This window comes from Vidua chalybeata, chromosome 15 (assembly GCF_026979565.1).
Source record: "Vidua chalybeata isolate OUT-0048 chromosome 15, bVidCha1 merged haplotype, whole genome shotgun sequence".
NCBI classification, from domain to species: domain Eukaryota; kingdom Metazoa; phylum Chordata; class Aves; order Passeriformes; family Viduidae; genus Vidua; species Vidua chalybeata.
This window is the reverse complement of record NC_071544.1, coordinates 16,701,207-16,825,060: the sequence shown is the minus strand read 5'-3', so window position 1 is coordinate 16,825,060 and position 123,854 is coordinate 16,701,207. Positions and strand designations below refer to the sequence as shown.

The 123,854-nt window shown below is 51.9% G+C and overlaps 2 protein-coding genes across 4 annotated transcripts; one reads left to right on the top strand and one right to left on the bottom strand.

Moving 5' to 3' along the window:
- Window positions 1-7,376: 7,376 nt before the first annotated feature.
- SH3TC2 (SH3 domain and tetratricopeptide repeats 2) lies at window positions 7,377-28,993 on the top strand. Of its 2 annotated transcripts, none has more exons than XM_053956921.1 (19): window positions 7,377-7,458; window positions 9,595-9,999; window positions 11,490-11,660; window positions 13,917-14,021; window positions 14,238-14,365; window positions 15,101-15,206; window positions 15,498-15,641; window positions 15,744-15,945; window positions 16,432-16,505; window positions 17,240-17,435; window positions 18,405-18,541; window positions 18,934-18,975; window positions 19,243-20,949; window positions 21,044-21,224; window positions 22,892-23,042; window positions 23,492-23,614; window positions 24,053-24,203; window positions 25,390-25,586; window positions 25,819-28,993. In XM_053956921.1, the coding sequence occupies exons 2-19, from the start codon at window positions 9,741-9,743 to the stop codon at window positions 26,008-26,010; spliced, it is 4,266 nt and encodes a 1,421-aa protein (XP_053812896.1). In that variant the 5' UTR covers window positions 7,377-7,458; window positions 9,595-9,740; the 3' UTR covers window positions 26,011-28,993. The 2 variants fall into 2 exon arrangements, with proteins under 2 accessions (XP_053812896.1, XP_053812897.1); XM_053956922.1 differs by lacking the exons at window positions 7,377-7,458; window positions 9,595-9,999 and adding exons at window positions 10,664-10,718; window positions 11,982-12,008 and having other exon boundaries at window positions 11,490-11,567.
- Window positions 28,994-37,337: 8,344 nt separating this feature from the next.
- ADRB2 (adrenoceptor beta 2) lies at window positions 37,338-81,420 on the bottom strand. Of its 2 annotated transcripts, none has more exons than XM_053956930.1 (2): window positions 80,027-81,420; window positions 37,338-37,932 (listed from the first exon to the last, which is right to left on the bottom strand). In XM_053956930.1, exons 1-2 carry the CDS (start codon window positions 81,198-81,200, stop codon window positions 37,820-37,822), a joined length of 1,287 nt encoding a protein of 428 aa, XP_053812905.1. In that variant the 5' UTR covers window positions 81,201-81,420; the 3' UTR covers window positions 37,338-37,819. The 2 variants fall into 2 exon arrangements, with proteins under 2 accessions (XP_053812905.1, XP_053812906.1); XM_053956931.1 differs by lacking the exon at window positions 37,338-37,932 and adding an exon at window positions 50,881-53,825 and having other exon boundaries at window positions 80,027-81,408.
- Between the last annotated feature and the right edge of the window lie 42,434 nt (window positions 81,421-123,854).

The following is a 123,854-nucleotide window of genomic DNA, read 5'->3' as shown; positions in this document are numbered from 1 at the left end:
TGCAAGGGGAATATCGGCTAGCAGGTCCCAGAGCTGGGAGAGACAGAGTCAGGAGAGTAAAACGATCACAGGAACACCCCGTCCTCGAGGCACAGCGGGGACGCTCCATCAGCGGCCTCGGCTCTGGCATTTCTGGTTTATTCGGACCGGAGCATCCCTTCCAGCACACCTGGACACCGCCCACACATCCGTGCTCGCAGGACCAGCTTCCAGCGCTCTCCCCGTGCTTTCCCACCCACTTCCCTTCCACTGGGAGTCGTTCGGGTGCACAGCCTTTGCTGCCGGGCTCTGAGAACCCCCGGCGGGCTGGAAATGCCTCGGCCGGGGATGGCAGCTGCAGCACCAATGTGTCCGTCTGTCCCCGCGGCTCCAGCTGGCCAAGCACGGCCCTGCCAGCCCCAGCCCCCGGCTCAGCCCCTGCCCGAGCGCTGCTCTCCTGCCTCAGGGAAGATCCGAGCGCAAAGAGCAGAGCAGGGAGATGCCCGTGGGGACAGCCCCACGCCTCGCACGGAGCAGTGGGCAGGCTGCAGAGAGGCACGGCTGACTCATCACAAGCTGGTGACATTTTCCAAAAAAAGCCTCTAAGTCCGGGGCTGTGATGTTCCCAAAAGGCAGCAGAGGAGCCTAAGGGGGCTGGAGACCCCATTCTACCACGGCGCATGGGCTGTGTCGTGGGATGGAGGAAATTCTGCCTCGCTGGGCAGTTCCCATCCATTTTGCTCTTGTCCCTGGTTCCCCTGGGAGGTGGGATCTGGTCAGGAGTGGTCAGCTGCTGCTGCCCACTGCCCCAGTGCGAAGCCAGGCGCTCCTAGTGATGGCAGAATTATTTTTCCATGTGATTATTTAATTTGTGAGCCTCTGGACCGCAGAGCAACTGGGAGCAGAGGCAGTGAACGGGGCAGTGGGGCCCTGGTGCCTCATCCAGCCAAGGTCCCCTCTCATCCTCCTCCTCCTCCTCCTCCTCCCAGCCACCACCAAGGCATTTCCCAGTGGTTTGGCTTTCTTCCAGTTTCCCCAGCAGCCCTTCCCAGCAATTCCCCACATCAGCAGGAGGAGACACAGCCTGGCAGAGGCAGATGTTCCCCGGGCTGCCTGCATTAAAGTGATAATCAAATGATAGATTATTTTCAAGCAAACTCTCATTTTCAGGCATTAATTTTAGTGCTGTGCAGAGGGAGGCAGTGAAAAGAGCACCCAGGCAGTGGAGGATGGGTGGGATCTGGATGTGCTCCAGGGAAAGCTGATGCACCACAGCCCTTGTGAACCTGCAGCCATCCTGCAAAGCCATGAAGGGATGGCTCCATCCTTTGGCTCCATCCTCCTCCATCCTCCTTCCTTCTTATCCTCACCAAGGCTGCCTCTGGGTCAAATGCAACAGATATTCCCAAACCAACAGCAGGTGAGTCAAAGCAAGTCCTGCAGAAGCTCTGCACGCCAGGAATGTCCACATTCCCTCCTGAAAGACCCGGGCACCAGGCGAGGAGAGGTGCTGCCTGACCTGGACTGATGGAGGAGTGATGGCAAAAGGTCTAAGGGGCATTGAAAGTCAGTGCTTTCCCTAAAGCCTGCAAATCCTTCACCCTGGAGCCCTCTGGAAAAGTCGAGGAGCAGTTGTTGTGTCACACAGCAGGGCTGGGGCTCCCAGGCTCTGTCAGGGCTTCATGCCCGAGCTGAGGCTGCTTCATTTCTGTGCCACACCCTGCACGTGGCACAGAGGGACCCTTTTTGGGCACAGCCACCCTGCTGAGCCCAGCTGGCAGCTCCTGCCTGGCACAGGGAGCTCAATTCCAGCTGCAGCCCGAGGTCCCTGCCCTGCTTTCCCACTGGTTTCACCCCACTGAAGGGCAGGGGAAGTCGGGGTTCATTTTAGTTTTCTCCTTGAAGTTGCCCTGGAGCAGCGAGGGCTGCTGGAAGAAGGAATTCCTCCCCTTGGGTTGGGATCACGAGATGCTCATGGACAGCCTTGCCCAGCATGAAGCACCTGTGGGAAGCCCAGCTCTGGGATCTCTGCACTCCTGGAATTTGCCTGGAATTCCTCCTGCCTTCCCAGAGCTCCTCAGGGAGCACCCCCTGCTCAGAAGGACCTCGGGAAGTGCTGCTGCTTTCTTATTGCTGCTGCAGTGGGATTGTCACAATAATTCGGTTTTCTTTTTCTTCCTCAAATTATTCCATGGGAAAAGCAGGAATCAGGGTGATTCTGGGGGAATTTAGGGCACCTCCAGGGACTGGAGCTCAGGCCAGGTCTCCAGATGCTCAGGAGGAGGCCAAATGCTGTAATTAAGGAGAGCTAATTTCTTTCTCCACTTCTAAGCTGCAGAATGGCTCGCCCCAGGTAAGCAGCAGGTTATCTCTTTTCTAGGAAATCTCACTTTTTTTTTTTTTTTTTTTTTTTTTGTTCCTCAGTCTAAAAATGGAATGCAGACCCTGAAAATAAATTCCCAGAGAACACCACTGTGCAAACATCCCAGGCTTTGATTCAAAGTGTTTGGATTAATTAGCTTAAACTGAAAGCTTTCATTCTGATTTCAGCCTCGGCTTTATGGACAAAAAAAAATTAAAGCAGCAAAGCTTTGGAAGTTGAAAAATCAAAATGTTCCAGCCTGGAAATATCAAAACAAGATGCTGAGCCTCGCTGAGCTGCTTTGTTGCTTTCTAAAAGGAAATGGCAACGAGACCAACACCTTTACAAGAAGCTTGGATCATTAAGCACTTCAAAAAAAACCCCCTAGTTCAGCATAAGCAATTAATTTCTTAATTAGATTTTCTCTTTTTCTTCCAGAGGGAAGTCTAAAAATATTGATTTTTTTTCCATTTTATCCAAAGATTTCTTTAAATATGATCCCCTCACTGGATGGTTAAGCTGGAGCTTGAGCTGAGGGAATTATATGGGGTGGTTCATTTAAATTCACTTTGTCATCTTTCCTTCTCCTTGTCCTGTTTATTTCTGTTCCAGTGGCAAAATAACACCAGGGTAAAAGCAGAGGATAATAGAGAAAATGAGAGACTGGAAGGGAAATTGAACATTGAATATTTTGGAAGTCTCATTTTCTAGAGGTGAGACACATTTCCTTTGGAAGCCTCTCGAAGGAGAGCAGCTTTGATGTTTGGAGCAGTTTTTCCTCCTGATTTTCAGTCAGCTCCATCCAAAGCAGCACCTGGATAAACCTCAGCTGGACATTCCCATCAGGATTTGCCAGAGCATTACCTGGCCTGGGGTGTCTTTAAAACCATAAAATCCCTGCTGGAACCGCGTGTGGCCTGACCACTGAGTCACACCCAGCTGTGAGCTCCCAAAATCCCTGGAGGAAGGGCTCCAGAGGTTTGTTTTGTTTTTTTGTTTTTTTTTTTTTTTTTTTTTTGCTGGACATGTCCTCCAGACCCAGCTCTTGTGTCCTTCCTGCTCCTCGGGATGCTGCTCCCCTATTTTGGAGCTTTGCCTCGTTTTTCCTGGCGATCCCAACTCTGCAGCCCCCAGAGGGCTTGGCGTTTTTTGGCAGCCCGGGGAGCTGCTGGTGCTCGGGGCTGGGGACAGCGGGACTGGGGACAGCGGGGCTGCAATCCCGTTTTGCCGCTGCTGGGATGCAGTGGAGCGGTTCCTGCTGCCATCTAATGGCTCTGACAATTAAAACCCAGCGGGGAGGGCCCGGCTGCAGCGAGCGCTGCTGGGCTGGTCAGTCCATGAGCTCTCCCGAGCGCTGCCGGAGGCCACACCGAGCCCAAAACACGGCACGATGTCCCTGAAGGGACACTGGGCACAGCGGGAAGGGCAGGGACAGATATTCCTATTGCAAAGTTCAGGACAAGCTCCTCGGGGATGATGCTTCTGGTGCCAGCAGCTCTGCCCTTCCTGGGCAGGGAGAATGCACCTCACACCCTGAAATGCATGGATATGGGAATATCCTGAGCTGGCAGGATCAGCAGTGCAACTCCTCACCCTGCACAGCCCCAAAATCCCACCCTGGCCATCCCTGGAGCGCTGCCCAAGCCCTCCTGGAGCTCTGGCAGCCTCGGGGCTGTGCCCATTCCCTGGGGAGCCTGGGCAGTGCCAGCACCCTGCCTCTGGTCCTCCCTTCCTCCTTCCCATGCCTTATCCATGGCCTCACTTCCCTGGCTCTGGCTGGGGACAGTCTGGAGGCTGCCCTGGCTGGGGACACTGATCCATCCCTGCAGTGATGGTGACAGGCAGGAGCAGGGAGGATTCCTGGGATTCACATCCCAGTGCCAGGGAGGAGACCTCAAACCACAGCTCCTGGTGTGGCAAAGGCTCCAGACCCACACGGATCCATCCAACACACACACGGAGGCAGTTTTCCAGTTTTCCAGTTTTCCAGTTTTCCAGTTTTCCAGATTTCCAGTTTTTCTAGCTTTGCAGTTTTCCAGATCTCCAGATTTCCAGTTTTCTAGTTTTCCAGATCTCCAGATTTCCAGTTTTCTAGTTTTGCAGTTTTCCAGATTTCCAGTTTTCTAGTTTTGCAGTTTTCCAGATTTCCAGTTTTCTAGTTTTGCAGTTTTGCAGTTTTCTAATTTTCCACTTTTCCAGTTTGCCAGTTTTCCAGGTTTGCAGTTTTCTAGTTTTGCAGTTTTGCAGTTTTCCAGATCTCCAGTTTTCTAGTTTTGCAGTTTTGCAGTTTTCTAATTTTCCACTTTTCCAGTTTGCCAGTTTTCTAGGTTTCCAGTTTCCTAGTTTTGCAGTTTTGCAGTTTTGCAGTTTTGCAGTTTTTCAGTTTTCCAGATTTCCAGTTTTCTAGTTTTGCAGTTTTCCAGATTTCCAGTTTTCTAGTTTTGCAGTTTTGCAGTTTTCTAATTTTCCACTTTTCCAGTTTGCCAGTTTTCCAGGTTTTTAGTTTTCTAGTTTTGCAGTTTTGCAGTTTTGCAGTTTCCCAGATTTCCAGTTTTCTAGTTTTGCAGTTTTCCAGATTTCCAGTTTTCTAGTTTTGCAGTTTTCTAATTTTCCACTTTTCCAGTTTGCCAGTTTTCCAGGTTTCCAGTTTTCTAATTTTGCAGTTTTCCAGTTTTCCAAGAGGGTTCATTTCCTCCCCTGGCTGAAAACAATGCAAGAGGAGCAGGACTCAGCATTTCTGAACACGAAGCGCTGAGTTCAGCTCAGTTCAGCCCCAGAGCCCTCTTAACCCTTTCGCTGTGGGATGGAGCAGAATTCCCAGTGCAGCAGCAGCAGCTTTGGACTGCCTTGTGTTGAGAAAAGTCAGAAAGGGCTTGGAGGTGGAAGAAAACTCCTGAGGGAGGGCCATCAATGAGGAGAAAGATCTTAAAGCCAGGCCAGCCTGGCTGCATTCAGAGACTGGCCATGCCAGTTTGGCTGGGAAAGCCTTGAGATTTCCGTGTGTCCTCAGCCAGGCATGAACCCGCCCTTCCCCAGTGCCCCAGCTGCCAAAAAAACTGGGAAAATGCTGTCCCAAGGCCACCCAGCCTTGGGGATGGAGGTGCATGAGGCAGGTTCTCCAGGTGAGCAGCCCGAGGGGTCCTGGATTCCTGGAAAACCTGGAGGGGGCAGGTGCTTATCGCCGCTCTGCGCCCATTTGCACAGGGTGAAAGCAAAAGCAGAGCTCTGGAATGAGGAAATGTCCCCGAGGAATTGTCCCCTGCGCTCCTGCCAGCGTCCCAGCGCCCCCCCACTGGGATTTCAGAGGGAGGGAAGGAAATCTCTGCTCCATCTCACACCAAAGTGGGTGCCCCCACCCGTACCAGAGGATCAAATCATGAACCAAGAGTTTCTTTGGCCTCAAACGAAACCTTTCATCTTTTTTGTTTGCTTTTTCCTCCAGCGAAGCCGGGTCTGGGCTGACTTCCTTTGCTTTCAGGTTCAGTGTGAAATAACAAGCTGAAAAGCCACGAGGCTTCGTTTTTGAACCTGCTAAGGAATGGCCGACTTCAGAAGAAAACAGAAATATCGGGAAAGCTTGATGTGAACTGGTTCATCGTTTCCAAGAGGAAAAACCTCCCTGTGATTCCCTCTGCCATGGACTTTAGTCAGGATGCACAAATACTGCTGGGTCCACAGATCTCTTGTTCTCTGTGCCTGTATTTGCATTTTGCCAGGGAAGAAGGGGGGTGTGAGCTGGAATTCCCGGAGGGAAATGCCTCTCCCGGGATTCTGCTGTCACACGGCGAGGACGGAAGGTCCACCAGCCCCAAGGACTGCGAGCAGGACACAGGTGAGGCCGGGAGAGGCTGGAGCTGGGAGAGTCCCACGCTTGGGACGGGCACACGGTGCCCATGGAGAACCTCCCTGGAATTGTTTCCTGTGGAGCTGGGAGAAGTGGGGTTGTTTAGCCTGGAGAAGAGGAGGCTCAGAGGTGACCTCGTTGCTCTCCACAACTCCCTGAAGGGAGGTGCAGACAGCTGGGGTCGGTCTCTTCCACCGGGCAGCACTGACAGAACAAGAGGACACAGCCTCAGGCCACGTCAGGGAAGGTACAGGTTGGATATTAGGAAAAAAAAAAATCACCAAAAGAATAATAAAGTACTGGAATTGTCTTCCCAGGGAGGTGGTGGAATCACCCTCTCTGGGTGTGTTTAAAAAAAGACTGGACATGGCACTTGGTGCTATGGTCTGGTTGAGGTGTCGGGGCATGGGTTGGACTTGATCTCAGAGGTCTCTTCCAACCTCATCATTCTGTGATTCTGTGAATCTGGGATTCTGGGGTTCTGTGATTCTGTGATTCTGTGATTCTGTGATTCTGGGATTCTGTGATTCTGTGATTCTGGGATTCTGGGATTCTGGGATTCTAGGATTCTGGGATTCTAGGATTCTATGATTCTGGGATTCTGGGATTCTATGATTCTGGGATTCTGTGATTCTGGGATTCTGTGATTCTGGGATTCTGGGATTCTGTGATTCTGTGATTCTGTGATTCTGGGATTCTATGATTCTGTGATTCTGGGATTCTGTGATTCTGTGATTCTGTGGTTCTGTGATCCTGTGATTCTGTGATCCTGTGATTCTGTGATTCTGGGATTCTGGGGTTCTGGGATTCTGGGATTCTGGGATTCTGTGATTCTATGATCCTGTGATTCTGTGATCCTCTGATTCTGGGATTCTGGGATTCTGGGATTCTATGATTCTGGGATTCTGTGAGTCTGTGATTCTGTGATTCTATGATCCTGTGATCCTGTGATTCTGGGATTCTGGGATTCTGGGATTCTGGGATTCTGGGTGAAGGAGGTGCCTGGGAATTCCGGGAGCCGGCAGTCTCGTGTTTATAGCCCAGCCCTGGGTAACTCATTGACCTCTGCTGGGAAGCGGAGGTTCCCAGGATGATAAGGAGCTCTTGGAAGGAATTCCTTCCCTCGTGTGAGGGAGTGGCAGCGCTGGGCACGCTCGCAAACACGTCCGCAGCCCCGGCGGCTCCATCCCGGCAGCGCAGCGTTCCCTGGGGGCTTGGGGAGGCTGGAATTCCGTGCAGGAGCTCTCCGGGAGGGAAGCGGAGCTGGGAGCAGGTCAGTGTGTCCCCAGGGCTGTCCCCGTGTCCCAGCCGAGCAAACCCAGCCGGGACGCGCTGGTGCAGGCGGCTGCAGCGATCCAGCGCCTCTGGAATTCCAGCCTGGGGCTGGAGTTCGGGGTTTGGCGCTGCCTGGGTCAGGGGCTCAGGGGTGAGCACGGCAGCGAGTGACGGGAGGCTTTGGGTCCTTTGGGAACTGACGGGAGAAATCGGAGCTGGCTTTGGAAAGGGGGTTTGGGGCCAGCCCTGCGGGGGTGTGGCAGCTCTGTCCCCAAGCCGAGGGTGCCCGCACAGCCACTCTCGTCCCGTTCCGTGCCCGGGGCAGGGGAGCGTGGATGGCACTGGGATTTCAGAGGGAGCAGAGCCCCTGGAGAGCGGGCACAGGCAGAGAACCCGCTCTGGAACAGCCTGAGATCCCAGAAAATATTCCAAACTCATCCCTGGCTTTTCCAGGGAGGCCAGGCTGCAGCAGCAGCAGCAATGGGACTCTCCAGGGGAGATCCAGGATTTGTTGGGAAGCAGAAGGGTAGGAAGTGGAGTGAGAGCTTTTCAGCTTGCTGACCAAAAGGCAAATTCCAGCTCAGGTCAAACAGGAGGTGACACCTTTGCTTGTACAGGGATGGGTTTTGTTGCTGAGTTGTCAAGGTAGACTTAAAAACAAAAAGACATTTCACAACCACAAAGAAAGACATCTGTGTTTAAAATATTAAAAACACCCATTTTATTGCTTAACAAAAAAAAAAAAAATTAAAATTTTCCCCTGTGTAGAAGACATTGATGCTAATTGGTGAGCAGGAACTGCTAAAAGCAAGAATCTTCTGAGGAAAGCAAAAAGCTTTGTTTAAAAACACTGCCCTGCTCGAGCTCTGAGCACTTGGGAGCAAAGCAGCAACACCTCTCGTGTAAAGGTGTGCCTGAATCCATCAGCTGGACCATGCCCTGAGCACAGGCAGGCACTGGGAATATTTCTCTGTCTGCTCTGGGGTGTTCTGACCCCCAGGGGAGCACTGACTTTGACCCTCGTTCATGGAAAAAACTCCCAAAGCCTCAAGGTAAACCAGAAACCACAAAAGTGTGAAATAGATTGTAGAGAGTACTGTAGTATGACACATGGGTGAAAAACTTAAGATTTTTAATATGTTATAGATAAGTTCAAAATAAAAGATATAGAGTGTTGTCTTAAGTTCCTTTCTTCTTTCTTCTTCTTCCTCTTTCTTCTTCAGTTTAAGTAGTACCTTGTAATTGGGTAGAAAAATCCGCATTGCTGGTGTTTAGGGGTCAGTTATTGGGTTAGAAAGGAAGATAATTTAAGTGTCACTTCTTAATTGGGTAACTTAGTTTTTGATTAAACTTAAAAAGCCTTGTAACAAGAGATTGTTGGCCATTTTGGTGCTGTTTCTCCTGCACGCAGTCTGGTGCAGACAGCGTGCTGAAGTTTTAATAAGATAGCAATAAACAAAAGCTAAAAACCAAAAAAGTCCAATGAGTCTCTCGTTCCTGACACAGAACTACTCCAAGAGAGTCTCCCCTACCAGGGCAGCCCCCGAGGAGTTTCCCAACTTAAAGCCTGCAAACTCCCAGGCAGTGTGCCCTGAGCTTCTCCGAGTGCAACGACCCTCCCTGCAGAGGATTTTGCTTTGGTTTCCCTTTTGTGTGGAGGCTGCCAGGCAGCTCCAGGCAGGTGGGTTCCATCCTGCCATTCCCACAGCTGGGTCCTCCTCAGCCTTTGCTCTGGGGCGCTGCAGTTGTGCCAGGCGTGGGAATCCGTGCGGTGAGAAATTCCCTCTCTGGGTCATGGAATCATAGGCACCATCGGGTTTGGGTTAGAAAGGACTTTAAAATTTACCTCTGCTCGTGGGCAGGAACACCTTCCACTGCACCAGTGTGCTCAGAGCCTCATCCAGCCTGGCCTCAGTCACTCCCTGGATGAATTATTCCCTACTCTGGAGAAGTTCAGGGTACTGCCATGGCTGGGGATGCAGCCTGGGAGAGCCAGCAGTGCTCCTGGAGCAACCCCGGCACACAAATCCCTGCAGTGGTGGCACTGGATGATTGCTGGAATAAAAAAACATCCCTAAAACCCCTCCCAGCCTGCAAGTTCTCTCCCTAAACCCTTCTGGGTTTTATTTTGCAGGGGCTGTGTTGCTGTTGCCCAGAGATGCTCTGCAGACCACCCACGGCGCAGTGAGCCCTCCCAGCCACCCCAAATCCTAACCCTGAGCGCTGGGGAAGGTCTGAGGATGTGAGTGAGGAGGGAACGAGGCTCACCCCGATCCTGGGATGCCCAAGGGATCCTGCACAGCAGCCAACCCCTCCCTGCTGCTGTTGGATCTGGGGTTTGGACAGCGCTGCCCCCGGGGGTGCCCGCAGTGCCTGGGGCTGCAGAACTCACCCAGATGTAGCTGGCAGAGAATGCCCGCGGTGCTGCCAGCTGTCCCCACGGTGACACGGGAGAAGCATCGGGCAGGAAGGAGCTCCAGGATCACGGCCAGCCCCGGATGGAGGATGCGGGATGGGCCCCAGCTGCACATCCCCGCAGGTGAGGGACGGGCGTGCAGGAGCAGCTCTGCCTCTGGAACTGGGGGGGATCAGCCTGGAGGGAGCAGCTGGGAGCTGGGGCAGGCTTGGCAGAGCGGAACTCCCGAGGAGGAATGCCAGGAATGTGCCATGTGGGATGGGCACTGCCCTCCCGGAGGCAGAGTGGAGAAAAGGAGGCTCAGGGGGGCCCTCCTGGCTCTGCACAGCTCCTGACAGGAGGGGACAGCCGGGGGGGTCGGGCTCTGCTCCCAGGGGACAGGAGAGAGGAAATGGTCCCAGGTTGCACCAGGGAGGGTTTGGGTTGGATATCAGGGAAAATTTCTCCATGGAAAGGCTTGGCAAGCACCAGCACAGCCCGTCCAGGACATGGTGGAGTGCCCATTTCTAAGACATAGATGTGGCACTCAGGGGCACGGTTTGGTGGTGGCCTTGGCAGTATTAGGTGTGTGGCCAGGCCTGATGACCTCCAAGGCCTTTCCAAACCTGTGCAGTGACTCCATCCCAAGCCCTTCCCCGAGCCCGTGCCCGCCGCCCCCGCCGTGCCAGTGCCCGCTCAAAGGGGACATTGTGCATTGTGGCCGTGCCCAGCCGCGGTGCCGGGCGGGCAGCGAGCAGCCCTGCCTCTGCCAGCCCTCTGCCAGCCCTCTGCCGGTGTCACTGCACGCATGGGCTGCTGCCTGGGGACCCCCTGGCACCAGGAGCTGGCGCTGGGATGCACAGGTAAGGTGCCCGTGGGGCTGTGGGAGCTCCTTCCATGGGATGGGACCCTTGGGGACACTCTGGCGCTCAGCACTGGCCCCGCTGGCCGCTTGCCTTTCCTCTGGGATGGCTCCTGGTGCTCTCTCCTCTTGGATTGGGTGTGTAGGGAGCGATGCAGGGTGTTTTGGCCAGGGAGAGGACAGGATGACTCTGGAGTTGGTTTATTCCCATGCTGTTGGCTTTTCCCCTCCCTGCCCAGGAGCTCTCCAAGCACGGCCCGTGGGGTGCTGGCATCCCCCAAGGCACCATTCCCGTTCCAGCGTGCCCCAGTGAGCCGGAGGAGGGACATGGCTCAGGGCCAGCACTGTGGCACCCAGCCCTGGATCCAGGAGTGCAGCCCTGAGTGCTGGGACCCGGGGCTGGAGCTCTTCCCTGCCCACTGGTACAAAATATTTTGGCACTGGAGGAGGTCAGTGAGTCACTGGCACGGCTGGGAACAACTCCTCAGCTGCAGTTTCAATTGGTCCCTTGAAAAAAAAAAAAGCTCCCAGTTCCCTTTCTGAGCCTGGCTCCAATGAAAATAAACACTGAACCCGTGAGAGCAACCAGAGTGAGCCCTGGCCCCTTCCTGGCTCCGGGGACCCATGGACAGGCCCTGTCCTGCTGCTGGCAGAGGTGGCAGGAGCACTGTCCCACCTGCCACCTCCTGTGGCACATCCCAGGGACACCTCTCAGGCAGGGAGAACCTTGCCAGGGATCCGGACGCCTCTGCCCCCCCTCCGTGTTCCCCAGGTGAGGAGTGCGAGTCCTGCTGGCCCCGCTCCCCCGAGCTCCTGCCCCGCGGGGACCGCCTGCACCGCCGGGGACAATGCTGGAGGGACAGGAGCACGGCACCAGGGACACATCCCCGGGGCACAGCATCAGGGACACGTCCCCATCTCCACCCCCAGGGCATGGCATCAGGTACCCAACCACAGGGAATGGCATCAGGGACCCATCCCCAGGGAATGGCATCAGGGACCCATCCCCAGGGAATGGCATCAGGGACCCATCCCCAGGGAATGGCATCAGGGACCCATCCCCACCCCCAGGGAATGGCATCAGGGACCCATCCCCAGGGAATGGCATCAGGGACCCATCCCCACCCCCAGGGAATGGCATCAGGGACCCATCCCCATCCCCACCCCCAGGGAATGGCATCAGGTACCCACCCCCAGGGAATGGCATCAGGTACCCAACCACAGGGAATGGCATCAGGTACCCAACCACAGGGAATGGCATCAGGGACCCATCCCCAGGGAATGGCATCAGGTACCCATCCCCAGGGAATGGCATCAGGTACCCAACCACAGGGAATGGCATCAGGGACCCATCCCCAGGGAATGGCATCAGGGACCCATCCCCAGGGAATGGCATCAGGGACCCATCCCCAGGGAATGGCATCAGGTACCCATCCCCAGGGAATGGCATCAGGGACCCATCCCCAGGGAATGGCATCAGGGACCCATCCCCAGGGAATGGCATCAGGGACCCATCCCCAGGGAATGGCATCAGGTACCCACCCCCAGGGAATGGCATCAGGTACCCATCCCCAGGGAATGGCATCAGGTACCCATCCCCAGGGAATGGCATCAGGTACCCACCCCCAGGGAATGGCATCAGGGACCCATCCCCATCCCCACCCCCAGGGAATGGCATCAGGTACCCAACCACAGGGAATGGCATCAGGGACCCATCCCCAGGGAATGGCATCAGGGACCCATCCCCAGGGAATGGCATCAGGTACCCACCCCCAGGGAATGGCATCAGGTACCCACCCCCAGGGAATGGCATCAGGTACCCAACCACAGGGAATGGCATCAGGGACACATCCCCACCCCCAGGGAATGGCACCAGGGCCCCATCCCCAGGGAATGGCATCAGGTACCCACCCCCAGGGAATGGCATCAGGTACCCATCCCCAGGGAATGGCATCAGGTACCCAACCACAGGGAATGGCACCAGGGACCCATCCCCAGGGCATGGCATCAGGGACCCATCCCCAGGGCATGGCATCAGGGACCCATCCCCACCCCCAGGGAATGGCATCGGGGACCCATCCCCATCCCCATCCCCATCCCCATCCCCATCCCCACCCCCAGGGAATGGCACCAGGCACTCACCCCCAGGCCCTGCCAGGGTGTGCTGGGCACAGAGAGGGGAGGAGGGCAGCGAGGAGTGGCAGGAGCCAGCTCAGATTTAGTTCTGCCTCTGTCTCCTTTCACTTTCCCTTCTCCATCTCCTCATGTGGAGGGGACGGAGCTGCCACATGAAATGTTAAGACTTTGTTAAATGTAGATCCTTTTCTTTCAAAGCAAAACTCATTCATGACCTGTCCAGCCTTGGGCTGTTATTTTCTACTTGCTAGCTCTACATAAGAATTCTATTTCTCTAAATAAGAATTCTATTTCTGCATGCAAATACCAATTTATTTGAGTGGCTGGCAAAGCTGGCTCAGTAAAAAGAACTCTAGAGCAGAGTTCTGGTCAAAGAAGTGACTTTAAAAAGCTGCTGCACACTCCTGCTCCACATCTCCAGGCACATGTTTATCTTACAAATCCAGTCTGATTACTGACAAAAACTGGGGTTTATCTGGTTGTCCCTCCACTGCCAATGCAGCTGTGGAAGAGCAGGGCTGGAGTTTTGTGTGCCTCAGCTTTCATTAACATAATTAGCAGCTCAAGTTGCAGGCCATGAATCCTTTATGGCAATAGCTGATGATGTGTGGAGCAGGGAGAATGCTGCTTGCATTTTGGATACCCAGCAGAGCAGGCAGTGGAGAAAAATCTCATTTTGATTTTCAAATCTTTGAACAAAGAGTTTTGCAAGGCCTTGGCTCTCCTGTGCTGGGGAGTTGAGGCCTCCTCCAAAAAAAATCTCTGCTGGGGATTCACCTTCTAAAAGTTCTGCCCATCTGTGGGTCTGGCCATGAGAAAGGAAATCCCCCCACTCCAGAGCCACTCCAGCACTGGAAAAAGAGCCCAACACGAAGGGAATGATGGATTTAGACCCCATCAATCCCACGGATCTCTCCAACCTTGAGCATGACTTCAGGGTGGTTCCAGAGTCCCCAGCCAGATGTGCAGGGCTGTGCTCCCAGGAGCTCTCAGCTGAGGCAGGACATCCAAGAGCTCTGGCACAACATTTCCCAGCAGCTCTGCTGTGTCCCCTCCTCTCCAGGCAAGGCTGGGCTGGCAGAGCAGAGCAGCCCCGCTCCCGAGGCAGGACACGGCTCCCCGGAGCCCTCTGTGGTGCTGCTGGCTCTCAGGGACACCTTTCCCCCAGGTAAGGAGCTGCCTGTGGCATCTCACGGATTTCCTGGCTCCCCGCCGTGCCTCGGGTCTCACCTTGGCGGCTGAAGGATGAGGAGGGGCTGGGCTTGTGTTGTGTGAGCATCGCAGCCAGCCTGGAGGCTCTGGTGGCCCTGGCAGGGTGGCAGGGGTGGCTCTGGGTGCCACGGAGCTCCTCCTCCCCTTTCATCCTCCTCTTTTCCCTTCCAAGAGCTCTCGCTCTCCTTCTCCGTGGAGAGCCGCTCCTGCCGGTGCCGCAATTCCCAGCTCCAGGAAGCTGCCAGGAAGAAGCTGTGGGCTCTGGGGAGCGATGACAGAAGTGTCTGTGCCCTGTTCAAGGTACAAACCCCGTGCCAGCACGCTGGCGTGCTCCTGGAATGGTGCCAGGCGTGCTGGGGCACCAAACCCAGCTGAGGCGTGTCGCACTGTGGCACGAGATAACTCTCACAGAAGTAGGTTAGATGTAAAAGGAAAGGGAAAAGAACTCAAAAAAAGCTAACTTTATTTGCTGACTCTAGTATTTATACAACAGCAAAAGTGACAGTGGATTGGAGGATGGAATTACCTCTCCAACCACACTGGTCAAAACCAACAGTCCATCAATTCTCTCCACCCACAAAGAGAATGCAAACCAATGATTATTTACATGAACATGTGTGAGGAAACTCAGCTGAAACATGTAAATATCATAAGGCGTAGGAACTTCTAGAAGAACTTTAAAACTCTCAAAAGAACAGGGCGACAGAGGAGCTCCTCCAAGGCCACTGCAGGGGACTCTGGAGGGGACTGGAATGATGAGGAAGATGAACTTGATGGCAAGTGAGAGGCAAAGCTGAGCCTTGTGTTGTTTTGGGGGGATCTGAGCCTAAATAGCCAGGAATTCACAGGGCTGGGATCATCAAATCCGTGTCCCTGCTGGAGGTGACAGCTCCGGACAGGCACAGAGTCCTCAGGCTGGGTTTTATAGAAACAAATCCCAGCTACAGAGAGGATGCCTGGACTGAACTCTCCTTCCCTGCTGGATTTCAAGGCTCCAGGAGTGTCCCTTGATGCTGCTTTGTCTCCCCTGTGCAGGAGCTGTCAGCCAGGCTGGTCGGCATGCAGGCACACGAGGATCGCTTCCTCCTCACCTTCAAAACCCTGGAGGAAGTCTGGAGGTTTTCCACCTACCTGACTTTAGGTAAAGTTTCCACGGTCTCAACAGACAGTGTGAGGAGGTTTTTTGGAGAAGGCATTGCCTGACACTACAGAACTGTAATGTTCAGGGTGGACAGTGAGGAATTAATTAGAAAACTTTGCAATCCGTCGTTTATGAAATCTCTGTTTGGATCAGTGAGAATCAGGAGGATTCCTACTGGGAAATTTTGGACACAAAATTAGAAGCTTTTGCCTGACATTTGGAAATCCCCAAGACCCTTCCTGCTGCCCAGGGAAGGAGGTGCTGATCCTGATCCCCCTCTTGGCTTCTCAGGGTACGTGGGGACCTGCCTGGAGCAGCTGCTCTTTGCCCAGGAGTTCTGGCTGGACTGTGCCCTGGTGGAGGACACGGAGCTCAGGGTCACCGTGGATGAGGAGCACCTGGCCACCATCTACATGGCTCTGCTCCTCCAGGAAGGTGTGATGGGAATGCACATGTGGGGAATTCCCGAAAATCCTCCAGCAGGGCTGTGCTGGAGCCCCTGATGCACTGATCCAACCTCTGACTCTCCCTCTGCAGGGAACTTCTTCTGCAGGGCAGTGCCCGGTGTCTGCAAGTTGGAGCAGGAGGGAGAGGAGGGTCTGCAGCTCTGCAGGAACGAGCTGATCCATGTGAAGAGCGTTGGACAGGATTCCAAGTGGGAAGGGATGTCCCTGCTGACGGGGCAGCGAGGCATGGTGCCCGTGACAGCTCTGGAGCCAATACCTCACCCCTTTTACCAGTAAGTGGTGAATTCAAGGGCTCAATCCAGGATTCTTCCCTGATCCCGATGCGTGACTGGCACCAAGGCTGGCTGGGAAACTCCTCTTGCCCCTGGCAAAGGGCAAGAGCCTCACAATTCTGTGAGGATATTTCCAGGAGGATCCACATTAGGCATGAAGACTGGAATCAATGCATTCTCTGTCGATGGGACACAGCAAGGACATGCTCCTACTTCAGATGTGTTTTTTTTGTTCAGATGTGGTTTTTGTAAGCTATTGGTTGAGGCCATACGTGAGGTTATCTCTGATTAACAGATGAAGGAGCGGCAGAAAAAAATCAGGCAATGCCAGCCAAAGTGAGGCTTCACATTGGTCACCTGGCTGAGCCTTTTACTTGGAGAAAGCAATTTATCCTGCTCCTCCCCTGTGGTGTGACACCATCCCTGGGCTGGCCTGAGGTCAGGAGTGCTCACAGAGGACCAGTGAGGGTCCCTTTTGCCTTGCAGGTGGTTCCTGAGGAATTATGCTGTGAGTTTTGGCCTCTCCCAGGAGATCAGCGGGACGAGCTCTCGGGCCATTGGTGAGTGGCACCCGTGCAAGGCACTGTCCCAGGGCTGGGCATGTCCCAAAACCCGGGTTTGGCCACAAACGAGCACAATTCCATTTGTTGTTCTGGGACTGAGCCCCCTCGAGCTGCTCTGAGGGAATGCTGCATCTCTGGACTCTCTGGAGTGCAGATCAGAAGTTGCAAACTTCTCTGTGTTCTGGGGCACACAGAGAGCAGAGAGCTGCTGGTGACACCCTTCTGCCACTGGCTTTTCCCTGTCCCACTTCAATATTTTTATGTTTCTTTTAATTCTTTCAGGAGTGAGGTTTCAAATCATGAGGTTCTCACCTTGTGCTCACATGAAACCTGTGCCCCAGCCCTTAAGCCCAGCTCAGAGCAAGCTGGACACAGGAGGTCCCTGCAGGTGTGACTTTGTCATGGAGGGATGGACATTTGCACTGTCCAGGATTTCACTCCTGGCAGACTTGAGATAGGGCAGTGTCTGTGAAAATTTGTATTTCCAGTCACCTTCCAGGCTGCAGCTCGCAGAGGTGTGGAGTTTATCCATCCCTCTTCTATTTTGTATTGTAATCCACTTCTCAAGGAGAAATGGCACAGAGCTGGATCCAAGATCACAATAAATCTTTGGGGAGAGAGAGGCAGCCCCCTCCAGCTGAATCACGGTCTCTCCCTGCCCAGGTCTTTTCCAGTGAGGAGGTTTTAGCAGGGATCCCACTGAAATTCCCTTTTTTGCCTTGATTTCCCAGTCAGAGGCAGGTGCATCGCCACCAAGGACCACAGAGGAGCAGCGTGGGATGAGCTGAGCTTCTCCAAAGGAGACCCCATAGAAATCATTGGCTTCTTCATCCCTGGGCTGCCCTGGTTTGTGGGCAAATCCCTCAGCACCAGGAGCATTGGCTTCGTTCCCACCCAGCACGTAAATCCCGAGGCTTGCGAACCTCTGTGAGTTGATTTCAATTTAATTCTGGAGAAAAGGGAGGGGAGGCTCCAAATCCCCCCTCAAGGCTGTGTGAGAGCCCAGGGCAGGTGATTCCCTTTGCAGGACCTTCCCAGAGGGTGGGTCTGAGGTGTGAGCAGAAGCTTTGGCCAGGCTCTGCTGCAGCCCAGACAAAGAAATTGCATTTCACCTGCCTCAGATGATTCTTGGAGAGGAGCAGGTCCAGCCCTGGGTTAATCTGGCTTCCTGCAAGCTGGCTTCCCAGTTTGTCCTCGAAATGTCTTCAGTTTGTAGCTCTGAGGGGCTGGGAGCCTGGCAAGGGTGGGGAGAGCATTCCCTGCCGAGGAAACAAATCCTGCTTTCCTTCCTCCTGCCCTGGGTGTGGGGGCAGAACGGCCACTGGCACAGAGCAGAATTCCACACCCTCCCAAGGACACAGCAAGAGCTGTCCAGGGAGGGAGGGAGGGTGTAAATCCCACCCTGGCTCAGCAGCTGTCTCTGTTGGTGGCTTCCATTCCATGCCCATCCCAAAAGGCTTCTCCAGGAGTGTGTGTAGGAGGACAAGGTTTTAACCAAGGTCTGCTGGGCTTTTCCCTCCCAGAGTCACTCAAGGTGAGTTGTAGCACTTTCCTCTGACACTCCAGAAGGGACAGAGCAGATCAGGTGGTATCCTGTGGCTTCTGGATTCCAAAAAAGACCAATAGGTCCTTTCCTGTGGTGCCTTTCTGTTCCTTTGTGGAGATCCTGGATGGGGAAGGTGTCCAAAATCCTGTGTTCATCTGCAACACAACTTCTGTGGTGGGAGGAAGAGAAGAGATGGAAAAACTTCCTTTCCCATGCCATGCCATGCCATGCCATGCCATGCCATGCCATGCCATGCCATGCCATGCCATGCCATGCCACCCCACCCCACGGGGCAGCTGCAGTGTCAGGGGCTGGGGACACGCTGACTCTTTCCTCCTGCCCCACGCCAGGGGAAAGGGCTTTGTGTTCCTGAGCGAAGAGGAGAAGTGCCCAGTGCTGCACATCCCCTGCAATGGTGACGAGCAGCACTTTGCCACCCTCCTGGGGGACCTGGCGCACACTGACATCACCTCTGTGTACAGGCTGGGTGAGTGTCCCCTCTCCTCATATCCCAGTCCCTGCATCCCCAGGAAGAGCTGGGCAGGGCCTGGAGAGATCGTGGGAGTGCAGTGGAGGCAACTTCTGGGGTGGAGGCAGCACAAACCCGTGCTCAGCCTGGTGATGGAGGCTGGAGGTGTCCTCAGGAGGTGGCCTTGCCATGCTGGAGTCTGTAGGGACCTTCTCTGCTGCCGAGCTGGGATTCACCCTGGCAGATGCTGCCCTCCACTGAGCCTGGCCTGAAGGACCAGGGCCAGGGTTTTTTGGGGGGCTCTCACTTTCTCTGTTCTGGCTGGGTGGCTTTGGGACTTCAGCCGATTTCTGCACAGTGGCACCGACCAAGGATTTGGGGTTTTGTTTTCTGTTTGTCTCTTTGCACAGCGGGGTTTGAACCCACAGCCGTGTTCCCACAAGTGCCACCAGGTGAGTATGAGGAGGGGACGGAGGGGGAGGCTTTGGTGGTGGCTTCTGAGGGTGAATTTGGACAGGAGGAAACATCAGAGAATGGCGTGGGTTGGGAGCAACCTTAAAGGTCATCCAGCCCCATCCTCTGCCATGGTCAGGGACACCTTCCACTATCCCAGGTTTCTCCAAGCCCCGTCCAACTTGGCCTTGGACACTTCCAGGGATGGGGCAGCCACAGGGAACACTTTCCTCCTGATCCCACTGTGGCTTCCCCGTCCCTTCCAGAGGCTGCTCTCCATGGCAGTAGAGAAATCCAAGTGCTCCAGTCCTGGGAGGAAATCAATGACTGGGCTACCAGCAGCACCTCAGAGCTGTCCAGCCCAGGCAGTGAAACAGCCCCTGCCACGCTGGAAGATGTTCTCCTGGAGAAGCTGGATGACTTGGATTATCCCAAATTCTTCATCGACCTCAATGCTGGACACATGGAGGATGCTGATGTCTTTGACCCCATATTGACCTTCCTCAACCAAGACAGTTTCGTGCCCAGCTTTCAAAGCTTTTACGATCTCAGCTTTTCCTTTCTCCACTCCACTTTTTACGGTTTCTCTGACGAGGATGAACTGGTGCTGTACCTCGAGACTTCCCGGAACTGGGCCAAGAGGACTGGTTCAGTTTGGGCTCACGCCAGGCTCTGTTTCCTCTTGGGGAAGCTCTGCATCAAAAAGGTCAAGTTCTCCCAGGCCCGGGTGTACTTGGAGGAAGCCATGAGTGTCCTGGACAGGGGCTTTGGGGACCTGCCCCTGCTGGCAGCGCTGCACGTGAGCCTCGCCTCCGTCTACCTGAAGCAGAACATGAAGCACAAGTTCTCCTCGCTGCTGGGGAAGACGGTGACGCTGCTCGTGTGCCTGCCTGGCCGCTCCTTCAGCTCGGAGAACGAGCTGGAGCTCCTCACCTACATCCTGAGGGAATCCATCGCTGTGGGCAACGCTCCGCTGGAGGCCCGGATCTGCTTCCTCATTGCCAAGCTCTTCCTGCAGCTGGGCAGAACCGAGGAGGTGCTGCCCTTTCTGGAGCACCTCCAGTGTCTCAGCAGCACCTGGCTCAGCCCAGGCACCCGTGCTGGGCCACTGGATGCCGCTGCCACCTTGGGCTACCTCTATGACAAGAAGTGCCTGCCGAACATCGCGCTGGCCTCCGTCAGGTCCTTTGTTCCCAGCAGCGCCAAGGGGACACCGACGCCCATCTGGAGAGCTGGCTTCATCCTCCAGGCTGCTTCCAAGCTGCTGGGGAAGCAGCAGCTGGGCAGGAGCAGCATCCCAGCGCTGGCTTGTCTGTACCTGAGGCAAGCGCTGCAGTTCTGCTGCGAGAGCAGGGCCGTGCCCATGCAGAGGACGCTCTGCGCCGTCCTGTCCAGGACGTGCCTCCAGCACGGGCTGCTGGACGGGGCCGTTCGTTACGCGGCCAGGGCGGCAGCCCTGGGCAGGCTGCTGGGGGAGGAGGAGGCTTTTGAGTCCTCGCTGTGCTTGGGCTGGGTGTACCTCCTGCAGCAGCGGCCGGGCCCTGCCGGGGACGTCCTGCGGCCGCTGCTGCGCTCCCTGCGCGGCACGGCCGGCCAGAACCCCGGCGGGGCCGTGCACAACCTGCTGGCCGTGGCCCTCGGGGCCCAGGGCCACGTCCAGGAGGCCGCGGAGAACTTCCTGAGGGCCCTGCACAAGGCCAAGGAGACGGGCGGCAGGAGGAATCAGGCCGTGGCCCTGGCTAACCTGGGCCAGCTGAGCCTCTCGTGTGGGGCCGCCCAGCTGGCCGAGCTCTACCTGCTGTGGTCAGTGCGGCTCTACGCCGAGCTCCAGGGGCACCAAGAGCTGGACATGGAGCTGGCACACGTGCTGCTGTGGCTGGCACAGGCCACGGTGGACAGGCAGAGGACGGAAGACGCCAAACTCTGCTATGAACTGGCGCTGGGGTTTGGCCTGAAGTGGCAGAACCTGAGGAGTGAGTATAGAGGGGAGCCGGGCGGTGTTCGACCCCGCCAGGTGCCCAGCGCCATCCCCTGAGCCGTCCTTCTCCCTGTCCCTGTGCCACACAGGTCAGCTGCACGTCACGGAGCGTCTGTGCCACTTCTACAGCAGAGTGTGCCCCGACCTGCGGGCCTGCATCACCTACCACGAGCACTGGGCGTCCCTGGCACGGCAGCTGCAGGACAGGGAGCTGGAGGCCAGTGCCAGGCAGGCCCTCAGCCAGCTCTACCAGGCTGTGGGCACACCTGAGTGAGTGGCTGGGGCTGTGCCATGCTGCCAGAGTGCAGTGGCTCTCCTGGGGTGTCCCTCGAGCAGGGTGTGGTGGCTCCATCTGCCCCACAGTTCTGGTTCTGAGATTTATGAGCTGTCAGCTGTGCTCTGAGAAGGAGCAGCTCAGTGTCAACCAGAGCTGGGCAAACATTGTCCCAGACAGAGCTGGAGCCCGGCCAAACAAAGTTTTCCAAGACACATCCAGCCTTCAGCAGGGTGGCAGGGAATTCATTGCTTCCTTTGGAAGCTTATCCCAATGATTAATCACCACTCCCCAGCAAGAACAGGCTCCTTATCTGCTCTTTGAGTAAGTCTGGTTGCAGCCTCCAGCTGCCAAGGCTGCCCTTCCCATATCTGCTGTGATATTGTCCCCAGGGAGGGACTTAAGAGCCACAGGAGGTGCTTAAAACCCACAGGGGGTGCTTAAAACCCGGTATCAGCTCACCTTTAATCTCCTGCCTAACACTGCAGGACAGGGAGAGGAGAGGAGAGGAGAGGAGAGGAGAGGAGAGGAGAGGAGAGGAGAGGAGAGGAGAGGAGAGGAGAGGAGAGGAGAGGAGAGGAGAGGAGAGGAGAGGAGAGGAGAGGAGAGGAGAGGAGAGGAGAGGAGAGGAGAGGAGAGGAGAGGAGAGGAGAGGAGAGGAGAGGAGAGGAGAGGAGAGGAGAGGAGAGGAGAGGAGAGGAGAGGAGAGGAGAGGAGAGGAGAGGAGAGGAGAGGAGAGGAGAGGAGAGGAGAGGAGAGGAGAGGAGAGGAGAGGAGAGGAGAGGAGAGGAGAGGAGAGGAGAGGAGAGGAGAGGAGAGGAGAGGAGAGGAGAGGGGAGGGGAGGGACAGGCCACACACCTTGAAGACAATCAGATCAAAGTGTGGAGAGCCAGCTCCCAGTCCCAGAAGGACAAATGGGCAGGGCTGTCCCCAGCTGGGAGGTTCACCTCCCCAGCCAGGTCACGGTGAGTGCAGGGGGAAGGTATTTAGGGAGCAGATGCCTGTCATGTGAACGGTGCTATTTAGGACCACAAAGCACCCCATTCCCTGGGCTCCCAGGACAGCTGGGCCTGCTTGCCAGCAGGAGAGACACCAAGCAAACAAACTGCCCTGGACACTCTGACTCCGTGTCCAGCCCTCTGGCTCATCCCACTGCCTAGCCCTGGGTGCTCCAGAGACCAGGGGCTGGAAAAGGGGCTTGGACATGGAGCCAGATTTCTCTCCATGGCTGCACAAGGGACAAACACCAGGCAAAGGTGTGGGTTTGGGTGCCGGGCGCTGTCTGGGAGATGTGAGTACAAGCATTCCCTGCCTGTGCTCCCATGTGGAGCTGGGAGTGACTTTGGGACTCGGTTTAGGGAGGCAAATTGGGTTTGTGGGTGACCTGGATGAAGCCCTTTTTATCCCACAGAGGTGAGGAGCAGCCTGAGTGGTGTCCTGAATTGTCCTAAGGTGGCCAAAAGCCACCTTAAACCTGAACATTAAAGCGTGGTGATGTCCGTGATCCTACCAGGACACGTTGCTCAGAGCTGACAATGTCCTTTGGTCCCCAGCCTTTGGTGACTAGAGGAGGAGAGGGCAGGGGGTCAGTGCCATGGGGAGGTGGCCTGGGGACAGCTCTGTGACTCCTCTGAGGTGGCTTTTTGCCTGTTGCCATCACAGGGCTTTGAGACAATCCCTGGACTGCACCAAGCAGAGCCTGAGGATCTTCATCGACCTCGAGGAGGCTGCGAAGGCAGCAGAGGCCTGGCTGCAGGCAGGAAAACTCTATTATCTTCTGCAGGAGGATGAGCTGGTGGAAATGTACTTCCAGGTATGGAGGGGGTGGCTGGAGCTCTTCCATGCATTCCCACCACAGCCTTTTGGGGGAAGAAAACGTTCTGAGCACTGTAAACCTGCTGCTGGAAGGAGGAGCTCTTGCCTTCCCCTCAGGCACTGAATTTCCTCTCTTTCTTTCCATCCACTGAGTTTAGAGGATTTTGGGGTGAAAAGAGGTGAATTCATTGAGTCAGAAAGTGATGTGGGAGTGCCAAAAGAAGCTGGAGGTGTCAAGTGAGCAGTTCTCATTGAAATATCCATAAATAAGGCGTGAGTGCCAGGGAAGTCCTTGGAGTTGAAGACTTCTGGCACCTCTCCATCTCCAGCATTATTTTATCAGCTGAGCTGCAAAGTGGAAGAGCAGCTCCTAAAATCTGGGGTTTGTTTAATCACACCAATGTCTCTGCCTCGCCAAATGCCACTCCAGCCCCTTTTTCCTTCCAGGCAGCCATCCAGACTGCTCTGAAAGGGGACAACTTCTCCTTGGCCATGGATCTTTATGAGAAAGCAGGTGACACCTTCTTCAATGGCAGCCGGAGCAGGGCCCGGGCAGTGGAGTTTTACAGGGTATGGAGCCCTCTGAGCATTTCTGTCCCTCTGTCCCCACGGGGTGGTGGCTGGGAGGGCTTTGCCCCAAGGATGGAGGGTGGAGAGGGATGGGGTGATCCTGAGGGTGCCAGAGTGGGAGAGCACAGGTGTGCAAAAAACCCCAGAGATCGTTTGGGATTGGGAATGGGCTCCTTCCGTTACAGATCCTGGTGGTGTTAAGTGTGAGTACACCCAGTCAGAATTCCAGGCACACAAGGAAGGGCAGAGATGTGAGGATCAGGCTATGAGAGCCACGCTCTGGGATTTAAAACTCATTTTCAAGGGAAAGAAGGGACTAAAACCTAAAGCTGCAGTGCCCATCCCCTGCTTTGCTCCTTGTCCTGCTGCTCTGCCACCCCTCTCAGGCAGTGCTGATCCCTCCAGGAACATCCTGAACTCACCATTCTCTCTCCTTAGGGAGGTGCTGTGCCCTTGGCCAGGAAACTCAAGGCCACCCAGACAGAGCTGCGGCTGTTCAATAAACTGGCCGAGCTGCAGATCAGCCTGCAGGGCTACGAGAAGGCTCTGGAGTTTGCCACGCTGGCAGCCAGGCTCAGCCTCAGGGTCGGTGAGTGATTTACACCCAAAAGTTCCTGGGAGTTACTGGGAGTTACTGGGCAGCGGGTGATTTTTGCGGGGAGCCACTGAGTCTTGTGGATGAGAACAGGATCCATGTGAAAAGGGGATCTCCTGCTTTCCTACACTGCTGGACCTACTCTTACCCAATGTCAAGACATCTTTTTAAGGCCACTTCCCTTTTTTTTCAGCTGTGACAGCAGAGGGTTTTTGTTACCCCAGAGCACGGGAAGTCTGCTGAAAGCACAGGACTCAGCAGTTCCTCTCTGTCCTGGTTCTGCTAAAAACCTCACCCCTTCCCATTACAAAAATAGCTTGGATGGGCAAAAAGCCAGCTTAAATGTTTGGGATGGGACCAGTCTTGTAACAGCCCCTCTACCACCCAAAAAAATCCCCTGGCTGAATGATACTCCTGGGCCAATCTGCCCAGCTGTGGCATCAACCACCCTGCCCATGGCTCTGTTTTCTCTCAGAGGTATCCATGCCCCCAGGCTGCTGAGAAAATGCATCCAAAGTGGCTCAGCAGGGCTGGGGATAGATTGAGCTGGATGAGCAGCTTTTCCAGAGGATCCATGGCAGGAGCTGGTTGATCCCACCCCTCTCTTTTCCATGGGATCCATGGCAGGAGCTGGTTGATCCCACCCATTTCTTTTCCACATCCATGGCAGGAACTGGTCGATCCCACCCATTTCTTTTCCACATCCATAGCAGGAGCTGGTTGATCCCACCCCTCTCTTTTCCACATCCATGGCAGGAGCTGGTTGATCCCACCCATTTCTTTTCCACATCCATAGCAGGAGCTGGTTGATCCCACCCCTCTCTTTTCCACATCCATAGCAGGAGCTGGTTGATCCCACCCCTCTCTTTTCTGTGGGATCCATGCCAGGAGCTGGTTGATCCCACCTCTCTCTTTTCCAGGGGACCAGCTGCAGGAGCTGGTTGATCCCACCCCTCTTTTGCAGGGGACCAGCTGCAGGAGCTGGTCGATCCCACCCCTCTCTTTTCCACATCCATAGCAGGAGCTGGTCGATCCCACCCCTCTCTTTTCCACATCCATGGCAGGAACTGGTCGATCCCACCCCTCTCTTTTCCACATCCATGGCAGGAACTGGTCGATCCCACCCCTCTCTTTTCCACATCCATAGCAGGAGCTGGTTGATCCCACCCCTCTTTTGCAGGGGACCAGCTGCAGGAGCTGGTTGCCTTCCACCGCCTGGCCACAGCCTATGACTTGCTGCACATGCACGAGATGGCCGAGGATTGCTACCTGAAGACCCTGGCCATGCGTCCCCCCGTGCTGCAGAGCTCAGCAGAGGCCCTGTACTACTGCAAGGTCTACTGGCACCTGGGCAACCTGACTCTGCACAAGCTGAAGGTAAGCAAGGAAATCTCCCGTGGTGCCGTGCCTTGGACGGAGAGCTGAGGGTGGAGGTCGCATCTTCTGGCTTTGAAGGGGGGAAGGTAATTTGGAAAGAGGTGCTGGCACTTAGCAGCATTCCAGTGGCATCAGGTGTCCCTGGGTCCTGCCGGGACCCCCCAGGCTCTGCTCCAGTTCCCTCCTGCCCCGTGAGCCCCTTCCTAACGCCTGTGCCCTGCTTTCTGCTCAGGATGAACAGGATGCAGCCTCCTACTTCCTGCTGGCCCTCGCCGCAGCCGCCGAGCTGGGAGACCAGGAGCTGCAGGCCCTGCTCCGTGCCAAGCTGGGTGCCATCCCCGGAGCCCCAGGGGGACCTGAGGGCACGCCAGGCTGTGCCACGGACCGGCCCCGGTGGCTGAGCCAAGGTGGCCACGTGGTGTGACCCGTCTGCCAGCCTGGTGGCACCGTGCAAGCTCCGTGTGCTCTCCAGGACCGGCCCAGGAGAGGTCCTGCACCACGTCCTGAGGAGCTGGAAGGGTTTGGGCTCCTCCTCCCAAGCACTTGGGACCCTGCCCTTGTTTTTGAGGAGCAGGGCTGTGCCCAGAGCGGAGGTGGCACAGCCAGGGCAGGATGAGGCCCCAGCAGCGGTGCTGGAGCTGGGGGTGCAGCAGGGCAGGGGGTTCAGAAGTGCCCTGCTCGGGATGGGGACTGGGGAGTGCTGCTGTGTGCTTGTCCCCACAGCTGCCCCACACCTTGCAGCAGCTCAGCCCGACCCAAACCTGTTTGAAATAGCAACTCCTTTATTTACACCTGGTTTTTATCCTCGTCTGCCCCGCTCCACGAGGTCTGTGGTGGCACCTCTGCCAAAGCCCTCTCCTGTAAAAAGCACCACCAAAGCTTTTGGCAGTGAGGGACAGAATTAGGGAAGTCAGGAGGAATAAAGGGGCTGGTCCAGCTTCATCTGAGAGCAGAAAAAAACTGCTCAGGGGGAGGCAGAGCCCACCCTCACCCCAGCCCTGCCATCCAACCTCTGGGTGCAGAGCAGGAGCACAGGAAAGGAGCACAGGAACTGGGATCTGCTGGAGTCCCATCCCTGGGGGTGTCAAAACGTAGATGTGGCATTTGGGGGCACGGTTTCGTGCTGGGGGAATGGTCGGGCTCGATGACCTGGGAGGGATTTTCCAAGCTGAGCGGTTCTCCGGGCACACGGCAGGAATGCGCAGCTCCGCTGCTCAGCCAGACTCGCCGCCAGAGAGCAATAAATGCCCATTTTTGCAGCGGGAGCGGCTTCCCTGCAAGCCCCGAGCTCGGCTTTCGCTCCGGCCTGGAGCACAGGGAAGAAGGAGAGGTTTTCCCAGCTGATCTCTTTGCTTTGGCAACCGGTGGCCATCTGGGCTTCACAGCCAGACCCCGCTCCCGGTTCCTCCAGCCCCCTGCCCGTGCTGCCCTGCCTGAGTTTGTTAAATGCAGAATATTTATTTCCTCCCTGCTCTCTACAAACGCCGAGTTCAGCTTCCTCTTCCAATCCCTTCGAGGCGTTTGTCACCGGGGCAATGATTATTTACTGCTTGTTTACCGAGCATTCCTCGCTGCTGCCGGGCAGCCTCACACCCCAGCCCAGAGCAGGGGAATCTCCGTCCTGCGTGAAATCCAGCGAGCTCAGGGCTCCCCAAAACCTCCCAGCCCTGAGATCAGGGCTGCCTGATCTCAGTGCAGGTGGCTGGTGCTCACCGTGCCAGGGCAGGATGCTTTCTGCAGTTTTTCAGTCAGTTCTCCTTTTTCTTTTGGTCTGGATGGTCTGTAAGGACAACTCCAACCCCTTAACACCCTCTGGATCTTTTCACGCACGGGGAAAAGCACGATCTCACACCTTTGTGCCAGGAGGAAGATGGACAGTTGGAAATCAGGGTGTGGAGAGGAGCTGGGGTGGCTCTGGAAGCCCCGAGGGCTTTGTTTAAACACGGGCTCAGCGTCTGAGCTGGCCTGACTCAGCCCAGCTCCAGCAGTCAGAGAAGTTCTGATTCACAGGGACCCTGGAGCTGCCCTGGAACCAAATGTGTCCTCCTTAAATCACAGCAAAACAAATTTCTGGTGCCTGCAGGGGGAGAAAGTCTTTCTCCTTGGGAGCATCCTGTAAAATATCATTTTCCCTGTCCCTCACCTGCCCGCTCCCACATGCAGTGGGATGAGAGCTCAGGGGGGCCAGGGCTAATTAATATTCACAATACAGTGAAATTTAAAGCTTGTGCACCAAGTCCTGGGTCGGTGCCCAAGGAAAGATGAGGATATTCCATCCCTCCAGCCACCAGTGTTGTGGGCAGAGAAATGTGGGGGCTTTGTGCCAGAGGAGGTCACCAGGTGGTGGCTCAGCTCCTGGAGCTCCTGTCATCCTCCACCCTGTCCAGGATGGGGACGTTGTCCCTCGTTCCTGGGGCATTCTGTGGGACACCTGAGGGGTGCAGAGCCTGGCCAGGGCTGCGCTGCTGCTCCAGGAGAAGGCTCTGGCAAGAGAAGGAATGTGGGAACACAGGAATTATCCAGCAGAAGGCATCAACCAGCAGCGTCCTGCTCCGCCACCGCTGGAGGCAGAAATAGGGGAAAGGGAAGGGATGGATCAAATCTCCTCTGACACCAGCGGTGCCATGGCTTGTGACTCCTTCCCAGCCACATGTGACTGCCTGTTCCATGCCCAGGCCAGGAGTTTTCCTCCCTCCCTGCAGCCAGACAGGCTGGAAATAGGCCTGGAGGGAGCCACGTGCAGCAGCACGTGCTGCTCGGAGCAGCACCTTCCTCCCAGCACTTCCAGATGGTGCCGGGAGCTGCAGGAGCATCCCTGCTTTGGATTTGGTGCTCCAATCCTTCCAGGCAGCAGCACTCCCAGTCCTGGCGCTGTGATCCCGTGTTTGTTTGATGCCTCGGGGGGCGTTTAAGGCCTGGAATAGCGAGGGGCTGCATTTCTCCCTCATATATTCATTCTTGGAGAGTGGAAATACCACGACAGGAATAATTCTTGCATCATCTGAGCTCCGGTGTGAGCCTCCCGTGGAATGGGGAGAAAGGAAGTGCTGATAAATGGAAATAAAGATATGGACAGAGAGCTGGATTTATTTGGGTTTTCGTGGAAATTACTAATTTCTGCAGAAATGCAGCACCCAACAATAACAGTGGTTATCAGCAGACATTTTTTCACCATTCCTTCGTGGCACAGTGGTGCAAACTGGGCTGGATGAGAGACCTGACGTGGAGGAGCAGCGAGGCTGAGGCAGAGATAAACCTGGAGCTCAGCTTATCTCAGAGGTGGCTGCTCCTCTCTGGGCAGCATCTCCTGCTGTTGCCTGGATCAGTAATGAGGAGTTGGTAAACACCAGCTGTTCTGCTAAGCAGAGCTGGGGGGAGTGTGTAAACTGGGTAATTTAGATTAAAAATCATTTATTTGCACAGCAACCTGCTTGTTCAGTGATAATTGGGCTCATAAATATGTATGGGAGGAGGAGGAGCGGGGGTTGAGGCTGAGCCAGAGCCAGGAGTCACCAACTGTGGCTGCAGGGGCTTAAATAAACTCTGCATCTGTGCATTGGGCTGTGTTGGGATGAAAACTCCTGGAATTCCTGCAGTGCTGCTGGGCCTGCCCTGAGAGCTCACCTTGTTCCCGAGGGAAGGGAGGAGCAGCAGGGAAGTGACTCTGGACGGGGAATAGAGAGGCCAGATGTAAAAATAATCCCCAGCGGGGATCTGAAACTCCTTGTGCTGAGGTGGCATCAGGCAGGGGACAGTCCTGGAGCTGTCACCTCTGCTGGCACTGCCCACAGACACCGGAATGTCCCTGGCACTCAGCACCTGGGATGGGCATTTCCAGGGAGAGCATCCCTGTGGGCACGGAGAGGGCAGGGAGAGTGAACTGGTAACATGGGGCACCTTCTTTAATCCCCTTTTTTAACCTTCTAAAACCCCCTCCAAGCACCCAGCTGGTGAAACCCCAGTGCCAGGGGCATGTGGAGGGGCAGCTGGCTCTGCTGGGTGCCAGGGGATGGGTGACACCCCCCAGCTCCTGCCTTGTCCTGGGTTAGGACGTGCCAGGGTGAACTGGGGGTCCCAGGGAAGCTGCTCAGAGCTCCCGTGGGCTGTGCCAAGAGTGAGAGCTGCCCACAGAGAGAAACAGGCAGGAAAAGTGGCAAGAAATAGGCAGGAAACAGACAGGAAAACTGGCAGGAAATAAGGAGGGAAGAGACGGGAAAACTGGTGGGAAACTGGCAGGAAAACTGGCAAGAAATAAGCAGGAAAGAGACAGGAAGACTGGTGGGAAACTGGCAGGAAAACTGGGAGGAAAGAGGCAGGAAACTGGGAGGAAGTAGGAAAATTGGGAGGAAATAGGCAGGAAACTGGGAGGAAGTAGGAAAATTGGGAGGAAAGAGGCAGGAAACTGGCAAGAAATAGGCAGGAAACAGGCAGGGAAACTGGGAGGAAATAGGAAAACTGGGAAGAAACTGGCAAGAAATAGGTAGGAAACAGTCAGGAAAACTTGGAGGAAACAGGCAGGGAAACTGGGAGGAAACCGGTGGGAAACAGGTAGGAAAACTGGCAAGAAATAAGCAGGAAAGAGACAGGAAAACTGGTGGGAAACTGGCAGGAAAACTGGGAGGAAAGAGGCAGGAAACTGGCAAGAAATAGGCAGGAAACAGGCAGGGAAACTGGGAGGAAATAGGAAAACTGGGAAGAAACTGGCAAGAAATAGGTAGGAAACAGTCAGGAAAACTTGGAGGAAATAGGCAGGGAAACTTGGAGGAAACAGGCAGGGAAACTTGGAGGAAACAGGCAGGGAAACTGGGAGGAAACCGGTGGGAAACAGGTAGGAAAACTGGCAAGAAATAAGCAGGAAAGAGACAGGAAAACTGGTGGGAAACTGGCAGGAAAACTGGGAGGAAAGAGGCAGGAAACTGGCAAGAAATAGGCAGGAAACAGTCAGGAAAACTTGGAGGAAACAGGCAGGGAAACTTGGAGGAAATAGGCAGGGAAACTGGGAGGAAAACTGGCATAAGATTCTCCTCTCTCCACAGCACTGGGGACAAGTGTAGGATGCAGCACAAGTGCCAGCAATTCCTGCCATACTGCAGGAGAGGGGAGGGAAATGAAAAAGACTCCACATTTGGCCGTGGAGGCTCTTGGAATGCAGTCCAGGAATCAGGATGAATACACAGAAATGAGCTCCTGAGCAGCAGATGGGTTTTGAGGAAGGAAGAATAAATCCTTACGTAACCAAACTCCCTCTGTGCTCTGGTTATGGGCTGGTTGTTTTCTTTTGCTGCTTTGTTTGGGTTGGTTTTTTTTTTTTTTTTTCCTTGCTTTTGCACCTGCTCTGACCGAGGCACTGGGGCCACACAAGAGCATAAACCCACATTGGTCATAAATACAATATCTGCAGGATTTATGGGCTGATTGTGGGGTTTAATCCTCCCTTGCAGCTGATTGTTTAATGGCAGCACGAGTTTTTCTTCTCCTGTCTGACATTTAAGCCAGGCTTGATCCCAAAGTATTCCAACAATATAAATCAGGTTTAAAAAAACCCTTTCTCCAGTGCTTTGGGAAGGATTTCATGAATTCCTACACGACTCCAGAGCAGCAGGAGTCTCTCCCAGATTCCCCTGAGCCATCAGCAGGGTTTTGCCATTTTTATCTCATGGTGTGGCAGGAGGATGAGCTGTGAGCCCGGGTGGTGCCTGTGCTGGGGCAGAGCACTGAGAGGCAGGGATGCATCCAAGGTGTGAAAACACCAGTCACTTGTTTTTTTTTTTTTTTTAATCTGAAAAGTTTATTAGTAATAAAATAGTTATTAAAAAAAAAGTAGTAATAAAATTAGAGTAATAAAAATGAGGATTAGAACAGTACGAGACAATAAAAAAGCAAAGAATTTTGGATGTCTGGATGTTTTTGGGCACTGAGCTGCCAAAACCACGCTTTGTGAACAAAGGAACAACCCTTAAAAGCAACAGCCTGTTGCATATTCATACATCTCATACAGGGTGCAGAAACTCCTTGCTAATTAAGAATTTTCCTGGTTTTTTGTCAGCTTCTTCCCCTTACTCCTGGTGGTTCCATAAAGAGGAGAGAAGGTGGAAGGATGTTTGTCTTTTCTGATAAGGAGGCTGTAACTCTTTGTGTGCCCTGTCGCTGTTATCTCTGTGCAGAGAGTTTCTTGATTATCTCATCCCTTTCTTCAGCTAGTAAAAAATACCTTACATCACAGAGTTTCCATTTTAACATTATGTTATAACCTAAAACTAAATTTAACACACCACTTAATTAATACAGCACAACTTTCTAACATTACACATATAACATTTATTGTAATATTTGCGAAAAGCCAATCATAAAATAAGCATTTTTTCACAAAGGGAAGCCAAACCTGGCACCTTCAGAGCCATCTCTGTCTTCTGTGCCTGTGCCACGCCTATTTTGGGAGTTATTTGGCACCCCCAGAAGATTTGGGGGGTGTCCCTGTCCTGCCTTCTCTCAGTCCTTTCTTCCTGCATCGCCTGAACTCCTCCTTAAAGATCCTTTGCTGGCCTTGGCAGATTTTCTTCTGAAGTCTTTTTGCTGCTGTTTTGCTAAACTCCCAGGCATGAGCCGCTTTGTTCTCAAATCCTTTCCAAACCTGCCCTAAAAACTGGCACAAACTACTTTTGTGATGCGTCCCTCTGCTCTCTCTGGATTCATCTCCAGCTGGAAATCCCTTGATCTTCTTGTATTTCCACCTGGAAAGGTACAACAGCCTCAGGGACACTTAGGGAAGTCTCTGTTGGGCACTCTGCAAATCCTACTGGACCTCTGGTGATTTATTTTTTTTGCCGGAAAAGCTCTTGCCTGTGGAATGCAGCAGGTGATGCCACAGCAGCTAAAAATCCCACCACATTTCTCCCTGCTCACACTTTTTGTTTTTTTTTTGGGTGGCCGAGATGCTGCCAGCAGCCTCTGGCCCAAACCCGTGCAGGAGTGCAGGGCGTGGGTGTGAGAGAAACTCGGGGCTAATTAACAGCTCGTTAACATTTCCTGCTCTCCGGGCTCGAGGTCGGTACCTCGAGCAGCCTCGCAGCATTCCCAGCCCATCCCTGCCAAACCGCAGCTGCCATTCCTGTGGGATTTAGGGAAACGAGCCCTTTCCTTTTCCTTGCCCTCAAACAAGGGCGAGAGGCTTGGCTGATAGCAAAAAATAAACACGAACCACGATCGGGACAAAGGGGTGTCCCCGGGCGTGCCCGTCCTCCCCACCCCAGAATCTCCTGAAAATCCCCTTCATCCCTGCGGAGTGGGATTTCGCCCAACATCTGGATTTCTGCCTTGGTTTGGGTTCCGTTCCCAAAACCTGGCATGAAGAGCAGCGCTGCGGGAGAGGGGGGAGAGGGAAGCAGCAGGAAAGGGGGACTGGAGTGTGGAAAATGTATATTTTATGATTGGCTTTTCGCAAATATTACAATGAATGTTATATGTGTAATGCTAGAAAGTTGTGCTGTGTTAATTAAGTGGTGTGTTAAATATGGTTTTAGGTTACAACATAACGTTAAAATAGAAACTCTGCGATGTATTTTTTTACTAGCTGAAGAAAGGGATGAGATAATCAAGAAACTCTCTGCACAGAGATAACAGCGACAGGGCACACAAAGAGTTACAGCCTCCTTATCAGAAAAGACAAACATCCTTCCACCTTCTCTCCTCTTTATGGAACCACCAGGAGTAAGGGGAAGAAGTTGAGAAAAAACAGAAAAATTCTTAATTAGCAAGGAATTTCTGCACCCTGTATGAGATGTATGAATATGCAACAGGCTGTTGCTTTTAAGGGTTGTTCCTTTGTTCACAAGGCGTGGTTTTGGCAGCTCAGTGCCCAAAAACATCCAGACATCCAAAATTCTTTGCTTTTTTATTGTCTCGTATGTCCTAATCCTCATCGTCCAAATTTTTATTACTCTAATTTTATTACTATTTTAAATAACTATTTTATTACTAATAAACTTTTAAGATTTTAAGAAACAAGTGATTGGTGTTTTTTGCAATAGTTGTTAAGCAGGTACTGTTAGTTTGGTGATGGTAAAAGGGGTTGGTTACAGTTATTTTGGTTATGGTGAAAGGGGTTTAAAGGGGTTACAGTTAGTTTGGTGATGCTAAAACCGGGTTTAAAGGGGTTCCTGTTAGTTTGGTGATGCTAAAACCGGGTTTAAAGGGGTTACAGTTTTTTTGGTGATGCTAAAACCGGGTTTAAAGGGGTTACAGTTCGTTTGGTGATGCTAAAACCGGGTTTAAAGGGGTTACAGTTCGTTTGGTGATGCTAAAACCGGGTTTAAAGGGGTTACAGTTTGTTTGGTGATGCTAAAACCGGGTTTAAAGGGGTTACAGTTCGTTTGGTGATGCTAAAACCGGGTTTAAAGGGGTTACAGTTCGTTTGGTGATGCTAAAACCGGGTTTAAAGGGGTTACAGTTTGTTTGGTGATGCTAAAACCGGGTTTAAAGGGGTTACAGTTAGTTTGGTGATGGTAAAACCGGGTTTAAAGGGGTTACAGTTCGTTTGGTGATGGTAAAACCGGGTTTAAGGGGGTTCCTGTTAGTTTGGTGATGCTAAAACCGGGTTTAAAGGGGTTCCTGTTAGTTTGGTGATGGTAAAACCGGGTTTAAAGGGGTTCCTGTTAGTTTGGTGATGCTAAAACCGGGTTTAAAGGGGTTACAGTTCGTTTGGTGATGGTAAAACCGGGTTTAAAGGGGTTCCTGTTAGTTTGGTGATGCTAAAACCGGGTTTAAAGCGCGGCTTGTCAGAAATACGGCGCTCGATGTACCGTATTACACCTAAGGAAAGCGCAGCGCCCCCAGCGGAACGAGCCAGCCTGGCCAGAACTGCCGCGGGCCAATGGAGCGCCTTAAACCTTCATGCAGATGAAGGATCCAAACAGAAACCAATGCAAAGGGACACAGAGCAGGATAAAAAGGGACATCTGACCCGCTGAGCCCGTGCCGCTCCGCCCGGACCGTCGGGGCCGTCGCTGCTCGCAGGACCCAGCGCCGGCGCCGCAGCATTCCCGGCGGGATCGCTCCCGCTCGGCCCGCGGGCCCCTTGCTTTGGGCCTTTCTTTGTATTGCAATAAATGCTGAAATCACTTCTAGCACCGGGACTGTGCTCCCGTTTATAACCACTCCTGTCGCCCTGTTCTTTCAGAAGTTTTAGAGTTCTTTTAAAGGTTTTCTATGCCTTCTGATGTTTACATACTTCTACTGGAGTTTCTCAGCGTGTTCATGTAAATAATAATTATTTTGCATTCTTCTTTGTAAGAGGAAATAATTGATAGACTGCTAGTTTGACCAGTGTGGTTGGAGAGGTGGCAATTTCTTCCTCCAATCCACGGTTACTTTTAGAATTCTGTATGTGAAAAATGCACATTTTATGATTGGCTTTACGCAATAGTTACAATGAATATTATATGTGTAATGTTGGAAAGTTATGCTGTATTAATTCTCTCAAGTGGTGTGTTGAATGTATTTTTAGGTTATAACACAATGTTAAAATAGAAACTATACTATGTAAGATGCTTTTTAACTAGCTCAAGAAAGAGATGAGATAATCAAGGAGTTCTTCACACAAGGATAACAATTACAGAAATCCCTAAATTTTCCAGAGGAGAGGAATTTATGGCTTTCCTTATCAACAGAAATGAACTTCTTCAAGCCTGACTTAGACTCGAAGGCACCTGGGAATTAACAGAAACTTTTTGAGAAGTTCCAGACGAAGTTCTTATTTTAAATAAAATATATGCATAATCATGAAGTGTTTTGTATGTGCAACAGGCTGTTGCTTTTAAGGTGATTCCTTTGTTCACAAGGCGTGCTTGTCATGGCTTAAGTGCCCAAGAGCATCCGGACATCCATAATTCTTTGCTTTTTATTGTCTTGTAATTGTCCTAAATCTAAATTTTTATTACTCTAATTGTGTTACTATTTTTATAACCATTTTATTATTATTAAACTTTAAAAATTTTAAAAACCAAGTGATTGGCGTTTTTCACACTATATATTATGAAGTCAGCTCCCTTGGGAATGAGCTCCAGGGAGCATTAATGAGGCTGGATTTACTCAGCCCAAACCAAAGGCTGTCCTGGGTGCCTGCAGTGCTCTCACACAGTCGGACTCCAGTCAGTGATGACATTATCTGACATTATCTGAGGTTGTGTAAACACCAAAGTCCCCGTCCTGCACCTCCCAAAGCTCCTCTGCTCCCAGCCAGCCCACCCTGTTCTCACTGCTGCAGGGCAGCCAGCAGCTCAGGGGGTTAAACCTGGCTTCTGGAGTTAAACCTGCCTTCTGGAGTTAAACCTGGCTTCTGGAGTTAAACCTGCCTTCAGGAGTTAAACCTGGCTTCTGGAGTGAAACCTGCCTTCAGGAGTTAAACCTGGCTTCTGGAGTTAAACCTGCCTTCAGGAGTGAAACCTGCCTTCAGGAGTTAAACCTGCCTTCAGGAGTTAAACCTGGCTTCTGGAGTGAAACCTGCCTTCAGGAGTTAAACCTGCCTTCAGGAGTTAAACCTGCCTTCTGGAGTTAAACCTGGCTTCTGGAGTGAAACCTGCCTTCAGGAGTTAAACCTGCCTTCAGGAGTTAAACCTGCCTTCAGGAGTTAAACCTGCCTTCAGGAGTTAAACCTGGCTTCTGGAGTGAAACCTGCCTTCAGGAGTTAAACCTGCCTTCTGGAGTTAAACCTGCCTTCAGGAGTTAAACCTACCTTCAGGAGTTAAACCTGCCTTCAGGAGTTAAACCTGCCTTCAGGAGTTAAACCTCAGCCCCGGAGCCGGGAGGAGCAGCCTTGATGTGCTGGGATCCGTGCTGGGATCTGAGCACGTTTGTGTGTCGATATCCCAAAGCCCCAGACTGGTTTGGGTTGGAAGGGCCCCTAAAATCATCCCATGCCACCCCTGCCATGGCAGGGACACCTCCCACTGCCCCAGGCTGCTCCAGCCTGGCCTTGGGCACTGCCAGGGATGCAGGGGCAGCCACAGCTTCTCTGGGCACCCTGTGCCAAGCCCTCAAATTCTTCCTAATATTTAAATTAATCAATTCTCTTCCACCGGCTCAATGCCAAAAGCTTCACCCCGAAGAGGCAATTCTGCATTTTCTCCATGTTCTCCAGGTGCAGGCAGGATTTTTTTTGGGAAGGCTGGGGCTGCACCCCATGGGATGAATTTTTTGAGGGACAGAGTCTCAAACTCAGAGCCTGCCTGCGAGAAACACAGCCAGGGCTGGCAGTGGGCAGGGGTTACCATGGCAAGGAGCTGCTCCCGATCCCTGCATCTCTTCCAGCCTCAGCTGGAGCCTGCAGAAATCACCCCCAGCAGCCAGAGCTGCTTCACATCCAGGCACACACCAGCTGAACCTGCTAATTCAGCTTTAGTTACACAGTAATCACGTTTATTAAAAAAACAAACAAACAAACAAAAAAAACCAAACAAAAAACCAAAACAAACAAAAAAAAAAACCAAAAAAAAAAAAAAAACCCAAAAAAAAAAAAAAAAAAAAAACCAAACAAAAAACCCCAACAGATTTAAAAAAAAATTTACTGATATTCCATGACTGCCCAGGAGACAGGGATTGATTTCCTGCTCATTAGACAATCTTCCATTATTATTATTATTATTATTATTATTATTATTATTATTATGCATCACTGGATTGAATTTCACATACAAAAAGTGATGAAACCCAAAGGGATAAACATGAGATACTTGTAACTTAATTTACGTGGAAGAGCTTTATTAACTACAAACTAAAACTACAAATCTATAAAACTTTTCTTAACTCACGTACGTGATATTTGTCTGTTAATTGTGAGAGTCAATCACCCCATTACTCATCTCTCACAGCTCCAAGCCTGGAACATTCCAGGAGAGTTTTAGCCACATCCCCCCCTCAAAAAAAGGGTTTAAAAAAGGCTGTGTCTCACTGCCTTGAGGAGGGACAGACTCCCAGAAAAGCAGGATCTTCTCCCACCCCTCCTTCCAGCAGTGGCCACTTGGGAATGCAGGAGAATCCAGAGGGTTAAAGAATTTTGAGTGCTTCTGAGCGATTCTCCTTTCCAAGCGCTCCCACTGCAGTGTTTGTCACCACATCCCACAAGGAACACTCCTTGTGGTGCCACAGCCTCGTCACGTCTCGTTAGTTAATTAGAGGACGGAGGAAGAAGTCGGAGCAGCCCCAGAGAAGGTGTGGAAATGTGAAAATGTTCGGCGAGCTCAGGCAGCGGGTGACAGCCACACCTGGGGCAGCTTGTCCCTGTCCCTGGGGATGAGCAGGGACCAGCTCCGCTGGGAAAAGCCGCTCAGTGCAACGGGAAAACGAGGCGGTGCTAATGAAACCAAAACAAAAAAAGAGAGAGCGTCTCAGGGGAGGGAGAGAAAAGAGAAAATTCACATTTTTGCTTCCAGCAGGCGGGAGGGAACATCCCTGTGCCACACCCCGCCTGCCCCGGGCAGCATTCCCGGGTGATTCCCGGCTTTTCCAGCCCTGGGGGTGCTGCCTGCTCTGCTCCCTTTGCCCAGGGCTCGAATCCTTCCTGTCTTTTATTTGCCAAACCTCAGCATTTCCCAATCTCTGCAGGCAACCACAGCCAGAGAGCAAAGCCCCAGCAGCACTGGAGGAGGACACCAGGAAATCTGAATTTGCCTCTGCCCAAAGCAGCTGGAAAAGTGGAAGATTTTAATTCCCAGCAGCGCTCTCCCCCTGCAGCCCCACCACGGGCAGGAGCGGCTCCTCCGTGGCAAATTCCCAGAATTTGCTTTTCCAGGTTGACTTTTAGAACCCCTCTGCTGGTTATTTACTGCTGAGCTCTACATTTAGGGAGTATGTTGTACCTGACTCATTTTATGGCCTGCCTTGCCTTTTTATCTTGCCTGGCTATTAATTTAACCCAGCAAATCTCTGTGTTTGTCAGCTCCGATTCCTGGGGTACCGCAGCACTTTGTTTGGAAACTGATTTGTGCTTCCTGATGCTTCAATAAAGCCGTTTGGAATAAACACAGCTCTTCATTTCCCTGGCAGTACGCGGGGAACAGGCAGGAGCTGAGCACAAAAATAGACATTTATTTCACAAGTGGAGCAAGGGGAGGGCAACAGGGACGGGGTCGCCTCTAAATAAGGTGAAGATTGCAGGGCAAACGAACCTGGTTTTATCCAGCAGGACCTGCTGGGTGCAATATTCTGATTTTTTTGCTGTCTGCTGTGCCCAGGGAAGGGGTTCTGAGCTCCCCCAGCCTGGCACTGCCTCCTTGTCCTGGTATTTCCCAGCTCTGGGTGTGCAACACACCGGGGAGGGGAAGAGGGAGACTCGATCAGGAATCCAGGGAAAACAAGGCAAAGCTGGGAATGGAGTTTGTCCCTCGCCTTTGGAGAGGTCACAGACTCCCTGTCCTGCTTCTCCCCACTGCATGAATCCCAATTTTCCATGTCCTTTCCATGTCCCTTCTCACACCTGATTTCTCACCAGTCGGGAGCCCTCAGTGTGGCAGGAGAGGACAGGAGGGGTTAATTTGAAAGGGGTTAATTTGAAAGGGGTTAATTTGAAATGGGTTAATTTGAATTTTTTTTTTTTTTTTTTTTTTTTTTTTTTTTGCCAGCGGATTTTCCTCTCTGTTGTCCTGCAACATGCCAAGGCTGCAGCTTGGAGAGCTCCTCATTCCCACCCTGCCCACATTTTCCAGGGGGATGGGCAGCAGGGTGAGGTTTGGCCAGGCTGGAAGGGACCTAAACCATCCTCAACTTCCACCACCCTTCAAATGAGACGGGAAAATCCTATCATGAAGCCGAAGAGAAGCTGAACAGAGAAAGGAGCTCAAGTGGCTGCTTTACCAAAATGCTCCATTTTCCTCTGAAATTAATTAGCTGAACCCTGACAAAACCTGTTATTAAAAGAGCACCCTTGTCTTTTTAATCATCTGAGCTGTTTATAAAGTGCTGCCAGAGGCTGGAAATCAAACCCTCTCCTCCAGCTCTTTTGTTCGTCTCTATCTGGGGGAAATTCATTAAAAAATTACTGGCAGCCCTGAGCCAACAATAGGCAGTAGGCATCTCAAAAAGTCCTGTAATGAACAACCACTGTCAAATGGTGAAAGGAAAAATAGGGCAGCAAACAACGGCTCGGGCACTTGGCTGCCGCGGGGGCTGCAATTAGGAGCTGTGTGATTCACACCCCAGCCCTCGCCCACCGCTGCTCTTTAGAGGATGATTCAAGGATTGCATCACTGCGGTTCCCTGGGACTCTCCTTTTGGTGGTGGAAAAAAAAAAAAAAAGGCACGAGGGTGGGTTGCTCTGAAGCTGCAAAAGCAACTGAAAATGTAAAAGTGATTTTTTTTTTTTTTTTTGCTGCTCGTGGCACGGTCCCGGGACAGCTCAGAGTCCTGGAGCTCCCTCCGTGCCACTGCGGGGTGGGCAGGGCTGCAGGTGAGGGAGCTGAGCCTGACCCTGGGGATGGAGAGGGGATGGGGAGAGCATCCTCTGGTCCTGGGGGAGGAGGCACCAGGGATGGAGCAGCTCTGCTGGGGGAAAGGGCTGGGATCGCTCACCTGGAGACGAGAAGCTTTGGGGGGAGCTCAGTGTGGCCTCACAGGGCCTGGAGGAGCTGCAGGAAACACGGAGAGAGAGGATTTGCAAAGGCTGGAGGGACAGGACACAGGGAATGGCTCCCAGTGCCAGAGGGCAGGGTTAGCTGGGGTGTTGGGAAGAATTCCTCCCTGTGAGGGGCTGGGATGGAATTCCCAGAGAAGCAGCGGCTGCTCCATCCCTGGAAGTGTCCAAGGATGGGGCTTGGAGCCACCTGGGTCAGTGGGAAGTGTCCCTGCCCACGGCAGGGGTGGCACTGGATGGGCTTCGAGGTCCCTCCCAGCCCATCCCACCCAGGGACCCTCTGGTGCTGTGGTTTGGCATTTTTTAAGGAGATAAAAAAGGAGGTTTGTGGTGCAGGGCATTTTTCCACAGCTGCCACGCTGTGGGGACCCTTCCCTGGTGGCACCACGTCCATGTGGTGACATGGCAGGAGTGGGCACTGCCCCAAGATTCGTCTCTCTGCAAGCACAAACTGCTGCTGGGACTCGCTCCAGATGATCCCCATCGATCCAGCCCCGTAAATGACTCAATCCAATGTTCTCCAAACCTGTGCCTAACAGGAAAACTTGATTGGATTTGCTACTGGAGATTGGCTTGGTTTCAGTTACGTTGCTGGGGATTTTTTTTTCCTTTTTCCCTGTGGAACACGGTGTGGTTTTACAAATGAGGAATTCCTCCGTGGCCCTTGCGTGGAGCCCTGCAGCTCTGAAGGATTCACACCCGGGTGACCACAGCTGGGGCACCACCCGTGCCACTGTCACCTCCAGGGTCCTCACAGCCACCACGGGCAGAGCAGCTCCTGCAGTTCCTGCAGCTCCTGCAGCTCCTGCAGCTCCTTCAGTTCCTCCAGTTCCTGCAGCTCCTGCAGTTCCTGCAGCTCCTGCAGCTCCTGCAGCTCCTCCAGTTCCTGCAGCTCCTCCAGTTCCTGCAGCTCCTGCAACTCCTGCAGCTCCTTCAGTTCCTCCACTTCCTCCAGTTCCTGCAGCTCCTGCAGCTCCTCCAGTTCCTGCAGCTCCTGCAGCTCCTTCAGTTCCTCCAGCTCCTGCAGCTCCTGCAGCTCCTCCAGTTCCTGCAGCTCCTTCAGTTGCTCCAGCTCCTGCAGCTCCTGCAGCTCCTTCAGTTCCTCCACTTCCTGCAATTCCTGCAGCTCTGCACCCCCTGCAGCTCCTGCAGTTCCTGCAGCTCCTCCAGTTCCTGCAGTTCCTGCAGCTCCTTCAGTTCCTCCACTTCTTGCAGTTCCTGCAGCTCTGCACCCCCTGCAGCTCCTGCAGTTCCTGCAGCTCCTGCAGCTCCTGCAGCCTGGGCTGGCCCTGCCCAGGGAGCCCAGGCTGGAGCAGAGGGGACAGGACAGGTCCAGCGAAGGCAGAGGATCACAAAATCCCTCTGTGCCTGTGGCTGGCATCCCTAGGGACAACAACAGTTGCACAGCCTGGTGGTGCTTGTCCTGGAGAGAGCTTCCTGCCTTTACAGAGGAATTCAGAAGACAAAATGCAGGAGGGGATGGAGCTGATGTTTCAGATTTCCTCTTGGCAGCACTGGGAAGAAATCCCAAAAACCCCAGTGCATCCATCCATCCATCCATCCATCCATCCATCCATCCATCCATCCAAACGCTGCCCATCCCTCTGCACCTCACATTTACTGTTAAACAAAAATCTCTGCTACTGACTTTGGGGTTGTTTGCACCTTAATTAGGGCAGAGAAACCTCCCTAATCATTTTAATGACCACATTTTGTCAGAGTGGGGACCCAGAGCTTGCCCCAGCCCCGAGCTCTGTGCCTGGGCAGCCAGCTGGGAGCTGGGGGCATGGAGATGTTCCTGCTCTCCAATCCCTGGGCCTCAGAGAAGTTGGACAAATAAAAGTGACCTGGAGGTCCAGGGCTGCTTCTGGTTGGGCTCAAAGAGATGAAATCCATTTTGGGATCTCTCTCAGCGGTGTCACTCTGCTGCCAGGATTTTAAGGGCACCTGTCAGGGATATTTTGGGAAACAGAGGCTCCTGCCTGCTGCCCCTGTGCACAGAATTCCATGTCAAACGAGGTCTGCTGGAGCAGGGCTCAGGGGAAGCTGTGGTTTAGTGGGAAGCCAGGATGAGAAAGTGGCTTCTGAGCCTCCTGTGCCACACAGGGCCAGCCTGGGCTCCGTGGGTTGGGGTTTGGCCTCTTCTGTGCAACTTCCACCACTGTGGGGTCATCTCGAGCTTTGCCCAGCCCCAGGGGCTTTTCCCAGGGACCTGCCAGGGTGGGGAGGGAAATGAGCTCAACGTCTGCACACGGAGCCTGCCCCTCACACGCTGCACCAGCTCCTGGGGTGCTCTGGGGTTTGGGTGCTGGGCAAGGCAGAACATTCCCACGAAATTCCCACCGGAGCATCCGAGTTTCGGGGGTGGGTTTGATGCCAAACCCACAGAGAGGCTGAAACCCCTAAAGCTGCATGGCCTGGGGGGTCCAGCCTGGCTCTGCCCCGCTGCCCCAGGACAGGGTCTGCCCACGCACAAGGGCTATTTTTGGAACCACCTCATTTCTTTATCTCCTTAATTAGCTCACAATTCCCCTGATTTTTGAGGGGCAGCACCTAAACTGACCACGGGCACCTTGCCACGGGCAGCTGGGCTTTGGCTCCACGCAGAGCAGGGATTTGCTTGGATCATGCTCAGGAAAACAGGGAAAAAGCAGAGGGACAGAGCGTGTTCTGAACCAGAAACCACAGCAGAAAATGCAGCAGGAGGAGGAATCCTCGGAGCTGGAGAAGGACCCTGCTGTGATTTACGTGTGCACTGAGCTCCTGGGGAAGGGATGTGGGTGTGCTGCTGCTCGTGGAATGAGCAGACCTGGCATTCAGCAACACATTTGCAGGATTATGTTGCAATTAATGTGATTTAATGTCAGAGCCTCTTTATTGCTCTTGTCCCACTCTTTCCCTGCAAGACTTCACCAGACTAAAACTTTGTCTTCAGGAATCACAGAATTGTGGGATGGTTTGGGTTGGAAGGGACTTTAAAATCATCTCATTCCATGGGCAGGGTCACCTTTCACTATCCCAGGTTGTTCCAAGCCCTGCCCGACCTGGCCTTGGGCACTCAGGGATTCCCTGGCGTGGGGGAACGACCACTTCCATGAATTTCATTTATTTATTGAAAGAACTGTTATTCAGTCCCAAATGCAGTAAATGATCCTCTTGCTCATAAATTCTCTGCATCAGCAGAAGTATTTGATGCTGCTGAAGGCTGCATTCATCACTAAAAGACAGGAATCCATTTCCCACTGGGATTTATCCCTGGGCCTGGGCAGGGAATGCAGACACAGCTCTCTGGCAGGAAACTTCCCACTCAGAACTCCTGGTGGTTTTCCACGGTTTCGGTTCAAAACCCCCGAGGATGGAGGGAATGGGGGAAAACAGGGATGTCAGTGTGGGTGGAGCTGCCCAGGTGCAGGAGGGAGCAGGTGAAGGTCACGGGCCAGGCCTGAGGGACACTTCTGTCATCACAGAGACACCTGGCCAGGGCAGGATGGAGCCAGGGCACTGCCCTGGGGGGGGATTAATCCTGAAAAGCAGATGGAAAATCAGCCCTGCCATGAGTCTGGAGGGAAATCCAGCTGCAGGTGCAGGGCACGCTGAGTCAGGCTCTTTTTTCTGCCCTCTAATAATCCCCTGAGAAGGGGCCCTGGAAGCTGAGCCATGTGAGGTCTTGGGAGAGGTTTCCAGGGAAAAGCAGAGCTTTGGGATCTCTGGAGAGCCTGGCCGTGTGTGAGTCCTGCAGGGGCTGCAGCGATGTGGGATTTACAACCATTTAAATGAGAAGGGAGAGCCAGCTTGGGTTCAAGAAACACCCCCCAAAAAAACAGGCAGAAGGGACATTTTCCAGGCACAGAAACCCCCACCTCAGAGTCTTTCTGCTCCAGAAGAAAAGCCAGGCAATAAATACTAGGAAAATGAATAATGATGAATGAATAATAAATGTCATTATTGTCCTCAGTGCTGCCAGCCGTGAGCATCTTGCTCTGGACCTGCTCCATCCCATCCAGCCTGGCCTTGGGCACTGCCAGGGATGCAGGGGCAGCCACAGCTGCTCTGGGCACCCTGTGCCAGGGTCTCCCCTCCCTCACAGGGAGGGATTTTCCCCCTAATATTTAACCTAAATTTCCCAAGGACTCCAGCTTGGCCCTTCACTTCCCCAGCTGGGGCAGGGTTTGTGGCTGAGCAAATCCCAGCCCTCTCTTGTGCATTTGGGGCTCCTTAATCCTCCCTGCCCTCAAGCAGCTCCAAAAATAGCTGTGAGCTCCCTCCGAGGGCAGCCTCAACAACAGGTGATGCCCTGGAGGGGCTGCTTGGAGCCCGCTGGAATTTCTGCTGCTGTTATCCCAGCAGGAGCACCTGGGATGCAGCAGAGCTTGGGGTGGGGGTGGCAGGATGGGAGACCAAGGAGGGGCTCCCCCTCTCCCACCTGTCCTGCCAAAATCCTGCCAAAATACTGCCAGAATCCTGCCAAAATCCTGAAAAAAAACCTGCCAGAATGCTGCCAAAATCCTGCCAGAATCCTGACAAAATACTGAAAAAATCCTGCCAGAATCCTGTCAAAATTCTGTCAAAATCCTGCCAGAATCCAGAAAAAATCCTGAAAAAAACCTGCCAGAATGCTGCCAGAATCCTGACAAAATGCTGAAAAAATCCTGCCAAAATCCTGCCAGAATCCTGAAAAAAACCTGAAAATATCCTACCAAAATTCTGCCAAAATCCTGCCAAAATCCAGTCAAAATCCTGCCAGAATCCTGCCAAAATCCAGTCAAAATTCTGCCAGAATCCTGCCAAAATCCAGTCAAAATCCTGCCAGAATCCTGACAAAATCCTGAAAAAAACCTGCCAGAATGCTGCCAGAATCCTGACAAAATACTGAAAAAATTCTACCAAAATTCTGCCAGAATCCTGCCAAAATCTGCCAGAATCCTGCCAGAATCCTGACAAATTCCTGTCAAAATCTTGCCAAAATCCTGACAAAATCCTGCCAGAATCCTGACAAAATACTGTCAAAATCATGACAAAATCCTGCCAGAATCCTGCCAAAATCCTGCCAAAATTCTGTCAAAATCTGGCCAAAATATTGAAAAAATCCTGCCAAAATCCTGCCAGAATCCTGCCAAACTCCTGCCAAAATCCTGCCAGAATCCTGCCAAACTCCTGCCAAAATCCTGCCAGAATCTGCCCTGTTCCCAGCTTTCTGTGGCTCGGCCCCAGCTGGGATTCTCCACCTCTTTACCAAAACCATCCCAAATTTGCACCAGGACCTGCAGAGAATTCCCAACTGCAGCCACATTAGCCACAATTTGGGGATCAAAGAGCCTGATTCCATCAAATCCATCTTTTTTTTTCTCAAAAAAAAAAAAAAAAAAAATTCATTTCTGCTTACACTTTCTTGGGGGAGGCTTCTCAAACACAGAAAACTGAATTTTAGATTGACGCATTCATTTCGCGCTGCTTTGGATGATAAAAGAAAAGTGGAAAATTTAATTTCCTCTTTGTCTGCTCTGTCCTGGAATGCACTTGCCGAGGGTGTTCTCATTTCTCCCCCACCCCACTCCTCTGCTGTTTAAAATCCATCCAAATCACAGAAGCTGGAGGGAGGGGGGAAGGAAGTGGAGCAATCCCTGGGTCAGTGCACTTCCCTCGCCCCCGGGAAGGGGAACAGAGCCACCATGGGCGTGTGACTTCTCTGTTTTCTAGAAAGAAACATCCAAAATGACTTTTCAAAGCTGATGAGCAAAGCGCAGACCCTTCCCCCAAATCTGCTTGGTGTGGAATTCCTTTCTGGCTCTACAGTTTTGTTTTTTCTGATTTTTCTTGCAGGGCTCCCAGCCCCGAAGTCCAGCCTGGCCTTGGGCACTGCCAGGGATCAGGGGCAGCCAGAGCTGCTCTGGGCACCTGTGCCAGGGCCTGCCCACCCTCACAGGGAGGGATTTATTCTATATTCTATATTCTATATTCTATATTCTATATTCTATATTCTATATTCTATATTCTATATTCTATATCTGATATTCTATATTCTATATTCTATATTCTATATTCTATATAATATATTCTATATTCTATATAATATAATATATAATTATATATATTATATATTATATATATATGCATTATACATTATATATATAATATATAACATATAATATATAATATACATATTATATATCTAATATATATAATATATTATACATTATATTTTATATATTATACATTATATTTTATACATTATATATAATATTCTATATTCTATATTCTATATTCTATTTTATATATATAATATGGTATATATTATATTATATATAATATATTATATATCATATGTCATATATCACATATTTTATAAAATAAATCTATAATTAATATAATATAATATAATATAATATAATATAATATAATATAATATAATGTAATGTAATGTAATGTAATGTAATGTAATATAATATAATATAATATAATATAATAATATAATATAATATAATGTAATGTAATATAATATAATGTAATATAATATAATATAATATAATATAATATAATATAATATATTAATATAATCTATTCCTTCCCAACATCCAGCCTAAATTTCCCCTCTTTCTTGAACCCATCCCTCTTAGCGTGCCCCTGATGAGGAATCCTCCTTTCCTTTGCTCCTCATTTCCCGCGGTTTCCCGGAGCTCTGCCGAAGCAGGGATCCCTTTGGGTGCTGTCGCTGCCTCTGGGACGTCCCCACTGCCTGTTTTTATTCTCCTTCTTATCCCTTCTTGCCATTTAGATCCTGAGCGTCCAGGAACAGCCTCTTTCCCACGTGGCTTCTGTGACACCTGGGGCCACCTGGGGCCACCTGGGGCCACCTGGGGCCACCTGGGGCTCCCTGCTCTGTCGCCTGCTTGCCATTGCTCATTGTCACCTGCATCCCTGGATGCCCATCCAGCCTTTCCACTGGCTTGGGGAGCCTTGGGAGGAAGATTAACCCTAAAACCAGGCGCAGGCTGCAGCCAGACCCTGCAGCCAGCAGTTAATGGTTAACAGCACTGGATATTTCCCTGCTTTTGCACTTTCCAGCCACAACGAGCTCTGGATGCAGCATGGATGATCCAGCTGGGTGTTTATAACGTCCAGGTTTATTTTGATGGGATTTTTTTTGTGCTTTAATGGCCATCATTTCCATTTTTGTAATGCCCCTTCTTCCTGTTTTTCCGTTTCCTGCTGTCAGGTGACAGCCTGGGCTGGGCACATTTTCATTTTCATTAGGAATTTCACTGCCACAGAAAGCAAAGCAGAGCAGCCCCCATCACATCCTCAACTGACGAGACAAAACCTCAGCCTCAGGATTGTGCAATCCAAAGGCTCCTACCCATTTCCATGGAGACCAATCCAGAGCATCTGGGAATTCAACATTCTCCTGTAGCAATCAAAATGGTGGGAAATCACCAGCTTGGAATGGTTTGATCCAGCATTTGCTGGGATTTGTACCTTTTGAATGGAAATAAAATGTGAATTCAGCTTGTGCCCCGGGAAGGAAAAGCCTCAGGAATGATTTTGGGGTAAAGGCAGCAGGGAAAAGGACACGGCATCCAGAAGGGAATTCAGGAAGGCAGGGAAAGGGACACGACATCCAGAAGGGAATTAAGGAAGGCAAGGAAAGGGACACGACATCCAGAAGGGAATTAAGGAAGGCAAGGAAAGGGACACGACATCCAGAAGGGGGTTAAGGAAGGCAGGGAAAGGGACACGACATCCAGAAGGGGGTTAAGGAAGGCAGGGAAAGTACCTGCCGCTTATTTTAAAGCAGGATTTTAAAAGGATGCCGAGAGATGAAGGGTCACCCCAAAGGGATGTGGCTGTGCCTGGGGTGGCCGTGGCTCTCTGAGGGCACAGCCCCTCAGTCCTCCTCCAAAATCCATGCCCAGAAGCCACAGGGCACCACAGGAAGGCATCGCACAGGGACTGCTGGGGGCTGGCAGCCCCGCTGACAAAATGACCTTAAAAACTGCAGCAGTCACAAGAGAAGCCCCTGCTTTCTCTGCGGCCTCTGCAGTTTGCCAGGTAGCCCCAGATCCAGCCAGACGTGCGGTTTTTAGGAACCTGTTTGCGTCTGGAAACGATGGGGCTGCCAGAGGTGACGGCGCCAGAGCCTCGAGGAACAAACAGGACAGAAAACAAGGAGCCAGGAGTGGATCTGTGGGGGGGAAAAGGGGTCCTGGGATTCCTGGAAGGATTAAAGTGCCTCGTAAAACAGCCTCATTCAGCCAGCAAGCGCTGACATCTCGGCTTAACAATGCTCTTTAGCAGGCGTTTAAGAAAGCAGCTCTCAGGAGGTTTAAAGCTGCCGTAATTCATGTTCATACCTCGGACCATGAAAGGATGAAGAAAGGGTTTATAGCAGCGATGTGCTGCAATCACCTCCTCACAGCCCTTTGCTCTCAAGCTTTAGGAACTTCGGGAAGATGTCTGGGCTGGCCTGTCTGGAGCTGTGTGGGCTCTTGGAAAAAAGGCTCACACTTCTCCAGCCCCAAAACCCAGGGCTGACCCCAGAGCTCTGTAAATCCAGCTGCAAAGGCTGGGAGATGGAGAAAATCCATCCTGGAGGAAAGGAAAATCCATCCTGGAGGAAAATCCATCCATGCCTGCAGAGGTTGGGCAAGGCTCTGAGGAGGGTGGGTGGCACACAAGGTGACTTTGGGAATGTCCACAGACAGCAGGGATGAGCTTTTTAGTGCTCAGTGGCACTAAAAGCAGGGGGTGACTCCACAGGGATCTGTGCAGCTTTTCAGGCTGTCCTGTGATAAAATTCCCAAATTCTCCTTTTCAGGCTGTCCTGTGACAAAATTCCCAAATTCTCCTTTTCAGGCTGTCCTGTGATAAAATTCCCAAATTCTCCTTTTTCAGGCTGTCCTGTGACAAAATTCCCAAATTCTCCTTTTTCAGGCTGTCCTGTGACAAAATTCCCAAATTCTCCTTTTCAGGCTGTCCTGTGACAAAATCCTCAAATTCTCCTTTTTTTTAGGCTGTCCTGTGATAAAATTCCCAAATGCTCCTTTTCAGGCTGTCCTGTGATAAAATTCCCAAATGCTCCTTTTCAGGCTGTCCTGTGACAAAATCCCCAAATTCTCCTTTTTTTTTAGGCTGTCCTGTGACAAAATTCCCAAATGCTCCTTTTCAGGCTGTCCTGTGATAAAATTCCCAAATTCTCCTTTTTCAGGCTGTCCTGTGATAAAATTCCCAAATTCTCCTTTTTCAGGCTGTCCTGTGATAAAATTCCCAAATGCTCCTTTTCAGGCTGTCCTGTGACAAAATCCCCAAATTCTCCTTTTTTTTTAGGCTGTCCTGTGACAAAATTCCCAAATGCTCCTTTTCAGGCTGTCCTGTGATAAAATTCCCAAATTCTCCTTTTCAGGCTGTCCTGTGATAAAATTCCCAAATTCTCCTTTTTCAGGCTGTCCTGTGATAAAATTCCCAAATGCTCCTTTTCAGGCTGTCCTGTGATAAAATTCCCAAATTCTCCTTTTCAGGCTGTCCTGTGACAAAATCCCCAAATTCTCCTTTTTCAGGCTGTCCTGTGATAAAATTCCCAAATGCTCCTTTTCAGGCTGTCCTGTGACAAAATCCCCAAATTCTCCTTTTTTTTTAGGCTGTCCTGTGACAAAATTCCCAAATGCTCCTTTTCAGGCTGTCCTGTGATAAAATTCCCAAATTCTCCTTTTCAGGCTGTCCTGTGATAAAATTCCCAAATTCTCCTTTTTCAGGCTGTCCTGTGATAAAATTCCCAAATGCTCCTTTTCAGGCTGTCCTGTGATAAAATTCCCAAATTCTCCTTTTCAGGCTGTCCTGTGACAAAATCCCCAAATTCTCCTTTTTTAGGCTGTCCTGTGATAAAATTCCCAAATTCTCCTTTTTCAGGCTGTCTCCTTTTTCAGGTGCTGCCTGCAGCTCCTGCCAGAGCAGTGTGAAACCCCAGGGTGCTGCTGCCTGGAGCATCTTTATGGATTAGGGCTCTCCAGGATCTCCACTGATTTTAACCGGGGTGATTAATTGCGATTAATTCAGTCGGAAATGTGTCATTTTGATTCTTCCCTTGTTTGGGGACCGATTTTTTTCCCCCTGCCAAACGCTCTTGAGAAGCTGCAATGCTGTCACTGCCACCCTGCCCTGGCTCACCCGCGAGAACAGCAGCGATGGGGAGGAGCAGTTAAGGAGCTGATCTGAGATTTGGGTGAAGAACCAGCCCGGGGGACAGCACGGTGCCACAGCAGACTCCAGATTCCTCTGCTGCCATCCCGTGAAGCCCTTGGGATGCTCAGCACCTTCTTCACCCTCTTTTCTCCTCCTCCTTGGTTTGTTTGGTGCCTCCTCCTCCTCCTCCTGCAGCCCCACTCCCACTGCCCGGCTGCTGCCCAGCTCCGCTCCAGCCCGGTCCCAGAGCCCATTCCCAGCTGGAGTTATTGGCACCCATCACCCAGCAGCACCAGGAATGCCTGCAGGGGCTCTGCTCCCTGCTCTGGTGTTTGAATAATCCCCCTCCCCAGCTTCTCCTGAGTGCATCCAGCCTCTCCCCGTGGTGCCACAGCCCCTCCCAAACCGCCCTGGCGTTTCTGCGCTCCCACCAGCCGGGTGCAGCCCCTCCCTCTGCCGCCAGCTGGGGAAAAGAAGAGCGGCAAGAGCAGCACTTTCCATTCTTTATTTGCCGGAACGATTTGTTCTTTGACAAGAGCAGAGCTGTGACCCTCCCCGTGGTGCTTCAGCTGCACCCAGAGCTCCCCAGGCCCGCTCCCCGCGTGCCCCCAGCTCCCGGCAGCTCCAGCCCAGGGCTGGGATTCCCAGGCAGGGCAGAGCACAGTTCCCCATTCCCCACACGTTCCCAGCCCATCTCCACAGGGCTACTGGAGCATCCCCACTGCCGGAGCTCAGGCTGGGCTTTGCTGAGCTGGGCCCAGGCTGTGCACTTGTCCCTACCAGGGACTGCTCCCCACGGGATCACAGGGGGTTTGGGTTGGGAGGGACATTAGAGATCATTTAATTCATTAAAGGTCATTTAATTCATTAAAGATCATTTAATTCCCACCCTGCCACGGCAGGGACACCTTCCACTATCCCAGGTGGCTCCAAGTCCTTTCCCAACCTGGTCTTGGACACTTCCAGGGATGGGGCAGCCACAGCTTTTCTGAGAAATCCATTCCAGGGCCTCACCACCCTCACAGGGAAGGATTTCTTCCTGATATTTTGGGATACGAGTGCTCAGTGCCAACACTGATCCATTTTGGCTCCGTTTGCCCCTTCCCTGCACCCCAAATGAGGGAGGGAGCAGCAGCTGGGCACTGCCAGAGGCTGCTCCAGGGATGGGGTTGGATTCCTCATTAATGACCAGGCTCGTCCTGTGCCAGGACAGGCAGTGGCAGCAATCAGGGGGCCAGGGAGGGTCTTGGAAGGGGAAGAGGAGCCCTGGTCAAGTGGCAGGAGAACATGAACAGCAGGTGCTTTAGGAGCAGCACGAGGGGAAATGGAATGAAGTTTCCAGGAGAAAACGCAGGTGGAAAACTCCCAGCAGCTCCTGCTGGGGAGCACGGAGCCACCTCCCAGGGGACAGCACGGTAACCCCGGGGTCAGGGCGCTCAGAAATAGATCCACCAGGGAATGGAATCCCTGAACAAGCCCAAAGGGGCGCAGGCAGGTGGATTTGGACTGCTCTGCCAGGCAGGTCCCTGCTTTTGGGCTGGCAAAGGATTGGAGCTCATCCCTTCTCTCCCTGTACCTGCTCTTGCACATCAGGGACTGGGGAGAAAGAGACCTGCCACAACCCCAAGCACGTCCCTAAGCTGCAAACAACCCCAGGACTGTGTTTCCAGTACAGAATAGGAGCCAGCCAGGAATCTTCTGAGGAACTGGGTTTTTTTTTTTTTGGGAAATATCTCCCTTCAGCAGCTTTGGACTAAGCCTTGGCAGGGCTCTTCAGAGAGAAGGGAGAAATTGGGTTCTCCTAGGGCAGTGGGAGCTGTGCCAAGGGATTTCAGGGCATCCTCCAGAGAGAGACAGGCTAGAGGGGCACTGCTGAGCTCCTGCAGCCTCTGTCCTTCCCAACAAAGCTCTGCCTTGAAAGATCCACATTGCATCCTCACCCCAGCGACAGTCCTGGTCTCAGCTTTCCCTCTTCCCTCACGTGCCCTCTCCACAGAATCCTAGAATGGAAGGACCTTAAAGCTCAGCCAATTCCACCCCTTGCCGTGGGCAGGGTCACCTCCCACCATCCCAGGCTGCTCAGGGCTCCATCCCTGGACACTTCCAGGGGTGGGACATCCTTTCCAGATCCTACAGAACCACGGAGCGGGTTTGCTTGGAAGGAACCTTGAAGACCACCGAGTCCAACCCGCCCACCACAGCAGGTCTGTCCTGGTGTGGTGGGAGGTGTCCCTGTGTCCTGCCCCTCCCACAGGCCTGGCTGTTTGTGGGGAGGGGGCTCCTTTAGCAGCTTCACATCAAGCAGCGAGACAATAAATAAATAAATAGGATTGCACTGGAGGGAAAGGTTCTGCAGCTGGAAGCCCGAGAGGGGAGGTCTGAGATGGGGCTCCCACAGTTCAGTACCAGCACGTCCTGCCCAGCTCTGGGAGCAGCTCAGTGACCACAGAGCTGCACCTGGGCCACCACCTGCCAGTCCAGCACGTTTTTTATGGTTTTCAGACAGTTTTTCCTGCTGTTTTCTGCCTGAGGCCGTAAGTCCCTCCCTCTCTTTCTCCGCTTAATGACTTAATTGACTTTCCACAATCCAAAGTCAGGAGCTCAGGGTGCTCCTTCCCACAGCTGCAGGAGAGGGATGGATGTTCTGGTCATGTTCTGAGCCTCAGGTGGGAAATCTTGTCTCCCAAGGGTGGCTGGTCCTGCTAAAATGTGACTTCCTGCAAGGAAAAGGCTTGCCAGGTCCCAGCCTTTCCAATGGCTGAGGTCCAGGCAGGACAGTTGGAGATTTTTTTGGAGCAAGGAGAGAACAAAGGCCACATTCCTGTCCTGTGCCAATCCTTCTGCTCCTTTGTGACAGTCAGGGCCCCCCGTGCTCTCTAGAGGAGAAGAGGTAGACAGAGAAGACACCAGAAGGAGAAACAAGCACAGAACGAATCGAAGGAATCTTCCATGCTCCCCTCTCCTGGTCTTGCAGAGATCCCTGTTTCACCTGGATCCCCTGGACAGGCTGCCACGAGCTCGTCCTGCTGGGCTCCTGACCTGGCCCTGAGACCTGGCTGTGCCTCTTCCAAACCAGCTGGAGACCACACGTGGTGCTCCCTTTGGGAAAGGCTTTTCCAAGGGGGAAAAAGCCCTCGGCACCTTTGTCAGGGTTTGGACATCCCCTCCTTCAGTTCCTGTGGCTTCTCGGTGTCCTCCAAGGCTCTCAGAGCCTCTCCTGGTCCCTTGGTTGTCCTTGCCCAGCTTCTCCTGGAGGTGCTGCATGGTGGGTGATGGGTTGGGATGAGGACCTTTGCCAAGGCAGTCGCTTCCCACAGCACCCCCCGGCTCGGGGAAGCGAGGCCGTGCTCCCACTCCATCTCTGCAGAGCCCTCACGAGCTCAGGGTGGCGAGGAACAGAGGTTGGGTCATTCAGCTCTCCACCACTCCTGGGCATCCAGGGATCTCTGCGGGGGAAAAAAAAGAGAAAGGAAAACAGCGTTAATTTAGCACAGGAGGGATTCGGATGCCAAAGCCAGGAGAGAGATTAAACCTCTTTCCTTGATTGTGGAGATATGAAATGACTGACAAGTCAGATGAAAAAAATGGGAAATTAATTCAGAGATAGAGAAAGGAACAAGTACAGAATATGCCAGTGTTTTTATTTTCTGGAAGTGGTATTTTTTTAATAAGGACATGTAAAAGATTATCATCTGTGTGTGTAGGAGAAGAAAACAGCTTTAAAGCCAAAATGGATCTGCAGAGAGGGGAAAAAAAAAACCTCATATCTGTTCTTTGGGAACACAATGCCTCTCTCAGAAGAATTCTGGGTATCCAAACTGGAGTTGTACTTCTTGTGCAAATCAAGGATGAAGTTCCAACGTGACAGAGATGATTTGCACCAATGTCCCTTGCCAGCATCTCTTTAAAAAGATTATTTGTACTCCATCTGCCCTGCAAAGTGTGTTTATCCCTCCTTCCTTCCTTCCTTCCTTGCTCCCTGCTTCCCTTCCTTCCCAACCTGTGCCAGGGCCTCCCCACCCTCCTGGGGAAGAATTTCTTCCCAATATCCCACCTCAACCTCCTCTCTCTCCATTTGAAGCCATTCCCCCTTGTCCTGTCCCTACAGTTCCTGAGGAAAACTGGAAATCTTGGGGACTGTGAGCTCTTCAGAAGATCCCTGTGTGAAATAATCCCGGCTCTGCAATTCCAGCAATTTCCACAGGCAGCATTCCCCCAGGGGACCAAGGAGCAGCAGCTTGTCCAGGGTGGACAATCCACCCAGACACGAAGGATGGACGAGGAAAGCCGTGACTCTGTGCGCTGAGGAATGCTGAGCACGCTGGAGCTTTTCCAGAACAAATCTGGAAACTCGGAGTGAAGCTCCTCTGCCCTTTTTCATCAGCTGGGAGCCCGAGGCCTCTTCTGCAGCAATCCTATAGATGGTGCTTGTCAGCTTCCAAGGAAACCTGAACCCTTCCCGGAGCTCCCAGGGCAAAGCCACTGGTGGAGATCAAGTGGGAAGGAAAAGGGGATGCTCCAAAATAATTCCATTTCTGTGTTCAGGAAATGGAGCCACAGAGCTCAGCGTGGTTGTGTCTCCAGCTCTGCATCCCTCACCACTGGGGTTTAATTGCTGCTGTTGTAATTAGAGAGTTTTGCTCATTATAGTGGTGCTGCTCATCACCCCCATCCCTCCAGGGGCTGAGATCCTGGTTTGGTTTTTCCCAGGAAAACAAAGGAAGTTGATGTTTGTGGCTATCTTGCCACGAGATGATCACAATAATGACTTTGTGGTGTTCCAAATCCAAGCCACGCAGTCTGACAGGAGACAGAAGTCCAAAGCCCTCGTCCTGCTGCCCCACTGGATCAGCTTCCCACCCAATCTCCAGTTCCCAAGGCAATAATCCCAGTTTGGTTTCCCTCCTGGCAAACTCCACCGTGAGCAGAGTCATCCAGTGAGAACAAAACAGGAAAATCGGCGCTGTGCTCTGCCAGCTCTCACTGCACCTTGCAGCTGACAGAGGCACCTCCAGGTCACTGTCAGAAGGCCCCAGGTCCAGCCTGAGCTGCTTGGTGGCACCTCCAGGTCACCTGGTGCTTCTCCTGGACCTTGAAAGCAGCCGTGCCACACACGACTGCCTCTCACCCTGGGCAACCCGAGCCACTCCGAGCCATTAAAAAAGTCACTTGTGAGCAATTAAGGGTTGGCCAGGTGCCACCAGCAGAGGGGTGTAAATCACCCTGTGTCCAGTGGCAAGGCTGGTGGACCCTGAGGTGGCCACTGGGCTCTCCAGCTTGCCTAAAATCAGCCAGCAGAATTCCAGGCACTCCTTTGCAAAGTCTCTTTAGAGTTGTCTGGGGAGCCCTACAGCTTCAAGAGGAAATATCCACTTCATATCCATAATTATTAATATTCAAGAGGGAATATCCACGGAGTGCTAAAACCCACAGGCTGCAGGCTGGAGCCACAGCAGAGAGGGGCCAGCACCTCTTTTACATTCCTTCACTTCCAATCCTTAAAAAAAAGTGGGAAAACCTAGAAGAAGTGAGGATTAACACCTTGATTGCTGCCTTCAACAACTTCTTGGGTCCTCTAGGAGGAGAAACGTGCAGTCGAGAGCAGCATTCCCACCCCTCCAGACCAGCTCTTGGCACCACTTCCAGGGGCAGCTCCTCCAGGTGCTGGGAGCAGCTGGGATCTCCAGTGCACCCGTGGATATCTGCCTGGTGGCCACCACGGGACGAGGGCACCGCTGCCTGGCTCGCCATCATCATCCCAACACGAGCCAAAGGGTGGGATGCATCCCTGTGGGGCTCTCCTGGAATAGTGCCAGGCAATGGCAGCAGTCACTTCACACAGGATTTATCCTTTTCATTGATGACCTGGAGCTCTTTGAGGCCCGGACTGTGCTGAAGCTCCAGCTCATTTCCATCAGCTTTCATGGAAAGGGTGATAAAGTTCTGGAATGTTCTGCCCGGGGAGGTGGTGCAGTCACCATGCCTGGGTGTGTTTGACAAAGCCTGGACGTGGCACTGGGTGCCAGGGATGAGCTGGCTCCCTGTAATTTCCCTCCTGTTCAGGAAGGTTGAGAAGCCCAGCTGTCACCTGAAACCTCATTTCAAAATGGGTGGTCCCAAGACTTGTGCAGGAATGGGAGGAGTGTTCAAGGAGCTCATCTGCAGCCCTCTGAGGGCCTGACACGGGAGATTTTCGGGCATGTTTTATTTTAAATCAGCTTCATAGTTATGATAGCACTGAAATCTGAAGGACCCCAGCTTTTTACAGAGCTGGGTGACTTTGTCTGGGTTCCTCCACACCTGGGCCTGTGATTCCAGGGCTCACTGCAAAGGCAGGAGGACAGAGGTGCTGGGGCTGGGTTGGACTCGATGATCTTGAAGGTCTCTTCCAACCCAGTGACTCCGGGAATGCTGTGAATTAATTCCAGCAATTAAAATCCATGGAATTGCTCTGCCGTCAGCACTGCACCCCAGAGCAAACCCTGCCTTGCTGCTCAGTCCCAGGACACGCTGAGCCCAAGCTCTTTTGGAGCAAATCAGCAGCACCACTCCAAAAATCAAAGAATCAAACTCCCCTTCGCAATTCCACCACGGCGCCGACGTCAGCGCGGCCATCCCGGATTTATCCTCGTGTCACTGAGAGAGGATTTAGCCCTCACTGATTTATTCCCCTGTAAAAGTGAGGTGCAGGGGGAGCGGGGTTTGCAGCTTGTCCAGGCCCTGATGGAAGGCAGGGCTGTCCAAAGGGCGGCATAATCCCAAGAATCCTTATTTATGGGCTCGGAGCGCGCGCGGAGGGAGGAGGGCTGGGAGATGGCAGCTCGAATAAACAGCACAGCCCTTCTCCCAAACATCTGCCTCGTAAAAGCACAAAATCAGATGTTGTCCTGGAATGCTGCTGGCTGCTCCCAGTGACACGGACAGAGTACAGCTCGCCTGACCCCTTCCAACATTTCCTCTGCCCTGGGAGCTGAGTTCCTCAAGGTTCACAAGGCAAAGCTTAATATTCAAAACAGAAGTTGGCCGAGGAAAGCCTTGCAGCCTCTGGTCCTGAGCGGTGCCTGTTCACCTGTGGGAATCTTGGATTCAGCAGGATGAATCAGCCACATCCCACAAAGCAAGGGATGCACAGCCTTGTTAACAACTTCCCAGCTGGAATTCACTCCTCTGCGTTCCCTTCTTCTGGTTCAGGACAGTCCTAGGAGAGGTGGAAGCCTAATGATGACGTTTTTGGTCATTAGTCCTAATTAATCCCAGGCCCAAGGACAGGCATTGCACAGGATGAAGAGCTGATGAGAAAGTCAGAATTCCCTTTCCAGTCAATGGGAATGGATTGTTGCCCACAGAGTCACGGCAGGAGCTTGAAATGGTTCCCATGGGACATTTCCCAAGGGGTCAAGGAGAGGATGAAGAGGAAAAAAAATTCCCTGTGGATTGTCTTAGTGCTTTGCACAAAGTGGTTTTGCAAATCAGCAGGAACAGCAGTGACAGGACGTGGGGAATGGCTTCAGACTGAAAGGGAGTAGGGTTAGATGGGATGTTGGGAAGAAATCCTTCCCTGGCAGGGTGGGCAGGCCCTGGCACAGGTGCCCAGCACAGCTGGGGCTGCCCCTGCATCCCTGGCAGTGCCCAAGGCCAGGCTGGATGAGACTTGGAACAACCTGGGCTAGTGAAAGCTGTCCCTGCCCACGGCAGGGGTGCAATGAGATGATTTTTAAGGTCCCTTCCAACCCAGACTATTCTGGGAATCTTTGATTCCATACATTTTGTATTTGCTTCACTCCATTTGAACCCTGTACCCTGTGAAATCTCCATGGGGGCTGGATGTCCATGGACATGGAGCTCTCTGCAAGGCAGCCGAGCAGCTCCTCCCCAAGCAATCCAAGGATTCAGGGTGGAATGAGGGCAGAGCAAGACAGAATTTCCTGCTCCAGCCCTCCAGGAACCAGGAAAATCTGCCAGCCTTGCCCTGCACAGTCTGCACCTCCACAGGGGTCTCACAACCCAGTCAAGCCTGGCACGGCTCCTCTCCAGACTGCTCCCCCCTTTCCTTTGCTGCCTCTCCGAGCTTCCCTTGGAAACTCCTGCTATTTTATCCTGTTTCTGCAACCTGTCATCCCCCATTTGCCAACAGCTCCTCCCGGAACACTTAAACAGCATCTGCTCCAAGTGCAGGGTGTGAGAGGAATCCCGGGGCACAGCAACAGGAGAGGAACCACCAGGTGCTCCTGCACAGCCCGCGGGAAAAGAAAAACCTGTGAATGCCTGATAAGAAGCCAAGGTGTAGCTTAAAAAATAACCCCAGAGTGTCCCAATCCCAGATTTAGTCTGGTTTATGATCACTTTTATCTAGGAAAGGGAAAATTCCAGCTCATCCCTTCCAGTTTGCTGTGCCAAGCCCAGCACAGCCCCGCTGGGCTTTTGGTCCAGCAGCCACAAAGTCAAGCTGGGACACAAATTCCCAGTTAGTCCTTAGCACATGGCCAGCTTTCCCCATGAGCCAGGCACCAAATTAACTCCACATATCCACTTGCTGGCTGTGGTATCAAACTTCTCTGAAGATCCAAGTCCTTAACCCCCACCTGGAGGATCTCCCAGCACTGGGATATCACTCACATCTACCTGAGTGAAGATCCCTGGCTCCCACACTGATGCAGTTCCATTCCTAAACTCCAAACCTGGATTTTCGTCTCCTTTGCTGAGAAATAATGTCCCCATCAAATGATGGGTTTGAAGGACTTCTTTTTTTTTTTTTTTTTCCAGGCAGAAGATCATCCAAGTACCTCTGGAAAGCAGCCAGGATGGGAACAGCTGCAAAGCAACAGGTTTTTAAAAGCTCTGTCATCCCCTTTCCCTCTCCTTCCCCTGTCCCACCTTTTCTGAGGGTTTTTTTTTTATTTTTTTCTTCTGTTCAGTTTTGGGGAAGTGGAAGGACACTGTTTGCTTTGGGTCTTGTGGGGTTTTTTTAATCATTGAACAGATTGAATGTTGTTCCCAACAGAGGGAGCAGGGACCAGGGACAGAATCATGGAATGACAGGGGCTGGAAGGAACCTGAAAATCATCCAGTGCCAGCCCTGCCACGGCAGGGACACATTCCACTATCCCAGGTTGCTCCAAGCCCTGTCCAGCCTGGCCTTGGACACTGCCAGGGATGGGGCAGCCCTCACAGGGAAGGCTTTAATCCCAATATCCCACCTAAACCAATGCAGGCAATGCTCTCCCCTTGCTTTGTGGCACTGTAATTTCCTTTTCTTGGTGTGATGCCAGCAGAGTGGAGACTTGTCCCTAAGCCTGGCTTACACCCAATTTCCTCTGCAGATATTCCAGCTAACACAGGACTTAAACCCAAGCCAAACAAGTTAACAATGAGCAGAACAACCTTCTCCCTGCAGGAACAACAGATCCCCTCCTCCTCCTGCCTTTGGGCTCCTCACAAAGGAAGATCTGGGATGGAATTTTGAATTCTCCCCCTGCCTTTGGGCTGCACACAAAGGAAGATCTGGGATGGAATTTTGAATTCTCCTCCTGCCTTTGGGCTGCACACAAAGGAAGATCTGGGATGGAATTTTGAATTCTCCTCTTGCATTTGGGCTGCACACAAAGGAAGATCTGGGATGGAATTTTGAATTCTCCACCTGCCTTTGGGCTGCACACAGAGCAAGATCTGGGATGGAATTTGAATTTTCCACCTGCCTTTGGGCTCCTCACAAAGCAAGATCTGGGATGGAATTGTGAATTCTCCTCCTGCCTTTGGGTTGCACACAAAGGAAGATTTGGGATGGAATTTTGAATTATCTCTTCCTCCTGCCTTTGGGCTGCACACAGAGGAAGATCTGGGATGGAATTTTGAATTCTCCACCTGCCTCTGGGCTGTACACAAAGGAAGATCTGGGATGGAATTTTGAATTCTCCTCCTGCCTTTGGGCTGTACACAAAGGAAGATCTGGGATGGAATTCTGAATTCTCCACCTGCCTCTGGGTTGCACAAAAGGAAGATCTGGGATGGAATTTTGAATTCTCCTCCTGCCTCTGGGCTCCTCACAAAGCGAGACCTGGGATGGAATTTTGAATTCTCCACCTGCCTTTGGGCTCCTCACAAAGCGAGACCTGGGATGGAATTTTGAATTCTCCCCCTGCCTTTGGGCTGCACACAAAGCAAGACCTGGGATGGAATTTTGAATTCTCCCCCTGCCTTTGGGCTGCACACAAAGCAAGATCTGGGATGGAATTTTGAATTCTCCACCTGCCTCTGGGCTGTACACAAAGGAAGATCTGGGATGGAATTTTGAATTTTCCACCTGCCTCTGGGCTCCTCACAAAGCAAGATCTGGGATGGAATTTTGAATTCTCCTCTTGCATTTGGGCTGCACACAAAGGAAGATCTGGGATGGAATTTTGAATTCTCCACCTGCCTTTGGGCTGCACACAAAGGAAGATCTGGGATGGAATTTTGAATTCTCCTCCTGCCTTTGGGCTCCTCACAAAGATCTGAGATGGAATTTCAGCTCCCTCCTGCCACAGTTCAAGCTCAAAGCTCTGAGCAGGCTGCTCTCCCTGCCCCTGCTGCGAGCAGGGGATTCTGGTGGGATCTTGGGATGATCTCCAGGGTTCTCTCCCAGTTCCTGCAGCCCTGTGGAACACAGAGGTAGGAGCACTGCTGTGTGCCAAGCTCAAGAGGCCATGGAATGTCAAAACCATGGAGACACCACCAAATCCTCACAGGAAAAGAGCAGACAGTGATCCTCCAGAAGGGAAAGAGCCAGGGATCTGACAGAAGTGGGATTATCAGCAGGTGCCTGTGAATGCCTGGAGGGGATCCACGCCAAAAACATCCCACATTTTAAGAAAGCAGCATCTGTGGACATTTGGATTCCAGCAGTGAAAATCCTTCCCCAGAATCACATCATCGCTTGTGGAATTCAGCTCTGAACTCTGAATTCCTCCAAGGATTGCTTGGAAAACTTGTAAATGGACTTGGGGTGGTCAGTTTGATTGTTTTATGCAAAATATCTCAGCGTCAGGGGGAAATGCAGAAGGATTTTTATTTTAGGAAGTCCAACAGTGCCTGGTAAATGGGTGCTCAGCCAGGGGTTTGCTTCCTGCCACAAAAACCAGGGATATCCTCTCCATCTGCTCATGCTGCTGTCTCCCACCTGAGGACAAGAAGAAAATCTTCTTTTGAAGACTGAGCAGCGTGTTCTGCCCCTCAGAAATTCTCTGCCCAGGCTGGAGCATCCATCAGCTCTCCTCCCCATCCCCTCCTGACAGAACTTCATGGATTCAAACCGCCCCTGTTTCTCACCTCCCACAGAAGTAACCCCAGAGCAAACACATTTATTGCAGCCTGAAGGAGTGTGAGTGGCAACTCCTGCACTCGGATTTTGGAGGATGCTGCTCCTGGGGAGTTCCATGGATCTTCCATCCCATTAAATCAGTGACGAGCAGGTCAGCAATGCAGAGTTACACGGGGCAGGGAGGGGGACAGAGCCCCAGCTGGCCTCTTGTACAACACATCCCCAGTGACTGTTTCCAAAGCAGCTCCAGAGCTTCAGCCTCACTCCCAAAATCGCCTCGGGCAATCGCTCACTCAGCAGCAGCAGCTACTGGCTGAGAGTAAATCCCGATTTTTTTTTTTTTTTTTTTCCCCTATCCTTCTCACCCACATCAAAGGGAGGAGCACAGGAGTTGTGCCAAGGCCTGGTGAACACTCCCAGGGCTAAACCTGCGTGGAAAAGGCTCCAGCACGGCTGGGTTCACACCAAGCTTTGGTTCAGCAAAGCCCAGCAGGGCTGGCAGCAGGGTGCTGATGGTATCACAGGCAGACACAACAGCCCGCAGCCAGGCTGGGCCAGGCACCCAGGGCTGTTTGCCCATCACACCTGGGCAAACACAGCCTGTTTTCCCAGAGCCCAGCTCCCACTGGTGACGGCACCACGGCGGCTCAGCCCGCCCGGCTCTCCTGCTCTGCTCCCTGGCAAGCCCCTTCTGCAGGGACTCAGCAAATGGTTGGCATCGGCCAGGGAGATATAAAAAGATTTTCCCCGCGGGGTGGAGCTCGGCTGGTTGGTGATCTCATGGTTTCAGTCACGGTGACCTGCTGCACTTGATGGATGTGGCCCTTCCTCTGTGCCCCTGCCAGCAGCAGCGCTTCTGGAGGTTGGGGCTGTCTTGTCCACCCTTCCCAGGGCAAATCCCAGCTCACACCACAAGAGCAAGCCCAGCCTTGACCCCCAGAGAGGGGCTGGAAACGAGACAGACGCTCCTGGCAGAAGGAAAAGTGCAGGAATGTGCAGAAATGCAGGGGCAGGATGCTAAGGGGACACAAGGTTTTCATTTTGGTCGCTTATTTACTGTAATTTCCCTCCTGTTCAGGAAGGTTGAGAAGCCCAGCTGTCACCTGAAACCTCATTTCAAAATGGGTGGTCCCAAGACTTGTGCAGGAGTGGGAGGAGTGTTCAAGGAGCTCATCTGCAGCCCTCTGAGGGCCTGACACGGGAGATTTTCGGGCATGTTTTATTTTAAATCAGCTTCATAGTTATGATAGCACTGAAATCTGAAGGACCCCAGCTTTTTACAGAGCTGGGTGACTTTGTCTGGGTTCCTCCACACCTGGGCCTGTGATTCCAGGGCTCACTGCAAAGGCAGGAGGACAGAGCAGGGCTCGGGATCACATAAAGTGATCCTAAAAAGGGCCAAAAAACCCCTGTGCTGTGCAATGACACAGTGGTTTCTGTGCCCAGAAATCAGTAAGAGGGCTGTGGGAATGATAACTGAGCTTCCCACAAATTACTGGAAGCCAAACTTTAACGAATTCCATGTAAGGAAGATGAAAGGAGGAGCGGGTGGGATCTATCCAGCTCCGCACATTTATTCAGCTCCATTATTCTCACCTCCAAAACCAGTCCAGCAACCCTTTAATCCCTCAGCAGCTCATCTCGACATTGTCTCTGTTATTAACAACAAAGTGCTCGTTATCCCCATCGCCTTCCTTTGAAGGAGCCGTGGATGGGGGTGAGGATTCCTGTGGGGAGAAGCGGGGCAGGGCAGGAGACACAGATTTAGGAGGTGATGTCCCTCTGGCTTGTCCCGGACTCTTTTATCCAGGGAAAAAGGGGACACCCCCTCCTTCTGCAAAGACACAGCCTGAAAAACTTCCAGGCCAGTTCTGAGCAGGATAAACCATCCCTGACTCTGCACTAGAGCACAGAATCCCTTCAGGGATTAATAAGTTTCTCTTATTAATTGTAACCAAAAGGAATTGGAGCTCCTGGCTAAACCCGCAGGGGATTTATTTCCTCGAGCAAAGCCCCAGCGCGGGCCTGGCTTGGCTGCTCCTAGAATTAGCATTTGTACACAAATTGCCATTATCAGCCTGCGACTCGTCCGGCCCCATTTGCATCGATGCCATCGCCTTCTGCACTCGCCCGAGAAATGAGGCAGCCTCGGATGAATCACCCCGGAGGGGAGGGGAAGGAAGAAAGCTGCTGCAAACACAGCCTCGTTTCATCAGCGGCGGGGGGAAGAGAATTCAGCAGGTATTTAAGGTTAATGGAACAAGCCGGCAGGGGCTGCAGTCGCTTTTAGGTTAGGATTACTCAAGACTAAAAAAATACAACATGAAATGGCTTTCTACTGCTGCCAGGCAAGGGCTGCACGTTTGCAGTGGAGGATTTTGGGGGTTCAACTTGATTCTCATCCCCTCTGTGACCTGGAAGATGTGGAGTTGTCCCACAGCCACCCTCAAGAGTGGCAAAGGATGAGAAGTGTTTCATCCTAAAAAAATAAACCATAAAATGGTTTTCTACTGCAGCCAGGCAAGGGCTGCACATTTGCAGTGAAGGATTTTGGGGCTCTCATCCCCTCTGTGACCTGGAAGATGTGGAGTTGTCCCACAGCCACCCTCGAAAGTGGCAAAGGACGAGAAGGGTTTCATCCTAAAAAAATACAACATGAAATGCCTTTCTACTGCTGCCAGGCAAGGGCTGCACGTTTGCAGTGAAGGATTTTGGGGGTCCAACTCTGACGCGCTGAGCGGTGCCTGGGGAGCTGCTTCTCCCCCAGCTGCAGCAGCAGGGTCCTGGCAGGGCACTGGCAGGTCCTGGCAGGGCAGTGGCAGATCCTGGCAGGGGGCAGTGGCAGATCCTGGCAGGTGGCAGTGGCAGGTCCTGTCAGGCAGCAGTGGCAAATCCTGGCAGGGTGGCAGTGGCAAATCCTGGCAGGGCAGTGGCAGGTCCTGGCAGGGGGGCAGCAGCAGGTCCTGGCAGGCAGCAGTGGAAGGTCCTGGCAGGTGCCAGTGGCCAGTCCTGGCAGGCAGCAGTGGCAGGTCCTGGCAGGGGGCAGTGGCAGGTCCTGACAGGGCAGTGGCAAATCCTGGCAGGTGGCAGTGGAAGGTCCTGGCAGGTGGCAGTGGAAGGTCCTGGCAGGTGGCAGTGGCAGGTCCTGGCAGAGCAGTGGCAGATCCTGCTAGGTGGCAGTGGCAGGTCCTGTCAGGGCAGTGCCAAATCCTGGCAGGGGGCAGTGGCAGGTCCTGGCAGGTGGCAGTGGCAGATCCTGGCAGGTGGCAGCAGCAGGTCCTGGCAGGGGGCAGTGGCAGGTCCTGGCAGGGGGCAGCAGCAGGTCCTGGCAGGGTGGCAGCAGCAGGTCCTGGCAGGTGGCAGTGGCAGGTCCTGGCAGGGGGCAGTGGCAGGTCCTGGCAGGGTGGCAGCAGTGGCAGGTCCTGGCAGGGTGGCAGCAGCAGGTCCTGGCAGGTGGCAGTGGCAGGTCCTGGCAGGGTGGCAGCAGCAGGTCCTGGCAGGGGGCAGTGGCAAATCCTGGCAGGGCAGTGGCAGGTCCTGGCAGGGGGCAGTGGCAGGTCCTGTCAGGGCAGTGCCAAATCCTGGCAGGGGGCAGTGGCAGGTCCTGGCAGGTGGCAGTGGCAGATCCTGGCAGGTGGCAGCAGCAGGTCCTGGCAGGGGGCAGTGGCAGGTCCTGGCAGGGGGCAGCAGCAGGTCCTGGCAGGGTGGCAGCAGCAGGTCCTGGCAGGGTGGCAGCAGCAGGTCCTGGCAGGTGGCAGTGGCAGGTCCTGGCAGGGGGCAGTGGCAGGTCCTGGCAGGCAGCAGTGGCAGGTCCTGGCAGGGTGGCAGCAGCAGGTCCTGGCAGGGTGGCAGCAGCAGGTCCTGGCAGGTGGCAGTGGCAGGTCCTGGCAGGTGGCAGCAGCAGGTCCTGGCAGGGGGCAGTGGCAGGTCCTGTCAGGGCAGTGGCAGATCCTGCTAGGTGGCAGTGGCAGGTCCTGGCAGGGTGGCAGTGGCAGGTCCTGGCAGGGGGCAATGGCAGGTCCTGGCAGGGGGAAGTGGCAGGTCCTGGCAGGGGGCAGTGGCAGGTGGCACCGGGCTGGGCTGGGCTGTGAGTCACCAGGGCACAGACTCGTTTCTAATCTGGGCCCTGCTGTTTGTCACCACGGAGCAGGGTGACGCCTTCACGCTACATTTCTCTCTTCCTGCCACTCCACAAGCCCCTCGTGCCAAAGCCTCAGGCGGGGCTGAGGTCTTGAGGAGTTACACACAGAGCCTGGAGGGGCATTTTGGCCTTTCCAAGCCCCGTGAGTGTCAGCATCAGCACAATCTCTGCCCGGGCACAGCCCGTGCAGCTGCTATTCAGGGCTGGACACGGACACTGGACAGACATCCCCATGCTCCAAGGGCTCCTGTTAGTTATGGCACTCAAAGGTTCCTTGCTTTGCATGGCTTTTTCTCTAAAACTTAATTTTGCTTGCAAAAATTTGTGGGCTGGGTAATGAATAGAACAAATGAAAAATTTAGCAATGCATTTTGCAAATCATCTGAATTCTGCAATGCCTAATCAAGGTGGTCTTTTTTTCAGGGGAAGAAAAAACCTATTCCATTATTAACAAAGGATCTCTTTTCAGAAGTGTCCCGTTGAAAAATGGACATTTGGACCATGGTTTACAGCCAGGGCCCTGCCCATCCCGTGGGTTGCCACCTTCCCCTGGGAAATCTGGAATTCCCTGGGGCACAGTGAGCTGTGGGTCCCTCCACTCACCCTCTGGGGCTGCCCATGGATCAGCCACCTCAGCAAAGTGGCAGTGACAGCTCGTGTTCCCAGGGGTGCTGGAAATAGCACGGCCACAGCCCTGGGGAAAACTGCGTGATGGACACACCAGCAGAGGTGACAACGCTGCCCTGTCCTTTCCAAACAAACCACAGCTCCTGGCTGGCATTGTGGAGACCTCAGGATGACAAATAAAGAGCAAATTAAGACCAGCAAAACTCCTGGGAGCGACGCTGATGCCAAAGCCCAGCAGCAACCCAGGTACCCAACCCCTCCCCACAACCCTTCAGCTGGGAAAACCCCATTTCCCCTTCTGGCTGGAAAAGTGCTCAAAGGTTGAGCTGGATTCTCTGAGAAGTCTTTCTCCACCTCAGTGGTTCTGTGATTCCCCATTCCCATCTCCTTGTCACCGAGGCCAGGCAGGGGACAGGGCGGCTGTCCTGGTTTGTCTCCATACCTGTCACACACTCACTCCAAAGGCATCCCCGGCTCCAGAATGACAGGAACGCCTGCTCCACGCCCTCCCAGCCATGCCTTGGCAGGCAGCAGGGCAGCTCCGAGAAGGAAGCAAAGCTACTGCTCATTCCGGAGGCAACCATCATCTCCACAAACTCCAGGAGCAGATGGGGAATGGCCAACGTGGGAGGGCAGAGGCACCAGCCAGACTGCCTGCCCTGAAACACAGACCCTGTCCTGAAACACTGATCCTGCACAGAAACACAGATCCTGCCCTGAAACACTGATCCTGCACAGAAACACAGATCCTGCACAGAAACACAGATCCTGCCCTGAAACACAGACCCTGTCCTGAAACACTGATCCTGCACAGAAACACAGATCCTGCCCTGAAACACAGACCCTGTCCTGAAACACTGATCCTGCACAGAAACACAGATCCTGAACAGAAACACAGATCCTGCCCTCAAACACAGACCCTGCCCTGAAACACTGATCCTGCACAGAAACACAGATCCTGCCCTGAAACACTGATCCTGCACAGAAACACAGATCCTGCCCTGAAACACAGACCCTGTCCTGAAACACAGATCCTGCACAGAAACACAGATCCTGCACAGAAACACAGATCCTGCCCTGAAACACAGACCCTGTCCTGAAACACAGATCCTGAACAGAAACACAGATCCTGCCCTGAAATACAGATCCTGCCCTGAAACACAGACCCTGTCCTGAAACACAGATCCTGAACAGAAACACAGATCCTGCCCTGAAATACAGATCCTGTCCTTAAACACAAACCCTGTCTTAAACACAGATCCTGCCCTGAAATGCAGATCCTGCTCTCACAGCTTTTCCCAGCCCTGCTTCCTCTTCTGCAATCCATTCCTTCCTTCCTTCCCCCTCCCTTTCCAGAGGATCCAGGATCCAGCCTCTTGAGTTTCCTGCTGGTGCTTGAGTCATTTTCCCTCCTAGGACTGATTTCTCACCTTTAATTGGTTCTCCATCTTTTTACACTCTCCCTGGGCCACATTTTACTTTGTCTCTCTTATTTGGTTGCCTCCATCTTTCCATTTAACAATTCTCCATAGATTCCTTCTCTTCCCATCACCAGTCTGTGCTGGATTTGTGACTTTCATGGCAGAGCTGATGGGAGCCTCCTTAGACACCTGCAATTGTCCAAACCTGTCCTAAAAGAGCTGTCCAGTTTTATCATTATCTTTCCCCTCCCAAGTTTTGAGTGCTGAAAGGAATTCTTGGGCAGAGAAAGAAAACACCCCTGAATCCACTCTGAGTTTATTGATTTGTAAATCATATAGAAAGGAAAATTCCCAAAGCTGGGCCACGTAGCTGTGACAAACTGAAATCCCAGCCTGCAGCCTTTGGCACAGCTTTGGAAACCAGAGAGTTGGAGCCAGCCCAGCCTGAGACCAAACCTGAGCAGCTGCAATGCCAGCAGCCCACCCTGGGTCCCTCTGAGGTCCAGGAGGGCACTCCAGGCTGGCAGGAATTGTTCATCCTGCACTCCTGCAGAGCCCCATGCTTCCCTTCAAACCAAAAACCCTTTTGCCCCATGCTCAAATAAATCTGGGTCTCCTGGCCACCATTGCTGTCCCTCCTGGCCACCACTTCTGCCTCTCCTGGCCAACACCCCCAAGTCCTGTCTGGAAATCACCGTCCCAGCCCTGCTGCTCCTCAACCCCAGCTCTGCACAGTGACCTTTCCTTTTGGGAACAGCATGATCCCCTCCCTTCTCACCTGGGAAAGGGCTGGAGCAGCCTGTCCCTGTCCCTGTCCCTGTCCCTATCCCTGTCCCTGTCCCTGTCCATGTCCCTGTCCCTGTCCCTGTCCCTGTCCCTGTCCCTGTCCTTGCCAGGCTGTGTCACCCCCTCCTGTGTGCACCAGGGAGATGCCACTGTCCCTTCCAGCCTGGCAAATGTCAGCAGGAGGGGCTGGGCTGCAGGGGAACAGCCTGTCCATCCATCCATCATCCATCCATCCATCCCTCCATCCATCCATCCATCATCCATCCATCCATCCATCCATCCATCCCTCCATCCATCCATCCCTCCATCCATCCATCATCCATCCATCCATCCATCCATCCATCCATCCATCCATCCATCCCTCCATCCATCCATCCCTCCATCCATCCATCATCCATCCATCCATCCATCCATCCATCCATCCATCCATCCATCCATCATCCATCCATCCATCCATCATCCATCCATCCATCCATCATCCATCCATCCATCCATCCATCATCCATCTATCCATCCATCCCCCATCCATCCATCCATCCATCCATCATCCATCCATCCATCCATCCATCCATCCCTCCATCCATCCATCCATCCATCATCCATCCATCCATCCATCCATCCATCCATCCATCCATCATCCATCCATCCATCATCCATCCATCCATCCATCATCCATCATCCATCATCCATCCATCCATCATCCATCCATCCATCCATCCATCATCCATCCATCCATCCATCCATCCATCATCCATCCATCCATCCATCATCCATCATCCATCCATCCATCCATCATCCATCCATCCATCCATCCATCCATCCATCCATCCATCCATCATCCATCATCCATCCATCCATCCATCATCCATCCATCATCCATCCATCCATCCATCCATCCATCCATCCATCATCCATCATCCATCCATCCATCATCCATCATCCATCCATCCATCCATCCATCCATCCATCCATCCATCCATCATCCATCTATCCATCCATCCCCCATCCATCCATCCATCCATCCATCATCCATCCATCCATCCATCCATCCATCCCTCCATCCATCCATCCATCCATCATCCATCATCCATCCATCCATCATCCATCCATCCATCCATCCATCATCCATCCATCCATCCATCCATCCATCCATCCATCATCCATTCATCCATCCATCATCCATCCATCCATCCATCCATCCATCCATCATCCATCCATCCATCATCCATCCATCCATCCATCCATCATCCATCCATCATCCATCATCCATCCATCATCCATCCATCATCCATCCATCCATCCATCCATCCATCCATCATCCATCCATCCATCCATCATCCATCCATCATCCATCATCCATCCATCCATCCATCATCCATCCATCCATCCAACATCCATCATCCATCCATCATCCATCATCCATCCATCCATCCATCATCCATCATCCATCCATCATCCATCATCCATCCATCCATCCATCATCCATCCATCCATCCATCATCCATCATCCATCCATCCATCATCCATCCATCCATCCATCCATCCATCCATCCATCCATCATCCATCCATCCATCCATCCCTCCATCCATCATCCATCCATCCATCATCCATCCATCCATCCATCCATCATCCATCCATCCATCCATCCATCATCCATCCATCCATCCATCCATCATCCATCCATCCATCCATCCATCCATCCATCCATCCATCCCTCCTCTCTGTGCTTGTGCCTTCCCTTTTCCCTGCCCTCCGAGCTCCCCTTGGCCTCGGTGCCGTGCCAAAGGGATTTTTTGTCTGTAAAGCTGTTGGTGCCTCTGAACCCCAGCTCGTGAGCCTGGCTTGGCTCTCTAAAGGAGGTCACGAGCCCCTCTGGTGTCAAGGCAGAGCCTCAGAGCAGGATTTGGGTTCTGCTGAGGCCTCCCCCAGGCCAGGCTGACTCAGGCTTAGCTCAGCATCGCTCTCTCGCACAGGGCTGGCCGTGCTGCTGACCCTTTTCCTCTCAAAATGCACCATCAGCAACAACTCCTGTTCTCCTGAGGCAGAGCTCAGCTCGGAGGGCTGGAACAGAGGGGTGACAGCCTGATCCCAGCCTTCCCCACGCAGGTGAGGGAATGGAGAGGGAGGAAACCTCTGAGCAGTGAGAACGGATTCCCCAGTGAACTGACACCCAGTTCCCCCACCCTGCTCCCCCACAGATATTTTGGGGCTGCCACCAGCTCTGCTGCATGCAGACACACTTCCTCTCGCTACCACCATTGGAAAACTCACACAGCTCCCACTGAGACATTTGATTTCAAGGCCAGATGGCAAGAAACTTATTTAGGTCTCAGTTTTTCTCAGAAAAAAAAAAGCCACACATTTCCACTCACGTGTCCTATACAACAGGGGGGGACTTTCAGGCTTTGGAATCCTGTAACCCCAGGGATATTTTGCACTGCTTCTGAAGTCTTCTTCAAGGCTGCCTCACAATTTGCTGTTCCATGGGACATCCATCCAACAGGCACCAAGGAGGTCCTGTCCTGACAAGTAACTTTAATCTGATTCCAGTATGGCTTTGGGGGTGATAAGAAATGTTTTCAGCAGTGTGGCTCTTGCTTCAGCTACAAAATATCAAGATGAGGCTGTTCCCACCCAGGGATGAACAAGCATTTCCTTCAGCCAGGAAGAAAAAAAAAAAAAAAAAAAAAGATTAAGGAGAGGTTTTTCACACTCACATACACTTAAGAGGAAAAAATATTTACACGAGGGGAAAAAGGACTTGGCAGGGCCTCCCCTGAGGCCATTTGCTGTTTATGCATTTCTCAGGCCTGGGCTGAGGCTGCAGAGCCTGAACCTCCCTGAGCCTCTGGGGGACTGATTTTAGGGCAGGGAGATCCCCTTGCTGTTCAGCTGAGCCCCCCAGGCTCTGCCAGTGGCCACCGTGGCTCCCTAAGGCCTTTCCTTTGGCATTCCTGGAGGATCAGAGCCAGGAGGGGCTGCTGGCATCCTCAGGGGATGTAAGGACTGGCTCTGAGCACCTCTTAAGCCCAACCACCTTTCCAGGTGAAATATTCCCTGTCAGGAATGTCCTGTTTCAACAGGAACAGGGAAAGGTGGGTGGCAGCTGCTGCTCCCCCACAGATGTTGAAGCTCTGACTGATTTTTTTCTTCCTGCCATGGCTGGGGCTCTCTATCCCTTGAAAGCACAAATTATTATAATTTGGCAGGAAGTGCCTGGTGCAATCTCTCCCTGTCCGAGCTACAACATTCCCTGCTGTTGTTTCTGGAAAGGAGAAGCCTCAAAATGTGCCGGGCACGGTGTCCTCTGCTGCCAAGGCTTCATCCTGGGCTTAAGTAGCACAAAGGACACAAAATCCTTGTCGTTGCAACATTCTGGGCTGGCATCCTGCTTTGCATCACTCCTGTTCTTTCCTCACCCCCACCTGAAGCAGGAGGGACATCAGGACACCAGAGGACAGGCCAGGGGGTTGGCACCTCTCCAAGGAAACACCTCCATGAGCTTTTCCAAGGTGAAGCAACCTGGGGCAGACAGAAGTGCCCCACGCGGGGCTGCTGCCACCCCGTTCCTGCAGGACAAGTCACCTCACCAGCCCCAGCCCCAAACCCCCACAGCTGGGGAGGCTGCAGCTCCCTCCCAGCCCCAGGGGAGGATTAAACCCTCCCAGCTGCTGGGAGTGCCCCACTGTTGCCAGTCCAAACAGAGAAGCAGGTGGGTTTTTAAACCCCTGTCTGCAGATCCTGATGGGAGAGGGGAAAACCAGAGAGTGCCGAGCACCCACAACCCCCTCCCCACTGCCAGGGCTCAAAGCACTGGATAAATTAAGGAAGTTTTTGTCCACACTGTGTTTCCTCCCTGCTCCTTGAGGTGTTGGTTTTCTTTAATGAGCCCTGAAGGGTTCACTGGGGAAATGTTGGGAAATATTGGAGAAATGGCTTTAAGCAAGAACACTTGACTACAGCATAAATACCATAAATCCTCTTTATTTAAACACGTCAGTCAATAGGACCTGCAATAAATACTCGGAGTTTTGAACATAGAGATCTTCATCTCTGCACTCAGCTGGCACAGCAAACCCTTTACATTTCCTTGTTTAGGTACAGCTCTACGTATTGCTGGACATAGATAATAAATATAGACACACAGACATATATCTGTATGTGCACTTGTGCAAAAATGACCTTACCAAGGACAGGAAACAAGGGAATATTTCCCAATCCACTCTCCCTAGCACTGGAAATATTGCACAGAAATACAGCTGGATGCTCCTGCCATAGGGAAAATGGGAAAACTGAAATTGCATGCATGGAGAAGCAGCAAATCCACTTTTTTTTTTTTTTTTTTCATGATGGAGAAAGTTTAAAAAATCTCAGCGCCCCTTTAAATACTGTGCTTGATTCAGCACCTTTACACACAGCAATTCCAGCTGCCAGATCCAGGGGGATGGGGGTTGTGTCCTGCTCTTACAACACTCCAGGAGAGAGAATCTCCTTCCAAGCTGTGCAAACTCCACTTCCAGCTCTGTCTAGAGCTGGGCTGTGTCCCTAAAACCCCAAGGGAGCTGGCTGGGCTTTGTCTGTGCCAGGCAAACACCAGGGTACGACGGGGAGAGGTCGTTCCACAGGGTCTGCTGTGGGAACAGCATCTCCCAGGAGCCAGTGCTGCTGGAATATTCCTGCCCCTCTCTGGAATATGACAAAAACCATCTCCAGCTTGCTGTGGGTGCAGCTGGTGCCCCACAGAATCGTGTTGATGTGAGGGTGTAGCCAAGTGCCAGCACCCTCACAGCCCGGGCTGTGTGCTCATTGCAAAATGCTCTCTCTGCCCCCAGCACGAGAGATTAGTGCTGGTGTTTGCTTTCAGAAGAGCTCCAATAAAAGTAGAACAAGGGGGAGAAATGCTGGGGCTGCTGGGTTGAAGTCTCAGAGAGAGCCAAGCTTTCACACTGGAAGAGGTTTTTTTGCACAGGGAGGAGATGCCAAGGTGGCCACGGAGCAGAGAAAGCAAGCAAAGTGTGAAAACAGCGATGAGAGGAACCCTCACCCTGCAGAACACGGACCTCAGGGAGCCTGGAGTGGCACTGCCTGTCCCCTCTGTGCTCCCCTGAACCTGCAGAACCACTCTGGGTCCTCTTCCCGTTGCAGGAGTTACCAAACAATGGGGTCAGCCAAGGGGCTGCCCAGGGCTGGGGAGGGCAGCATGGTGAGAACGCTGTGACAAGAACAAGCAGCACCTTCCCCAAGTCCCCCTCCCATCCCCACGCCCAGGGACACTGCCTGGTGAGGAAACCTCAGCTCCCCTGCTGCTTTTAGGGGGAGAGAAGAGAAGGGAACGGGCAAGGCAGGCCATGCTCCCTCCTGCCAGAGGAACGGACGTGCTCATAAACCCATCTCCTTGGGAAAAGGATTCATCACCCAGGGAAAATAAACACCGGGAGGCAGAGGGCTGGCAAAGGGAGGGACAAAGCCCTTGCCTCAGTCTGTGGGGTTCGAGACTCCCGGCAGCAGGAGATGGAATTAAAGGTGCAGGAGCAGCCCGTGCCCGTGTGCTGCATGAGCCAGCAGGGGAGAAAACAAGGCTGGCAGGACAGAGAGTTTTGTCTGGAATTCAGGATAAAAAGGAGAGTCTAGGACCTTTGGGAAAGGGGCAGGAAATTCAGGACAACAAGGTTGCAGGGAGATGCAGGGAGAAAAGTTAGAGGGACCAAAGCCCAGCTAGAATTTGATCTGGCTGCTGCCAGAAATGACAATTAAAAATGCCCCTCTAAATACATCAGCAAGAGAAGGACAGCTAAGGAGAATCTCCATCCTTTACTGGGGAGACACAAAGGATGAGGGAGAGGCTGAGGTACCCAATGCCTTCCTGGTCTCAGTCTTTGACAGTAAAACCAGGGGTCCTCCAGGTACCCCCTGAGCTGGAAAAGAGGGACCTGACCTCCTGTGAGAGGATGACCACTCCATGGGTGAGGAAAAGGCTGTGGGTGATGCCTGCCTGGACTTTAATTACGCTTTGACACTGTTTCCCACAGCATTCTGCTGGAGAAACTGAATTCCTTTAACTTGGATGGGTCCATTCTTCACTGGGATAAACCTGACGGGGTTAAAAGCCCAGAGAGTGGGGAATGGGAATAAATCCAGCTGGTGCTTGGTCACCAGGGCTCAGTTTTGGGGCCAGCCTCGTTTAATATCTTCATCAATGATCTGGATGAGGGGATTGAGTACATCCTCATTCAGTTCATAAATTGGAGGGGAATGTTGGCTCGCTGGAGGGCAGAACCCTGGACTCGACCTTCAAGGCCTTTTCCAGCCTAAAAGGGTCTGTGATTCTACACCAGAAGGGCAAGAGGTGCTGGGAGGTAATGGAGGCTGCCTGGCAATGCCCTCCTGGGGGGGCACAAACACGGCCCTTGCAGTAAATAAACCTGAAATTAGCTCTGCAAAGCCCAGCAGCTGGGAGAGAGGGGGCAGAGCCGTGTGCTGCTCACACATCCGCTCCCTCTGCGGGCTCTCCTGTCCACACCCCTAATCCCTGGCCTGTTTTCAATCATCTGGGGGCATTTAGGAGCTGAAATCTCTGCCCTCCCTCTCTGCTGTGCTGGGGCCTCACCTTCACCTGAGCCCCAGGGTGGGGTCTGTGGGAAATAGTAAAGGTAAGCTCAACCACGTAATGAGGCTGATGCTGCAATAAAAGCTCAAAGAACGTACCCCAGCAGTCCTGTCCTGTTTGTGAAAACTCCAAACACAGGGTCCAGTTCCAGGGTAAGGCTGGGGCAGGCACGGCCCTGACACCGCAGGACAGTGCAAGAAGCACCTGTGGGCAGTGCTGGACTGCAGGAATTGCTGAACAGTTTGGGATACGAGGCACTTTGGGAACAGCCAGTCCTAAAAAGACACTGGAGCCACATTTCCAGGTGGGGATCTGCACCCAGACCCTTTTCCCTCCTCCCTGTTCACGTCCACATCTCCCCAGTGCCACAGCAAGCAGCATTTCCAGCCCTGGCTGCCCAGATAGCCAAAGGTGCCCAGGGATGCTGCCAAGAGGCAAAGGATTGGTGTAAGCCAGCAGCTTTCTGTCCTGGGGAACGGAGCAAAGACAGCCCTGGCGTGGAAACTGCAGCTGCCCCAGTCCCAGGCAGGAGCCACAGCCAGGGCAGGATTTTGTAACAACACCCAAGCAGTGTTTGTGACGTTCACTCCACCAAGACTTTAAAAACAAAAACAAAATCTGTTTGGCCAAAGTGGATAAAAGCAGTGAGTGCAGGGCCAAGCCCCAGCTGGCTGCACAGCAACACCTGGGGGTTGTGTCCCCTCTGTGTCCCCACCTCTGTGGCAGTGGCACGAGGTACAAGCCAGCAGCACAGCGTTTGCTTCAGCCTGCTCTGTCTGCAGGAAGAATTTCATGTTTGTCACTGATTTCCCTCAAATGAAGCCACCACTGTGTGTTTTATCAGATGTGTTTAACCCGAGCCAACTCTGCCAGTGTAAAATCCTAAAATCCAATTTAAACAGCGACTCCTGACTTCAATGTTCCATTTTTAATGTGTCTATAAAACTTTTTAATACAAAATATTTTAACAGGGCAAAGTTGTTTTTTCTTTTTTTTTTCCTAACCATGGAAAGGTTTGGCTTTGGTGGTGCCATAATATTTTTTTCCTCCACTATTTCTCTCTTTTGATTCCAGCTGCCCCCAGAACTGCACAGTTTATATTTCACCAGTTTTAGTAATGTTGCCTTAGAGGAAAGAAATCACTTCTTCAACACCCAGACTCCACTGCAAGCTTGAGGTTTCCTGGCAGTGCAGCTGGGCTTTGCAGTACCGAGGTCATTTGTCCAGTGCAAACAGCCCAAAATTCCCTGTCCCTTCCACACCCACGTGCTCTGGGTGCTGGAGTGGTTCTGCAAATAATCACTTGCTCATCTCTCAGCTTTGGCTACCCACAGCCACAACATTTGAAGTAAGAAGAGGAAGCCAAAAAAAAAAAAAAAAGAGAACAATTATTTGAACAACAAATCCGCAAGTGCTACTGAAATGCAAATAATTCATCTAAGTGAAAATACAAACCACAACAGGGAATTCTCTGTGCCAGAGGGTCCTGCCTCCAAATGGTGAGAACTGGAGCCTGCTGGGGGCTGGCCTGACCCCCCCATCACTGCAGGATGCCTCCTGCCTCTGTGCCCTCGCTACCCTCAAAGCCACAGTGCCCTGGGCAGAGCAGAATTCTGCCCACTGCAGAACAGAAGTGACTGCCAAGAGCCAAAATACAGGAAATAAACCAAGGCAGAGATATCGATCTCTGCAATCAAGAGGTTAATTCTCATTTCTCATGAATGCTGTTTGATAATCACAGCCTGCACGGAGCTAAATTGCATTGCAGCCCCAGAGTGAGTGCCTACACCGAGTGTGCACCTACACTGAGTGTGCACCTACACCGAGCAGGTGTACCTGCACTGAGTGTGCACCTGCACCGAGTGTGTACATACACTGAGTGTGCAGCTACACCGAGTGTGCACCTACAATGAGTGTGCACCTGCACTGAGTGTGTACCTGTACTGAGTGTGCACCTACACTGAGTGTGCAGCTACACTGAGTGTGTTCCTACACCGAGTGTGCACCTACACAGTGTGTTCCTGCACTGAGTAGTGTTCTATACACTGTGTTCCTACACCGAGTGTGTACCTACACTGAGTAGTGCTCCTACACTGTGTTCCTACACCGAGTGTGTTCCTACACAGAGCGTGTTCCTACACCGAGTGTGTACATGCACCGAGTGTGCTCCTACACTGAGTGTGCACCTGCACCGATTGTGCTCCTACACTGAGTGTGCACCTGCACCGAGTGTGTACCTACACTGAGTGTGCAGCTACACCGAGTGTGCACCTACATTGAGTGTGTACCTGCACTGAGTGTGCACCTGTACCAAGTGTGTACCTGCACTGAGTTGTGTTCCTACACCGTGTGTTCCTACACCGAGTGTGTACCTGCACCGAGTGTGTACCTGCACTGAGTGTGCACCTGTACCAAGTGTGTACCTGCACTGAGTTGTGTTCCTACACCGTGTGTTCCTACACCGAGTGTGTACCTGCACCGAGTGTGTACCTGCACTGAGTGTGCACCTGTACCAAGTGTGTACCTGCACTGTGTTCCTACACCGTGCGTGTTCCTACACCGAGTGTGCACCTACACCAAGTGTGCACCTACACAGTGTGTTCCTGCACTGAGTAGTGTTCTATACACTGTGTTCCTACACCGAGCGTGTTCCTACACCGAGTGTGTACATGCACCGAGTGTGCTCCTGCACCGAGTGTACCTGCACCAACCCCACACCTCCCGGCTCTCAGCGCTTGTGCTAGGCGGAGCGAGCAGCCCCTGCCTGCCAGCCGCGCTCCTGCCCTGTTAATGTTTATCCGAGGGGCTGCCCTGCGGCCTCTCACGCCACAGAGTGTCACCGTGTCACCGCACCCTTCCTTTGCCGCGCACACCGAGCACCTGGGGCACTGCTGGCATCCCTCCCGAGGCAGCGGGTGAGGGCACAGGCAGGCAGAGGGCAGGGAAGGGCTCCCGGCCGCTATTCCCTGTCCCCGCTCAGTGCTCAGGTGACAAGAGGAGCCGAGTCAGGCACAGCTTGGGGAGGAGAGGGCTCCTGGGGCTGCTCCTCCTTCCCAGCGCCCTTCGCAGGCAGGATCAGCAGCACTTGGGGGAAAAAGGAGCAGCAGGAGTTCCCGGAGCCCTGCGTTTTACCCTGAGAGCTCGAACAGTTTGTCCCCACAACGACACCCTCCGCGCTCCCTGCCCGTCCGGGGGATTCCCCTCCAGCCCTGTCGGCACCAGCGCTCGGGGCGAGTCCTCAGAGCAGCCAAGGCCACACGGGGACTGCCGGGGGTGTCGGTAACCAGAAACCCCGCTCCACCCCCGTCCCAGCTCCGGCTCCTCCGGGACGGGGCACGGCGCTGCCCCAAAGCCGCTCTGCCTCCTGCTGCATCGGGACTCAACCCCGGGCTGGCCACTCGCCACCCACCCAGGTCTCCTGGGCACCCAGCGACCCCCACACCCCCAAACTGACGCCAACACCCCCGTGGTGCGGGGCGAGCGCGTGGAAATGCGGGGGCTCCGCACGCCCGAGCATCCCCCGAGCATTCCCCGGGGCACCACGGCCCGAGAGGCCCCGGGAGCAGCTTTTCCTGCCCCTTTCGCGAGTATTCCTGAAAGAGTATTCCTGAAAGAGTATTCCTGAGAGAACTCCGCACTGCACACCCTCCCGGCCGCGGGTCCAGCGTGTCACACCGGGGTGCGCCCCCAGCCCAAATCGCTGCTCTCCTCCAGGCAGGGACTGTCCTGTTGTCCTGTCCTGTCCTGTCCTGCCCTGTCCTGTCCTGTCCCGCAGTCCACCCTGCCCGGGGACACCTGGCAGAGCCTGGCACACGGGACAAACCCCCCTCCACACCCAACCAAGCGACCTGCAGCCGTGCCGCGGTCGGAGCGGCGCTTCCAAGGTGCCACGGAAAATCCAAAGCTCCTCCCGTCCCACCTCCCCGGGCTCGCTGTCATCTGAGCCTTGCAGTTAAACAAACCGGGCGCTTTACGAGCTTTTGGCTGGGCTGTGATTGCAGCCGCGTGTCACCCGACTTCCCAGTGCCACATTCCTGAGTCCCACAGTCACGGACTCACATTCTAGGCAAACGCTCCGTTTATTTCTATTTTTTTTTTTTTCCCCTGCAGAAAGTCCTGTAGCACTCGGCAAAACAAAACCCCACAGAGAATTCGCAGTTTCCGGGCGGTGATCAAACTGTCCCAGTGCCGGCAGCCCCGAGCCCGCCCCGCTGCCTGCATCCCTTCCCCTCCGGTTTGTCGCAGATCAAATTCAGGGGTTTTGCCATCTCCGCAAAGTGCCCCGGGCTGGACAATCCTGCCACCCCCGCCCCAGGTGCCCTCCTAGCCTGGAGGGCTCCCACAGCCACCAGCGGGGGTGTGACAAGAGGACCGGGAGCAGTCCCACCGGGGCAGGGGGGGTCCAGCCCCGCTCCCAGCTCCCAGCAAGGTCATGAGGTAGTTCAGTCCCAGCCAGTTCAGTCCCGGCCACGGCCAGAAAGTCCCTCGGGGGACGAGAATTCTGCACAGCCTGGCATCCCCCCACCCCGCTAAGGGACCCCCGGGTCGTGCCCCAAACCAGGGGGGGCTGCCAACAGCCCCTCTGCCCTGCCAGGAGCCAGCCCCGCTCTGCAGAGTTTGAGTTTGGGGTTTCTTGCAGCTGTTAGGTTTTAGGCGCTCTCTAAAAAAGCATCACTGTTGTTATGAAAGGAAGTTGATTTTCCTTGGAAAGGCTCCTCCATGCACCCCCCGCCCGGGCCCCCAGCACCCTCCCCGCCGGGCACAGTACCTTTGCCGTGCAAAAAGTCCTCGGGGCGAGGGAAGGAGCCCTCCTCGCAGAGCAAGTCGCAGGTTTTATCCGGGGCCAGGGGGTAGCCGTTGTCCTCCTCGTTGTAGTCGCTCCTGCCGTTGCTGTTGGAGTAGCCGTTGGCGTACATCTTCAGCGCGGACCTGCGCAGGCACAGCAGCTCCTGGAAGGCGTACCTGAAGTCGGGGCTCCGGCAGTAGATCAGGGGGTTGAAGGCAGAGTTGATGTAGCCCAGCCAGTTCAAGAGGATGTACAGGTACTTGGGAATGATGTTGTCCTGGATGACGTGCACGATGTTGACGATGAAGAAGGGCAGCCAGCACAGCGTGAAGGTGCCCATGATGATGCCCAGGGTTTTGAGGGCCTTGTGCTCCTTCAAGAAGAACTTGGAGGAGCGGCGGTGCCCGGCTCCCCCTTTCTGCTCCTGCTCCTTGTTCTGGGTGTGAAACCTCCCCTCGCTCCTGTCTATCTTCTGCAGCTGCTTCTTGGCCACCTGGAAGACCCGGGCGTACACGAAGACCATGACGACGAGGGGCAGGTAGAAGGAGATGATGGAGGAGGCGATGGCGTAGGCTTGGTTGGTGAAGAAGTCGCAGCACATCTCGTTCTGGTAGCAGCGGATGGCGTCCTCGTGGTCTGCCCGGTACCAGTGCATCTGGATGGGCAGGAAGGAGGTCAGGCCCGACACCACCCACACCACCAGGATGACCACGCGCGCCTTGCCCTTGGTCAGCAGGCTCTGGTACTTGAACGGGGAGGTGATGGCGAAGTACCGGTCCACGGCGATGACGCACAGGGTCTCGATGCTGGCCGTGACGCACAGCACGTCCAAAGAGGTCCAGAACTCGCACCAGAAGTTCCCAAACTTCCACATCTCCATGATGATGTGGCAGGCGCCGAAGGGCACCACGGCCAGCCCCATGACCAGGTCGGCACAGGCCAGCGAGGTGATGAAGTAGTTGGTGACGGTCTGCAGGCGCTGGAAGCGGGCGATGGCCGTGATCACCAGCACGTTGCCGAAGACGATGGCCAGCACGATCACCGACATCAGGATGCCCATGCCCACCATCCACACGTCCCGCGACACCGTGGGGTCGGCGGCGCTCTGGTTGGCGCTGGCGTTGCCGCCGGGCAGCTCTGTCGCCGCCGCGGCCATGGCCCGGAGACAGCCCCGGGGCGGCGGCGGGGGCTCGGCTCCGCTCAGCGCTCCGCAGCCGCGGCGCCGCTCCGGGAGCCGCGCATACGGGACAGGTGCGGGACAGGCGCGGGGACAGGCGCGGGGCCGCTCGGCTGGGGCACCTGGCACCGCTCCGCTCCGCTCCCGTCCCGTCCCGGCCGTGTCCCAGCCCGTGTCCCAGCCCGTTAGGCGCCGCGGAGCTTTTTAAGTGACAGCAGCCCGTGACATCAGCCCGCCGCAGCCAATGGCAGCGGCACCGCACCCCGAGCCCCCCCCGCGCCCCGCGGCCACCCCCGCCTGCCCCACGCGTGTCCCCGCCCCGCCTGCTGCGTCCCCGCCGCGTCCCCGCACCGCCGGCTCTCCGCGCTCCGTGTGCGCTCCCCTTCCCCGCGGTGCTCTCCTGTCCCCCGCCCCGGGGTGCGCTGCACGCACTGCCGCGTCCCCGTGCCTTCTGCCCGCAGTGCGCTCCCTGCGTCACCCATGTCCCCACGCTCCCCGCCCGGCGGTGTCCCCACCCCACCCGTGCCCCCTGTGTGCTCACCGGCACGCACAGCGCCAGGAAAATCCCGAGGATTCTGGGGCTCCCGGCAGTGGGGAAGCCCTGGCACCCCGCTGTCGTTGGTGGCACCTCGTGACAGGATGTCACCCAGGTCCCCATCCCTGCCAGTCCCCAGCTCAGTGCTCTTGCTGCTCCCCAGTTGTGGGGCGCATCCAAGTGAAGCAGCCACAGAAATCCCAGCGCTGGTCAAGGGTAGAGACACCCCTGAACTGTCCTGGGAGCACTGACCAGGCAGGGAATGACCACTGGACACTGTGGCCGGCCACGCTGCAGCCAGGCACGTGGTCAGAGCCAGACACTATCACAAGCATTCCCCTCCAAAACAAACAAACTGGCTAAATAAGGGCTAAGGAATCCTGAAAACTTCCTTTTAGGCTGACAGGAGATGAAACGCTGCCTCTGGAGTTTCATTTCTGCCGTCCCTCTGAAGCAGCGCTGCTTTCCCAGAGACCCATCTCACTCTGCTGGCCCTGGCTGCTTTCAGAGGTGACAGCTGAAAGCTGTGGTTCTAAAACTGCCCTGTACCACAGAAAGGGACAAAATAAAGAATTCTTTTCTCCCAGATCACCCCAATGCCACCAGCAGCAGCTGCAGCTCGATCCCTGGTTGGATGCAGCTCTGTGGCCCTCCCATGGCACAGGCAGTGCCAGACTCCTGCCTTTCTCAGCAATTAAACACTTATCAATGGTGAACCTGATGTGAAACTCATCAGCTCTTGGGCTCTGATGCGTTTTCATGATTCTGCCTCATTTTTCCTGCAGTGCTGGGGTGCCAGGGCCAGGTTCCCCACTTTTTGCTGCCTTTGCCCCACTGCCCCACAGCCTGCTGGGTGTCCATGCCATGCCCCGGCCGTGCTGGGGATATTTATAGGGAAGGGAGGAAGTTTTCTGGTTTAAACCAGAGGGGCAGATGAGGTACTGGAATGAGGAAACGAGATTAAAGGCAGTTATGAGTGTCTGTCTTGCCCTGAACCCGCAGCTTCCCCGCTCTTCCCACACTCCACCTCCGCATCCACACACTTCAGAGGCTTCAAAATGAAGAGACAAGGAACAGAAGATCCAGAATTCACCCCCCTCCCACTGCAGACATCTGGCAAAGCAGGGATCCTGGGAGGAGCTCATGACCTGAGCTGATTACCTGGAGCTTCCCCTGCCCGTAAGATAAATAAGGTAAATGGGGCCATCCCTTCCCTACACACACACCCAGGCAGGGCTGGGACCTGCTGGGTGCAGTCTGTGGCACCGAGGCTTTCACAGACCTCACCCCAGCAGGGCTGTGGCCCACAGGGGCTCGGGGAGCCCAGCTGGGTGCAATATCCATTCCCACCCTCTGCCCCAGGCCAGCAGCGCTCACCCTGCAGGGAAAACACGGCCAAAAGCTCCTGGGAAAGCAAGGATGTGGCGGAAATGCAGTAGTGGGAAAGAAAAAAAACAGGAGAAAAGCAGAAATGGTGGGAACTACACCTCATCCTCAGCTCCCTGTTCCCCTTTTTTTGGTAAGAGCTGATGTGACAGCTCTAGGAAGCACTCGAGCTGTCAGGCAGTGACCAGGTGAGTTGGCTGAGCTGTTCCTGAGTATTCTGACACCAAATCCAAGCATTCCTAAAGAATTGAGTCCCCTCTCCTAATAAACATATGGGTGTTCATCCCACAGAGTCTCAGCCTTGCAGGCAGCGCTGGGTCCTGGCAGGAGCAGAAGCAGATTTGGGGATGTGGTGGGAAACCCCTGCTCTGAGAGAGACAAAAGCAAGTTCTCTGCTTTGCAACAAGGCTTTTACCCAAGGCAGGCCTGGCTCTGGCAATCCCTCTCCAGAGGCAGCTCCAGGACTCTGTAAATCTGTGCCCAGGGTGCAGGGATCAGCCAGCCCCGTTTCCAGCTCAATATTTTATCTTTGTTGTACCCTGGTCAAAGAAATCTCAGCCTGGGCTTAGGTCAAGAGGCTGTGCTGGAGGAAGGAGGGCAAGGCTGATTTTTGTTCCTTGGTTTGCTCCCTTGATTTCCTCTTTGGCAATCTTTGCTCACCTTTTCGGGTGGGCCCAGGGCCTGAGATGATTTTTGTCTTTGACAACACAGCTGTGGCCCTCAATGAGTTGGACAGGTGACCACAGGTTCTAAAAAAAAGGAAGGAATTTGCCTGAGATAAAAATAAATTCCATCACCCCAAGTCTCACTGGCTTTTGAGCTTTGCATGACTTTACCTGTGCTTTTGAGTAATTATTAGATTTCCATCAGGTTCAAAGCTTCATATTGGAACAAATACAGCACCAAACCTCAGAGATGTTATGAACACAGTTCAGTTTGAATTTTTTTTTTTGGAGGGGAGAGCCCCAAAATGCCTCCTTCTGGGTTCCTTGGGCTTGTAGGGTGTCACAACCAGACGGATCTCATTTGTTTCATGGCCCACTGGCCCTGGTGCTTTGTCATCACGCTGATCTTTTCCCTGTCCATAATTGGATACGTTCTCCCTGCTCGCTGAGTGACATTTGAAGAGCAGCCTGTGGGATCAATGAGAAAGCAGGGCTGGGAGAGAGAAATAATCACTTTTATCAGCCCAACTGACATAACTGGAATAAACAGCCGGGCTTTTGGGCATGGAAGACTTTCCTGAGGACTGTGAGGAGCTGGATGCTGGCCCTGCCCTGCCTGCCCAGATGTTTATCACAAACTGGAATTAAGCGCCCTGGCCAGATCAGGCTCTTGGCAGGAGCTTGGAAGTGACAATCCTCCACAAAAGCAGTGTTTGGCGGCAGGGGAATTTGTGCAATCCTCGAAGGGAAGGGTGTGAGGAGGCAGCAGGATGCAGAGAGCGGGGAGGGATCGCTCCCTCTCCGGCTGCTGGCTCACAGCAGCCCTGCTGCCCACCCTGGGGCACAGCGGGCACCCTGGGACCCTGGCAGTGCCTGCTCAGAGGGGATTCACTCTGCTCTCCCTCTCCTTGCTGCTGCAGTCCTCGGGATGTGCCAGCTGTGACTGCTGGGAGGGCAGCAGGGCTGGAGCAGCCTGGGCTGGAGTTGCACACTCATGGTGTGAGGCCAAGGCTGATTCCAAGACAAACTCACCAGATTTTTGGCTGAATTGAAGGTGCCTTCTGATTTAAAACCTTTTCGCTGCCTTTCTGAGCTGCTCTGACAATTCTCAGTGTCATTAAGAAGGAGGCAAATGATGTGGCACCTCCCCTGCTGTAAAGCTCTGACTCCCATAAATAATGGCCATGGATACAGGAGATATTCCATGAAAACAACACAGCGAGCTCTGCCCTCCCCACCTCTCCACCCAGGAGGGTCTGCTGTGCCCCCAGGGTGAGTCCTGGAGCTGAGGACACAGGTCCCTGTGTGCAGGGAGGACAGACCTCCACCTCACTCCTAATTTTAGAAGGCTGCTCCATGAGCTGCTAGGAAAAGGAACTCCATGTGCTGGAATATGTGCGGAGTCCAAGAGGAAATTTGGTTTTTCCTGAGAGCTTTCTTATCAAATCTGCCTCGTATCAAACCCAAAATAGCTGAGTGGCTGCTGAGCTTTGCCTCAGCCCCGAGGGGACGGATTGAGGAGGAATTGCTGCAGGGTGGGATGCCACAGTGGGATGTTCTTCATCTGGGGCAAACCCAAGAGGCTTTAATTTGGTTTAATCACCTTTTCCTCCTGGATCCCATGGACCTTTGCAGTCATTGTGCCCACGATTTTCTGTTTTCCCTCAATGAAACACAATCAACAACTCCTTATTTCTCCAGGTATATTAAGAGGACATTCACTGGTGTCTGTTCTTTTGGAGCAACTTCACAAGATAGTCCTAAAAAGTTTGGGTTTCTCTGTGGCTACAGCATAAAGGATCCCATCCTTTCCCTAAAAACCTTGCTGGAAAAAGAAAATAACAATTCAAAAGTGGCTTAGGTTAATTGTTGGAGCCCTTTGTAAAGTCTCAGCCTGTTCCACCAGTCATCCCGTTTTACACAGACCCTGGACAGTTCCAGCGGGAATTGTCACGGGGATTTTGCTCGGAGCACGGAAGTGAATGGATGCCCTAAAAGAAAGTCATTCTGAATCATTTCTGCAAGATTTGGGGAGTGAATTCTGAATTCTGCAAGATTTGGGGAGTGGAGGATCCTTTTAAAAGTGACTGGGCTGGAGAAAAAAACACCCTGAGAATTCTGGACGAAACCACCCCCAGACCATGCAAAGTCAGTTGTTTAATTGTCTACCGCCAACTTATTTGCTTAATTGGGGGCCGAGTCTGGTGGCAAGAAGGGTGGGAAGCACGAAGGTATCCGGCTGAGGTGGACAGGCAGAATTCCCTCCCGCTCGCTCCCTCTCAGCCTGGCCACGCTGTGAACCCCGTTAAGTCATTCCCGTGCTCCGCGGGAATTCCGCAGCCCACTCCCAGCTCGCCTCGCACATCCCAGCTTTTATATCCCATTCTCATTTTCTCATTCAAGGACTCGCGCTGAAGGCGGAGCAGCCGCTGGAAGCGAAAGGCACCACCCCGTGAGGAATTTGGAAGGAATGAGAGACGAGACTTCTGAGTTGCTTTAGATGATGTGATTTATTTTTCTTATCTTCTGCACCGGCGGGAAGGGTGAGTTCGGCTCACATCTTCACCGCACGGCTCAGAAGGTCGCAAGACCTCTCGTTACAAGATTTTAAAAGCATTTATTAACTAATAAAAGACCGCTAACAAGGATATTTATGCTTTTGACTCACTCTTTAAATATTCCGTCTTATGGACTCATGCTAGAGTTTGAGCTTTCTTAGCCAATCGTGTTATGACACACAAACTTACAGTACTCTACTCTAAAACCCTAATCGTTCCTCTACTTAGCTTATGTGTCTCTGCTTTAAACTATAAATCCACATTCTGGCTTCTAGCACCTAAGTTCGGAGGCTTTTTCTAAGATCTCAGATCGAATCCTGTGTTTAATTCTTTGGCTTACAGGCCCAAAGTTCTGAGAGTTCTCTGCATTTCGGATTCCAGCACCACCCGGGCTCTTTCCCCACCTCAGCCCCTCTGGAATGTCAGACAAACCCTATTTAATTCCTTAAACAAATCCTGTTTAACTCCTTAAACAAACCTTATTTAACTCCTTAAACAATGCCAGTAATTGCTTTTAGATGGGCTATTGTGTGCGGCACCCACCTCGGAGATGGTATCTGGGAACGGGGCTTTGTGTGGTACCGAGATTTAATAGCACGGCCAGATTACATCTCTGACGAGTGTTTTTATTTGCTGCGCGATGGTAATTGGGTGATTTTAATCTGGGCTTGATTTTATTTTAATTTTTCTGCATGTTGCCAGCCCTAAGGGAAATGGTGTAAGGCTGTCTCGTGCTAAAATTAGCCCTGGCAAGCTCAAATTCGCCCCTTCCGCCAGCAGAATATTTGGGATAAAACCCGGCTCCGAATCTGACCAGAGAACCTGCAGTTCCTACCTCTCCTACTCCCACTATTAACCTTTTCCACGGAGGCACAGACTCAACGTTTTCAGGACTTTGTATCCTCCAGAATTCCTCCCCATTCCCCAGAGAACAGGAATTTCCTCCCTCACTTCACCAGAAAGTATCAAAGGCTCAGCTTTTTTGCCTTATAAAATCCACCCTCGTGCCTGTCTGAGGACTGTTTGGCTGCAACCCTGGAGATGCTGCTGCAGAAGAGAAATTCTCCAGGAACCAACCCTTGTGCCTGCAGTTTTCTCTCAGAGTCACCTCTGTCCATCTCTGAGTGCAAGAAATCCCTGAGAGAAGTTTTTCCCATTATATTTCCAGTTCTAGGATTATTCCCCCTCACCCAAACAAAAAAAAAATCTCTTGGCTTCCCTCCTGCAGCTGAGCTGCTTCCCAGGGCAGGGCAGAAGGCCAGGCCGGGTAAACCAAGATAATAATGAACATTTGAATGCTTGAGGTGAGCACAACACCCTGCTGGCTCCCTGCCTTCTCCCCAGAATGAAAGAAATTCGTGCAACCTCCCTGCTGTGCCCGTTAAATATTCCTGCAGAGAACTGAGCCCTGCCCAGGCAGTGATTCCCCACATCAAAGGTCAAAGCCCTTTGGTTTCATAATCACTTGTGTAACCCTCTGGTGCAAGTGGGAGGTTGGGAAAGGTGTCCTGGAGGAGCAGGTGGAGCAAGGAGGGAGATGCTGCCTTGCCCAAATGCAGGGCTGGGTGGAAATGAGGATCTGGGGTGGGATTTTAGGAGGGGAAAAGGCAGAAATGCCAATGTGATGCCTTGTGAGGGCTGAGCTAGAGCAGAGACCAGACAGAGCTACAGAATAAAGCAGGGATTTATTCAAAGGATCTCCTCCATGGATCCACCTTGGGCAGCACCAGAGCCCAGCCAGGGCTGCACCCAAGAGGAACCAAAATGGCACAAAATGAACCCAAGATGAACCAAAATGGCACAAAATGAACCCAGGATGAACCCAAATGTTCCCAAAATGCACGAGCGCTCCCGGGGGCTCTCACTGGGATCAGCTCTGCTCCATTTGCACCTTGCAGTTCATTGTCCCATTCCAGCTTTAGCCCAGGCACTCCCATCCTGCTTGTTTTTCTCTCTCCAGCCCACGCTGTTTGTGCTCCTGGGCCTGAGCTTTGGATCATTTGTCCTTGGTGCCCAGCTGGAGCAGGAATTGTTTTGTGTCCCTGCTCTGTGCACAGAGCTCACCATCCCTCATATGAAGCTCAGAATTGCACACTAAAGCAGCTCAGAATGTGAAAAATAGAAAAGCTCAAACCTGAGGCATCAACTGAACTCTCATGGGGTGGAATTCCTCCCTCCAGGCTGCTGCAGTTTCATCCATGGGGTTTCTGGCTTCTCTCCTGAAAATCACTCTGAGATCTTCTCCCCTCCACTGCCAGGTCCTTTGGAGTCAGGGGCTGAAGGCTTTAAAAGCTCACTCCTGTGTCTGGCAGCTCTGCTGCCCAGCCAGAGAGCAGCAGGCATGAATTTCAGGGAATTGCACAGGATTTTACAAATACAGGTGCAAACAAATCGACTTCATCCTTCAAATCAGCCAGTCCTGGGCAGGGGCCTGTGTGATTTATGCAGGGAGAGCAGAGAGCTGGGCTGGCCTTGTCCCACCTCCTCTGCTCCATCTGCTCCCCAGCAGGAGCACTTTTATCCCAGTTTTTAACCTCCTGGGCTCCCTGTTCTCCCTGTTCCTGTCCCCTCTCCCTGCTGTCCCTGCTTTTGATGAATTCCCGAGCTGTCCCGGGTCCATTTGGGATGGAAGCAGCGGGATGTGTGAGCTCTGTGGGTGCAGGGCTGGCCACATCCCTGTGCTCTCCAGTGGCTCCACTCCTGCAGGATTAGCCAGGAGAACGTGGGGACAGCACCCTGGGGACTTCCCAGGGCACTCAGGGCAGGTTTGTGTCTCTTCACCCACGGCTGCTTTGGTTCTCAAGGCTCAGGTGTGGTCCAGCAGCAGCACCTCCATCCCGGAGCTGACAACTCAGGCGCAGAGAGCAGGAATTTTTGTCTGTCACCTGTTTACAAATCCCTTGTTTCTCGAGGAAACAAGGACAGATCCTTGGTTTTGTCTCCTAAACTGCTCCTGCACTGCTGTAAGGAAGAGATTGAGGAGGTCACAGCGACACGATGTCCCCGTGAGGGTTGGGGGCACATCTTGTGGGGACGCTCAGCTTGGCCTAAGGCAGGGCAGGAGCTGCCACCACCCAGAACTGATGGGAGCACCAGGATTTGTCCCAGAAAAACAAGAGGTGACTGCAGGGAAGGAACTCTTGTCCCTGTCATTTGAGAGCAACCCGCTCCTTTAGTTTCCACAACATCTTAAATTGCTTCCTGAGGGCCTGGCTGAGGTGAAGAGGCCGGGATTTTACAGGCACAGGGGGTGTGGGGCAGATCCAGTGTCTGATGCCAGGCAGTGCATCCCAGACTTTTCATCTGGAAAAGAGCCTTGTCCCTGTCCAGACTGACAGTTCCAGGCTGGCTGTGGCTGACAGACCCTGGTAAGGAACATTTTGTAGGAAGGTTTGCATTCCCTTTCCCTGGAAATCTCAGCTCATTCCTATTGCATGAGTTAAGGCAGCTGCCGAGTTCAAGTGGGTGCAGTTTTTAAAAGGGAAAATCCTGCTCGAAGCCCAAAATAAATAATTATGGACACAGCCACATGAAAAGTAATTATAAGGCTTTAAATAAGCTAAACTAAAATAAACAGCGCCCCTCTCCTTTACCTGCTGGCAGCCTGAGCCCAGCACTCCCAGCCATGGATGTGGATGGTTTTTTGGAGCAGGTGAAGGAGCTTGGAGAGGAATCTTGCATCTCGCTGGAATCTGGTGCCAAGAGTAACAACCTCCTCGTGCAGAGCAAGAGTGGGACCAGGAGGTCGTGGGTCTGGCCCCAGCACTGTCACCACCAGCCAAGTCACCCACGCTTCCCTTGCCCCCAAGGATTTAAAGCTCATTAATTACCCAATCCTCACAGTCTGGGTTATTGTTGTCATTATACACAAAGTCAGCAGCTTTTCTGGGAGATGTGGGAGACCCCAGTTCACAGGAATTCCGCTGTGGGGGGAGGAATTCCAGCGTCTGGGCCAGCTCTGACAGACCCAGCCCTCAGCTGTTTGATGTTTTCTCTGGAGATAAAATCTTTCCAAATTTGTGCAGGGCCTGGAGCTGGGGGATTCAAATGCTGTCAGTGTCACAAGGGAGGGCAAGAAACAAAATATTCCTGCCAGGAGCCCTGTGTGAGACACCAACAAAATGGGGCAGGAACTTGGTTCTGAGCCCTCCAGCAACCCCAGGGAGCAGCTCTGGAGTGCAGGAGGGATCTGTGGTCCGTGCCTTGTGCACCTGGGTGTCCCTTTCACAGGAAATGTCCCTTTAATCCCTGGATTCCTGCTCCTGAGCCACCAGCAGTGACATCAGAGGTGCTGTGGATGCACAGCCAGGGAGCTGGGACAGCCACAGGGCAGGGAAAGGCCTGGAAGGCACCCCTGAGGAACAGGGGAAATCCTGGGGCTCTCCCTTCTAGCCAGGGAATTCCTTGAATGCTCTGGACTTCCCTGGTTCATCCATCCATTTTTGCACGTTTTAATTCCTTAATGTCAGCAAATCTGCACCCAAATGCACAAAGCACACCTTTGCACCTGCTCCCTGCACCTCTCTCTGCTCCAGGCTCAGAATAGCTGGGGGATATTGATGAAATCCCCTTTTGCTCCTGTAGTTCAGGAGAGCAGAGAGCTAAAAAAGGGCAGCCTAAAGGGCCTTTCCTGGAAGAAGACACGAGATCTAAGAAAATCAGGAATCCACCGAAGCGTGAACATTTGTTTTATTATTGTTGAGCTGCAGGGATTGGATTTGAGGGGATAAATGGGATGATTGAGGGTGTTGAGGCTGGAGGAGCTGCTGTGGCTCTTAATGAACCTCCTCTGTTCCCCAGGGAAAACCTCTGAGCCTGGACATGACTCAGAACTGGTGGGAAGGGAAATTTGAATGCACTGTAGAAGACTTTTTTATTATCCCTGCAGTGCTTCAAGAGAGAAAGGAAAATTTGCCTTAGAATGGACCAGAGACTGCACTGAGTCCCTGTTAGAGCTTTGCTGACAACAGGCTCTGGAACATTGTAATTAACTTTAAACCATGTTAATGAGGTAGAAAAAACAAAGGGCAAAGAAATGAAATGGCTGCTGCAATCATGTTTTCACCTGCTTCCAAGAGAGGAGCAGCTCTTTCCTTATTGTTTTGGAAGGGATTTCTCTCTCTCTCAGATTAAAGGTTCATTTTCCAGCACACTGGGATGGGATGGGTGAGCTCACAGAGAGGGGATTGTGAGGATAAATGTTCCCATGGATGCAGGCAGAGGAAAAGGTGGAATGAGAGGGAAGAAGCAATGTGCAATTAGAGGGAATTTTTGCAGTATTGACAAGCCAGCGCCGTCTAATTATTAATTTAGGCAGCACCTAGAATTACAGGACATTCAAACTTCTGTTTGCCTGCTCCAGAGCTCCTGTTCTTGGTATTCCATGAGGATGAACCTTGTGTTCCCTTGCCAGGGAAAGGTGATTCCTCTCAGCTCCTGTTACAGCTTCCTGTCAGGCAGCAGCAGCAGGAGCCTTTCCAGCCTCCAAGGGATCCCTAAAATCCCCCATCCAGTGGGGCTGGGCTTGGCTCTGAGCTCAGGAATAATCTCTGGGGCAGAAATCCCACCCGTTCCCTTGGGTTTGCATCCTGCACTCCATCCTCAAGGCAGGGATCACACGGCCCTGGGCAGTGCTTGGCCCATCAGCTGGCAGTGCTCCGAGCAGGGAATTGTCTTCATATCTGACCATGTAGGGAATGAAGGTCCAGAGTCCCAAAGTGTTTTAATAGGAAAACAACACGAAACCCATATCCTGCGCCCAGGGAAGGGGAATCCTCGTCCTGCACCCAGGGAAAGTTTGCATTTCTGAGCGCTGGGAAGAGCTCAAGGCTGCTCAGTGCACTGAGAAATTGCTTTAATTTTTTTTAAATCCTGCGACATTTCGGAGTTATAGCTCAGAGAACTCCTGGAAATTCTAACTGGGATCTGAACTTACAGGTAATGAGGAAAATCATGCATTAAAAAAATGCATGGAAAAGAACTTCTGGATGTGTCTCTGCTTTTCCTAAGGAGACAAAGCACTTAATGGAAAAGGAAAACAAAGCTCAGTTATGATAGGGGAGATATCTCTTCTTGTTTGCCACAAGAAAAGCAAAACCAATGGGTTTCTAAGGGCCAGGAGGAATATTTCATGATCTGAAAGGTAAATCCATAAAAACTGGGGATTTCTGACTTTAAACACAAAATTTAAACTGTAGCACTTAGATAAATCTTTATGGAAAAAATAGTTTTGTTTTCTATATAAAGGCAAGATTTAGAAGGCATTTACTGATTCCTGGTTATGATCAGACTGACAAATACAGAAAGATTTTTAGTGCTGACCTCCTCTGTCCAAAACTTAATTTGAAGGAGATGGAAACAACTCTGTGGAAAACAAAGAAAACACATTTAAAAAGACTTTCCCTGCTGTTCCAGGTGTACAGAGCACCTGGGAAAAGTTTCCACACTGTCCATGGAGGTAAAAGTTTGGTCAGCTGTACAAAAACCTCCCTGACATCTCTCTTTATCTCCCTTCTTTCTGCTGGGAGGTGTTTTCTGGAATTCTCCTTTTTCTTTCCAACTGAAGGCGATCAGAAGAAGACAAGGCAAGGCTTGGTAACATTTCAGATGATAAAAAAATAAATTCAAATGTCAGTCCAGTGTCAAGGACCTTTACACATCATATCCCTGCTTTTCCAGACTAGGGAAGGTGGGAATGGGGATCGGGGTTATTAAAGCTCAAACCACAAGGAGCTTCTGGAACTTTTCCCCTCTCTCATTTGGTGGTGCCATCTGGGAATACGAATGGAATTAGGAACTCCTCGTGCAGGATGGATGTTCCACTGATGCTACAGCACATCATCCATGCTTTATTCCCATTTTTTCCACGTCCCCTCGATCCTGAACATCTTAAATTCATCTGGAGACGCTTGGAACGTGCGGGAAACTCCGGGATTTGTACAGCACGTTTGGCCGAGACCCTGGACAGCATCAGCCTCATCCCAGGGCTTTTGGGAGCTTCCCAGCCTGGTGCAGAAAGGCTGAAGAGTCCTTCTGACGTAAACAGAGCCTCTCACCGCGGAAAGAAGACCAAAGGGAATTTCTGGCACAATCCAGAGTGAGACATAATTTTGTGATGACCTCTCCCAGCTCCATCCCTTTGCTTGGCACCAGGTTCAGCGTCTGACACAGGAATTTAAATTTCTATCCATCTACAGGACTTAGAAGACCAAAAAACTCTCGAGGTCCTGGTCCTCGCTGCTCCCCGCAGAAGCAGAGGAACAGAATCAATACAATTTTTTTAATCCAAGAGAAGAAGAAATACGGGAAGGTTGTGCCCAAGGGCACGCAGGAAATCAGCAGCAGAGCAATTCCCATTTCCCAGATTCTCTCTGTGTGCTCTGAAAGGTTTTCTCCCGCTGCCACAGGACCTGGAGCAGTGAGGAAATCCCATCCCACTCCAAACTCTTCCAGCTGCAGCTCTGCCCTGTTGGTTCACTCGGTTTCCCAGGAAATAAAACTCTGGAATTCAGCAGCAGCCTGGCAGCAGTTGCCCTTAATGACAAGCAGAGCTCCCTCAGCAGCACACGAGAGCTTTGCTGGGGTTTCCATTTATTTTCTCCAACTTCATCCAGGGTGAGGCCACCTGGATGGGACAGGAAGGATCCCCTGGCACCTTGGAATCACCTGGAAGGAAGCAGCAGCAGGAGAGGCAGTAGGAGCAGGTGCTGCAAACAGCTTCAGGGGGTTTGTCTCTCCTGAAGAGTTCTGGTGTCAGAGGGAGGATTGGGAAAGCCTTGGCAAAGAGGGGTTTGTTTGTCTTGGAAGAACCTCAGGGAATCACAGGGGAAGTTGGAAGTGAGTGGTGGAAATGACCCCATGCAGCTCTCTGCAGGATCCCTGTCACTCCTCCAGCTTCCCTGGATCTCTCTGGACAAACCCTGAAATGCAAAGGCCTGGCTCCATCCCTGTTGCATTAATCAGAGCACCCAGCGTGTTTCCTGCTGAAAAAATGATGGAATTCCACCAAAACCAGAGCACACTCAGGCACAGGGATGCAGCTCTAATGTTTATCCATGTGTTTTTGTACACTCACTTTGACTTGTTCAACTAAAATGTCTTGAAAAGTCCTTTAAGTGCTCCCAAACCTTCAGAGGGTCAGAAATGTGCATCAGACCCGGTCTGGAAGCAGGAAACATCACAGAGGGACTTGAGAAAGTTTGCAAAACTTTGGGATAGGGGGTTTGGAACACCCTAAGCCTCATCCACGGTGTGAAATCTGTTCTTCAAGGCGTTCCTGTTGGCTTGACCTTTTCTAGGGAACTTTTCCTGCCAGGACCCATCACAGCTTGTACCCAGGAGAGCCCAAATCCAGCTCTGGAATGTCCCTGGAGGGCTCTGCAGCGCCAGGCGAGCACAGAGAGGCTCTGACACCTCGCTGAGCTCCAGCCCAGCCTTATCAGCCTTATCAGCCTCTTCACCCAGATGACTCAAAGGAAATACCAGCAGCCTTTGAAGCTCTGAAGCAGGCAGGGAAGCGCTGCCAGCTCGGCGCTGCTCCAAGGCTGGCAGGAAAAGAGCAGGAGCACAGCCCCGTGCCCAGGGTGAAGCTTTTCCAGGCGTTATCCCGGGCATTTGGGTTTGTTTGCTGCTCTCAGGGCAGGCCAGCAGGATCTGGCCGTGCTTTCTGGCATTCCAGGTTTTTCCACAGCCTGCTGACGTCAGGAATCCATCATGGCACGGGCTGATCCCACGGGGAAACCTCCACCAATTCATCATCCCGGCCTCCTGCCTTATCAACACCCTGGCCAGGTGGGAGAACTGGCCAGGGGGATGCTTGGGAGTGGATTGTTTAAGAATGGGGTCACTGCTGGAACAGCCCCAGAGCACTTCACTGCCACGTTCCCACTTGTGTGCCTGTGCATTTGGAAAAGTCAGGAGGAAATCCCTTCACATCTTTAGAGCAGAAACTTCTGCAGATCCTGGAGACCAAGTAATGCAGTGATGAAGCAGAATTTTCTTTAAAGTTTTTTTTTTTTTTAAATTTCAAATGGGTTTGAGCAATATCCAGTGGGTTTTGGCATTAAAAGGAGAATGAACAGAAAGTCCATGCAAATAAAATTCATCCTGGCAGAGTTTTTTGGATTAGATCTGAATTAGAACTCGTTAATTAGAATTAGAATATGACATTTGTGCGTGTTGGCATTAAATGATGCCGAGGCCATGCCACCACACGTGTGCTGTCAGCCGTGGCTCAGATACTCGTGACCAGTCCTGGACACCCACAGCACGAACAGCTCTGCTGGATTCACAGCCCGAACCTGCAAATTCCATCATCTCCTGGGGGTTTTCCCACCATCCACAGGCTCAGCAGCGCCAGCGCTGGGACCGAGGCCTGCGGTGGCCCCGGGCTCTCTTCCCCCGTCCTGAGCCCTCAGCCTCTCTGTCACCAACTCAATCCAGGTTCTTGGGGCTCCTCCAGGCGCTGGGAGGCCACGGTGAGGTCACCCCAAAGCTCCTCCTCTCCCGGTGACCCATCCCAGCTCTCCCAGCTCTCCCAGCTGAGCTGCTCCATCCCCCTGAGCATCTTGAACTTGCTCCAGTCCTGGAAGCCACGGCAGAGGATTTCATCAGACCACGAGCAGCTCACAAGTGGTGTTTTCACCATCAGCCGTGATGTTCTGGACAGACAAGATTTGCCTAACTAGGTCTCTCAGAGCCCAGATAGTAAAATAAAATAAAATAAAATAAAATAAAATAAAATAAAATAAAATAAATTAAAATAATAAAATAAAATAAAATAAATTAAATAATAAAATAAAATAAAATAAAATAAAATACCAATAAAATAAAATAAAATAAAATAAAATAAATTAAATAATAAAATAAAATAAAATAAAATAAAATAAAATAAAATAAAATAAATTAAAATAATAAAATAAAATAAAATAAAATAAAATACCAATAAAATAAAATAAAATAATAAAATAAAATAAAATAAAATAAATAAAATAAAATAAAATAAAATAAAAAAATAAAATAAATTAAAATAAAATAATAAAATAAAATAAAAAATAAAATAAAATAAAATAATAAAATACAATAAAATAAAATAAAATAAAATAAATAAAAATAAAATAAAATAATTAAATAAAATAAAAATAAAAATGGCATTGCCAACACTGAAGCAAGGTAGAAATTGCAGACATTTTGTTACTCCAGTGCCCTGAGTGTCAGTGCAGACAGCAGATTCACATTTCCCCACTGTTCTCTGCCATCCTGCCCCTGCTGTGTGCTCCAGGAGGATTTTACTGAGTCCGTCGGTACCGAAGTTCATCTCCAAGCAAAACCTGCAGCCCTAAAGGATCAGGAGCCTCCTGTAGGGCTGGAGCTGCAGAGCGAAGGGCGTGAAGGACGTCAGCACCTCCATGGCAGCAGCACCCCCTTGTTTGCAGCTCCTCGTGTGAATGAGCTGCATGAAAACCTCTCCCGAGGCTCTTTGTTCCCAGGGCAGACTCTTGTTGTTTTAGAACATCTGGGACAAAACCTCGTTTTGCTTGCTTTGATAAAAATCCCGTTCTGCCGCTCCAGGCAGCTGAAGGATTTCAGACACATCCCGGTGTGGCCCCGAGCAGAGCCTGTCCCGGTGCTCAGGGGACTCCTGGGTGTGAAAAATGCGTATTTTATGATTGGCTTTTTGCAAATATTACAATGAATGTTATATGTGTAATGTTAGAAAGTTGTGCTGTATTAATTAAGTGGTGTGTTAAATATAGTTTTAGGTTATAACATAATGTTAAAATAGAAACTCTGCGATGTAAGGTATTTTTTACTAGCTGAAGAAAGGGATGAGATAATCAAGAAACTCTCTGCACATAGATAACAGCGACAGGGCACACAAAGAGTTACAGCCTCCTTATCAGAAAAGACAAACATCCTTCCACCTTCTCTCCTCTTTATGGAACCACCAGGAGTAAGGGGAAGAAGTTGAGAAAAAACAGAAAAATTCTTAATTAGCAAGGAATTTCTGCACCCTGTATGAGATGTAAGAATATACAACAGGCTGTTGCTTTTAAGGGTTATTCCTTTGTTCACAAGGCGTGGTTTTGGCAGCTCAGTGCCCAAAAACATCCAGACATCCAAAATTCTTTGCTTTTTTATTGTCTTGTAATTGTCCTAACTGTAAATTTTTATTACTCTAATTGTATTAATATTTTTTATAGCCATTTTATTACTATTAAACTTTTACAAAGACTCTAAAAACAAGTGATTGGCGTTTTTCACACTGGGCAAAGTGCATGAACAGCAGCTGGAATCCACAGTTTGGAGAAAACACCGTGGGCAAGCACCACGTGCCAGGCCATTCCCATGAACAGATGATGACAAGATTAGGCAGAGCTGTTCCTCTTCATTTTGTGTTTCTCTTGCTCCCGAAACTCTGCTCTGGCTGGGGAAGCAGGACAGGAAAGGAGAGGGGATTCCAAGCCCAAAATCACTGAGCAGCCACGTTTTCAGGTTGTGGCCCGGGGCCAGGATTGGTAAAGGATGTTCATCACTGTGGCTTCCGTTCATTTTTAGACAAGGGACAGAAGCAAAGCAGCTGAAGGTTTATGTGGCTCTCACAGATGAGTGTTGCTTTCACCACTTTTATCTTCTCCTGAGGGAAAGCAGGCGAAAATGGAGGGATAAATCAGAGCTCAACACAGGCTGAGTCTTCCCCTGAGCTTCACTGCAAGTTCAGGGATGCTGGGACACTCAGGAATTCAGAGGCCACCTGCAGCCCATGTGGAATTTTGACTCTCATCTCTGGGAGCTGCAGGATCAGGACCAGAGCATAAACCAGGGACCCCCCCGAGCTGCTGTGCTGTGTCCTGTAACTGTGGCACAGGCGGGACATTGAGTGACACCCTCACAAGGGACTGCCAGACACCTGAAGGAACTTCTGGATAAGGACAAGCTAAAAAAAAAGAGAACAATTTCATGAAATAAATGCAGTTTTGGGGCGTTTGAACAGGTAAGAGACCCTACAGCCTCCCACTGCACATCCCAGAGCTGGCACAGACCCGTGCTGGCAGCTTTAGTTTATTCCCTGGGGAATGGGGGGACATTTACCCTGGGGAACTCTCTGTTTATCAGTTTCCATCATCCAACACTGTGCTCTGTGCTCTGGGTGGTTCAGGACAGAGTCCCCTCAAGCTCCAATGACCCCACCACCATCTTTTCCTGGACAAAATTCCCTCTCCAGGCTTTCCTGGGGCTCAGGCTGCGAAAGAACAGAGCTGACGTCGTGCTGAGGACACAGAACTCAAGGCAGGAATAGCAGAGGGAAAATTCAGCGTTTATTTTTCTTTTCAGGCCCGAGTGGCAGCAGATGGGGGCACGTGGCTCTCCAGCAGATCCACACAAGGATGGGAGCAGTGCAGCCAGCAGCTGCTGTGCTGCTGGTGCCCTCAGGAGAGCTGGAAATCAGGCCCTCGATGACTCCAGGGAGCCCTTCCAGGAACAGAGCTTCCAGCACTGCTCCAGTACCGGGAAGGAGCCAGGGGGAGAAAGGAGGGAAGAAGGGATTTGGGAGAACCACAGTTTTCAGAGTGAGGATTTCTGAGGTGAGGCCGAAGATGGGTCCATGTAGAGCCTGAGTGCAGGGCAGCACCTGTGCCCACACCTGCAGCAAATCTGGGCTGTTCCTCACCTGATCAGCCTCTCCTGCCAGGGAAATGTGGATAACACACTGTGCCCACACCTGCAGTGAATCTGGGCTGTTCTTCACCTGATCAGCCTCTCCTGCCAGGGAAATGTGGATAACACACTGTGCCCACACCTGCAGCAAATCTGGGCTGTTCCTCACCTGATCCCACTGGCTTCAGCCCCTGTTTAATTACAGACACCCCACACAGGTGGACAACAGCCAAGACCCCACCAGTTCTGAAATGTGATTCCTGGGATTTCTGTCCAATGTTCCCACACGAGGGGCAAGAAAACTGGGCAACATTTATTGTCTTTATACGGAAGTTTTTAGTAAGTTGTTGATCTGTAATGTAACTTTCTTCACTAAATGTCTTTAATTTTTTTAAAAAATATGGTGGATTACACCCAGAAATGTGGGTAGCACACTGTGCCCACACCTGCAGCAAATCTGGGCTGTTCCTCACCTGATCAGCCTCTCCTGCCAGGGAAATGTGGATAACGAGCTCCAGCTGAGGTGGGCACTGAGCACAGCCTGGCTGAACCCTGAGGGTGTGGGGTGCGAAGCCAGAATTGTCCCGCGGGCCTGGCAGTGCTCAAGGAATTCCTCATCCTCCGGGGAGCTGCTGCAGGAATCGTGGCCCTGCTCTCCTGCAGAATTCAAGATACACCTGTGCCTCTGTAGCACTGAGTTTAGGACAAGAGGGAGGAGCAGGCCACAGCTCCTGCTGTGACACCAGCACAGGGACATTGGGATTTTCCCAAGGGAAGGCCCAGGAATTCCCTGGTTTGGGCAGGAGGTGCTGTTGAAGATCAGCTGCTCCCTGTGAGGGGTTTGGGAAGGGCTGCAGGCTCACTCTGGGCTGTCCACACGGGACACACCACCCATTCCAAGGGGACAGAGAGCCTCAAGGCCACCACAAGTCATTTATCAGGGCTGAGTATTGTAAACACAGGTGAGCCTGGTGGGAAGAAATGCTGATGTCTGACTCCAGAGCAGGAGGCTGAATGATTAATATAATATAATATAATATAATATAATATAATATAATATATATAATATAATATAATATATATATAATATAATATAATATAATAGTTGCTATGCATTAAAAATGAGAATAAGACCAGAAAAGGCATCCTGAGGAACTACAGTTGAAGGGAAAATGAGAATATGAACAGAAAAGCTGAACTACAGCTGAAGGTCAGAGGAAAGTCCACATCCACCACAGGGTCAGTGATTTTTTTCTCTTTCTGTCCTGGCTGGTTGGAAACCTTTCACCTTTCCAATGCAGCTCCCAAATGGGTCAACAACACCAAATCTGGGAAAAGCAGCCAAAAGTGAAGTAATATTAATTGCCTCTTGCCATGGCTTGTGATGAGCAGAGCAGAGTTCACTGGAGCGTGGTGGGAATTGTCCAAGCCCTGTGCCTGCCCCTCACAGCTTCCCCAGGGAGCCTCTGCTCACTGCTGAGCTGCATTCCCAGTGCCCAGCATTGGGAAATTCACATTATTGTGTCAATCAGTCCCACGGTGACACCTCTGTGCGTGACCTTCTCAGCCAACCTTTAGCACTGCTAGCAGGTGACCACAGGAATTGAAATATCCCACGGGCAGCTGGATTCAGCAGGCTGGGGAGGAATTTCCATTCAGGAAAGCTGCCTGCTCCAAGACCTCGAAACAATACAAGAAATCTCTCAGAATCCCAGGATTATTGAGGTTGGGAAAGACCTCCAGGATCATCCAGTCCAATCTGTGGTTCATCTCCCACCTTGTCACCAGCCCAGAGCTCTGAGTGCCACCTCCAGTTTTCCCGGGACACAAAGATGTGTGACACAGCAAGGAAAGCAAGGAAAAACTGAATTTTCAGGGAATTTTCCTGCCAGTGTGGTCTGAGACAATGGGAACTCTTGGCAAACTTCAGGAGCCAGCTCAGATTTTCAGAGCGCTCCCGTGCTCATCAGGGATGGAAGCAAAGATCTGGAAGTGCTGGTTTTCTCTTGATATCAAACTCCAGATCAACCCAAACTCCCTGTGCTGGGAGTTGATGACCAATTCTGTGATTTCCAGAATTTCCACACGTTTTGTTGGGGCTTCACCTCTTTTCCTATCCCCACGGCACAGGAGAAAGGAATGGCAGGTGGAAATCTGAGCTGGAAAACACCAGAGCACCCCTCCAGGCAGGCAGCAGCTTCCTAGACAGACAATTCCAGGGATGAAGCTGGCATTGCTCACTGGAGTAAATGAATCAGAAAATGACTGCGCCTTCCAGGGCGGACAATAAAGATAAAATCAGGACTTGAGGTTGTTTGGCTTTTTGTGAACTTCAGGAGAAGGAAGGGTTCGAGGCAAACACCCTCAATCAGTGTTGGAGATCTTTCCATGGCTGTTTCATGGAACCAAAGGTCTGTGCCTGACCAGGAGTTTCAAGGAATGAAGGATTCCTGTGGTGAAGGCTGAGTGGAAATTTAGTTGTGTTTTATGGACTTTAACATAATTTTTGTTTTCAAAACAACTGTGACAAGAGCAGAGGCTGTGATGGAAGCAGCTCAGGCCTGGGCTCCTGCCAGGTCCGTGGTGGACTCAGTGTTTGACTCAGGGTTGAACAGCTCAGGAAATCTCATTTCGAGCTTGTTCCACAGCCCTGAGCTGCTCCCACTTGGGAATTATTTCCTGACATTCAGCTGACACTTTTCTTCAATTAGTCATTCCATTTCTCTTAACGATCCCCCTAATTGCTTTCCTTTCCTTGTTGGTGTGTGACCCTCCTCCTGTTTGCAGTGTCCTATTAGTCACTGCCTAATTTGTGCCACTTCCATTTCCCTTCATGTGTCAGCAGCTTCAGCCTTCCCATTTATTTCCATTTACTTCCAATTATTGTTTCTCTGGCCTTCTCCTCACTGGTGTCTCGAAGGTTTTGCAGAACCCTCCAGTGCCTGCTCTGTTTCTTATCCCACTGTCAGCACGGGCTCAGTGACACCCAAAAGTGGCACTTCCCAGAATCCCAGAAAAATTTAGGCTGGAAAAGCTCTCCTAGCCCATCGAGTCCCAGCTGTGCCACATCCCCACCTTGTTGATCAGAGAAACCCGTGCTAGGAAACACCCAAAGAAATGGGAGAATGGTTTAAATATTGGCATTTCTAGCATGAGGGCATCCTATTCCTGCCTGTGGAAAAAAAAAAGGACTTCTTAAATCAGTGCTTCAGGCCCCTGCTGCTGGCCCTAAAACACCCCAGTTGTTGGGAATGGGAGCTGTGAGTGGCCATTCCTGAGGTGTCCTTTGTCATTTGGTGTCACCAGTGTTCCACACCAGGTCCCAGGCCTGGCTGGTGTCACAGAATCCCAGGGTCACTGAGGCTGGAAATCTCTCCCAGCCCATGGAGTCCACCCTGATCCCCACCGTGTCCCCAGCCCAGAGCACCGAGTGCCACCTCCAGCCCTTCCTGGGACGCTCCAGGGATGGGGATCCAAACCTCCCTGGGCAGTTCCAAGGCCTGAGCACCCTTTCCATGGGGAAATTCCTGCTGCTGCCCACCCTGAGCCTGCCCTGGCCCAGCCTGAGGCCGTTCCCTCTCCTCCTGTCCCTGTCCCCTGGGAGCAGAGCCCGACCCCCCTGGCTGTCCCCTCCTGTCAGGAGCTGTGCAGAGCCACAAGGGCCCCCATCCCATTCCCATGCTCTGTTTAGGGTAACAAATGAGAGCTCTTGGTCTGGTTGATGCCAGCCAGGGATGTCCCCGGTGCCTGGGGCTGCCACCTCGGCGGGACAGTTCTGCTTTCAGCCTTCAGCACAGCCTTGCAGGGCAGTGAGGTGTGATGGTTTCCAAAGGGATCCTGCCTGCCTGAGCCACTCCCAGCTGGTTCCCACAGGTCTCAGTCACAGAATCAGCTCCTGCTGCCCTGGAGTCACTGCTGGAGCTGAGCTCAGCTAATCCCCAAACCCAGCTCCACCCAGATACCAAATGCACAGCCTTTTCCTCTGTGCTCACACCAGCACTGGTTTCTGCCAGGCTGGATTTAGCTCGAGAGTCCTTGCTCTTGCTTTTGATGTTTCACACGTGAGGACTTCAGAATACAAGAATTTCACCCTGGCAGCTGGCAAAGAGGTGTCACTGCTGGGGGGATTTGCTTAAGTGTGAATCTGATGCCAGCCTTGGCACCAGGCACACCCAACCTCTCTTGGGGGGCATCAGAAAGCCAGGCTGCCTTTTGGGGCTGGTTTTTAGCCAGGGCTGAGGCACCTGATGAGATGCCACAGGCAGTGTTTTTCCAGGGACATCCTTTCCCAGGCTCTCTCCATCACCCCACTCCTGTTTTGCCGTGTTCTCCCTCGACCCCATAATAATTTCCCTCTAAAGTCCAGTTCCATTTACAGACACATGTCCAGGAATATTTAGCTAAGATCTCTACAACCTTTCCCTCTGAGCAGATGCTGCTTCAGAAACAATCACCTGCTTTTTTTTTGTTCTTGTCACTCCCCCCGAGCTCTGCCTTCCTCCCTCGCTGAGCAAAGTGCAAGTGCAGTCACCCCATGTGAAAAACCACAGATTCCCATGAAGAAAATTACCTTTATTCCCTCCACTCCACCCAGAACTGCTCCGTGGGCAAAGCTGCAGGAGAACGGAGGTGTGAGAGGGAGGTGGGAAGCACATGGGCAAATAAATTCCTTGGCTGTTGCTCATATTCTGCTCCTTTAGATTTTATTTTTTTTTTAAAAATCACCTCTGAAGCGTGTGAAAGAGGGAGTGTTCCCATCAGAGGAGCCGTGCTGCAGAGTGTTCTCACATTTACTCACACCTCTGAGTCACGGGCAATCCAAGCTGGGCTGATTTCAGGGCTGATTTCAGGGAAATCAGAGAAGCTGCACTCAGAGCCTGGACCCCAATTCCTCATCCTGCTGGGATTTATCCCTGGGATAAATTGGGCAGGGCTAGGCAGAGGAGGCTGCACTCGAGGCTGGCCTTTCAGCACCTGCACAACTCTTTTTATTTGAACTGTAATACCTTGATATACATTTGTTTTGTGATGGCCAAAGCTGCACGGAGCAGGAGGCAGAGCCAGCCCCACGCTGCCCACGCTGTCACAGCACTGGGTGACACAACCCTGGCTGCAGGTGCTCCATCACAGCAGAGGAGGAGGCTCCATCAGCCCCACAGCCCCAAACCACACCAAGGTGGACGTGGAGCTGGGAACAGCCCCATCTCCCACTGCTCCCCCAGGCCAAAGCGAGGATTTTGGAGCCCCAGGGCACAAGGACAAGTCACAGCATCCCAGCTGCTCCTCAGCTGACATCCCACGTGTGGCACACTGCAGGGCCATGGCAAAAAGTGCTCGGCTCCTCTGCTGGCTGGTTCCTGGAATGCCAGAATCCCAGGATGGTTTGGGTTGGAAGGGTCCTTAAAGATCAGCTCCTTCCAGCCCCCCATCACAGGTACCTTCCACTGGAGCAGGTTGCTCCAAGCCCTGCCTGAAAACCCTGCAGCAGCTCCCGAGTGCTGCTCTGCGGGCACACATTTTAATAAAATTAATAATTGATGCCACCATTTATAAACTTTTCATAGCAGCTTTCCACGTGAGTCCCCTTGAGACTTCTGGGAATAATGTCAGCAGCTTAATTTTACTCATTTGTGAACATGAGTCAGACTTTCATTATTTTCCTTAATATTTACCAAACTCTGGACTTCCAACTTCTCTGTCAACAAACTCCTTCTTCAAGAGCAGCTCTCCAACTCCTCCCCTCCAAAAAATTCTTCCCTAAGTTTAGCTCCAGCCACGCCACAGGTTGTCTGTGAGGTGGAGTTTTCTGGGATGCATCAGCAGCCTGGGAACTTGGAATTTTCATGAGTTTGGATGCTAAATGCTGACATGGAGGTGATGTAGAAGACAAATGTCACCTAGGTCAGCTTTTAACGTGGTCTGGTGTCCCCGAGATGTTTGGAGACACAGCTCTGAGTCTTTCTCCTCTCTCCCCATCTCTGAGGTGCTCAGCTGGCAGGGCTGACCCAGAATCCCAGAATCCCAGAATGCCAAAATCCCAGAATCCCAGAATCCCAGACTCACAGAATCCCAGAATCCCAGAATCCCAGAATCCCAGACTGACAGAATCCCAGAATCCCAGAATCCCAAAATCCCAGAATCACAGAATCCCAGAATCCCAGACTGACAGAATCCCAGAATCCCAAAATCCCAGAATCCCAGACTCACAGAATCCCAGAATCACAGGATCACAGAATCCCAGAGTCACAGAATCCCAGAATCCCAGACTCACAGAATCCCAGAATCACAGGATCACAGAATCACAGACTCACAGGATCACAGAATCACAGAACCCCAGAATCCCAGGATCACAGAATCACAGAATAATGAGGTTGGAAGAGACTTCTAAGATCATCCAGTCCAACCTATGCCCTGACACCTCAACCAGACTACAGCACCAAGTGCCACATCCAGTCTTTTTTAAACACACCCAGAGATGGTGATTCCACCACCTCCCTGGGAAGACAATTCCAGTACTTTATTACTCTTTTGGTGATTTTTTTTTTTCCTGATATCCAACCTGTACCTTCCCTGCCGTGGCCTGAGGCTGTGTCCTCTTGCTCTGTCAGTGCTGCCCGGTGGAAGAGACCGACCCCACCTGTCTGCACCTCCCTTCAGGGAGTTGTGGAGAGCAACGAGGTCACCTCTGAGCCTCCTCTTCTCCAGGCTGAACAACCCCACCTCCTTCAAACATTCCTCACAGGGTTTGTGTTCCCAGCCCCTCGTTGCCTCCTCTGGACGCACTCGAGCATCTCAATTTCCTTCCTGAACTGAGGGCCCAGAACTGGGCACAGTTAGGTTTGGAGCAGAACAAGATGAAGCAGCTTTTCCTCTCCTCATTCCAGCCCTGGCTCCCAGCCCGAACAGCAACAACCGGCCGGGCGTGGCACGGGGCTTTGAAGTCCCGAGCGAATCCCGAGCACTTTGTTTTCTTTCCTTTCGTGCTCTCGGTGGGTTGCCCGGCGGCTTCCTGGAGGAGTGCAGTGCCCTTCACCCCGCAGGGCTGGAGAGCTGCCTGCACTCCCTGGGAATGGGATGGAGCCCTGGGCTGCTCTTCGGGCAACTCCCTCCTCTCTGCTGCATCCACAGCCCTGGGACGCTGCCGCTCCCAAATCCCTGCTGGCTGTGGCAGTGTCCAAGGGGACTCAGTGCCTCATTTCTCCCTCTGTTTCTCCAGGCTGTCCTTTCCTTGGCTCTTATCTTCCACTGAGCACGTTGCTCATCTGATCCTGGTTTTGCTCTTTCCCTTCTTTCCTAGAGTCCTTTTCCTGGAGAATTCTCCCTCTGGCTCACCAACACATTCCCTCTTCCTCCACTTTCCAGTCCTTCCCCAGCAGCTTCCTGCGTGGACTGTCCTCCCACCAGCCACTGCCAGTTTGAGACTGAGAATTCAGAATCAATTAATGAATTCAGAATCCAAGCTGAGAATTCCTCTGCATTGTTGGGAGGATTTCTGGAGCCCTCCTTTCCCTCTGTCCCAAGGGATCGGGCCTCTCCTTCTCCCAGGAAGTGGGATGATCAACTGGGTCATCTGTTCTCATGCTAGGAGCCGAAATTCTCCTCCTTGCCTCTCCTGATTATGTGATAGCCAGGCAGCTGGATAACAACTCTGGGAACATGGGGCTCCAGGGAGAAGTTTGTGTCGCTCCAAGCTACTTCACAAACAAATTATCAGGATGTATTTCCCCCGCTTCATCTCCCTGCATTTTTTGGGATATCTGTGGGATAGAGGCCTTAAAAAGAACCTTTCCTCCTTGGTAGCCTCTGGAATTTGAAGGAAGCAGTCTCCCAAATATTTCTGCCCGTCCCTGCCTATTTTCCTTTAAAACAAGCCCTCTCCTCTCCCTGGCCACGGGCTATAAATATCCCTGAATTCCTGGAGGAATGTCCACATCCAGGGAAGGTGTCCACAGTTCCTGCTCCACTTGACCTCTGGAATGAGTTCAGCCAGGAGAAGGCACAAAAGAACAGGAGTTCTGTGATGCTTCTTCCTGGGGAAATGGCAATGTTTCATAAGCTCTCTAACACCGCTGGAAATGATGTTTTGACATCAGCAAGTGGCAGAGGACTGAATCAGAATTCCAATGGTACAAACCAGGCACGCAGGGCCCTTTTCCAGGGTCTCCCATTGTTGTTATTCCACGTGGCCCTGGCACTGGACCTGCAGCCCTTCATGGGGAGTCACCCAGCTCTAAATCCACACCAGCCTGGCGTAAAACACCTTCACTTTTCCCTTGCACAGCTCATGAATTTCATCCAAATGAAGCGGCAGGGATAACTGGGAAGACATCTCCTGCCTGTTTTCCAGAATTTCTCCCCCCTTGTGGCATCACCTCCTCACCAGAGCGGTCCCATCCCAGTCCCTCTGCAGCCTTTTCCCAGCAAGAGCCCCCCTGCTCTCCCTCAGGAGAAGGGAACCAGTGAGCACCAGGAAATAAAGGCCACCAAGGGCCACCTGGATTGCTCCCATATCCAATCGTTCTTCAGGAGGGCTTGTTCTGCCAGACAAGAGCTCCCTGCTGAGCCACAGAGCATTTCCCAAAGCCCATTAGAGCCGATGGAAAAGCTCCTGCTGCTTGGGATTGACTTGGCAGGAGGCCTTATTAGATGGGATTTCAAGTGAATCCTTGACATTTTGCTGTGTGTTTGACTCTCCAGGCAAGCTCCTTTCAAGCCCACTGAATCTCACAGTCCTAAATCCCAAACCTTTGTATTTCTGGGACAGGAAAAAAAAAAAAAAAAGGAATACTGAGGATTAGATTGTAATATGTGTCTAAAGCAAGCCTGAGAAGGGGAGCAGGAAGGGAATTATCCTGCTGAAACAGCTCTGACACTGAGCCTCCAAGCACCTGCACAGTGTTTCCTATCCTAAATCCTTCCTTGTTCTTCCAGGAGCTGCACAAAGCTCCAGTTAAATACTCAGACAGGCTTTTTAGGAGAGCCTCAGGAGCCTTTCCTGACAGTTTTACCTCCTGCACTGCATTAACTTCCTTCAAAGCTGTGAGGATTCAGCAAAAGCCTTGGAAGTGCACTGGTAGTTCCAGAAACTTCCTGAAGAGCCAAGCCCTTGCTGACTCCTCTGAATCCATCACGGATGTCCCAGAAATGCCTTCAGACCGTAATCTCATTTCTGACCACCCAGGGCACGAGTTGTTTCATTCCTGAGCCCGGGTGTGTGGATTTGGTGTAAATGCATTTTCCCCCCACAGCAGTCCTGGGGTGCAGCCCTACTTTAAGCTGGCAGAAGCACCACAGGGCTCTTCCCAGAGCAAAGAAAACTCAGAATGCCAGGAAGGGAAGAAAAAGCCCCATGAAAAGTGCAAGGGCTGCGCCAGGGGCTGCCAGGAGCACACAAAGAGTCTCAGTTTCTCCACAGGGATGTTCCTTTCTAGGCAGCTCCCCTTGGTGCCAGGACACCTCTGCTCCCTATTCAGGAAGTGCTGGTTGGAATCCCAGGACTTGGAGGCATTTGAACTTGCCCAAAAGTTACAAACGAGGGCATGTCCCTGAATGAACAGCCCTTTCCCAGGGGTTTCTCCTGCAGTTGGATGTTATCCCTATGGCTGGTGCTCCAGGACATCCTCCAAAAACTTGGGGTTGCTCCAAGCAGGAGGGGGAACATTGAAACAGCCAAATGTCCCTACAGGAAATGTGTTTTCATCCATCTGTTCTCATCCAGTATGGCCATGACCCAAAGTGGCTCATGTGACAGAGCCAAAACGTGACAGATTTTCCTGATTTCAGGTTTCTACCTTCACCCCTCTGCTGAGTGCAGCGCGATGCACACGCTGGGAATGGGAACTCTGTCCCTGCAGGCTCTCAAAGCACCTGAGCTGTGGCTATTGAATGACTTTCAATCTTTTTTTCCTGCAGAATTTCTGTGACCTGACCCACAGTGTCCCCTGCCAACAATTCCCAGTGGCTCTGGCGATGAGAGGAGGGAGATGGGAGCCGGATCCTTTGGGATCTGCCTCTCCAGGCTCTGATTCCATTTACAAACCTGGCCTGTGGCACAGCAGCCTCTGCTGCTGCCCTGCCTGGTCACGGGATGGGATTCAGGTCCCTGGGACGCCTCGGGAGCAGTTCCTGTCTGGCAGGGGCTGGAGGGCAGAGCTGTTCCCAGAACACCACGGATGTCACCACTCTGCCAGGACAGGAATGGACTCTGAACCGCTGCAGAAAGGGACAAAACACCACTTCTGGCAAGCAGGGCAGAAGGGAAACTTGACTTTTCAAATATTTGCTGAAGGTTTAGGCCGTGTAGTTATGGTTTTAATGAAAGGATGCAGGCACAAATTGGGTGAAAGTCAATTAACACTCACTAAAAGGCGATGTTATCCTAAAGACCCCTGGGAAATGGCTTTGTTTACCCAATATTAAATAATACCACATGGGCTATCAGCCACTGCCAGCTCAGGATCCTGCAGCCAGCTCATTATCCCCTCAAGGAGAACTTAATATTCCTCTTTCCCCTTTTCCTGATGGGAACAGTGAAGCAAAGCAAGGGGAAATGACTTGCTTGGTGTTATCCAGTTGCCCTGCCCTAGTTCCCTGTGTCCTGGCAAGAGCCAAGGATAAATGACCTGAAAAGCAGCACAAAAGGAGACTCAAAACTTCCAACTTCACCTTTTGATTTTGCACACAAGTTAAGCAGAGCTCATCTCTGATACCTGTATTTCCACTGGGAATTGTTGGCAGGGAAAATCGTGGGCCAGGTTATATAAATTCTGCAGGAAAAAAAAAAATTTACGTTCATTCAGCAACTCAGGTGCTTTGAGAGCCCGCAGAGGCAGAGTTCACATTCCCAGTGTCTGCATCACGCTGCACTCAGCAGAGGCATGAAGGTGGAGACCTGAAATCAGGAAAATCCGTCACATTTTTTTACCATAAAAGCCATGATTCTGAAAGAAATGCTCAAGGTTTAACAACCATGTCAAAACCTGAGGAGAAACACTGTGTTTCAGAGTTTTAACCTGAGCAATGAAGAGTTTCCTCCCCAGATGTCCCTTTCCATGGGATCCCCATCAGTGTGTAATGATGGAGCTGAGCTGGGCACAGAGCTCTGCGTATAACTCAGATTTCTGCCCATGAAAACTCTGATTTAGGGAGGGGAGAGGGTGATGGGTGCTCCTGGGTGTTGGGAAAATCCTGGAGAACTTCCAAAGACCAGCTGAGGTGCCTCCACCCTTCTTTTCCCCTCAGCAGAGATTGCTCCTGGATGGTGCCTTTGCTTTGTTGTTCCCTATCTTCATTTCTTCCTTATGCTGCTTTTCCCACTGAAATCCCATTTTCCAGCTCCTTGAAATCCTCCTGCCACCTTCCTGGAGAACGGCGGGAAAGGTTGAGTCTTCCTGTTTACAAGCAAAGAAAATTCCTTCCTGGCCAGCCCCTGTTGCACCTCCTGGGCAGTGCAATTAACATTCCTAATTGCTTTTCCAGGCAGAAATGTAAAGACAACATTTTTCCTACATGCTGAAGGCATGAAAGGCAGGATGCAGAATATGAAAACATGTTCGGAATTCTTCCACTGCTTCAAGCATAAATCCTCCATCTCTGTGCTCATCACCATGCACAGGGGCTCTTTGTCCCACTTTTTCCAGGTTTTTTCCCTAATCCTATTCATGGAGCACAGACAAATAAATAAATTAACAGCTGCCCCTTCCTCCAGGGAAAATGGAGCTGGTGATGGATGCAGCTTGTTCTGGCAGCCCCATCCCACAAAGCTTCTCCCAGTTTCCACTGCCAGCCAAGAAAAAATGCAGGAATTTTGTGGCTGGTTGCTTTTCCTTGGCTCTCCCTGAGCCGTCGTGAGTTTGGCATCTCTTCCTTTGCTCTGCAAAGTGCCAGAGGTGTTGGAGAGGGCTGAACATGCCAAACTCTGAGGATGATGTGCAGCTTCTGTGCAAAATCCTCCTGCAGAGCTCTGCCAACCATCCCAACGCTGGCCTTCTGTCCCAGACTCATCCTGCCCGTGTTCAGACCCCTCGGTGGAAGGGATGATGGTGATGAACAGGCACAAAAGTCCATTTGGCACCGAATTCCTGAGATCCCAGTGGTCCCTAACAGCAGCAGAGTCATCACCTGGGTGTGCTGAGGGCGAATTCAATGTCACGGGTTCTCCACGTGCATCCCTGGGCTGCTCCAGGACTCCCTGAAGCCAAACAAACTCCCCGGGGGTGCAGAGGCTGTGCATGTTTCTGAAAGAAATGCTCAAGCTTTAAAAACCATGTCAAAATCTGAGGAGAAACCGTGGAAATTTTACAAAAAGGATGCACCAGAGATCTGGGGCTGGATTCCTTCCCTCCAGCACCTTGGAAAGGTGCCCCTGGATCCTTTGGGATTTTGTTATCCTGGGTTATAAGCAGCTGGGAGATGAAAGCATCCAGGGGTGTCGTGGAAGTGAGGGTGAGTTATCCTCTGACACACACACAGCCCTTATCTCTCAGCTTATCCCATAAAATGCTCCCAAGGGAAGCCAGCTCCCGGTGGGAAAGGTGGCTCCGTACCTTTATTTATAGCTCCTCTCTGTTTTTTGGAGCACCCACCCAGAAACCTCTCATTTATTCAGAGAACTGAGCAGAATCTGAATTCCATCCCCCTCTGGCCACATCTGCCCTGGGGTATTTTCCTTCCAGTTCAATCCCTGAATTATTTCCAAGAATTTTGCACCTGGCTCAGCCACCCATTTTCCTTTGCTAAGCAGCTCTCTGCTGATTAAACAATCTATTGTGGCTCACAGGGATTTTTTTTTTGTTTATTTTTTAAATAAATTGAATGCTGGTGAAGGAATAGAAAGAGTTTCAACACCACCACACCCTCCCACACTGCAAAAATCCAACTTCCAGCACAGGCAGGGCTGGATATCAGCTGCCCAAATTGAGGGATGGTCAGGATTGGGCAATTTTTTCCCCAAAAATGGGGAGAAGGGAATAACCAGAGCTCAGCAGGGATTTGGAGGAGGCGGGCTGGCTGTTCCCACTGGGATGGGAGAGAGAAGGAAGATCAGGTGCTGTGCTCTGGCCCTAAAGCACTGCTGGGAACAGCCAGCTTGGTTTTCCAAACTCATCCAGGGCTCCTTCCCCCTCGTAGAAGCAGCTGAACAAGGTCCCTGCCTCCTCTCCTGTGGAGGATCTCATCCCAAATGATGCAACTCGAGAGGAAAAAACATCATTAATGGAGGCAAATTAAGGAGTAATTCCCCTAAATTGGGATGTGAAGAGCGGAGTGTTGCGAGTCCCACGGATCCCAGAGATGAGCAGCAGCCCGTGAAGGCGTCAGCACAATATCCACACAAACACAGCTCTTCACACTGGCAACAGGAACAGCTTTCAAATCTCCTTTTTTTTGGCTGGCAGTGAATCTCCTGGGGAGGATAACTAACTTTGAAAAGATTTGCTTCGATTCTCTTGAAAGGGAAGGAGTTCCAGGCCTGGTTTGGGATGCTCCTGGTGATGTTCAGGCTCTCCAGCCCCTCTCTAAGAGGTGGCTCAGGAGGAGTGAGGTCCCCAGCCCTGCCCAGGTCCCTTCCAGCACTGGATGTCCCCTGCAAAAAGGGCTGGATTTGGTCCCCAGAACTGAGCCAAAACCCCATTTCACCCGTGAGCCAAAGAAACTTCCACGTTTGCAATCATCAAAGGTGCCCCTGGCTCAAGATGAGTCCCCCAGTCTTTGCTGTTTGTACATTTTTAAATACAATGCTGCATGATTGCCACTAATTAAAGAAATCAGCCAGGCTGCCTTCATCAAACCTTTCTGGAGAAGAAATTTTGATTCTCAATTAGCCAGGAAAATACTGGGTGTATGGAAATTTAAATGCTGCTGGGGAAACCTTATGCTCCTAGCTGATTGCAGGCATCAAATTAGAGCCTACTTATTATTTTTTGTCGTAGTATCAAAAAAAAAAAAAAAAATCAGGGTGAAAAGACAGATGCATTTACAGACAGAAAACTCCTCCCAGCAACAGCAACTGGTTTGGCAGACTGGGATTGTGCTCTGGTCACTGGTGATGCCATTTTCCAGCAGGTTTTCCACTGACAGCCAGCAGCACTGCAATGCCAAGAGGAATTAAAAATGTGATTTTCTCCCAGCTCGTCTTCACTGGGATGTGTTCCCTGCCACGGGAATGTGTCACCAAGTTGAGTTTAAGCCAGAATGAGATTTGCTGCTGCCTCGATTTCCATAAGTGCTTATGGTTTTTTTTTTTTTTTATTAATACTAAAGTTTTAAATGTCTAAAGGCTGCTGTAACGCCTTGGATTTGACCGTGGAGGTGTTTGGGTTTATTTGGGAATCAGTTTGTTGGCTTAAAAAACAGAATTAGTGAGTTTCATACTTCACCTTCTCTATTTTTGATTGATGCTGAACACACTGGTCCCAGCTCTGCTCTCCCAAACCTTTCAGCTCACATCCAGTGTGTTTGCAGCATGAAACCTGACTCAATACCCAAAGCTGCTGCCCTCGGTGCCCTGTTTTCTCCTGAAATCCCCTCCAAACAGCAGGGAATTCCCAAAACACCATCAGCACCGCCAGGAAAACCAGCTGGGTGTCAGGAACGCCGGACAAGTGCTCCAAAGCCTCCCCCGTGCTGCAGAATTCCCAGCTGTGGCATCCCAGGGAATGTGATTGGTGTTTGCTCGGGGACAGTCCCAGGCACAGCTTTTGAAAAGGTTTTGAAGCCTCGGTGATGAGGGACAGGTTAGGGAATTCCTCTCCAGAGAGCCCGTGCTGGAGATTTCCAAGCAGCTCAAATGAGCTTGGATGGAGGCGATAAATTTATGATTTGTTTAATCATAAATTAGTGATTTACACCCTGTTCCTCTCGGGGACAGCCCGGGACAGGATGGGGAAAAAGCCACGGGGGCAGAGCCTGCAGACCCCGCCTGGGCTGTGCCATCAGCTCCAGCCCTGCCTCCCCCCAAGGGTTTCCTCTCCTGGAAAAACTCTGGAGCCATTTCCCACCTTCAACCTCTGCGAAGTGCCCTCAGCAGAGCTTGGAGAGCTTCCCCTTCAAGGCAATAATGGCACCACAAATATTTTGCTGCTTTATTTATTTTGCTCGCAGCCGAGGTTTGTTGGAGTGCACGCAGTGATGCCTCAAAATAGCCATCATTAAAGGCTTCACCAGCGGCTTTCCCAGGCGTTTTCCAGCAGTCAGGCATCCAAAACCCAGGTGTGAAACATTTTATTGCTGCCTCAAACAGGCCATAAAAGTTCCCTGCTCCTCCTGGGGCGGGAGGCGCTGCCAGGGCTGCCGAGGTCATTCCAGGCAGAGGCAGGAGGAAGGAGGTGTGCATGCTCCCCACCCTCTGTGGCAGTCAGGGACTTTTCAAAGTATTAAAAATTCTTTTAAATTGCAATTTTATGGATGAAGAAGGGAGATAGTCTTGGTGAGAAACTCCTGTTGAGAGCACACTGTGAACTTTCCCACAGGGAAAAGCCCACAGGATTCCCTCAGGGAAGAGCCCTCTGCTTGCCCAGTTTTACACTTTCCCTCCTCTGCTTACCTTGGGAATGCCACCAGGGTTTTGATATGGTTTTGTTGTGTTTTCTGCTTACCTGAACAGTCATTTTTCTCTTGCAGTTGATGGCAGCTCTGTCACAGCTTCAGCCTCTTTCAAACCCCGAGGAAGCTGCACCGGGAGCCTTGGTGGGCTCCACAAACAATTCTGCCCCTCAAAGAAGAGATACATCCACATTTGCCCTCTCCAAATGCTGAGATCACCAGGACTGGCCAAATCTGAGCTCCTCTCTCCTGCCAGCGCCAGGGTTTGAATCCCATCCCACACTTTCTGTGTTTCTGAGTGTGTCCATCATTCCTTCGTGTCCTTTTGGGGACGGGCACCGCTTCCCCCCAGCCCTGAAGCAGAAGAGTGGCCCATGGCACCACGGCCTGCCCTGCTGGACAGATGGAGGTGTCAGCTGGCTCCCTCCCACCCCAAAACATTGACTTTTCTGCCACTCCCCTGCCCAACGTCCTCCTCAGGCCCAGTTTCCACAGCCAGGCAAACAGACCTTGCCCCGGGATACCTTCCAACACAAAGATGAGATGCTTTTCTCTGACTGGTTTGTTCAAGATGTAGAAACCAGTTCCACAGTGGGACTGGGCCCAGCTTGGCCCCGTTCCCATCTCCTCATAAATCACCGTCTGACTTGTGAGAGTGCTGGTGAAGCCCTGCTGCAAAAAAAAAACATTAGCCCGGGGACATTTCTCTCTCCCACCACCTTCACCCTCCTCTTTGAAGCCATGGCCACTCCAGGAACCTACAGATGGTTTTTTTTTGGGATCCCCTGTTGCACCCAGGCAGGACAGCACCCGCTCTGGCGCTCCAGCACCTTGAATGAAGGAGCCTTTGGCTCAGACAGAAGCTGGAGGTGCTTCCAAGTCTCCAAAATGCTCCCAAAGGTTTTCTTCCAGCCTCACTGCAGCATCCTGGGACACCTCCCCTGTGGCAGCAGCAGTGTGACTTTTCCTGGAAGGAAGAGAGTTGGATAAACTCATGCAAAACCCAGAGCAGAGGAAATGCAAGATTATTCCTTCAGGACAGCAAGAATACGATCCTGACACTGTGAGGTGCAACCTGGGGAAGAGATGAGCCGGAAAGAAGGAGTGTTGGAAGTATTCCAAGAAGTGTTTGGAAGGTCCTGGCCTTTTCCTGTTTTTGAATCCCTTCCCCTTCCTCCCCCAGGTGAAGGTCCCCACGCTGCCAGTGCCCGTGTCCGCTGCTGTGCTGGTCTCTGGCTGCGCAGCACTCGAGGGAAAGTTATTTTTAGGATCATTTTTCAGCAGATGATGGAAACTCTTCTGTCACTTGCACAAACAGAAAATGATTCTGGCCAGTGCCCAGATGTTTCTGGCTGCTTTTGAACTCTGTGCTCATCAGCAGCCCCTGGAGCTTCAGTGTCACTTTGAGCTGGTGACTCCTCCAAAAGAGGCAGCAGGAAAGGAGGGGATTTCACGGAAAATGGAAGGGCAGGAGAATTTCACTGAAAGTTAAAGGGCAGTCTCAGGGCTCTGCTGGGAAGTGCAAGACAGAAAGTGGGAAGACAGAAGGTCAAGAACCAAGAAGGATGAGCATTCCCTGCGTGCTCCTTCTTCAAGGAGGATGAAGATGATGAGGGCAGAGGAGAAGCTCTGCCACATTCCAGGGAATCTGGGCCATATTTCCGGATCACAGACACCCTGAGCCCTGCACCAAATGTGTCAGATCTGTTGGGCGTGATGCAAGAACACGGCAACGTTTGTTCTTTTCACTTTCCACTGAGTTTATTTGCAAAGGTTTGGCCTTACAAGTCCATTTAAGACAGGCTCACTGGGAAATTATGCTCAAGTATTTATTCACACTGATAACTCGGAGCATTTGGCTCCAAGCCTAACAACACACTTGTTGGGAATTAATTCCGTGATAATCTTTATCAGTTTGTGGTAGACACAGCAATAAACCTCCTCTGCGGATAGATTAATAACTGGAGAGCTGCTGAGGCATTAAATCAACCTCAAAAAGCGGTTTATTGTGTGTATCCTCCCCTGCAGCAAGGCTTACCCAGCCCGGGCAAAAAAAAAAAAAGAACCTCTGGAAAAGGAGAGTTGGGAACGGGGAATTTGAGGCTTCTGATGCAAAAGCAGCTCGGGCAAGGGGAGGGGCTGAGTGTGCAGCATTCAGGGGCTCGTGCCTGGAAATGAAGTGGAGCAGATCCTTGTGGCAGCACACGGGGAGATATTCTTCCCTCCTCACACACACCGCGGGCTTGCGGTGGGGATTCTAAAGCTGGAATGAACGCCCAGCTTGAGCTCCCTCTCAAACCCACGAGGCTTCTCCATGAGTGTTCTCCGCGGCTGTTTGACTTTTTCCATGGGTTCCTCAAGCCCTGGAAGTTGTTCTGGGCAGACACCAGCACTCTTAGGGTGGGGTGGGAGTCCAGCTGAGCCCGTTCTGCTGCTGGGAGCTGCCAGCAGAGCAGGACAAGGAGTGTTTCCTCCTTTTCCAAAGCAGGACACGTTGTCCTCGGGAATCAAACCCATGCTGCTGCTTCTGATCAAGCAAATTAGGAAGCCAATTATTTTAATTACTTTCTCCCCCCCCGCCCTTTATTTATTTAATTAATTTTTCAGGACACCAAGAACTTACATAACAATTATGGGTTGGTTTCCTAAGGAGTTTGTTTATCCTAATGATTCCAAAACTTGTCAACAGGAATCAAATTCCCGTGGTGAATAAAGAGGGAAAACCTGGCATCTCGGAATATTTCACCCAGCTCAAATCAAGCACCTCTGGCAATAATACCATGAGGGAAAGGCAATTTGAATAAAACTGTTGGAAAAACCAGGATTTATTCCCTGTCTCCTTTCCTTTCCAGCAACACTTGGATCAGTTATTTAGGGAAGAGGCTCATCCTTCCACAGGGCTCTGAGTTCAGTTCAGATGCACCAGGAGCAGCCCTTTTTTATGTCATATATTTATGATGGGACTCTTGGGATTTCTTTAAGGCTTGGGAACATTTACAGTGGAAGAAGAGGTATTGGCCCCTGATGCTTTTTGAAATCTGTTTTTATCTTTCAGAACAAAATATTGTATTATTAAATAGCACAGAATCATGATAACATTTTAAAAAGCAGCATGAACAATACCAGCAATGCAATAATGAAGTCACCAAGAGAGCAATGTGAGTTTTGGCAGCTTCTCCCCGGAGAATTTTTCCCTAAAAAACCAGTTCAGCTTGTAACCCACGGAATTTGCCAGGGATCTGTGGTCAGGTTGAAGCTGCACACGTTGTATCTGAGAATGCAAGCAGAAAAATTTCATTATTCCATCTATTTTTGTTGATGTTGACAACAGTTGCCATCAACTGGGCAACATTTGCTGACCACTGAATGCAGGTGCTCTTTATAGAGGCACTGGAAAAGATCTGGGCTCTTTCCAGAGACAATTTTTGGGCTCTCTTGGCAGATGCTGACGGGTTTTTTTAATGCCACATGCTATATATAAAATATACAATAATTCATGTATAATCTATGACCTTAAATAACTCATGCCATAGATATCTGTATTATAATATGTGATATATATTCATTCTACTCGCTGCTCACATCTAAAAATCACCATTTTAATGCTACTCAACCATTTTTCAAGTTTTTGCCTTTCTGCCAGACCTGTTGGGCTTGAGTTGGCTTTGAAAAAAAAAAATTTCTTTCCAGCTTTTATCTTTAATAAACATCCAGAGCTGTGAGGACAAATATCCATGGTGCTTTGTCCTTCTTGGAATCACGGAATCCCAGACTGGCTTGGGTTGGAAAGGACCTTAAAGCTCTTCCTGTTCCAACCTTTTGCCATGGGCAGGGACATCTTCCACTAGACCAGGTTGTTCCAAGGCTGTCCAACCTTGCCTTGAATATTCACAACTCAAATCATTGTATGATTCCATGATTCTATTAACAGTGAAAAAAAAAAAAAGTCCTTTGGAACCAGCTCATTTTCCCTTTTCTTCCCAAATAAAAGCACTGGAGGGATCTGCATTGCAAGTGAGCAGCTCCAGCTGTTGGAAATTTCTTTATTTTTAATTAAAATGATTGTTTTTTATAAATGTGAGAAATGTCGCATTCAGAATATTCTTGTCATAACGGGGACAAATTCCTGCTCCTGGCAATCCCGTTGCTGGCCACCACCTTGTGTCCAGGGTAAATTCATTCCCTAATTTGCATTCCAACAACAAAACATAACTCTGAGAGCAGTCCCTGCTGGAGGTCATTCATATTCCTGGAGCATTTGCATGAGGGAAATATGAAATATCTCCTCACATTAAAGCTATCCCATGAATTAATGTCCCTTCTCCACTTCCCCTCTGCTGCAATTTCACACTTGAGCCACAAAAATTCCCTGGGGCCAGGGAGTTTTCTCACCCCAGAGTCCAGAGGGGAATTTCTGGCAGATCAGTGCCCTGGGAAAGCTGATAATGGATGGCAGAGGGAATTGATCCTGTGGGATGGGCTGTGCCGGGGGGTCCCTTTTCCCTCCGTGGACTCTGAGGCAATGATGTGTCGTAATTAACTCATTCTCTGTGAGTTAATTACAACAATTAGAGGCACAGCTCTGAGCAGAGGCCAGCACTGGAACGAGAGAGGATGCTCAGAGCTACAGATCTAGAGAAAACCAAGGAATTATCCTCTTGCCCTAACGCCTAAAATTCCTGGGAATTTATCTCCCTTGCTTATGCCAACTGCACTTTCTGCCCCACTGCAGCCTGGGTTGCTCTGTGTTATTTTTTCATCCCTGCCAGGCTCCTCTCCTTACCCTGGACTCTCGTGGATGGAAGCAGATCCAGGAATCTGAGCAGCCCCAACATCCCTGTTTAGGGCTGGGAAGCTGGGAACCCACAGGAACTGAGTCCTTCTCACAAAGGGGCTTCCTCGGCCGAAGGGTGAGCATGGGGGAAGCAAAATGAACTTTGGAGGGGTGTGCTTGAGTCAGCAATCCTGATTATTAAAAATAGATGATTTCTCTTATCAGCATTCGTTAACAGCAATGCTCACGGCATGGATTGATCTTCCTGGGTTTCCTTTCTCTGCTGACTTTTAGTTCTGTGGCCTGAACGGGGAGATTGGGCAGGTTCACCCTCATTTCTGCTCCATCCCCCTTTTTGGCTCAAGCTTTGTGAGGACAACAAATCCATCAGTGAGAATGCAGATTAAATAACCCTATGAGATAATGCTTTTAAAAGAATTAAAAATGCTTATACAACCACCCTGCTGAGATCAGTCTGAAGCATGGGGCTGCAGCCAAGACTTCTCCTCTCCTCCCTGGCTGAGGAGTCGGTGCCACGCTGGGATGTTCAGGCAGGTGAGATCTCATCTCCTGCTGCCACACCTGGAAAGACAGCGGGCTGTGCCATGGGAGCAGGGAGCTGGCACTGCCAGGCAGTGATATCATGGTGCTGTCACCACCACGCCCTGGAATTACACAGGGCTTCCATTCAACTCTTTTTGGCATGAGGAAGAGAAAAGCTGCTTCCTGTCACCATCGGGTGTGAGGGGATGGACTCCTGGGAGCGTCCCAGAGTGCCAGGATGGGTCAGGTTGGAGGGGACCAGGGTGGGTCACTGGTGTCACCTCCCTGCTCCAGCAGGGCCATCCCAGCCTGTGCTGGTGCCAGGGAATTCCTCCTGGAGTGCAGGGGCTTTGTTCCCCAAAAGTCACCCTGTTTTCAGAGGGTCTGACCTCTCTCTGTTCATTCCATTTTCTCCCTCCTTTGTGCTCTAAAACACTTCATCAACAAGGAAGACTTTTTTTTTTCCCTCCTTATTTGCAGCCCAGGAATAGAGTTCTCCGACAGGGAGAGATACAATCCATCCTGGACAGGCATCAAAAGGATGCCAGGCTGATTTAGGCTAATAAAGAGCATCATTGAGATAATAAGATTAAAGCTGACTTGTTCATGGTGTCTCTGCTGGAAACTGCTCCAGGACAGGGCTTCCATGTTCCTGGAACCTTGGGAATTACAGAGGAATTTTGTAGTAGCCCAAAAAGCATTGACCTGCTTGTGCAGCCCTCCCACACCCAGCACTTCAGAGGTTCCTTGGGAAAGATCAGGATACTGAAGTGTTCCCTGCTCATTTTCCCATCCCTGGACAGAAACAGGCAGCAATCCCCAGGCAGTGGGAACATCGAGTTCATCTTGTCCCTGGAGAGATCCCTAGGACACATTCCCAAGGGTGGGAGCTGAAACTGAGCTGGTGGTGAGGAAGAGAAGGGCACCAGGTAGGTGAGTGTGACCAGTTCTCCCCCTTTGCTGGTCTGCTTTACAATCCTGGAATGGTTTGGGTTGGAAGGACCTTAAAGCTCATCCAGTGCCACCCCTGCCATGGCAGGGACACCTCCCACTGTCCCAGGCTGCTCCAAGCCCTGTCCAGCCTGGTCTTGGGCACTGCCAGGGGCAGCCACAGCTGCTCTGGGCACCTGTGCCAGGGCCTGCCCACCCTCACAGGGCACAATTCCTTCCTGATATCCAATCTAAATCTACTCATTTTCAGGGTGAAGCCATTCCCCTGGTCCTGTCCCTGCAGCTCCTGATGCAGTTCCCTCTCCAGCCCCCCTGCAGCCCCTTCAGACTCTGGAAGGTGCTGGGAGGTCTCCACACAACCTCCTCCTCTCCAGGCTGAACATTCCCAGCTCTCCCAGCCCCTCCACAGGGGAGGTGCTCCTGTCCCTTTTTCAGCTTTGTGGCTTCCTCTGGAATTGTTCCAGCAGTTCCACGTCCTCCTTCTGCTGGAAGCAGCAGACCTGTGCCCGCTATCCCACACCCACTTGCAGTATCCAGCTGCACGTTATCCCAGCAAAAGCAGGACTTGCCCAGCCACCTCCATTCTCCACTTCCTGCAGCACCATTTCCAAACGACCAAAACCTCCCACGAGTTCAGCGTCCCAAGAGTTAAACGAAGTCACGGACGAGTCCGAACAACAGAGGAAAAGATTCATTTATTCCAGGCTTTCTGTGGGATTGCTCTGGAATACACTCAGCAATTCAGGAAAAAGCAAAGCGCTCCTTTGGGAAGCGCTCTGGGAATGTGAGCGTCCCCTGGGAGGATGCAGACGGCTCTGCTGTGTTTTTGGGAGGCTGCTGGAGCCCTGGGCTGGACTGGGGAGCGCTCAGGGCTGGCACTGCCCATCGGGGACGTGTGGGGACTGTCCCCAGCCCAGGGACACGGGCACAGCAGAGGGGAGCGTGGCGGGCCCTGCGCTGGGGCTGGCACAGACCCTGCAGCCCCTCCCCAGGCCTGGCAGGTGACCACAGGAAGCACCGAGCTCCTGAGCTCATTTCCACCAGCCCAGGGCTTCGTTAGGAGCAAAAATAACTCGGGGGAAAACGGAGCCAAAGCCGTGTCATGGGGTGCCTCAGTCACCGAGGCCCTGGTGCCTCCCTTCCGCCCGGCTCCTCCTGCGCCACAGCCACCACCTCTGGCACCTGGGATCCCTTCTGTCACCCAGCTCCTTGAAAAGCAGCCACCGCCCTCGTTAACCCCCATCAATCCTGTTTCTCTTCCGCCAAAAGCGGGGTTTTTGCACCAAGGAACAGGAGGAATGCTCCTAAACCCAAGTGCTGGCCCCGGTGTTGTTCCTCCTGAGGTCCCCGTGGCGTTTCCTACAGTCTGGCTGTTTGAATGAGGAGCTTTCCCAGCCCATTTCCAAGTAAAGCTGTGGGAACAGCCAATTTTTCAGCTTGGTGGGTGAACAAAGAAAGCAGAGGAAAATTAATTAGCTCAGCCCAAGCAGAGCTGCATTTCTACCTTTGTTGTTTTGTAAAACAGCGGTGACAAGGAAGATGAACTAGACCAAAATCAAGAGATTTATTTTGTCTGGGGACCATTGGTTCTTCTTTTTAACTTCTTTTCTAAAATATAGGTCGCATTTCAAAAGGGAAAAACCAAGCACTGTTTCTGAAAGGCTTCTTTCAAGCTGTCAAAATGAAAAACTTCAGCACATTTGGGGGAAGGGAAATCCTTGTGGGACACAAACACACGCAAAACCTGACCCAAAAATGTGTAAATCATTTCCTTCTTCCATAAACAGCATTCCCCCCAAATTTTCAATCTACTGAGGACAAAATGCCACAAATCTCCTTGGCAGCATTTCCCTGGATAAGGCTAAATCTGAGCAGAGGATTGATAGAAAGACAAGGAGATCCAGGGACAAAGATTCCATCTAAGAACAAGGCATGGAAGAACTCAGGGCAGGAAACGAGTTTGCTTCCAAGTCAGGCACTACTGAACTCCATGGCACAGCAAACATCCTTTGATCCAGCTCCAGGAGTCACTGATAAGTGAGGAGGGTTATTTCTCACTCTAAGTTTGATAAGAAATGTCCACATGCTCCCCCAGAGGAATTAAAACACAAGAAACCCAAATCTGGCAGGGCTTAGTTCCACTCTGCTGTGCTTGGGGGAAAATGGAGCAGTTGAGCTCAGTCTGTATCCAGCAATTTATTAAGTTGTGCATAATTAATGAGCAGTGACGTGCTCCATGTGTTTTCTGAAGTGATCCCATTTCCTGGGGACGAACTCACAGCTGACTGTGCATTGCTCCTTCTTCTGGCTCACATTAAATATGAAATATTCATGGAAATACCAACTCTGCGGGGTTCTTAACACTGAAATGATGGTTTAGAGCTGAAGGACCCCCAACTCCATCCAAAAAAAATTAAAAAAAGGTGACTCAGCGTACGTTCCTCACTCAGGCTGAGGAAAATCTCTGATGTCCTCATTTTCCTCATACCCAACATTCCCCAAACTTTCCTGCTCTCACAGTAACCATCCTGATTATCTTCTGGAAGGCAGATTTTACCAGAAATCCATCCAAGCTGGGGCAGCATTCCCAGCTGACAAATCCCCTTTTTGCAACCTCACAATCCTTGCAAACACTGCGGCTCCTTGGGAATATGATGTAGAGCTTAAGGGTTAGAAAATAATAAATATTAGTGTGCAGTGCACTGAGAGAAAAGCCTTGGTCTGACCACTTCCTCCAGCAAGAAGAGCAAACACATCCCCCAGGATGTGAAAACCCATCCACCCCAAGATGTGGTTGTAAAGGAGCTGTGCCCCTTTCAAGTCAGCCCTGGTGCTCCAGAAGCCCTGACGTGATTAGAGGATGAGTCCTCAGTGCCACCTGCTCCCACCACACTCCCAGCACACGGATTTGGACCCTCAGATGGGCCAGGCAGATTTGGGGGGTGGAGGAAACACCCTGAGGGCCAAGTGTTGAGGCCTGGAGCAGTCACACATGGGGGACATTTGCTGTCAGGTCCAAGCAAA

Excerpts from the sequence above, each read along its gene's own strand:
- SH3TC2 (XM_053956921.1), top strand. The coding sequence starts at position 9,741 with ATGCCCAAGGGATCCTGCACAGCAGCCAACCCCTCCCTGCTGCTGTTG. Across the intron at positions 18,976-19,242 it reads GTTCCCACAAGTGCCACCAG|AGGCTGCTCTCCATGGCAGT; the intron begins GTGAGTATGAGG and ends CGTCCCTTCCAG. Across the intron at positions 23,043-23,491 it reads TGGTGGAAATGTACTTCCAG|GCAGCCATCCAGACTGCTCT; the intron begins GTATGGAGGGGG and ends TTTTCCTTCCAG.
- ADRB2 (XM_053956930.1), bottom strand. The coding sequence starts at position 81,200 with ATGGCCGCGGCGGCGACAGAGCTGCCCGGCGGCAACGCCAGCGCCAAC. Across the intron at positions 37,933-80,026 it reads GGACTTTTTGCACGGCAAAG|CACCGCCTCGTTTTCCCGTT; the intron begins GTACTGTGCCCG and ends TGGTTTCATTAG.